General features: G+C 50.1%; 5 protein-coding genes across 7 annotated transcripts; 3 read left to right on the plus strand and 2 right to left on the minus strand.

The window, feature by feature from the left end:
- Nucleotides 1–24,804: 24,804 nt before the first annotated feature.
- On the plus strand, nucleotides 24,805–46,113 carry VSX2 (visual system homeobox 2; the record flags this gene model as incomplete). The annotated part of the gene is made up of 5 exons (XM_082283107.1): nucleotides 24,805–25,243; nucleotides 26,432–26,516; nucleotides 29,312–29,435; nucleotides 44,554–44,734; nucleotides 45,782–46,113. 5 exons carry the CDS (start codon nucleotides 24,805–24,807, stop codon nucleotides 46,111–46,113), a joined length of 1,161 nt encoding a protein of 386 aa, XP_082139233.1.
- A 3,081-nt stretch (nucleotides 46,114–49,194) lies between these two features.
- Nucleotides 49,195–60,701, plus strand: LOC309574333 (acetyl-coenzyme A synthetase 2-like, mitochondrial; the record flags this gene model as incomplete). Its single annotated transcript, XM_082283903.1, is given in 15 exon segments — nucleotides 49,195–49,398; nucleotides 49,401–49,797; nucleotides 51,168–51,264; nucleotides 52,440–52,639; nucleotides 53,101–53,276; nucleotides 54,092–54,244; nucleotides 56,446–56,593; nucleotides 57,025–57,162; nucleotides 57,364–57,456; nucleotides 57,855–57,967; nucleotides 58,446–58,572; nucleotides 59,249–59,376; nucleotides 59,914–59,977; nucleotides 60,315–60,436; nucleotides 60,525–60,701. Coding segments are annotated over 15 exon segments (2,337 nt in total).
- A 559-nt stretch (nucleotides 60,702–61,260) lies between these two features.
- Nucleotides 61,261–76,641, minus strand: ABCD4 (ATP binding cassette subfamily D member 4). 3 transcript variants are annotated; one of them, XM_082283216.1, is made up of 18 exons: nucleotides 76,522–76,641; nucleotides 76,277–76,404; nucleotides 75,966–76,105; nucleotides 72,650–72,766; nucleotides 72,244–72,369; nucleotides 71,332–71,382; nucleotides 68,618–68,712; nucleotides 67,545–67,666; nucleotides 66,603–66,694; nucleotides 66,336–66,425; nucleotides 65,859–66,064; nucleotides 65,475–65,566; nucleotides 65,233–65,269; nucleotides 64,062–64,111; nucleotides 63,741–63,793; nucleotides 63,311–63,387; nucleotides 62,047–62,162; nucleotides 61,261–61,880 (listed from the first exon to the last, which is right to left on the minus strand). In XM_082283216.1, exons 1-18 carry the CDS (start codon nucleotides 76,553–76,555, stop codon nucleotides 61,785–61,787), a joined length of 1,722 nt encoding a protein of 573 aa, XP_082139342.1. In that variant the 5' UTR covers nucleotides 76,556–76,641; the 3' UTR covers nucleotides 61,261–61,784. The 3 variants fall into 3 exon arrangements, with proteins under 3 accessions (XP_082139342.1, XP_082139343.1, XP_082139344.1); XM_082283217.1 differs by having other exon boundaries at nucleotides 76,277–76,399; nucleotides 76,522–76,638; XM_082283218.1 differs by lacking the exons at nucleotides 76,277–76,404; nucleotides 76,522–76,641 and having other exon boundaries at nucleotides 75,881–75,976.
- Nucleotides 76,642–88,422: 11,781 nt separating this feature from the next.
- On the plus strand, nucleotides 88,423–90,450 carry VRTN (vertebrae development associated; the record flags this gene model as incomplete). Its single annotated transcript, XM_082283106.1, has 1 exon — nucleotides 88,423–90,450. The coding sequence occupies one exon, from the start codon at nucleotides 88,423–88,425 to the stop codon at nucleotides 90,448–90,450; it is 2,028 nt and encodes a 675-aa protein (XP_082139232.1).
- A 10,906-nt stretch (nucleotides 90,451–101,356) lies between these two features.
- SYNDIG1L (synapse differentiation inducing 1 like) lies at nucleotides 101,357–104,869 on the minus strand (the record flags this gene model as incomplete). The annotated part of the gene is made up of 3 exons (XM_082283009.1): nucleotides 101,357–101,515; nucleotides 103,068–103,205; nucleotides 104,441–104,869. 3 exons carry the CDS (start codon nucleotides 104,867–104,869, stop codon nucleotides 101,357–101,359), a joined length of 726 nt encoding a protein of 241 aa, XP_082139135.1.
- Nucleotides 104,870–130,759: the final 25,890 nt, after the last annotated feature.

Here is a 130,759-nt window from a genome sequence, read left to right on the forward strand (position 1 = left end):
GCAATAGAAATCTGTTGGGATCAGACTGATGGAGCAACTTTCAATGATCCACTGAAAATCAATTGCAACAAGGGCTGAGTTGTTACAGGTAAAGAAATGGTGCTGAGGGGCTGGGGTGCTGCTTCTGCTGCCTGGAGACCTCCCTGCCGAAGGGACTGCATGATGAATGAGCATGCAAGGGACTGTACAGCTGAGTGCTGCCTTGCTAGGGAAGCCAGGGCCCTGCCTGGGACTGCACATGGTCACATCTTATGGGAGCACACCTGGAGCCCAGCTGTTGGCTACAGAGGTACCTCTTGGAGAGAAAGAGGAGGGGGGCAGGGTCAGATCAGAGGAATCCAGCAGCCATTCAAGTTCAAGATGGAAAAATGTATCTGTTCCTGTCTCTGACATTGGTTGAACTTGACCGGCCACTCCAGCTGTTTCAGACTATGCTGTCGTGCAGGTAGTGCCCTAGCCGGGAAAATGCTCTTCTCCCCCTTGGCACTGTCATAACAAACACACAAAAAAAGCTGGGTAAGCAGTGAAGCTGTGCCATTCTCTGAGTTTGAAAAAGCAAAAGCTATAACTATTTCATTAATTATTTTGGCCAATGAGTTGGAAACAACAGCAGGGAATTCACAATCAGTCGCCTGTCATTCTGTCTGTACTGTTTGCAAGGATCATGGCCACCGTCTCATTTACTTTGTGCAATGCCGTAACATTGAGGCTGGCCATGTTCTGGTTTGGTTGTTCCTTACTGCACTGCCCTGGCAAGCAGCAGAAGTAGTTTGAGGGGAAAGCACTGCAGCTCTAAACAGTTATTTCTACAAAAGCCATGAGCTTCTCTAACAGTTAAGTGGAGCAAGGTGGAGAGTGAGATCTTCCTGACCAATCCCTCTGTGCAGCTCTACTCCACGATTATAAAAATAAAGGACTCGGGTTAGAAAGTACTTACAACGTGCATAAGTGTTTTAAATGTTGTGATTCTCCTACCTGTGTTCATTACAATGCAATCAGCAGTCACGTATCTGTAGTGTTGCAGTCTCTCCCCGGCCATGCATGAAATCAACTTCAGTAAGAGCTGGGTAACCACTGAAAACAACAGCCAGTCCCTAGGGTCAAGAGTTTTGGGCTAGCCTAGAGCAGGCTGCCCTTCCTCCAAGCTCCTGCTTGCCCTGGGCCCCATGGAAAGGTGCACAGCAGCCTGTCAACATCAGGATTTAATAAAACCATTAAGGAAAGTCACACATTTCAGAACTGTTCAATGTCGCACCTGGTGAACAGCCTCATCCTGGCACTGAGGGTATGTGTACATGAGCACATGCAAGTCTGCTTAACAAGGTGCAAGCATGCGAGGTACCTGGGTGGGAATCACCCTGGGCCCAGGAGCAGCTGTGCCCAAGCCAGGTGCCTTGAGAGTGACCAAGACAAGAGGCTGTGTGTGGAGATGCTCTGGCACAGCTCCATGCTGCCAGGCAGGAGTCAGCTGCCAGGCAGAGCAAGCCACATCTGTCCCTGCATGTCTGCGTAGACACACACTGAATAACTATGGCTCTTCCCAGAGCAAGTTTCTAGGCTTCACTGTTTTTACTTGTCTTGCAAGGGAGAGAGCAAGAGTTCTGATAAATGAAGAGAAAGGGCAGCTTGCTTTGCAGGAGATTTATGTGACAGTCTCTCTCTCTCTCCCAAGAAATCCTTTGTGCTGTTCCTCATGGTTGTCATCCTAGACAGCTCTAGACAGGGTGCACTGACTTGGGGAGCCAGCGGATGAGCACACTGTCACCGCCCCTGCGCTCAAACCAGCAGCGTTCACCAGCTGAGTCTGGGTGCTACTGAAAGACACACTGCGCTGGTTTGTTCCCCGTGTTGCTCCAGTGACCTGAGCTAGCCTTTGCAACTCAGGTGGCTTTGGGAGACCCTTGTATGTATTCAGGAAACCCTATGCATCACTGTCAGTGCCTGTGAGCATGGCTGCTACACAATCCCTGCGTGTCTCAGTCCCTCACCCACTGTGGGTGCTGAAAAAGCTGCCAGGTCTGTTGGTAGGGTCACAATGCTGGATGGGGACACCACTGCTAAGGGAACAGAGGGCACAGATGGCCCTGGGCCAGCGGCTGTGCACATGAAGGCAGCAGTGGGTGCAGGACGTGCTGCCCAGTGTGCCGAGGCTGTGGTGGGCAGCAAGCAGGGACCATATGGAAGGTGCTGCCAAATGAGGCCGTTGAAGCAAAGGCTGTAAATGAGTTTAGTAGACAGACATTTTGAGGAGGGGGAAGCAGAGGGAGTGGAGAAGAGCAGGAGAAAGGGAGAGCTCAACATCACAACCAAGAGGGGCCTGCCAGGGCCACACAGGCCTGGTGGACAGTGCTCCATTTCTCCTCACACCACACCTTCTCCCAGTGCCTTAACTTTTAAGATCCCTCAAAGGAAAGAGGGGACCAAGGTGTCATGGCCCCTTCTTTGTTTTTAATTACTTCCCATTTTAATCTCGATTTGCATGTCGATCTCTCAGAACTGGGCCAGGGACTCTACAAAGCCCTTGTCAGCAACTCCCCCAATAATAAACAGGAAAAGGCTTAAGGGCAAAATCACTTGCATGTTAATGAGACTGTTTGCTGGAGTCAAGAGAGAAAACAGCAAACAAACAAATGGACTGAATTCCAGCGGCAGCTGTTTGCTCCTTAATCTCGGCTTGTCAGAGCTGCCCTTTGATGGGACACAATCTACACAAACGATTGTGCTAAATCTTCTAATCTACGTCCTCATTATTACATCCCTTCTTACGCATGTAAATCAGGGACAAACTCATTTTAATATTTAGATAGATTATGGAAGGGAAGGGGAGGGGATTGGAGGGGAAAGGAGCTGCTGGTGGTGTCTGCTCCTGCCGGTTAGGAGGGGTGTTAATGAGGAGCACAGGGAAGGGAGCTGTCTGCATAGATCCCAGGGCAGCAGCAGGAGGAGGAGCACCTGTTGTCAAGGCAAAATGGGGAGTCTAAAGGGGCGAGGACCCTGACACTGGGATTCTGGAGAAAACCATGGGCATGGGGAAGCATTGGCAAGGTGATGGAACAGGGCGTTGAGGAGGACCTCACCCTGGCATTCCCCAAGCCCTCTACCCATGCACTCAGCCTCTGGCTTTGTTGAAGTGGGATGCTGGAGGAAGGTTTGGTGTTGTACATGGGGGCTTGGTGGTGGCATAGTGAGAGATGACAGGGCCTCACTATGGGGGCACACCAGGGCCCTGACATTGTCCCTGGGTACCTTGCAGTGCAGGGCCTCCTTACAGCACAGCATTGTGGTCTCCCACCCCTCTTCAACCTGCCCTCACTGTTAGTGAGCTGAGGATCAGATCAACCACCAGGCTGGAGAAGCAGGCTAACACCTAACTGTAGAATTCAAGGATGCAGCCTCACTGCCTCCACACAAATGTCGTTAGAGCTGTGGTTATGGTCTTTAATAATGCTAAAAATAATTGCTTTTGCAACAAACACAGCTGTGGGGAAAAGGGCTCTCCTGCATTTCCCTGCCTCTCGCATCTCCTAATCCAATTGTCAACCTACAACCTGCCCCTTAACCTTCTTCTTCAACTGCAGCAAAGTCGTGATACACCAGCCTTATTTCTCTGAGCCCCTCATCCTCTTCTGCTCCAGGAGGGGCAGTCTTACTGTAAAATAGGGAAAAAAAAGTTTAAAACAACCTGGTTAATTCACAAATTTGCCATTGACCTCACATCTTTGAAGGAAAGGTGCAGAAGGTGAGAAGCTTGGTGCACAAAAGGTGAATACAAAGAACAGCAGAGGCAAGCAGGAATATAATCAAAAAGGCCAAGCATAAAATAAGTTTGTAAGTAGCAGGATAATCAAAGGGAACAAGAAATCATTCTGTAAATTCATTAGTAGCAAGAGGAAGACTAAGCAAAATATTGGATCTCTGCTCAACAGGGAGTGAAAATTATTGATGAAGGATAATATTAGAGAAACTAATAACAGTGATAAAGAAGTAAAATCTTGGCATAGAATAAAAAAAGTGTATGGGAGAGGTAATGTTATTGAGTTAGATGCATTCAGATTTATTTGGCATAACGAGCTTCATTGAAGGTGCTTAGAAATCTGGCTACAGCAGAGTCAGTAGTGGCTGTCTTCCAGAACCTGTAGAGATATGGTGGAGTACAGGAAAATCACAGGCATTGCTCTTACAAAAGTGAAGGAAAGGGTGATGTGTAATTATAGACCAATCGGCTTAATTCCCTTTCCCATTAAAATTCTGGAATAAATCACCTAGTTATCTCTAAATATCAAAGGCTAAAATGAGACAGTCAATTGTTTTCAGTGTAAATTTGTCAAGGATCAGTCCCTTCCAGTCAATCTAATTTCTTGCTGTAGCAAGGCAACAGGTCTTGTAGATAAAGAAAGAACAGAAGACATTGAGTATCTTTACTTTCATAAGTTGTTTAGGCTCCATTTCAAAAGCTATCCTTATGAGTAAACTAGGGAAAAATAAATTAGCAGTAACTAATGTTAGATAGATGAAAAACTAGATGAAAAACTGTGCTCAGCAAATAGTCCTTGGTGGTTTACTATCAAAATAAAGGATGTATTGAGAATAGCTCCATGAAGATCTGTTCTGGGTCTCGTTCTGCTCACTGATTAAACTAACAACATGGATGACAAAAAAGGGAGTGGGCACATCAGGAAGACACAGACCTGGAAGGGTCTTAAAGTACACTGAAGGACAGACTTAGCATTCAAAATCATCTTGGCAATTTCGGAAAGTGGTTGAAAAAATGTAGCTGCAAATCAGTAAGAAACCATGCAAAGAATCTCAGTGATGTAGAAAGAATGAAATGCATAAATAGGGGTTGGAAAACAACTTGTTATGCAGCAATTCTTCCAAAAAAGCAGTAGGGCTTAGAAGGGATTACAAGCACTGTCAAAAATAGTATAGTGTTGCAAATAAATCAAACCTCCTACTGTAAGGAATGGGTAAGACTACAGCTGTCAAGACCTCTGGAAATTACCTTTCCTTGTATTCAGCATGGGTGAGACTTTAGTTGTATTGAGCCCAGTTTTGGAATTGCCCTTCTGAGTGGACTCATTGCAGAGTGCCTAATGAAGGACACTAATGATCACAGATCTGACACATGTCCTGCAAGGAAAACCTGGAAGAAGTGGTGCTGTGTAACTTGAAGAGGGAAGACAGGGAGACGATAAAAGAAAATCCCCAGGCAAGAAAGTTGTATAGGAATAAGGAAAAAAGCTGCCCTCTGTGCCCATGGCACAGGAAGTTGTAGTAAGAAAGATCTATGTTAGACATCAGGAGAAAAATTAAGAAAAATTAGCAGGGGGAGCAAAACAGACTGCAAGGGAGATACTGGAAGAGATTGCTTAGATGCTTGTCCCTCTGTCAAGAATGAGATGGGTATAAGTGGTCATGACACAGGGCAGAACGGAGGAAGACAGCTTCTCTGGGTTCCCACTAGTCCTAATTTTCTAACAATCCATCTCCTCATTTCTGACATCCACCATCTAACCTTCAGCGGTGTTTGAGATGCAAGTATGCAGAGAGAGATGAGACATAAGGAAGTGACACTGGTTCACATCACTGCTCTCCTCACTCACACCCCACTGTATTCTTACTAACCAGGAATGATGACAGGATGGAGACCTGAAAAATGATGGAAACCCAAGAGTTGACCGAACTCTGGAGATGGACAAAGTATTGGCCCTTACCATCTTCTGGGGTCTGGCTGAAGGAAAAGGGCAGGGGTGTGCCACCCCGATCACTGCCATGTGAGCCCATGACTGACTGAGCATTGCTGTGAGAGTTAAAGGAGTGGTATGAGCATCTGCTTCCCTATCACCACCAGAAAACCAACCTGACTGCTGGGACTGCTCCTCCCTGCTAGGAAAGCTAAATCAAGTGATGCCTTGAAGACTTACAATAAACTGTCTATATACCCTAATAGAAATATCTATTTCTGCAACATTTCCTTGGGGAAATCTGGGGAGGTTGTAAATGTATGAGGTTGGCATGAGTATCTACCACAAGTAATGGAATTTCAAGTAAAGGCTGGAAATTTTTTCCTTTACCCTTTCTCTCTATTCCCGGCTATTTTCAGTCTGTATTATTGTACTTCATCACCTTCTTTCCTTGACCCCATGCATTCTTAATAACAGAATAGAAATATAGGACCATTTATGTTGGAAAAGACCTTTAATAACATTGAGTCCAACCATTTACCCAGAACTAAACCATGCCCCTAAAACCCACATCTACATATCTTATAAATACCTCCAGGGGTATACTCAACCCCTTCCCTGGGCACCCTGTTCCAATGCTTGACAACCCTTTCCACGAAGAAATTTTTACTAATATCCAATCTAAACCTTCCCTGGCACAACCTGAGGGCATTTCCCCTTGTTACTTCGGAGAAGAGACTGAACATCACCTGGCTACAACCTCCTTTCAGGTAGTTGTAGAGGAGTAAGTTCCCTCCCGAGTCGCTTTTTCCCCAGGCTAAACACCCCCAGTTCTCTCAGGTTCTCCTCACAAGACTTGTGCTCCAGACCCTTCATGAGCTCCACCACCCTCCTCTGGACATGCTCCAGCCCTTCAATGTCTTTCTTGCAGTGAGGGGCCCAGAACTGAATACAAGATTCAAGGTGTGGCCTCACCAGTGCCATGACCAGGAGACGATCACTGCCCTGGTCCTGCTGGACACACTATTTCTGATACAAACCAGGATGCTTGTATCGTACACTTGTATCACACTTCATGCTCCCCACACCCTTGTCTGTCTGAGGAGCACAAACCCTTTTATTTGAGATCAGGGACAGACCATGAGAGGATAATGGTCCCTTGGCCAGATGGGCCTTGGACTTATATCCACTATATCTGGGATTAAAGGTGGACACATTCTCAGGATCCATCTTTTGAGTCACTATGAGCAGCTCGCCATTGTGTTCTAGACATCGTGCTGATTCTCATGTTGCATTGTCTGCCAAGCCAGGATATTAGGTCTGGTCTTCAAAGCTCTCTCAGAGTCAATTATGTCTGAGTCTGCATTTTCATCACAGCCCACCTGCTCCATTGGGAAAATACAGTTGACTAAGTCTATGATGAAGTGAGGGAAACTGGAGATGAAATGGAGATAAATGTCAATGAGGTTTGGCTACTGAATAAGTTTGCAAAGGAAATACACTACCCCAGACTGGATAAGTTTAGGACACATAGCAGTGCTCCCTTTCTTATGAAGCTTTTCTACCATAACAGAAAAGAGGGCTTAATATTATAAAATATGATTAAAACAAACAAGAAAATGCAATAGTCTCTTCTTAACAGACTGTATCACCAGTTACCAAACTAGTTTAATGGTCATAAGGAAAACTGGTTTGAAACCCTAAGACATTTAGCAGCCCCCAATATACTTAAGGGAAGGCAACATCAGAAAAGACACAGAACATGCAGAAGATTGCAGGAAAAAATGTCACAGAGGTTGAGATGGGACATGGTACGTTACGTAGGAGTTTCCTGCCTTCACTGGGATTTATATGAGCCAAGCAGGCAGGATGCAAGGAGTCGGCAGCATTGCACAGCTCCTGTGTCTGGCCGTGGTGGCTACCACCAGCAAGAGGGCAAATGTCTCAGAGTGAAAACGTCTAATCTATTAAATGTTCCCCATGAAAGGGCTCCTACAGTCCTACCAGTTACTCTGGGGAAATGTCTACAGTTTAAAGTCATCCATCCCCTCTCAATACTCACCTTTATCCTGTGTATAGGTGATCTGTGATCTGCCTTTCACTTAGTGACTAGTACTCCTCTTCCTGGTGCTAGCCCAAATCTTAGTCTTCCTCATCAGATTTTGCGCCTTTCTGGTAGCTGAAGGATTACTACTCCTCTTTCTTCAGTTATCACTTAAGTCAGACACATCTCTGCATGGCTCACAGACCAAAAGCACAAGTTCCCAGGCATTTTCTTTCCTCTTTTCTACACTCTGTTCCATTTATCAGTATTTCCTCAAAAAACAAAAGTGCAAAACCACTCAGAAAATTTGAGTTTTAACATTGGAGAAATACGACGTTAACAGGCTGCTCCACAATGTCATGTTTCTGAACGTGGAGCTGTCTCAATCCTTTTTAGAGCTTTGTCATATTGCAAATATACACTGTGATCATACCAAACTATTATGCTCAGCTGTTCTCACTGTCCTACTGTCTGTCTCTGAGGCACATTTTTTGGCTCTGGGATTTTTCCCTTATAACAGTTTGCTGAGTTGACTCCCACCTATGTTCTCCATGCTCCAGCTCTCTGGTTCTCTTCCACTGATGGGCAGAAATTCTCCCAAATCAGTATCCTGCAAATGGCATTAATAGACACCTCGATCAGCTTTCTTCATTTTTTATGACGACTTGAAGAAGGACCGATTTAAATCCTCCTTGCTGGAAACTTTTGTCCCAACCTTATGGTTGCAGTCAGTCATATGGCTGCATTCTCATTATCACTGATAACTCCTATCTGAAAATTCACAATAATTCTTCCAGTGGCAGTTTCACATTTTGCTAATTAGAGCCTCAAGAACAGACCTGAAAAGGGAATTTTTTAATCAACAAAAAACCCCCTGCAGAGCTGAACAAAGTCCAGTGTATTTCTGACACTGGGCAAGAAGGTCACTTGAACCAGTTTAATTTCATTTGCATTGTATTCTTGGCAATTCGACCTGAATTTATTTTGACAAACAAATCTTGTGAGTAGTCTTCCCACACACTGAATGCATCTGTGGTGTTCCCTTCCTCCAACAGTTCCATAATACTAAGACAATTCAGTATGCACAGCAAAATTCCTCCTGTTATGATAAAGTGATGGAAATTAGATTTTTGCTATAGCAATTGAGTTTAGCATTCTTTCCCCCTTTGGAAGATAAATTTATCTATCATGTTTCTTTCTTCAGCACCTAGGTCTGTGGCATCCAAATGTAGTAGAAAAGTAATATAGCCACAGCCCAGAACAAGAACTTCATTTTAATATTCCCTTGTTCTGAGGCAGAGGAATATGCAGTTGTGCTGTTCCATTACTGCAAAAGCAGAGTAATGCCTCTCCTCCCTTATAGTGGGATCCATCTTACTTAACTTTAGATGCCCACAGCTGAGCTAGTCCTGTGCTACTTTTGTAGTCAGTATCTCATTAACAAAGTCCACGGAGATGCAATTCCCCTAATCCAGTTTATTTTACCTGTATCAAGTTACGGTAAACCATGTCATAGGCTCTACTGATCCTACTGATCAGAGTCCTCTGGCTACAATGGGAACATGCCCAAAGTAGACTCCCTACCCTGTAGGTATTCATGCTGGATCTGATGTATCCCACTGCCACATTGTGTTCTCTCTGGACAGTATTTGACTCAATTTCTCCATTTGCTCATTCTGACAGTTCTCATATAGATGACAGTAAGCCAGAATCTTGGGGCTGTTCTTTCATATTGTTGCTACCACAATGCTTTAGTCCAGTTCCTCTCTGGTACTTGGCTACTGCCTTTGATCATGGAACCTCTCTTTGAAGTTTACCTACATAAGTTTTTCCTGATTCCAAAACTCAGAGTTTGGGACAAGCAATGAAAGACTGGACTACGTCTGTCAAAGACCAGAGAGGCATTTTTGGGGAGCCTCCAGGGCTCCAATCAGGCCTGCACAAATACTAGGCTTGGCAGCTAGCTGATGTTCTGAGTTGGAGTAGCTCCTTTACTGCTGCACTCACCCTACGGTCAGGTCAGTGCAGCTCTGGGGTATCCCACTGTAAATCATGAAAAGATGTGGGTTGGAAACAACCTTTCCCTGGGAGGCAAAGGGCACCTTCGGGTGCTGATTTGGCCACTGTTTTCAGCCTTCGGAGAAATGATGTTCAATACAGGTTGGTCCCTCAGGTAAAGTGAGACAGGTCAGGCTTGATGGCCTCTTGTATGTGTGTTAATATCCAACACACAATACCCAAATATTCCTAGCATCCTCCCTCACACCTGAGTCCTCCCAGGGAGCAAGGGCAGCTTTTGGAGACTCCTCATTAGGTCACTGGCCTTGGGAGCTGAAATCTCCCCTCCCCCACCTTTGTACACAACTGTTCCTCATTTACATAAATTATCTCTATTCAATTAACTGTCCAGATGTCCGAATTGTGCCACCAATGATCTGTGAATGAATTAAAAATGGAATATAATTTAATAATAACTGATTAGAAGGAGATTAGTTGTTATATAAAAAGCAAAAACCAAGAGACAGCTAGTTGCCCTTAATCCGAGCCAATCCACAGTAATTATAGAAATACAGTCTCGCTTGCTCTCCTTCCCATTTCTCTTCTTCTCCCCCCACATTTTCTCTCTTTCTCCTTTTCCCTTTTCCCTCTGTCCTTTCTTTCCTCTCTCTCTCTCTCTCTCTCCCCCCTTTTCCTTTTTTGTTTCTTGGTCTCCATCCCTCCTGTGCCTTCTCTCCACTTTCTCCTCCTGATTATAACTACCTACGTCAACAGAGTCAAAGCCCCTCCGGCTGCTGATACACCCGTGTAGCTGGGGATGTCCTGGCAGGTCCAACCAGCAATAGCTTTCAGCTGCATTAACATCCTGCCTTTCAAGCCATGTTAATGATGGTGTCTTTATGCTCTCACTTTTCTGTTAAACATTTCAGAAATCACTGCTTTTTCCCTAGGTTCCTAAGGCAGGCTCTTTAAAGGTTTCCCTCTTGTCTTTTGAAGTTGTGCAGAGCAATTTCTACACTGTCCTGGGTGTTTTAAAATCATATGCAGCACAGAGGCTCTGCTCCTCCTCTTGCACCAGGAAGAACCAGCAGCAAGTCCCTGAGCCCCTGTGGTGTCTCTTCTGAAAAAGAGCATCCAGACTTTTCCAGGAAATTTGCCATGGGTTTTTTTTAGTGCTGTTTTCTCCTCTCGCAAGCATACAGCCAAAATACCCCCGAGCCAGGCTGAGATAGTGCCAAACTTAGTTTTGGAGGCAGAAAAAACTGGAGAGAAAAATACAGCACCTTGTTACCTGAATGCTCCATGGGGATACCCCACCTTTTCTAACAGAGCTCCCTCCCTCCCTCCTAGCTGCCACCCACCTATGTCAGCTGGGACTCCTGGTGCAAACCTCCACCACTCCCTGTGATTTGCAATGCCATGAAACTGAATAACTAAAAACTATTATTAGTTTATTTTTATTCCTCTTGTAAATTAAAACAAGAAAAAAGATAATTTGTTGATGTTAGTGGACAATTGATTTCAGGTAATTTCATAACAGGATTTGGAAACTATCAGCCAGTAACAACCTAAGTCAGATTTACCCACTAGTTCAACATGGGGCTTGCAGATGTGGACAGTGATGATTAGGGATATTACTTACAGACACACTCTTACAAGAAAAATGAAGCTGAAAACAGATATATTCACTGTCATAGACTCACCTCCCTGTACTAAGATACCAGATATTTAAAACCTCCAATGTCTTGGCTTGCTATGTGAATGCAGTCTTTCTGAATTAAAAGCTCTGCTCTCCCTTCATACATCACCCTTAAGAGCAGTGCTCACAGCAGCCCTTTTTGCCTCTTCTAAGCACTAAGCCATCTGCAGTTGGTTGGCTCTACCAAGGTGGAGTAGAAATCAGAGAGACTGAATGTCTAAGACCCAGAGAGCAAACCTACATGATGTAATACTACACAGACCATTTTGATGAGCTCACTGATAACACTGTGATGGTAGCTGGTAGTTATTTTACCCTTTAATGCACCTTTTATTTCATTAAAATGGAAGGGTATTTGTAGACATAAAGGATGTAGTTCATGCTACAGCTTCACCAAGAACCAGCAAATGTTTCCCAAAATAAGTTTTGAGAATGTTAGCATCAAAAAACCCAACCATTTCAAAAGCAGTAGAAATTAATTAGTACAAAATGTGTAAAGTTTTGAATACCCAATCATTCAACCCTTTTCATTAGCACAAATTAAAATGTGAAGATTTATTTCATCATTCCAGTAACATGCTGTTTGGGTCAACTTCTTGTTTTTTCTGTGGAAACACCATCCTGACCTTCAAAAATATTTATGAAGGTTTATTCTTGTAAACTAGTTTGTGTAAGTGCTGGAAGCACACAGTATTTTCTCCCTGTTTAGTTGGTCACTCCAGTTCCAAAGGAATCTGATAAAGAGCTAATTAAGGTAACGTCTCATTTACAGGTCACTGCAACTAAAATTGTTAATTAACTGTAATTTCTGTGTTGTTGCTAAATGTTACGATGCTGCCTTGCAGCTCACTATATTTGTGCTTTTCACAAAGACCTCTAAGAATCATGAGAGTACACGAAAATTCCAGCTTTTATTAAAAAGCACTGCTGGTGCAAAAGGTTTGACACCACCAACTGGAGCCATTTCAATGCAGAAAAAACTGAAAGAAGTTTAATACATTATTGAAAGCCTTTTACAATTTTCAACCTAATGTATTTATTTTTTATGGACTTAATTAAAAAACTTTGTACTCTTGGGCTTCTGCAGTGAGCATTTTTATATTTTGATAATTAAAATGTTATCGCTCTGTGGCTAGAAGATGCATTCAGCAGACTTTGAAGACTTTTTACATATGATTTGACTTTGATAGTCTTATTTTTCTGAGTAACATTTTACTCACAAGTAGTTAAATTGGCTTCTACGAGTATTACTCAATATGATAATGTGAGGAGAGGTAGCAAATCTGTCCCCTAGGTTAATGCAAGACAAACCATAGTTACTGAAGGTATATTAATGATTTCTGGTTTGAAAAAAGTATTTTGTTCTGTTTTATAAATCCATCTCTGAAGCCCACATGAAAACATTTTGCGCTTTGGTATTTCTGTTGCAGAGATTCAGAGCTAAAGGGATTACTGAAATGCTTTTTTACTGTTAATTTTCCCAGGTTTAGATTTATGTTAGACGATGTGTCAGCTGGAAGCATGATCAAACCCTTAACACACGTTACCTTTTTATTCTTCCTCTTTTTGCACTATTTCCATCGGGGGTTTGGTATCTGCTTTTCTAGTGGTCATTATCCTCTGGAGCAGCCTTAGTTTGAAGTTGGTTTTCTTGATGATTGTTATGGAGATCTTCAGGAAAAGGATGTGCATTTACAACCAACCTAAGAACAAATTGCAATGTTTAGTTTCATCTTTTAGTCTGGGTTTTGTTAAGAGTCTGAAAACAAAGGGCAGTGCCATGGCATGAGCAGAGGGACCAGGAGCACTGCAGCCCAGTCCTAAAGTAATCAGATGGCAGTGGGTTTTATCACACCAAAGCCAAGTGACTTCTCCAGACCACCCCATGTGCAGGATCTTCTCCAGCTGATACTCCTGCATGCCACCTGTGAGGGGCAGTGGCACCACCCTGTGCCATTGGCTTTTCCCAGCCTCATCCCTGGGCAGCAAGCACTGCTTTCTTTCCAGGGCCTGTAAACACCACAGTTCAGTTCAGAGTGCTGCCTTATCTCTTTAACCTGTTCACATCTAACAAACGTGCATGGCTCATTTCCCTGGGCTCCACCTCTGCAAGGCAAACCAAACCCCTGGCAGGTGGCTGAGAGTCAGCTTTGCCCGTGCTGTACCACACAAAACCAGCAGCACTGACAGAGGCTTCTCCCATTCCAGACTGTCAAAATGCTCTTTAAAGTCACCTAAGTTCAACTGTAAAGTGCCTGGGAGTGAGACTGTGGCATTTTCAGGACTCTGTGCTGATCTGAAGGTGGGCTCCTCAGCTCCACACAAAGATGAAGGCAGAGACGTGTTGCTAAACAGAGGCTATTTTGCAGCAGAAAAGGACAAGTCTTCCAACAAAATGGGATGAATATTGGAAAATATGCAAGGATGCAAGATGAGAAAGAGGCCCAGGAGAGTTCATAAAAATGGACCTATCCCAAGAAACCCAAAGCTGGGATACACATGAGATATCACAGCTACTAATACAGACTCCGAGGAAACAAAGGGCACCCTGGGCTCATTTTGTTTCCTCTGTCCTTTGGTTCACCAAGGGGGAAGCAAAAGAATGACGGATTCCAGTGGTTCAAACCAAAGTGGTGTAAGTGACACCTGCTGGCAGATGCCTGGCCACCAGAGCACAGTCTCCTTGCTGTGGGAGCAAGGGTGGCATGGGATTACCATGGGTCACACTGTGCCTCCACACAGCCCCAGACTCATAGAGTACCCTGAGTTGGAAGGGACCCACAAGGATCACCACAGTCCAGCTCCTGGGTTGGGAATGTCATCTGTTTAGATCCAACTAGGGTTTCCCAGAGAGGAGAACCTTTTGCCTCCATCCCTTCACCCTGATTCCCCATTATTGCATTCAGTGGTGGCTCCATGGATTTTTTTTAGACATTTCATGACTCTGACTGCCCTGCAGTTAGGTTATTAATTCATTAGGGCACACCAAGAGGCACTAAAAACAAGTGCTGAAGACTTGGCACCTCTACTGTAGATGTTTGGGGCAATTTCTTTGGCTTAGCTCTTCTCTGAAGTGAGGATCCATCAGCAGCTGGAGAGTGTTGGGAGTCGGGGCTTGAACCACATCATCTTGCAATCCTGTTTCATCTGCAAGGACACCCGGTTGAGCCTCCTGTGACCCCCGTGCAACACAGAGAGCAGCAACTGAGGTGACTGGAATTTGCATCTGGAGGGCACCCTGGATCCAAAAGCCACATTCAGTGTAGACAGACTCATTAGTCACCAATCCTAACCTGAGCCAAGCCTGCAAGGTTTGTCCGTGGGGAAGTATGTATTTTAGAAGGTCTAAGTGGGAAAGACCATTCCTCAGGTGAACAGTTTTAATGCTGGAATATTAGACATGGCTGTAAATCAGATTCTCTCATACTGTGGGAAATTCTAGTATTTTAATGCATTTTCTCTCCATGGAGAATTAACGTTGTAATCTTAAAATGCTGTTCTTGCAACTGATTCTTTTTTTTTAACTAGTCTTACAGGTCATCAGCAACAGCTGACAGCAAACAATGCTGCACTATACAGACACTGTGATTGACAATGGAGGTAGTGATTCCTATTTTATATTTTTAAATCATTAAGGTCATCAGAAACTTCATGGCACATTAAATATTTCACACTCTTGGCAGCATGAAGATTCTCTGCTGTGTTACAACAAAAGGATTTTCCATTAATTTAGTATTTACTCAGTACTATGTAGCAAATGTACTTAACAGTTTGAAAATTAAAATGAAAATAGATTTAAACAATTTTTCATGCTATAATGTGATAGTAGTAGAATAATATAAAATGAAAATGCATAAATTAACATAAGAAAATATATTTCAGAACAATTTTGTAAAACAAACTGTTTCAAAATATATTGCTCTAGGGATTTCTGTAAGCGACTATATATTTTTCTGTCAAAAGCCCAAATACTTCCATCCAAAGAGGTTTTTTTTCAACAAGAAGCTGTTTTAAAAATGTCTTGCCTAGTCTACTAATTATCCTCACTGTGAAAAATTCAGGCCTTATATTAATACTTATATTTAATTAAATTAATTATGAATTAGTTAGCTTGACCTTCTAGTGCAAAATCCTGTTATGCCTTTGTCTAGCAAATTAAAGAACCTTCCATCCTTTGAAAGTGTCTCTCCTAACTGCTTTCAGAGGGTGACCGAACCACCTTTGGATTTTCACTCCTGAAGCTGAATAGATCAAGCTTCTTAATTCTCACTGTATGACAGGTTTTCCAGCTCATGGGTTGTTCATGAAGCTCTTATCTGAATAATTTCCAGTTCTTTGGTGTTTTGGGTTTTTTTTAAATGTAGATACCAGAAGTGGATACAGTATGAATCTGTTATGGTCTTGAGCTGCCAAGACCATCCTCATCCTGCTAGGTAGTATTTTCTTGCCGACAGATCCAGAAATGGCATAGCTCTGATAGAGCAGATTACACCAAAAATCCATGCTTAGTTTTTATTATCTGTTACATCTCCTCCATCCTCCTCAGAGCCACTGCTTCCCATGACAGCAGCGTGTGACCTTCATTTTCTGTTCTGAGATATACAGTCTTGCATTTGGCTATATTAAAATCACATATTGTTCAAATGAGCAGAGCCTGCCAAGTGATCCAGATTGCTCAGTATAACTGACCTACTCCCATCATTATTTATCACTCCACCAATTTTTATGTCAACTAGAAATCATTACCGGCATTGATTCCATATTTTCTTCTGAGTCACCACAAAGATATTGCACGGTATGGACCAAGAACTGATCTCTAGACAGCACATCTTCAAAATTTCTCAGGCAGTGGATGATTCCCCAGTGAATTTGTCAGAACCACTAATTAGTCAGCTTTTAATTCATTTAACACGTGTAATTCCGATTCCACCTCAAGGTAATCTTTTACCAAGAAAGTGACGGGGTGCCAAGTGAAGTGCTAGCCCGGCACCCAAACGCACTGTGACAGCGGCGGCCTCCACACTGCTCTATTTTTCCCTCCCCCGCAAACCAAGTCACACTCCAAGTGACGTTCCCCATTGAGCACCCATCCCCTGGAATTATTGGAGTCGTGGATTTGGGCACTTCGTACCGCGCCGTGCGCAGCGGCCCCCGGAGCTGGTGCGGCGCGGCCGGGGCTGCCCCCGCGGGAAGGCGCTGGCCCGGGGCGGCGGGAGCCAGGCTGCGCGGGGCGGCCCCGGGCCCGGGCCACCGGGGGTCCCCGTGCCTGCGAGCCCTCCGCGGCCGGCGGCGGAGCTGCCGCCTGTAATTAGCGGCATTAGCGGAAGGAAAGTTGCCTGCTCTGATCTCCCATCCCGAGGCCACAAGGTCCCCGGGCTCCTCCATCCCTCCCCAGCCCTTCCCTTTCCTTTGCTCATTGCTCTATTGCAGGCCAGGGCGGCCGCCCCCTTCTCCCCTTCCCTCCCTGCCAGCCGGGGGAGGCTCGCGCTTGTATTTACCAGCAAATGATTAATTGTTGCTCGGCGCTGGCTGCTAATGCTGCTAATCCGGGCGGCTGCGTGTTCGGCCGCTCGCCCGGTGCCAGGCCCCGCGGGCGGAGGGGGCGCAGCGCCGCGGCGGGCGGGGGCCGGGCTGCGCCCCCGCCTGTAATTACTCCCCAGACAAATCTCTGCAAACAGAGGAGCGGGGAAATCTCTGCCCATATTGCAAGGGGCTGCGGCCCCCACCCGCGGAATAATTTTGAGACTCAAATCCCAGCAAAGACCTGCTACAAATTGCTGCAAATTAAGCTGATTTTGCCCCGAATGAGGGATTTTCTGCTGCAGATCAGCCCTTCCCGGAGCTGATGAGGTGGGGATTAGAGAAGGGACTGAAATCAAAGGGACAGGATGGTGCGGGAGGGGGGAGCCCGAGAGGGGAGCCCAGCAGTGAAAGTCCTGGAGCATTAACACTTATTGATTTCTACTTTGCTGACATTTTATTCTATTACCAAGTTTACGATTAGCCTAAACTAGGATCCGTGACAGCCGAGGCAGGGTGCGGAGCCCCCGAGGGGTGAGGGGCACTCACTTCTTGGGTTTGCACCCCACTAGCCCCGCAAGCATCTGCTCTGAGCAAAGGCCACCTTCCAGAGGCTGCCCCAGCTCCTGGCACTGGAAGGGTTCTGAGGTGAATTGAGTTTGCAACGCTGGGCAGGCTGCACTCTCTTTTTGCTCACCAAGAAGATGCTGGTGATTTTGAGGAGATGGAGCTTTCTCCAAATTCTGTATCCTTATAAACACCCAAGTCTTTAATGTTACATTTGATGGGGATAGTCAGCTCACCCCCTTTTCAACATCCGTCTGTCCATCTCTCCATCCCTTCTTCTCTTCCTCTCCCTTCCCTCTGGATCCTCATTTCCATCTGTTTAAACAGCAACAGCAATGTATGTTGCAGGTATTTCAAATTGCACCATTAAAGATTTTATGTTGTGGATGTTAAAATTAAAAAGATATATGTGCAAATAGTCACTATGAATTTAATCAACTTGATTTAATACTAATAGGAAACAGCAAATGGAATTTATGACTCAAAAAGAAGTGAATTTTTTTAAATAAATACAAGTACTTTGTGAAAAACAGAAAAAAATCCCAATCTGAAGAGTTTATTAGAGTCTAATCCCCCAACAACAACCGAAACCGGGGCTGCCCACCCAATAATCCTGGCTGCCATTAAAATATTAAAGATAAATCTAATCGTCTCTTTATCCAAAATAAGCGACTTTTATGTGGAGAGAAAATGTCTAACCCTTTGGGAAGAGAATTACTCCTAATGCATCAAATGGAATTCAGTCAGGATGGCAAAACTAGGTTTAAAAGCAAATGAGATGGTAATAGAGATAAAGGCCAGTATAACAAATTAAAAATACTCATTTACACGAATTAAAATCACTCCTAAAAGGGTTCTGAGTAAGGAGGCCACTGGATGGTCTTGGTCCTTCTTGGTATGCATGGGTTTATGCAGCCTCTCAGGAGACAGGGCAAGGCAGGATGTGGTGCTGAGTATCTGTGGGGGAGAAGTTCTGTTCTTGACCCCATCTGTCTGAGGCGGTTTTTACTCATGTCCTGCAACGGCCCCAAACCCATGTGCAGCGTGAGTTACACCAGTCCACAGCCTCCAAACAATTGCTTCTGGCCCCAGCATTCTTTCCCCAGCTGATGCCATGTGCCCAGGATGTCTCTATGGATTCCCCTGTGCTCCAGGGTTTGTAACACATTGTGGCAGCTCCCAGTGACACCAAGTTCATGCTGGGCATGACAAGGTGCCCAGCCTGGGATTTGGGTGATGTCTGTCCATGGGAACACTCTGTTGAGGATGACAGCTCCCAGGGACCTCACCCAGCTGGGGCAAAATCACCTCAGGGACCTGGAAACTGAGCTTGCTGCATGCCAGGAGGAGCTGCACCTGAGTGGTGGTTGAGCACAGCACCCTGTGCAGAGGTCTGGGAGCTCTGAGTTTCCTCTCCTTTCCTACTACCTGAGGAGCTTAAAGGGAGTGGGGCAAGGCAGAGAGGAGACCCGTCAGCACTGCTGCCTTCCCAAGCCCTGTGCCTGGACAGACCCAGTGTCCCAGTCACAGCACCCCTTCCCTTCCCTTCCCTTCCCTTCCCTTCCCTTCCCTTCCCTTCCCTTCCCTTCCCTTCCCTTCCCTTCCCTTCCCTTCCCTTCCCTTCCCTTCCCTTCCCTTCCCTTCCCTTCCCTTCCCTTCCCTTCCCTTCCCTTCCCTTCCCTTCCCTTCCCTTCCCTTCCCTTCCCTTCCCTTCCCTTCCCTTCCCTTCCCTTCCCTTCCCTTCCCTTCCCTTCCCTTCCCTTCCCTTCCCTTCCCTTCCCTTCCCTTCCCTTCCCTTCCCTTCCCTTCCCTTCCCACAGCTTCACACCCTGCACATGGAAACAGCTTCCAGGCACAATCTGTGCTGTGGACTTCCAGGAGGGTCAGGCCCCCATGGCAAGGGCATGGGTGTGGGCAAGGGCAGAACCACAGCTGCTGATGGGTGCTGGGTGGGGACTGCTGCAGCATCCCACCTCCTCACACATCCCATACGCACTGGTGTGGTGAAGAAGGTTGTAGCTGGTCCCACTGCCTTGTTAGATCATTTTGAGATTGTCTGTGTGCCCCACTTTTGGAAACCCAAACTAATCTGTGGGTGCACTGGAGGAAAAATCCCACTGGAATGCTTCTTCCAAGATACAGCCCATGGCACACTCACAGGCAAGGTGCCATTTGCAGTGGGTTATAGGCAGGCACGTTTGCCAAAACTGGGAAGACGCTGAGTTCCCTCACAACCAACTTCATGAAAGACATCTGGTAAATCAACAGAGCACACCTTTACCTGCTGAGACTTCTCCTTCCATGCATGAAATGCAAACATGTTTCCAAAGAGAGAAACAGTGAAATTGGAAATGTCCTCACTAGCAATATGTGGCATGAGTAAGAGCAGTTCTTTACAGCATCAGAGCTTCAGGCTGCTTAGATTCCCTAGCATCATTTTAGGTTCACTTTGCAATTTTAAGATTATAGATGCAATTTTATAGGCAAAATAATTTTTTCTTTAGTTAATGATTAGGATCTGGAAAACAAGATTGCTTCCTCTGGCAAAAAAAGCCACTTGTCTTCCCAAATTTGATTGTTAGACTTCACGTTTAGTGGAAGACTTCTGTCTTCTGAATGGCAGTGGAATCAGTGATGTTCTTGGCATCTTGGCTTCTTATTTGTACAGACACAGCAATTTCAGCTCACAAGGACCTTGGCAGGCCCTCCAGTCCTTTCCCCACCTGTAAGTGGGATCCACCGTACGCAAACCAATCATGTGAGATGTGTGTAACCTGTCCTTAAACCTACCCCGTGAAGTTTCTCCAAGATAGGCATCCTATCCTAATGCCTGCCCTAAAGAGGATCAGCATCTTGTCCTAACACTTTCCTAACTGTTAAAGAGTTTCTCCTACTGCCTTGCTGCAGACAAAGCCATCTGCCATAATGCTTCCAGTGTATCTGCTATGCTCAGTAGATACAGTGGACAATTTCGGAAGACCACCACTGCTACATTTTCTAAAATATATTTGAAGACTTGTTGTCATCTCACTTCAGTCATCTTCGCTGTAGACCTAGGAAATGTGTGCTTTCTAGATATCTCATTATTTCTCTGCCGTCCCTCACCAATCAGCCCAGATCGGTCCTGAAGCTCAGTATGCAGAACGGGCAGAGCAGAGTGCAACCGGGGCTGTGGACTGGCTGGAAAGCTGCTTTAGGTACTTTATCTTGTATATTGTCCCCAGGACAGGTACTCATCTATGCGCAGAAGCTGAATCTAGTAATATTTTCCTATATATTTATTTTGCTTAAAGACTCCATACCTTGTAATAAAACTAGATCTCCCTGGGATTTCCCCCCAACACAAACACACACTTTTCTTTAAACAAGGCAGCGTGTTTTGTTATCTGATGATGAAAAGGACATCAAATTGTTTCCCGAATATCCTCTTTCACACAAACCAAGAAAAGGGAACATCTAATATAGTTAAAGGAAAATGCATCACACAAAACCCTTTGACACAATGTATAATTTACCTGAAGTACTCATGTGCCATTCTTTAGAATTGAGCAGGACATCCTCAGCCAAAGATGAATATTTTAATTAAATGGTTAATGAAGTGGCCAACAGTCATAGTGAATCAAGCAAATCTTTATATACATTTATGGCAGCTTCATTTAGGATGTCCAGGTCAAACATCATTACTTTCCTATGCCACACTTTAGCTGACTTTAAAATTATATCTGCTGAATAGATCTTAGTCCGCATGGTAAAGCCCATGTCTTGATGCTCTCTTGCTTTCTAATGAATCAACACTGGAACTCTTGAAACTGGTTGAACAAAAATAAGCTTAGTTGCTACAGAAGAGTTAAAATCATGTCTACATTATGGGCCTAGCTTGCAATAAAAATCACTTCTAGTAAGCTTCTTTAAAAAGGAGATAAAAACATTTATCCATTGAATAATATTCTCTTCTATTTTAAGGGTTGGAAAAGAGTGGCAATAAACCTCTGGTGTTGCCCCATCCAGCACTGCCCAGAGAGAGGAAGTGAACCAGATGTGATGAGACACTGATATGCAGTACCCACTCCAGACTGGCCCAAAGGGTTAGATTTTTCTCCTCTGATTTACAGGCAACTGGAAGTTACTGATATATTCAGCTAACAGCAAGTTTTGATATCCAGCCTTTAACTGCTCAGCAGCCCCATGCAGAAAAAGTGTTGTTTAAACTCCTTGTCCTAAGCAGGGCAGAGCTGCCCAATGCCTCAAGCTGAAAGGGGCCAGCAGAAAGGTGTCCTGAGTTACCTGGCCTTGCCACAGGAAACTGCAGGACAGAGACACTGCCTGTGTTGTGGTGTGGTTGAGTCCTAGCAGCTGGAAGTTCCATGTGGCATGAATGGAGGTGCTCAGCCAGAGAGAAAATAGGAGAAATATGGATGCGTCTGTGTCAGAAGAGAAAGAGCGGTATAATGGAAAAAAGGAAAATGTCAGAAGTGCTAAGCAAAGTGAAACTCTAGCTCTGTTAAATGTCAGTGACCAAGGTCCTGCTGTTTTCAGTAGGATGAAAATTTTACCCAGGGGTTAAGAGGTGCAGCTCGAAACTACCAGGATGATTCAGAGAAGGCAGAAATGGAGACATCTGCTCAGGGCTGCAGTAACTCAGCCAGCAGCTGCCAACTGGGAGCATTTGGCCATGGGCATGACAGGTGCCGCAATCTCCTGTCATCATGTACTTTGTATCTTTGATTATTTAGAGATCAATATACTGACACGTAAAGAAAAAGATATGTTCAATAGGACACTGTTGATATCAGAAGCTTCTTATATGGGAAGACTTTTATATAGATAGAACATCCCTATCAGACACCGTGACCTCCATGGAGTTCAAGATTTTAGAGACTGAAGGGAACATTACAACCTTCTAGCCTGAACTTTGAGATAAAATAGGCTACAAGATCAAACAATTTCTGCATCAGGCCAATAGATTCTGGATGAGTTATAGACCATCTCTTAAAAACTTTCAGCCTTGATTTGAAGCGTTTATGTGGTAGACAGAATTTACAACATCTGTGAGCAGGTAGCTCTGGTCAGTCTTCGTGTCTCAGCAGTTTTTATTAATACAGAAAGCGTTTCTTCTTGTCATATTAGCATTATCATGTCCTATATCCATCTACAGCGCAACATATGGTGGAAGGATAATGTAAAAATCTCCAGTGACTGTGACTTCAGTAGATCACCAGTGCTCCCCAAAGTTTAAGAACACAGCTAAAATAAAAACATACTTTATTCAAAGTATTTTTCCATATATAGGTTTTGAAAGGAGACAGGCAGGAGCTGCATGCCCTTCCACTGTAGAGGAGACCAAGGTAACTGATGCAGTGCTGGAAGAACCCAGAAGCCATTGTGGAGGAGATGGAAGAGCACAGGGAGATCAGGTCTGACCAATCTGTTTGAATCGTCAGAGAATCATAGAATGTATTGGGTTGAAAGGAACCTTAAAGATTATCTAGTTCCAACCCCCCTGATATGACCAGGGATGCCACCCACTAGATCAGGTTGCCTCAAGCCCCATCCAACCTGGCCTTGAACACTTCCAAGGAAGGGGCATCCACAACTTCTCTGCAACCTGCTCAGTGCCTCACTACCCCCTGAGTAAAGAATTTCTCCCTAGCATCTAATCTAAATCTCTCCTCATTCAATTAAAAACCATTCCCCCTCTGTCCTCTCACTGTCTACCCATGTAAAAAAATTGCTCTCCATCTTTTTTATAAGGCATTTTTATCCACTGAGGTCTGTCTAGACAAATACAGCTTTGAACCTAGTGCTGACAGAGACAACAAACATGCTTCTCTAATAGAAATGGAGGAGAAGTGACACTTCTTTAGAGACTAAGGGTGCAACAACGGACTTTGCCTCTACTGGGATTCAAGTTGTCCATGGACACAGGAGAAGGCTGAAGTGAAGTCAAGACTGAAGAAAGAACCAAGTCAGCCCAATACATGTGCCCAGGATGAAGGACAGATTTGCAAAAAGAAATGGGAGAAGTAGAAGTGGAAAAGCTCAGCATCAAGCATAAGGCAGAAGAACTATGGAAGAAGAAAAAGGATGAGGTGGGTCAGAAAAATGGGAGAGAATTCGAGGTTTTTATGTTTTTCTCCCCAAGAAACCATCTGAGTCATGTAGCTGAGGAAAGCTCAAATAAAGACAGAATTTCTTCTGGTCAAGACAGGGTGAAAATATTGCCAGAAATTAGTTAGAAAGGTATTGAAATACAAGTACTGATATATAAGAAACTCCGGTATATATTAGCAAAGACCCTATGTCTATACCTTTATAGCCTGGCAGTGGTCAGAGCATTAACTTTGTATGAACTACTTCAAATCACTTGACAAGGAGGCTGATCTGGAGCTACAGTCCCAGTTCGGTATTCCTCTGATTAACTACCCCCATGAGCAGACTTCAGGAGCCACGCTGTGGACTATTGACCGCTATTGCAGTACATGCTGTGGTGGAGCTCTTGCCTCAGGTTGAGTAAAACAGGGCAAGTCTTAGGCTTTCTCTTAGTTTAATGTCTTTGGCTGGGGTAATGCTGGCAGGGATGAGGTGTGTGACATCTTGCCCACAGGTGATGAAAGGCAAGTTAACAAGGAACTGTGTGGTTCAGAAACCGTGCTCATGGGCATGGGTGTCTAGAGAGTCCAAGCAACTGTTTCACCTCCTTTGATGGCATGAAGCCGAATGTTTCTCCAACATGCAAAGCTTCCAGCTCTATATTTTCAAGGAGCGCTGTTCAGTTTTAATTTTTGGGTTTCCTCTGAGGTCCCTAATTTCTCTTATAACCTCTTATTTATCTCAGAATATCAGATGAGCAAGAAAGCCGGAGAGTCCGCGGTTTCCCTACACAGAAGCTTTGCGCATCTCTCCTCCAGGGCCGGTGCCCCACGCCGTTCGTGTTTTATGAAAGCAGGGATGCCTCCATCCCTCCCTCCCTCCCTTCCTTCCTAACCCCACCTCCCCAGCACGGCTGGAGGCGAAGCGGGGCCGGGGCCTACAGGGCCGGGCCAGGGCGGCCCTTCTTTGCGCAGGGGCGGGCGGCAGCCCCAGTCCGCTGGCGGGCACCGGCCCCAGCCCGCCGAGCAGCGGCCCCGCCGCCGCCGGTGCCGGGTTTTTGGCATCCCTAATCGCGGCTGGCCCCTGTGATTGGCTGCGCGGCTCTGACCCCGCTCGGGCTCCCGGCTGGGCGGATAAAAGGGGCCTGAGCCGGGGGCTCCCAGGCATTCCCGGAGCGGGCACCAGGGACCGCTGGCCGCAGCATGACGGGCAAAGCGGGCGCGGCGCTGGTCCCCAGCCTGCCCAGCAAGCCCAAGCCCGACGGCGCGGCCGCCGCCCCCGCCGCCCCGCCACCACCCCCGCCGCCCCCCGCGGCTGGGGTCAAGTCCAGCTCTGGGCCCACCCCTCCCCGCTGCACCGGCTTCGGCATCCAGGAGATCCTGGGCTTGAACAAGGAGCCGCCGTCGCACCCTCGGGCCGCCCTGGACTCTCTGCCCGCCGGGCACCTGCTGGCGGCCCGCTCCGTGCTCAGTCCCGCCGGGGTGGGCGGCGTGGGCATGGGGCTACTCGGGGCCGGCGGCATCCCCGGCTTTTACACCCAGCCCACCTTTCTAGAGGTGCTCTCCGACCCCCAGAGCGTCCACCTGCAGCCCCTGGCCCGGGCCCCCGGGCAGCTGGACAGCAGCCAGACGGCCAGCTCAGGTAGGCACGTCCCCGGCCCCCGGGGACCCGCCGCGCCCCACCAGCACCGCCGCCCGCACCCGGTGTCCCGGCGGGAGGCCACTTGCTGGGCGGCGGAAGGGAGATTTCGTTTCGATCCCGAGGATGAGGAGAAAGGGGGGGCGGGACCATATTTTCCCCCGTCCGGGGCTGCGGCCGCGGTCTGACGGCGTGGCCCGGGGCGCCCGGCCTAGGGATGCGCGGAACCCCGTCGGAGTGGCTCCCCGCGACCCCGTGTCGTTGCCGGAGAATTAGAGGTCTTTCGGCATCCTTTTCCTAGACGGCAGCAGCCTCCCACAACTCTGCCTGCAGGCCCCGTTCCGAGGCCGCTTCGGGTCCTCCCAGAGCGGCAGGCAGCAGCGCCGGACCCTGGCTCCGGGGGAAATCCCCAGCCTCCCTCCGGCAGCGGCGCCCGTCCCGGGCCGTGCCCGCCGCTCCCGCCCGCAGCACGGCCCGCCGAGCAGCACGGGGCCGGGCCGGGGCCGGGCAGGTGGTGCGGCGCCGCGGGCAGGAGTGGGGCCGGAGCGCGGCCGGAGCGCGGATCGAAATACGGGTCCCTGATCCATCCCCCGGTTTCTCCTTCGGGCCAAAGGCGGCGGCACCCTGCCCTTAACACCCCCGGGCCGTGGCATCCCTGGGGAGCAGGGGGCCGCGGATAGGCACCATCTCCTCCCGGGGCTTGTTTTTGCTGATAGCTCCATAAACCTCAATTTCTGCCTCCCCGCTCCGGTGTTTCTGCGGCGCAGTCCGGGATCCCCGGGCTGGGGCAGGCGGTCGCGGTTGTCCGGCCGCGGAGAGGGGGCTGCAGCTTTCCCGTTTTCCTACGGTTTGGTTGAGCTCGCCGGGCTCTGCGTTTTAGCAGCGAGACAACAGCAGCCTCAGCAAACGACTCTGGTGGAGAGGGGCGAGAGCTAGAGCCCGGTCCCGGCCCGGAGCCTTCCCTGGCTGGGGCTGATCGCCCCGAGCAGCCCGCACCGGCAGCGGATCGGGAGCGGCGCTGGGGCCGCGCTGGAGGGAGCGGCCGGCGTCGGGGCCCGTCCGCGGCGCGATCACAACGAAATCTTCGGCCAGAGCCGGCGGAGGGAGCGGAACCGGCGGGCCTGGCCCTACCCGGGGGGTCTCTGGCGGGGAGGGAGCCCCAGTCCACAGCCGCTGCCTGTCTCTCTGCAGATTCCGAGGATGTTTCCTCCAGCGACCGAAAAATGTCCAAATCCTCCCTAAACCAGAGCAAGAAACGAAAGAAGAGGCGGCACAGGTAAGACAGCGGCGGCCACCCTGCCCACTCCCGTCGCCCCAGTTCCCAGGAAACCGGCCACCGGCCTGGAGCAAATTACTCTTCCCGGCACCGGCTGCCGGAGCGCCGCGGCGCCCCTGCGGCATCTCCACCGTGTTCTTCCCTTTTTTCTTCCTCCCCGTCCAAAATAAATCGGATATGGGTCCGTGCCTATAGGGAGCAGGGGATTCGACCACAGGTGTCATGTTATTTAATTTTTTCTGGCCGCGGATCCAGGTATCCCGAGTCGCAATTCTGGGCAGCACATAAGCATCCAGGTGGAATGCGGATCACCAGTGTTTGGAACGGAAAAATCGTCAACCTGTCAGAAATAATAAAAGCCGTTTCCAGCTCCACATACAGCAATCTTAATATTGGCTGTCAGCAAGACAGAATTCCTATCAATAATTTGAACATTTTATTGTGTAAAAAAAATATATTTTGCCAATAGATTAAATAGTTGGGAATCAGAGACAGCCTGCAAAGAAGCTGAAGAAGGCTGGGAAACTGTTTAAGGAAACGAAGATCCACTTTGGGGTTTGGTTTCCTCTCAGCACAGTCAGGGTAATAGACTTTGCCCGACTTCTCCCACAGTTAAAATGGAGTTGGTTCGTTTGCACTTTATAAACAGAAACGAAAAATCCTGTGCTGGGTTCTGGCATTGCTGTGGCCAGAGCGCCAGGACAAAGGAAGGCCAAATACCATCCACTGAGGGTGATTTAGGAATAATTAAGTCAATCCTGCCACGATGCAGGAAAGGTGGATTAAAAGATGCTCCAGTGAAAGCTTAGCAGGATGAGGGGTGGAAGGAGACCGACTATCCCAGGAGACATCCTGCTATGTGTGCAACAGGAGACTCGGTCTGGAGGGCTCATTTCCAAATCTGTGCCTCCTCCCCAGGCAAATGTTCCCAGTTTGAGTGCTCTGGAGTAAGTATGAGCTCATTTTCTTTACACCCCAGACAGGGCTGGGTGATAACACAGCTGGGACTGATGTACAGGTCCCGATCTGGATGAAAGATAGGAAACGAAATTCAGATTTGTTTTGGTTTTGGTTCTAGACGGAAACAGACCTGCAATGTTTGGCTGCAGTTGTATATTCTGTACTAAACAGTTAAGACCTCTAGTTGTACCAAGGAAGGATTGGAAGATGACTGGTCAATAGCCTGCAAATAGCTGCAGGATAAAAAACACCAAAAGGGGCAGTGGATTGTGAACTGCAAAAGGGACAGGGGCTACCCGGGGATGAGCTAAAAAGGGAAAACTTCAGCTGAATGTCAGCAAAACCCTGCTGCCGGTGAGCCTGGACAGGCTTCCACTCTCTTGTCAGAGGAAGACGGAGAGAAATGCTTGAAATCTAAACTGGATCAAAATTGGAATAATTTTTCCTGTGGTCCCAGAGAGTGAAAATACATGATTCAGTGTGTCTCTGCTGTCCCTAGAGTTCACAGATTTGTCAAAGTTGAAGAAAAACTGTTTGAAAGGAGAATGGATTTAAGAGTGAATTTAAAGAAGGGTCTGGTTGCAGGCAGGTCCCTTGCATTTGCATGCTGCTTTTGTTAGTAATATTATTGATCTGGTTGAATCCTTTTCATTCTCTATAGCGGAGGATATTTCTTAGATTTTCTGTTTATGCTCTCTGGAACTGAAAGGCTTTTCTGAAATTTGAGTGTATTTTAGAAAAAGACTCTATTTCCTTTTTCCTTCTGGGAGATACATGTTTCTTAGATGGATAATATTTATTCATTTACTTTGCACAAAGGCTGCAATTCGTTGTTGGGTTGAGGGTTCTTTTATTTTGGTTTGGTTTTTTGGTTGAGGTTTTTTGTTTGCTTTGGCTTTTTAGTTGCTTTTTTGTTTTGGTTTTTGTTTGGTTGGGGATTTTTGTTTGTTTGTTGGTTGGGGTTTTTTTGCCATTGCAGTATTGCTAGCTTTTATCAAAAATTGTGCTTTCTGTACTGGAGGAGTTGAAGGGTGGGAGTTTAAACCCTCAGGGATTGGAAGTGGTCCGAGAATTCTCATCCATCTGCTGGAGAAGGGCTTTCATCTGTCTCGGCTTTCCAGCTGCTGATTTTTCAATTTGGTTGTCCCGAACTGAGAACTGGCTGTGCAGAGGCGGGCTGGGCTGCTGCCTGCCAGGGCGGTCCAGGAGGATTTCTAAGGGATAATGGGGTAATGCGAACTGGCAGGGAGCAGCTAATGGGACGTCAGAATGGAAGCACCCAGGGTAAAGGCAGAGGAAGGGAGCTGGTCCTGACTCCTGTGGGGAAAGACTGACGAGAAGTGGTGGGTTAGGGTGGAGAAAACATTTGGAGAATTCGTCCAAGGACTGAGACTGAAGGTGAAAGATTATTTGCTCATGGAAATTGAAGAGGCTAAGGACCAGCAGCTTGGAAAGGGCTCAGCACCTCTCCAGACGGGGTGCTGAGGAGATGCTGCTTCATCTCAGTGTGGTGATCGTCACAAGAGGCAGCAGAGTCTGAGATGTAAGATCAGCTGCCATCGCTGCGGGTGCTTGCTGCTGGGGAGGGTCCGTCTCCAGAGGCAAGTCCCTGAAAGGGAAGGTGATTTGTAACTGTTAAAAATGCTGTCTTCTGGCATTTTCTGGTTCTCCTTTCACCCTGGCACTTGACCTTTTGTGCGCAGAAACGCAGGGGGTGGGGAAAAGTTATGTGTTAGCTGGTTACCCAGGTTTCACTGGTTTCAGTGTCCATTTCTCTGACTCTTCATCATCTTTGCTGCTTCCTGTTTTTGATCAAAGAGTTTTACTCCCCTCAGGACAATCTTCACATCCTATCAACTGGAGGAGCTGGAAAAGGCCTTCAATGAGGCCCACTATCCTGACGTATATGCTAGAGAGATGTTGGCCATGAAAACAGAGTTGCCAGAAGACAGGATACAGGTAATCATATCTCTTGGACCCCCTTATTGTGCTGCCCTCAGCCATGCTCATCGCTCCGTGAAGAAAAGGTAGTGGCATGGGAAGGCTGACATTTTTCTGAATAAACTTCCCCAGGCTGTCCACTCTCCTGCTTTTGATGGGTGGGCAGACAGATTAGCTATTCTTGGCAGATTTGTATTTGGTGTTTGTATATCGATATGTGCTGTGCATGGTGTGTTGTACCAGTGATTTGGGGTGTGTGTAACAGAGGGAATCCTAAATCAGAGAAGGACAACAGGTGTGCAAAAAAAGATGATGGCGTTTCAAGGTCTTGGTAAAGGCAAGAAGAGAGCCTCTCAGAGACCATGTCTGGGTGGGCATTGCTGAAGGGAAAGAGCTCATCTCTGCTCCTTTGGCCACAGAAGGATGCACAGGGATGGCACAGGCAGCTAGTACAGCTGTGGGTAGGATGCAGTGTGGGAATGATGGGTGAGTCCCACTGAGATGTTTGCACCATGTCTGCACTTTGGCTGTATTTGCCTTCTCAAGTGAAGTTTCTCTGAAAGTTTCTGGGGATATTTTTTTGTTATTTTTTTTGTTAATCTGTTAAATTTTATTGAGTTAACAGCTTTTAACATTAAGGTTTTAACTGCATGTCAGTCCTGTCATGCCACTGTGAGGAGGTAGGTGGTGTGGAATATCTCTGCTGTGTGGTGAACCCTCCAGCAGGAAGGAGCAGCCTGAGCTGCAGGGCTGTGCCAGGACCAGCCTTTGGCATGCATTACAGTGAGAAAGCTGGAGAAGACTTAACAGCTGCTGTTTACAGTGTGGGAGGCACACTGAACAGAGTAAACATGATGTTCATGAGGGTGGGCTCCAGTAGCTTCTATTGCCTCACGACTTGCTCCCATCAGGTTCCTACATAAGGCACAGGTTTGTAATGGCCAAGCCTTGAGCAGGTGGTGCAAGTGATGGTTCTGGTCTGGCTGGAAGTTAAACTGTCCTGGTTCTCCACACAGTGGCAGTGGCTGGTTGCTGTGACTGGTGCATAGCAGTTTCTACAAGAGACGTTGTCCTGTGTGCCATGCGGTGTTGGGAGGGCCCTCGTTTCCATGGTTCCTCCTTCTGTTCATCCCTCATGCACGCCCAGCACCCACCAAGCTGTATCTTGAGCCTGTGCTCTTTCTTTGCTGAAGAGATGGCCCAGGAGGCTGCTCCCTTGTGGGTTTGGAATGTAGCTCAGAGGGCACTTAGCAGGATAACACTGATGCTGGAAGCTGCTGAGGTATGACCCCATGCAGGGACAGGAAGATCCTCTAAAACCGAAGTGTAGCCTTTTTTCCCCTCTTCCTGAGCCCGCCTCACCACCCTTATTCTTGTGCTCCATCAAAAATGACATTTTTATAAAAGCAACTTGTGCTTATCCCATTGACCTGGCAGGATTCCTGCTGATCTAACAGCTTGTCGATAGCCTGTGTGCTAACAGGATTTCCACCAGTCTTCAGAAATAATGGCCCATCATCTGAAATCCTACCTGGTACATTAGGATTTTGCTCTGAGAAACAAGCCCCAATGCTCTGCCTCTAGAAAGACTGAGTTGGATGGAGGTTCACTTCTCCACTTGTCACCCTGTAGGACATCAAGTCAAGAGAGGGGAGACTGTTGGGAGTTTATTGTTGCCTACAGCCACCATTTAATGCTGGGCTGGAAAGAAGATCCTTTGATTTCCCCTGAAAGACTTTTTCAAGGAAGAGGTTAATCTAGTGGCACCATGTATGCTGAACTCCAGAGGCCCGATTTCTCTGGCCAGAGCTGAGAGCATTCACTATGTGTGGGGTGGAGTGAGATGCTATGGCAGGCAGTGTAGAGCTGACAGTGCATGTACTGCTTCAGCACCCCGAGCACCCTTCTAGTGCTGAGTGTTTTAACTGATTCGGAAATGAATAGTGGGTAAAGTATCTTGGCTGTCACTGACTTGTCTGCCCAGTCATTCTGCAGCTGGCTAATGAATGACTGCCTACTCTCCTTGTATTGCAGCTTTTAAACCTAGGAGGGCTCCTTACTGTGACCCATCTGCTCTTGAGATCAGGTTAGACTTGGACAGCAGAAGCACCCCAAAGTATGGCTGTTCTGAACATCAGGCGTAACTAAGAGCATGTGTATTCCAGAAGAAAGTACTTGTGAATAAGTTTTGCTGATCATGAAAGGGGAAATAATGAGAAACAACTGAATTTCTGTAGCATCTGTTGAGCACCCTGCCAGGGTGAGCATCAGGCTCACATAGGAGTCCTGAGCACCACTGTTCCTTCCAATAGGTCAGCAATCGATTGTCCCTTGCCACACATTCTGTGACATTTCCTTTTTGTATGTGACAAGCCATGGCAAGGTGATTCCCAATTGTGATCATACTTCTTGATATTTTACCTCATATTCCTTTCCAACTTTAGACCTTTTTGTTATGACCCTAATTCTTTCCCCCGGTTATTAAGTTCACACTCTTTAAATAAATCTAAGATATTTCTTCTCCTGGCTGTCACTCTTGTTTTTCATCATTGCTTAAGCAAGTTGCAAAGATCTTTCCTTAAATCATCCTTCATAAATCGCATGCTCATCTCTTAATCATGTGGTTGTTCTTACATGAAGCCCATCCTGCCTGTCAGCCTTCCTGGAGATAAGGGACCACATGCCTACAGCCACATGCTGGGTGTGTTCACACCAGTTCAGCTGGACTTGTGGGCCCTTGCAGAAATAGCCTTGGATTAGCACTGGTCTGCTTGCTTCCTTATTTGTTTATTTCTTTTTGTCTAATTCAGTCACTTCAAACTTCTTTTAGACAGATTTTTTTTTTTTTATGCTTGGGATTTTCCCTTCAGTGTTCTGGGTTTCGTATGTAATTTTGTTAACTTTGGCTAACAAGCATAAAAACAGACCTAACAGCTCCAACACTGGCAAGAGGTGGATGCTACACAGGGCAGCTATCTAGTGATACTGAGTACTTTGTCAGTCTCCTGGGATTTTAAATATCTTACTATTCCATGGCAAGAATTTCTGCAGCAGAACTGCCGGAGTGCAGTAAATCTTGCTTTGAATCCTTTAGCATCATTTAATGCCCCTTGGAAGAGACATCTTACAATGAATCTTTATTCCCATCTTCATAATATTTATAATTTCACATAGTTGCATTATTTTCCTTGCACGAGTTTCCAGCTGCCTGAGGGAGCTCCATAGTTTTCCATTTTCATTGTAGCTTGCAGTTCCTCTCATCTTTCAACATTCCTCTCTCCCTCTTGTAGGTCATTAATGAAAGTGTTTTCTAATATTGTTGTGAGGATCACATGTTGTGGACTTCTACAGCATTTCATGTGGTTTCCCACTGGATCCTCACCTAAGAGTGATATCTACCCCTTATTTTCATTCATGGAATTATTTCTTAGGAGGTATTAGTCAAAGAGAAAGTAAATCACCTATGAAATTTGATGTGAAAGTGAAATTCAAAGAGGGCAATTGAAAGAATGATATATAGGAACTGCTTGCAGGAAAAACCTTCAGCAGAACAACACAAATAGCCATCAGAGGCCAGGAAAGTTGCTGGTTTAAGAGAACATTGAATCCAGGAAAAATTATTCAAATCCTCCATTTAAAGAGAAGATGAAAGTGTATTTTTTTCCAAGGCAGATACACACTGTGTGTGTCTTACTCCCACAGTGAGCTGGCTGCTCCTGGAAGGAAAATGAGCATCCTCCCATTGGGCAGCATGGGAATATAATTTTTTTCATAGTGAGATAGTATGCATAAGTCAGATCAGATGTCACTGTGGCCATTTTGGAAGGTACTTGAAAAAGACCACATTAATCAATGTATTTGAAAGAATATTTGTAGGAGTTGAACTGCCAGCATTGGAATAAACCCAGACTAGTCTGTAAAATCCAAGAGAGGTAAGTAGATTCCTGTGGGGAAATATATCCTTAATAAACATTATGAAGTATTAAAAATGTCCTGAGGCTGACAAATACTGCAACATCTGACTTAAATAGCTGTTTCTCATAAAAAATACTCTTAAGTGTAATGTGTAGATTTTAGATAAGTTATCCCTATTGAATTTATTAATATGTAACAGTTCCAAACTTTAAACAGAGTAGTTCAGTAATAAAGTTCAGTAAGAGTTTGATTTGGGATTATTGAAATGATTGAGTATGTCTGTCCTTAAAGTATGTCTCCTACTGACCAAACCAAAGTGATTAGTTAGTGTTTCAAAAAAATAAGGTCCTGACTGCTATTCCAGGGACATTAGAGTTAAGGGAGATAATAAATTTTAAAAGGTAATAAAACTGTTAATATTGTCAGTTCTTGTTGTTAAAAGATTGTACAGTAATTATTGGCTGACAAATTTTGGGACAAATAAAATTACTCTCATAAGCAAAAGGAATCCCAAGAAGAGGCTGGTGCTGTGTGTGCAGAGTGGGGACTGTGCATCCAACAGGCTTTGACAGGCAGCTAAGAGGCCAATTTTGGCTAAAAACAAAACAAGGTCAACTAAATCTCTAATTGAAAAAGTATTGGTTTATCTATCAGATTAACACATTTCAGTATCACTGTGAAGCTCTTTAGGAGTTGAACAGGGATGGAGGAATCAGGAGGAGTAGTCATTTAGAGGGAAGCAAGTACCAAGAGTATTTTGCAAGGACAAGAGGCTTACCTTGCTTCAGTTTTGCAAAAAGGTTCTCTGTTTAGAGGTGAACATAATTTGAAAAGGCCTGAGGATCCTGTACTGCACTGAGTATGAGCTCAGGAGTGAACCCACAGAGTCCCCTCAAGAAACATGACAGAAAACATAAAGGAAAAATCAGTTTTATGCAGCTTTAGCAGCCCTGGTTTCTCCCTCTCCTGCCAGCTTTTCCTGCTTGCTGCAGAGTGCTGAGTTGTAGTCTGAATCCCATGGTGTGAGTATGGAATGCTACAATTGCTCCATGCAGCTGGTGACCTTTCCTGAATCTGTGCCTGGAATGGCCACCAAAGGATTTCTTAGTGTTGCAGAAAGTAGTGGTGGTGTTGGATTTTCTAAGCTTATCACTATTACTCTAAGAAGTGAGGACCTGTCTACTCTTGTTAAAATTTTGGGTGACTGTCACATGTAGAACAGAGAAAGGCCAGCATGAGGCACACTGCCAGTGGGTTCCAACTGGTGTCTCTGTACAGCACATTCACGGGGACCATGTAGCTGGAAGGAAATTACCGGTGTGGTTAGGCTTGTTGGAGGTAGATTACCAAGGTGAAGGACAAGCCGAAAGTGTTGCTATTGTGTGAGCCAACCATTTCAAAATATATTTATTTTAAGAGCCCTGCAAGCAGTTAATCATAAAATATAGTTGGGCAGCTAGTGCTGGTTACCTTTGCCAATAATTCCTGAGCACTGGGGCAAGCCATGACTGTGTGATACCAGATAAGTGTCATTAACTTCCCCTATGCTTCTAGAAATGTAGAAAGTATACAAGTGAGAGTAATAAAACTAATCAAACTTAGTAGTTTAGTGAGAATATTATTATGAGTTTTTCTCGTGGCGTATGGTGCATCTCTGCCTCCATGTCTTTAATTGGTATGTTAGGAGTTCATCCACTTTTCTGCCTCTTCAATAACATGCTTGTTTAGTTGATCTAAATTCATATTCATTTCCATTTTTCAATTAAGAGTTGTTTAATTTGGCCCTTTCTCTAATGGATTGTTTTCATTACCCTTTATCTATGGCCTGTTTTCAGCCCATGTGCTAGAACTTCGTTTACAAGTTAATTACCAGAGCTGCAAACAGAGGGGCTGGGTGATGGGCAAGAGCAGGGGACCAGGCAAGCCTTTCCAAAGGGATTCCTGTCTGAAAAGTCTTACACTACATGCTTTTGGACAGAGAAAGAAAATGTGGCAGGAGAAAAGAAGGAAAATGGAGGCCCAGGAATGACACTTCAGTTTACTGGAAGTGGGGACTCTCCTGCTTGTTGCTAGACCATGCAGATTGCCTGCTTATATTGTGGGATTTACCCTGCTACAGCTGGGGTTGTTAGGTGCAGTTTTAAAAGGTCTTTTTAGTACAGAGGTGGAGGTATAGAGTTATGAATATTTTCTTTACCCAGGTACTGCTTTATCCCCCTATGTTCAGTTCCTGAGTTGCTTTAGCCACTGCCCAATTTTCTAAATGGGACAGAAAAACAAATAGACCCAAACTTGCCTGTTCTTGCCTTCTGCTCTGTTCTTGCAGGATGTTTATGGTTGTGCCATGATAAGGGACTGTGAATTTGATGTGCTCCTCCACAGTATTGGGAGGGAAACAGGACTCTTGACAGTGACTCTCCTTGTTCTCTCCATGGTTTGGAGACACTCTCAGCAAGGATCCAACACCTTCAAGCATCAGGGCACACGAGTTCCCTGTGAGAGGAAAGACAGGCGGGCAACAAAATATGCTGAAGCCCATTTCTGTGGAGTGCCTTGGCAGAGGCTTTCCCCATCATGTCCAAGAGAATCAGGAATGGCTCTGCAAGCTTGATGCCAGGCTGTGACAACTCTTCCCTGCATTCATCTCCTCATTTTCTTAACAACAGTAGTTTAAGGCTACTACTTCTCTGAGTTAGCTTAGGCATTGCAGTTCCTCAATCACTTTAGGTCTTCTGGAAATACTACCCCAAATCCCTGTGCTGGCAACACTTGTATTCACTCCTTCACTTAATGATGAACTTTCTTTTCTCTCTTCTGATACCACTGCAGTTTTTCACAACTGATTTTAAAAAAATAATTGGTCATCCCAGCAATTTCAGTAGTTAATTCCTCTCCAGCCTTATGATGGCAGAGGGGCCAGCTGATGGTTGCGTTCATGTTTTCCTTTAATGACCCCTTATTACAAAGTTTTCCTCCTTTCCTGACTTTGAATAGAGATTTTTCTAACAGTTCAATAACACAAGCACTTTAGACACTCAGTTAATTTACTCTCCCCTTTATTTCTTAATGGATCTATTTCTCTCTGTAGTGTTTTTCTTTTACCCTGATAGATCTCAGCAAGTTCTTCTGATTCTTCTCTGGGAGCACAAACCTGCTCTGCTTTTCATTGCCCTTCTCTGTGGGTGTTCTGTGAGCCAGGTTTTGCCCAGGCACTGTTGAGCAGTCCAGTCCTCAGCAGACATATCAAGAACCTCCATCTCCACATGCATGAGGCTGGCAGGTCCTTCTGTGGAGCAGAAAAGAGGAACTGAGCTGGACAACAAACTGTTTCTACAGTATCCTACAATGAAGATGCCTTCCAGAGGTCACTTTGTCAGAGGCTGTGAAAAAGCATTAGGTGCTCTTCTGTCTACCCTGAGTGTTACTGCCCTGGGAGCAGCAGCAAGAGGTGTTCAGTTTAGGACCTGCCTGGTGTGAGAAGCACACTTTTCTCCCTATTTTCTCTTTCAGCAGGTATCTGGTAGGCTCCCAACTGTGAGCAAAGGCAGAGCTGAAACTGTGGCTGCAATGTTGTTATTAGAGTTTTCAGCTGCAGCTTTCTCTTCAAAATTGTAGGAAGGGAATGCAAGCCAAGCATTGCTTGTATGTGGTCACAGCTCGTAGCTGTGTTGTTCAGGCAGGCCAGCACAGCCAGGCTGCCCACCCAGGCCTCTGGGAAGCGCTGGTTCTCCTGCAGCTTCGGGATCCACATGGTGAAATACCTTCTCACTCTGCTACCCTTTCCTTCCTAAAGACACTGCTTGGCTCACCCAGAGGGAGGGCTGAACTGTGAGTGTTGCTGGGAAAAAAAATTCTTGGAAGGATCTATCCATCCCATCCATGTGAACATGCACAATAAATACCTGTGCCAGTCACTGCTCATAGCCAGGTGTGCCAGTGATGTCCATTCCAAGATAACTTGCTTTCTGTCCATCACATCATTCTGCTGTCTCTGGATCCCTTCACTGCCAGCCTTCCAACTCAGAGTGCCCCATGACTGTCACTATGACAACTGCCATTTGTTAGCAGACTGGATCAACTTCTTCAGCTTATATGATGACCATGACTGAGATCAAGGCTCAGTGTCTAAGTGACAGGTAAGGGAGGGTCCCAGCCTGAGAGATCTTAGCTCAAGTGGACTAAGCATGGGGATACCTGGAAATGTGCTGGTGAGCTCAGATGTGCTGTCCTGGTGCAAGCAGCATCCCTGGACAGGCTGTGTGTCACCAGCTCTGCAGGTCACACCATCAGCTGTGCTGGTGCCCGAGCTGGTGGTGTTGGCTGCAGGCGTCAGTGGCACAGCAGCAGCCAGTGCCTGGAGCATCAGCTTTCTGCACCTGGAAGATGTCATGTGAAAACCCCTGGAGTTGTGAATTACCCAAAGAAGGTTAAGGGTACACAGAGCTAAGGAACAAGTAGAGCCAGGAGCAGACATGGTGCGAGTAGAGTGCTGAACGTCCACCCAAGCTGGTGCATGGAAACTGATTACATCTTACAGTATTTTATAAAATTTCATGTTTGTATAGATAGCTTCCAGCTAATGCTTCAATGGCCCAAGGATGCAGTGCACTAGTGAGCATGAGCTGTACCCCTTGGGGACTTTGCAGACTGTCCCCATGCAAGCAGGGATGGTCTTGTGCCTTATCTCAGGGAACAGTGGGCACCAGGTAGTACTGCAGACACCATCTCTTGCTGGTGCACAGCCTCTGGTGCCTACGTTTTTTTCTGGAGAAGGTGAGAGAGCACCTTTGCTCAGTGTGTGCTGATAAAGGGTAGGGCACCATGGAGCTGATGCTGGCATGCAGGGGGCAGTCCCAGAGCACAGGCAGTGCTCCACAGCTTCAGAGGAATGCTGGCATCCCATGGTCTGATTTCAGTGCCCATTGAAAGGCATTGTGAAGGGGATGTGACATTTCTCCTCTGACTGTCCTGACTCACCTTCTCTAGCATGAAAGTGATAACGTGGTGTGTCCCTGCATGATCACAGAGTGCATTACACATGGATGTTTATGAAGATTTATGCTAAGGTTTACTCGGTGCTAGAGGACCTGCAGAGCAGTATTAGTGGGGGAAAAGAAGGCAAAATGAAATAATGCAGGCAGGATAGCAGCTTGGTTAATGGAGTCAGGTACTGTCATCACCCAAAGGATGGATGTGCGCTATCACCCTTTGTGGCAGTGACAGATGTCTCCCTGGGTTTGTGTGGACTAGGATGATGACTGCACTCTTGTCAGCTTTCTTGTGACTATCATGCATTTACAACCCTGATGTTTTCTTGTTTTTCACTCAGCATGTTAGGAAAAGAGGAATTTGGGTATTGATCTGCCAGGTCCCAGCACATGGCAGCCTGTACTGTAGGGCCAAATAAGCTACTGATCAGTTGGAATCACAGTGTGGCCATGGTGAAGTCAACGTCTCAGAGATGCACTTGCTGTGCAGATGTGAGGCACTGCTGAACCACTGATCTCACCATACTGACCCTGCACATCGTGTGCACACTTGTTTTTCTTTGGGGGAGATGGGATCCCTGCAGCAAATGAAACTGCTTTTGAAAGGTTACAAGAAGTGGAAAAACATGGTGCCCCGTGAGGCCAGGTGAAAACCCCAGATTTACCAAGGGAACACAGTTTAAGACATGTTTCCTGGTCAAGTGGGATTTTACAGCTTTGGTTGCATAAGTCAGACAAATTGCAACAAATAGTTATACATGGCCCATGCAGTGCTTTTAAGAGTAGGATTCAGAGACAGGCCTAGCCTGCAGGACTGGTGGCATAGTAATATAATGTACATTTTTGCTGGGTGCCAATTCAACCCATATTCAATGAGCACCCTGTCACTCTTTTAGCTTAGAGGAGACCCAAGCTTGGATGAACCATCATGTCTTTATTCAAGAGGGATGAGTGCTGTCTCACAGCTCATCTTGTATCTCTGGTTGGACCTGTTAGCCAAGTGGGTCGGACAAAAATCCAGCTCTTATCAGGAAGGGCCCTTGCTATGTTGTGTACGGGAATTGCTCTTTCTGAAGTGAGCTCAGCAAGCTCTTTCCCAGTGTTTAGCACGAAGAGGGATGATGAGTCCTGTGATCAGCCATGCAGCCCATGTGCAACCTTTATTGCTCTCATTTAACTTCATAACCACTTTACACCAGCCATAGAAAGTGATGTCACCATAAACAGTACCAATAACTTTGACGTTACATTTGAAAAGACAGCAATAAACTGTTTCCAGGCTTACACAAGTGGTGTAGTCTCCACCAGCAGTCAGGAAGCTATTCTGTAGTGATTGCTAAAAACGAAGGATTGAGGAAGCCCCAGGGCACAATTGGAACTCATGCTCTCATGGCAGTCCATTATACAGCCCCAGTGCTCATGGGTATGGGTGGGGTGGGGACATGCTCCAAGGAAGATATGAAGCCATTCTTTGCAGTGTTCACATCTTCCCATTGAACCCCACCAGGGCCACAGGTCCTGTCTGATATGAGGACGAGGACATCACTGTTTTTTCAGAGGAGGTTTTCATTTTGACCACTCTCATTGTTGAGTCTTGGGTTGGAGAGGGAGGAAGTAGAAAGGGAGCGGTGTAGGAGTCAGGAGAAACTGAGTGCTAAGATGGCAGCAGGGCCCCGGATGTGGAGGGCAGCTGGAGGTGTTGTCTGGTCTGCAGCTTGACCCCCCAAAGGGCTTCAAGTGGGTAAAGAACAGGCACCTGCGTGTTCATGAGTGGGGGAGATGCTCTCAGTGTGGCTCTGGGGGTACTGGGGTGTTGTCCCTTGCCTTAGGTGCTGTTTTGCCAACAGCTGCGTGCAGCTGCTCCCTGCAGCCTGGCAAAGGCATGTGCTGGAGTGTCTGTGTGTCCGTGTCGGTGTGTCTGCAGGTGCGGACGTGCATCTGCCTGTGGCCATCTAGTGGACACTCAGCTCGCGCTGCTCTGGGCTGGGACCGGCTTGAGCTCCACAAACCTCGCTCCTTGAAAGGCCCCTGTTGGAATGCAGTATCAAAGGCAGGATGAGAGATTTGTTGAAGCAAAATTTCACCATTATCTAGCCTGGAATTTTCCTTTAATAGGTGAGGAATGCTTGGGCAGGGAAAATAATTTTTTTTTTTTTAATATTAGTAAGACAAAAAAAATTCCAATATCAATTCTCCTGTCGTTGTACCCTAGCTTGGAAAGTAGCAGCCAAGAAAATGAGTATCACTAGTGGAAAATTTTAGTTTGAAACAAAACAGAAACAATACACAGGAACACCATAGATTTTAAAATATCCCTTTTACAATTCAGATTTCTGGATTATGGCCAACCGCAGGGAGATTTCTCTCTTCAGCAGACAATGTTTCAGGCACTGATTAGGTAAACAAACTAACTAATATAATGAATGTGGATAACAAGGACGTGTCAAGTCTCATGTCCCCTTGCAAAATGAGAGATTTCTCCTCCTATAATTTGCTCTTCTGCATCATCAATAATCCGAAGAAGCATCAGTCGTCATTTGTGATTTAGAGGAGGAAACTGGCGAGGTTATCCTTGCCAGCCTTGACTCCAAAACCCCCACTCCAAAACACTTGCAACTCTGTAGTCAAGCATGGAGTGCCTGAACTTTTATTGCTTTTCACAGTGGGCACTGGAGGTGAGAATTAGGTGATGATTAAAGTTAGAAACATTCCCATTTATAAGGTTTTGCAATACTGCAAGACAAACCTGTCCACTTTACTCTATTGTCCATTTTTGGAGGATAGACTTCCTGGAACAAGCTTCCCAGGTTTCACAAAGGGTGTTTGTGTGAAAATAAAGAGGTGTGAAACTTCTTAAGGTGTAGCATGTTGGTCCAAAAGACACCTCTGCACATCAGATTGTGACAGCTTTGCACAAGCATGTGACATGCTTCAGTCTAAAATTAATCAGGTTTCACCACTGCCCATGAGATGTGGAAGCAGAAACACAGTCTTTTCACCATACCCTGGGCTGTGCAACAGACAACCAGATGAAAACAAGTGAGAAGGAGGGTGCACAGTGCAGAGCCACATCAGTAAAGTGTTTCACAAAGCTGAGCCAACCCACAGGGTGGGAAGGGGCAAGAGGAAATGTGGACAAACCTAGGCGTTTGAAGCAGACCAAATTTTACAGAGTTGGAGGAAGCTGTAGAGTAGATATCTCCAAGCAAGGACAATAAGCAGCCAAAGAATACCAAACCCACAAGAAATGTGTAAGGTGAGTAAAGTGCAAGGGTGAAACCCTCTCCCAGAAAAGTGAGGTGCCAATAATAAATAATTGCATATTTGGATGTTGTGGCTGATGTACCACACAGCTGAAAATACCTCTGAATTACTAAAACCACCATGTAATTCAGCTCAGAATCAAGGCATGTGAAAATTTTGGTAACATATCGATAAATTTGAAGAAATCAGTAAGATCTTCACCTAGAGGGAAGCCCCACTGATGGAGCCATCCAAGTGAGGACAAAATCATGAGAACAGGACACAGGGGACAATTGTGATCTGAAGTGGCATGGCGGCTGCCAGTGCCATGCTGGAGCTCATCACTCAGTGTTCCTCAGAATGAGCTTGTCACAGAGATGCTTGACTGGGATCTGATCCCAGTAATACTCAGTATTGAGCACCACTGGTTTCACTTAATTTCATGCCTCAGATGAAGATATAGTTCCTGGTATTAAAGCAAGATGGTCAGTCTTCCTGATTTCTGTTCTGTTAAACATTCTGGGATTTCAAACTTTCATTTTTCCTAATCAAAACCAAGAGGAAATTCCCATAAAGTGACAAAAATTGGTTTTGGAAATCTCAGAATGATCTTACTGAGATGTTGATGCAATTTTGATTTTCTCATTTGGTTTTAAAGCATAGATTTTGCATGTCTTAGGTAACTGAGATTAAAGTACAGCATTCAGAAGAAAGCTATAGATAATTTTGATTACACTTCACTGGCTGGACACAGTTTTTCCTGTGCGATTGAATCAGCATTTTTTGATTGAAAATTTTCTACCAGCTCTAGTCAAAATTGGGCTGCCAGCTGGCAAAGCTTCTGCTACTTCCAGTATTTGCGTAACACTGCCATGGAGAAGGGGATGCTCGAGGGTTTAGAGGCAGTGGGCAGTGCTGGGGAAGGCTGACACCTGGCCAGGGAAAAGGGAAGAGGAGCATGAGGCATGGGGAAAGATGTTAGAGGCATCAAGGCAGGAGGGAGGAGAAAGGGAAAGTGGTAAAAGCATCAGTAAAGAGGCACCTGCAGCTCTGCACCCTGTGCTCTGGGAATGGGAGGATTGCATGACCTGGAGCGAGACCCTCTGCCAACATCCTGCTGACTGCACAGCCAAGCAAACCCCTGTATTCACACAGGCATGGAGGAGAGGGTGAAGAGAGGAAGCTCTGCATTCCTGAGGGTCTTTGCAGCAATCTCTGGTCCAGGGGTTACAGATCAGCAGTATGAAAGTGTAAATCAGACCATTTATCATGCAGAGGAGGTGACGTGGTGAAGCAGCCTCCTTCCTTTGCCTGGTAAAATCCTCTCCGACATGCACAGAGTGTCTTCTGCTGGGAGAACCTGGGATCACAGCTGGTGGGACCACCACCCCACCCATTCCACAGAGCTCTCTGGTGGAGCAGGCTGGCTGGGCTCCTGGGAGAGGCGAAAGCTGGCTGTCACCAGTGCTAGCAAGCCAGCCACCTGCCTACCCTGCAGCTCTGTCCCCACCATAAGGCTTCAGTGCTGGGCAGTTCTCCTCTGCACAGGTAGAAGAGATGATATTGCCTTGCCAGCTGAGACCAGGACGTCACTCCATGGCATCAGTCTTACGGTTCCTATGGCAGAGCTGGGGGACCGGCACAGACTCCCAGTGCTCCCCACTGCAGCTTGAGCTCCCCCACAGCGACAAGTGGTGGGGACAAGAGAGGGTTAAGCTGTCAGCTCTGTAATGTTAAACAGGTGTCAAAGGCACCTCCATATATCTGCAGATTGAAATCAAATTCTTTGCAGTATAAAAAGATAAATTACCCAGGCGATTCCCGCCTCATCCCACTCATCAGGCCAGCGCCAGACGGCAAGCAATTTTTTTTTTTAATGTGCTAACGACCTAATCAAGCAATCAAGTCGGAGAAGATTGCGGAGTGACCCCGAGCATCCATCTGCCAGAGAGACCCCGACATTCATTTCCATTCTGCCGTGTACTTTCCGGGAAAGGGAGGGAAAAAAATAGAAAAGAAAAAAAAAATCCTAAACAAATTAACACCCAATTTTCTGTCAGTCTAATTAGTTAAATGAGGAGGTGTTTGGGGTGTCCACGGGGAGGGAGGGACTGCCTCTCGGAGAGGGGCCTGGTAACTCCATGGCATTAATTAGCGCAGGTCAATGGCGTGGTTCCCTGGGGACCAGCTGCTTTAATTTCCCGTGATATTTCAGTGCCTGAGGCCCATCGATTCAAACTGAAATTAACTTATTTTTCAATCAGGCCTGGGTTGCCCCTGGGGCTGACTCTTCCTTTGCCTCCTTCTGAATAGACCTCAAGCAATTTTTCATCTAAAGCTGATGCCTCTGCTCAGGGGGAAGGGAGGGGAGCCGGGGAGGGAGGAGGGCGAGGGAGACAAGAGGAATGGAAATCGGAGAGAGAGCACTAATAGATTTCCGCGAGTATCACCCCCTCCCCGCCATTGCTGCCCGCCTCTCTGCTCACTGCCCCCCAGGTCACAGCTCAGAGATTATTCTGCCAATTTTCTGAGAAGATGAGGGGCTTTTCAAACTGGGAATTCAGAGCAAAGCGCACAGAGAGCTTCCCCCTTCTCTCGAGCATCCACCCCCATCCCAGCCCTCCCTGCAGGCACTGCTGCCTTCAGCCCTGTACCACTGCTCAGACACACAGTAAATAATAAAAGAAAATCCCAGGCACAAGCGCCAAAAGCCACTAGAAAAAAGACATTGCAATGGCAAATTAATTACATCCTGTGGAGAGGGATGGAACCTGCTTTCACACTTGGCCCTCACCAGTCCTTCAGGGGAGGGAGGGAGAGATACCCAATGTCTGTTGCATGGGGGAAGAGGTTGTATTGGCTTCAGGATAAGCGTCCACCCATCTGCTTTCATCCTGCTGCAGAAGTACATGCATGTTCCCACACGGGAAGGGGACTGGCATGCCTTCTCCCTGCACAAAAACCATGTCCCTCCTTGTTGCCTGCTCCAGGTTTGGTTCCAGAACCGCCGGGCCAAATGGCGGAAGAGGGAGAAATGCTGGGGCAGGAGCAGTGTGATGGCTGAGTATGGGCTCTACGGTGCCATGGTGCGTCACTCCATCCCGCTGCCCGAATCCATCCTCAAGTCTGCCAAGGATGGCATCATGGAGTCCTGTGCCCCTTGGCTCCTGGGTAAGAGAGCAGCCGCCTTCATGGGGGATGGCAAATGGGTAGAGACGGGGGATGTGAGGAAGAAATCAGTCACGCTGAAAACAGGTGAAGGGCAGCAGGGCAAGGGCCCCCCATCCTGCCACCCTTGATGCCTCCGTCCCCCAATGACCCTTGTCAATAGGGTTTGACCACTCATCCCAAATTCCTGTTGGACCTTGGATCCTGACCTGCAGAATCTGGCCAGGACACAAACTTGCCCCCTCAGGCTGGTGCTAACCTTCACTTCCTATGGCTCAACCATCCTTCATGCCCAGCTCTGAAGCAGGGGCTCCAACCCTTGCCCAAGGGAGGAGGTCATCCCAGTCTCACTCCTCCTGCCCTGTGATGCTGGATGGGGTGCTAGGACTCCGAAATGCTCCATCTTTGCCCCCAGTTCCAGGTGGAACACTCTGCTGCCTCCTCCTGGTCATGACACCTGGGGAAGCTGCATTTCTGTATGGTTTCACTTGGTTTTCTGTGCAGACATGGAGGTAGCAGCTACCCTGTCACACTCCTGCTCTTTACTTCCTTCTTTCTGACCTTCCAGGCTGGTTCTGCCCCAAAACTAGTGTCTGGTATCTTGATGATGGGCTATGCTGTCTTTCTGTCTATGTGCAACTGAGAGAGGCAGAAGGGTGGTTGTAGTTTGGTACAGAAATAGGCAATGAGGGATCTCCCTCCCCAGCCTCGGTGAAGCTCAGGCAACTATGCTGCTGTCTGACACCCTCATGTCCATGCAGGGACAAGTTAGCTTCAGGTTCACAGAAAGAAATGAAGGGGAGAGTAATTATAGACCGTTGGGACCAGCCACAGTCCACAGATACTGCGCTGCTCCAGCAGGCAGCTGCCTTGCCTGGGCTGCCCTCGCGTGCGGGCTGGAGCAAGTGGCTCGCCATGACTGCTGTGTGAAGCGAGGGTTTCTGCTTTTCCTTAATTCTGGCCTCTCTTTATCTTTGCTGTTTTCAGTTCAAGATGGCTTTCCCATGCCCAGGCGCTTTTCTAAACCCGAATACCAACAATTCTTTTTAGGGATGCACAAAAAGTCTCTGGAGGCAGCGGCTGAGGCGGGGAGGAAGACAGAGGTGGAGCGCCAGGCCCTGCCCAAGCTTGACAAAGCTGACAAGGAAGAAAGGGGTCCGGATCCCAAAACCACCATTTCCCAGGAGGAACTGAGAGAAAACAGCATTGCTGCCCTCAGGGCCAAAGCTCAGGAGCACAGCACCAAAGTCCTGGGGACCATTGCCGGGGACACCCCAGCCCCAGGCAGGAAGCTGGAGACAGGGGAGGAGGCGGCAGTGGCAGAGGATGACAGACAGACGGAGAAGTTGAACTCATCGCAGAAGGAGGAGAAGTTGATCTAGGGGGAAGAGAGGTGGCAGAAGCCAGCCCCGACAGACACTGTGTCCTCTGGGGGCCACGTTCCCCCTTGGACTGCCAGGCGTCCCCGGCCACCCCTGCCAGGGAGAGGGGCACTGGTCTCTGTGTTTGGGGCTGCCTGGCAGGGGTGCCCACTGCCTGTTCCCCTTGAGAATACCCCTGCCCCTCACTCCTCCACCCCACCAGGCCTTCTTCACCCCCCACCCCTTCCTTTTGGGGGACTGGGAAGTGTCACATCATCACTGCCACCAATGACACTAAGGCTCTGGGGCTTTCTCCTTCTGCTGCAGCCCCAAACCCCATTTGCCAGCCTGAAGCAAGCCCGTTCCTTGCTGCCATGCCTCTCCTTGGTGCACATCTCTGCCCAGTACTGCCCAGGCCCCTTCCCCTTGCACCCTGTCCCACCGTGCCCCAGGCAGACACGCCACCTTCCCCTGGCCATCGCTTCTGCCTCTGGCCCAGGCTGCAGCAGGACAAGCCTGTGGCAGTGCTTGCATGAAGTGATGACTATCCATTGAGGGTGGTTTGCACCTTCCATCGGTCTCTCCCTGCCCAGCACTGAGGTCTGCTGAGAAGGGACTGCAGCTTTAGAGCAGTTACGTTTTGCCTCTTTTTGGCAGGGACAGGAGGGTTTAACCCACAGGCACAACATCCTGGTCCCACCTGGCACCCTGAGGTGACGCCAGCCCATGTCACTGTCTTGGGCAGGGCTGGACAGTTTGGTCTGACTCTGCTCTAAACACCAAAACCCTACACCCCTGCAGAGGGGATGAACGGTGAATTTATTTATTGAATACATTATTCCAGGTGAGACAACAACATCCACCTAATGTATTTATTGAATTAAATTTGTCCAGCTCACCCTCTGAGTGTTAAAGGGAATGACAGCCATGCACATCCACCCTGATACACCCTGTAATGTGTACATACATCCCATAGGAGCACATGCAGACCCACAGAGCCAAACTCACTCCATGGTACCATCACCTTCCCATTGCAGTAAAGCACTATTCCCCCTCCGAAAGCCGTAGGACAGTGACTTCCAGGTGACCCCTTCTGTCCTGCTTTCAGCTGTGAGCATCCTTTCCCCAGAGCTACTGTTTTTCTTCCATCAAAGGTTAAGCCCAGTCATTCAACCCCTGTTTGTCTTTGTCCCGCGGTCGTTTGACGTGTTAGATGATAGCCCATGGAGTGTAAATAATGTATATACAGTGAGAAAATAATTCAGTATTGAGGTGTTTGAGATATGGAGCTGTAACAACTTCTAGTCATCCAGAATCTGTGATTTATGTGCCATTTTCTGTAAAGATATGAAGAAGAATAAAACTAAACAGGAATACTGTGTATGAGTCCAGTCACCGCTGTTCAAGGAGGGTGAGTTCAGCCAAAGCTGAGAGGGAGTTGGATGCCCTACTGTAGCCAGAGAGGGATGAGAGATCCAAAGTGGCCCAGAGGCCTGCACTTTCCTCCCCACCGAGGGATGGAGAAGGTGGGGCTTGGGTCTCTCTCTGCAGCAGAATACAAAACTGAAAGGAGTGTGCTTGTACTTGGAGTAGAAGTTACAGCATACAACTGGTGAGAGAACAAGTCACTTCAGCATGCAGAGCAGCCCTGGTGCTTTGGGTCATCCCAATATCACACGTGCCCTGGTGTTAGAGAGTTGCATAGATCTCCAGGCAGGCTTAGCCTCTGCCAGGAACAGGCTGCAGGGCCCCGCTGGCCTGGGGAGTTGAGGCAGCAGCCAGACACTGCAAGTGCAGGGCAGCTGGTTGAGAGAGAAGGGCACCCACGGGATTTCCAGTGAGGTGAGCTCCAATCTGAGAGCAATGGAAGCCTATTCTGGGTTACCAGATAAGGAGTTAACCTGCCCTGCTAAGAGCAACTGGGAATGGTCTGGTGGAAAAACCTAATGTTTTCCAGGGACAGGAAAAAATGCTGAGGCAGAGTGGGTGTGCATAGGAAATAAAAGACTAGAGGAACAATGAGACTGCTTGGGCCTCACTTTGTGGAGGGGCTGTAAGCTCAAAGGATTGTGTTTCCCCAGGGGGACAGCACCCTTGTAGGTTCCCACCAAGCTTGGGGCAGCTTTGACCTAAAACAGGTGTGTGGTCTGGGATGAATGTACCTGATGGGAAATAGCGCCTGGCTCCCACACTGGTGTCCGGCCTGTTCACTACACATACCAGCTCCATAGATCATGAGTGGTGTTGCATTCTGAAGAGCAAAGAGGAGATCTACTATCCCAGTCATCTCTACTGGGGATTCCTTAGGTGTGCCTGGCTGAGAACAACCCTGCTTGCAGGGAGAGCTTTTTCCGCTCTTTTCTTGTGCCCCCTAGGAAAGGAAGGGAATTTGGGTGATGACATTAAGGAATTCCAAATTCTACCTTAAAAAAACTATCTATATAGGGCCTAAAGGAAAGGAAGGCAGACAAAAATGCTGTTTGGAGGCAGGGTGGCAGCTTAGCTCTGCTAAGGTGGGTGGTGGGAGGTCTCAGTGTGAAGAGATGGGCTCCACTGCTTCATGCCAAACCACCCCCAGCTGCTCCATCACGGCCTCATTGAGTGCTCCCAGGCCAGTTGGTGGTACAGCCAGAGTGTAGAGCTTGGGAGGAGGCAGAGGGGACAGCCCAGCCTGCCAGAGGGGACAGCCCTGACAGCCACCCAGCAGTAAGGTGGGATAGGATGCAATATTCCCTGCAGCTGACAGCCACGTGAGAAAAACCTTACCTGTCCCACCACAGCCTAGTGCTCTGCTAGAAACAGGCCTTAGTTCTGGGAAGGGGATAGTCCTATCACTCATGACTAGCATGGGGGTGACCCTAAGATTTACAGGGACCTGCCCCAAGCTGCCTTTTTGGCCAGCAGAGGACTGGGGGATACAGCAGGGCTGCTGTGGCGAGTAAGGGGATGGTGATGAATAGAGGGAGGTGAGTGGGGATGAAACAGAGGGGTCTGGGGATGCAGTGCAGCCCTGGGAGAGCAGGAGCAGGCTGTTAGAGCCTGGCCCAGGCACATGCTTAACCTGGCTCCTGTTCAAGAACGGCTGTCAGGACTCAGATAAGCATGAAGGTTATTTTCAGTCAAATATTTCTACAGCCCACCCCTTTCCCCTCCCTTAGAGTGATTGAATTTCTTTTTTCCCATAGTGCTCTGGAAGAGAGGAGAGGAATAAGGCAGGGCAGCAGGGGTGCCCGGGCTCCCTGTGTGAGAGAGCTGCTTTGTGTTCAGCCAGCCCAGGACAACGTAGCACCACCTTCCACAGGGGCCTGAGTCTTGCCTGGGCCAGGTGTCTGGAGCAGCTCTGTGGGCTGCAGGCACCCATCTGCTCAGTGAGAGACAGGTACCCTGCAGTGATGGCCAGGCTGCTGGCCAAGACCTGCTGCTCCAAAGTGCTTTCTCAGGCTCCCAGATGCCCCCCTGGGTTGGTGGCTGCCAGAACCTGGAGCCACGGGCCTCTCACTGCCTATATGCCTGAAGCCGTCGCCTTCCCCAGACCCAAGGACCACCAAGATTTGTACAGGGTGTCAGTGGAGCAGAGTGACACCTTCTGGGGAGCACTAGGAAGGAGCCGGCTCACCTGGATCACCCCCTTCCACTCTGTCCAGGATTGTGACTTCTGTCAGGGCAGAGTCTCCTGGTTCCTGGGTGGGCAGCTGAATGTGACAGGTAAGGAGGGAGATGGACATGGGATCCTACCAAGTGCCTGCAGGTGTTTCTGTGTGTGTGGCTTCAGCTCTGGGAATGTAATGGAAGAGCACAGAGTTAAAGGTCTAGAGAGAGGGGGGTCCCCAGAAGGTCCAGTTGGTCCTGCAGTGACTGTAGTGTAAGGTTGTGGCTGGCCCTAAGGAAGCAACTGGGTTTCACTGGAGAGGTTGCAGCTGGATTGGTGTGTGCTGGGAGCTGCGTGGCTCTCCCTCAGCCCCTGTGGATCCCACAGCAGTGCAGTAGCTCTGTCCTGCAGGACCACAGGTAGTAACATCAAACCCTGTGCATTCAGCAGGCAGGGTTGCACTGGGTCATTCCTGCTCAGTGAAGGCAAGATGTATCTGTAGAAAGTAAAATGCAGGAGAAATGAGCCATACTGTCACCACTGTTGTGGGAGGCTCTTCTGTGGACTGGGGCTATTGCTTTAGGGGGTACTATCAGGGGCTGGCGACAGTGTGTCCTGCTCACAGTGCTGTTGGTCCCAGAGTTCAAAATACGAGACAGACCTCTGAGAAAATAAAGTCTTATGTAATGTATTTGAAAAAGAGAGGAAGAGTTATTTGCCTTTGGGATTTGACATCTTACTGTTTCTCCTTTTATATGTGTTTCTTTCTCTCCTGGAAAACTTCAAATGGTCAGGAGAAAAAAGGTGGTATGAAAACTGGGGCTGCTGCATCATCCCATGACTTTAGCAGGTTTAAGGAAAACAGAGAGCAGAACAAGGCTTCTGAGGAAACTGCAGCTGCCAGCAATGTGGGAAACTTTTCATGGAAGAACTACAGCCAAAGCCTCAGCTTACAATGTCCCTGGAAAGCCAGGGGCTGTGCACTCTGTATTTACCCTGGCTCTTTTCCATCTTGGACAAATGTAATCTGCAGCCTTCCAGTGCAGAGCTTCACTTTGCCCTACATTTGTTATTTAGGAGCACCACCACTAAAAAACTGCCCTAGTTCACCCTGGAGGCAGCTGCAAGGCAGTACTGAGTGGAATGATGACTTAGTTAATGTTTGCCAGCACTCTGAGGGCACTGGGGATGTGACCTCGAAAGGGACTTCAGGCATTTTCTGCTCTGGACTGCATGAGGTCGCAGTTAAAGGAGGAAGCTGATAGTGGGGATTGGCAGGTATTGGAGTGCTGAGGAGCGTAACAGGCTTGGGATGGTGCTTGTGATCTCCTGGCTGGTATGCACAAAGGCTACCCAAGGTGAACGCTGAGGAGATTCACACACAGCCCTGACTTTGACCTGAAAATGGGACTGCCAGTGCTGGCTGTATGAAAAGTAAGATGTACTGAGGGTTGCTCTGTCAATGACGCTGGGTTTTCCTTTCCAGTGAATTGTCTGGACCGTCATGTCCATGTAGCCCCGGACAAAGTGGCTTTAATCTGGGAGAAGGATGAACCCGGAGAGGAGGTACGGGTGACATACAGGTCAGTAATTACCTCTCAACATATAAGAGGCACATTGTAGCATGCATGAACACTGCACAGGGCTGATCTGCTGATGTCTGTCATGTGAGGGAATGCAGCATCCCTTCACACAGATCCAGAGTGTGGTGGTTGTTGGCTTGCTTCTGCTGATCTGAAACTTCAGCCCACCTCCTGATCAAATCTTCTGGGCCCTGCAGAGTCCCTACCCAGCTGGGGAGGCAGGTATAGGCCCCTTGGGGCAGCACTGTAATGCTTACAGGTAAGACACACAGGAAAGGCATACATGTGCCTTTCCACACAGGTTCCTGTTATCTAACTTCTGGATAACTGGTCTGCAAGAAAGGCCAAATTCACCGCTGCAAATGTGTTGAGAAACCCCGTGCTCATCCTCATGTCAGCAGTGCTGCTGGATTTGGCTCTCCAGGGGGGCTGCCTGTCAAGCCCTGCTAGGTTAGTCTGGGGCCCCCCACCTTCTAGCTTAATTTGCCTGCTGAGTCACTGCCACAGAATTCACGTAAATCCCTCTGCACACAAAACAAGTCCCTCTGTCCTCTCTGGCTTCAGGCCTCACACGACAAATATGACCAGCCACCCCTGCCAATCCTCCTGTATGGAGAGCCCTTCCATAAAATGACTCACTGACAGCCAAGCTGTGGTTTCTGTGAGGAACACCTCTTGGGAGAAGCATCTTTCTGCTCACTGCTTTCCTACAGCTGTTGTTCCTGCTGGTACAAGCTCTGAAGGATTTGACCTCAGCTTTAGCAAAGCACAAGATCCTGTTTTGGGGAAAGATATCTAACTTCTCACATGTAGCCTGCAGCTGTGCAGGGTAGCGTGTCACAGCGGTTGTACAGGTTGGTAAGAAATGTGCAGGCTGTCATTGGGAAAGTCAGCTGAGGTGTTGTGGGTTTGCTGAGCTAGAGAAATTGCCAGTGGCTGTTGTTGCAGAGAAATCATTCTATGTCTTTTCCATAAATAACGGCCTATGTTAGAGGCTGTCTTCTCCATTCCTTCCCACTGCTTTTTACAGCTCTCCCATGGTCTTCCAGAGTGAGGAGGGTTAGGGTGTGTAGGGATACCAGCTGTGTCCTTGTGATTCTGAAGCCCCCCATGTTCATGTATGCAGATAAGATCTGCAGGAAAGTCTCTAACTGTGTCATTGCTTCTTTGGGCAGGGAACTGCTGGAGCTGACGTGCCGCCTGGGAAACACCTTGAAACGGCAAGGGGTGAAGCAGGGTGACAGGGTGACAATCTACATGCCCCCATGCCCACTGGCAGTGGCTAGCATGCTGGCCTGTGCCCGCATTGGGGCCGTGCATGCTGTGGTGTTTGCTGGCTTCAGTGCAGAGTCTCTCGCTGACAGGATCCGGGATGGTAAGAGCCAGTGGGTAACAGTGACGTATATCCCTTGCTGAGCTTGTTGGTTCGGCAGCTGGGGGGCTCAGGGTTGTACAGACGGCAAAGGTTTTCTGAGTAAGACTCCCTGGGCTCTCTGAGGGTATCCTGACATAATGTATTAGCCATGGAGAAGGTACTAGCAACCCAAGAAATGGCATGAGCTCACTAATTACCTTCCAGCCCATGGGATGAACTGGTTTTCTCTTTCCTCCATGGGACTGAAGGACTGGGATACAGTGTCTCCTGTAAGGGGATGCAACACAGGCAGAAATTAATGGGAAACTAAGATGCAAAGCTGCTGTTTTTGCTAAATGAAGGACATGGGTACCAAGGGCTGGGAGACGGAGAGAGAGGCAAAAGGTCATGGTAGAGCCAAACTGCTCTGTGACTGGTGGACAGGGGCAGAGTTGCTTATGTGGCTCTTCTGTCTTCTGCAGCCCAGTCAGAGACTGTGATTACGGTGAACCAGGGGCTAAGAGGTGGCAAGATTATCGAGCTAAAGAAGACAGTGGACCAGGCTGTGAAGCAGTGCCCCAGAGTGAAACGGGTTCTGGTTTCCATGAGGACCACCAACAAGGTTCCCATGACAGCCCTAGATGTGCCACTAGAGGAGGTGAGAGGCTGCCCAGCCACTTCTCCTGGGCAAAGTGCTTGCTCTGGGTGCAGGAACACTGGGTGGAGAGAGGACTTTGCCTGGCTATGGCAGTTTTGCCGGCATTGGCACAGCCTGGGGACATTGTTCCACAGCAGCAGTGGCAGTCAGAGCTGCACACAAGTTCAGGATAGTTCCAGTAGCCATCAGGACTGGTTTGTCTTCCCATACTACCAGCCCTTTACTGTCAGGGGCAGGCAGTGCAAGCCAGAGCACATAGCAGGGTGGACAGGGGCCTAGAAACTTACCAGACATGGGCTCCTACTTTGTGAATCCAGCCTTTGACTGCCACTGCACTGTCACACATGGGTCTGCTGGCAGACCTGGCATGGGCCTGTTATCCATAGCACAAAGGGTGGCTATGCCAGCATGGAGTGTGACTTCTGAACAGGTGAGCCGTGGCCATGCATTTCTTCTGGCTCCCTGAAGCTGCACAGCAGTCTCCCCACCTCTGCTCATTGCATCTCCAAGCAATTATTGATAGAGAGGCTTCCTGGAAGACTTCTGTGCTAGTCAGAGCAGTGGCAGCATAAAAATAGCTGCTTCTTACTCAGCAGGTCTGCTCTGGCTTGTCAGCTCAGCAAGGCAAAAGGGAGTTCAGGCTGCTGAGGAAGGTGAGCAGAGGTGCAGAGGCAGGGAGGATGTTTGTGGGGAGCAGGGTGGCACAGGTGCTCAGAGGAGAGGGAGACTCGGGAGAGAGGTGCACAAGCAGGCATGGGGACAACACAGGGGAAGGCTGTGAGACCCTGAGAGAACTGCTGTACTCTTTCCTGCAGGAGATGATGAAGGAGGATGTGTGCTGTGAGCCTGCTGTCATGGACAGTGAAAACATGTTGTTTCTTCTCTACACATCAGGCAGTACTGGCAAACCCAAGGGCTTAGTTCATTCCCAAGCTGGTTACTTGCTGTTTGCTGCTCTCACACACAAGGTAATTAATGGATCCCAGCCACAAAGTGCTCATGAGCCGGCAGTTCATAGGCAGTGCAGGGAATAGACACGCTCCTTGTTGTATTATGAGCTCATCTTTATCCAGTGCAAAGCCTCTGGGAAGCCCTCCAAGCCCCAGCAGACCACATCTGCCTACAGACAGTGCACCATAGCAGGGTCTCCCAAACACATACTGCTCTGAGCTACCTTCTTGTCTTTCTTCTTTCTTTCATTGTCCTATACTAAACAGAACCATTGGATAGGATGCTCAGCCTTGCAAGAGTAATTTTATATTACTGGGTTAGGAGGACGAAGCCAATTTGTTCCTAGAAATTGTGGCTTGCTTTTCCTAAGTGTAACTACCTCAACTCAGGTGGGAGATCAAAGGCAGTGCTCCTGGGAGGAGCACATTTGACAACAACCGTAAAAGCTGGTGAGTGCCCTCATGACAAAGGGTCTATATCTGAAGAGTGTGGGTCATCTTTGGGAAGATGAAAGTCTTTAACCACAACACATGCCCAAAGCAAACTTAGAACTAGATAAAAGGGCACTGAGCCCAGCACAGAGATGCATTTGGCTGCAGGAGTGGTTGCAAGGAGCATTCTAGTGACATAATATGAGATCCCATGTAAGAGGGAGTTCTTACCTGAACAGTCCCTTAGCTTTGGATCTGGCTCTTCCTGAGCGTGACTGCAGTTCCAGTAGCGCCTCAGACCACACACCCTGTGACAAAGCAAGCTCAGGGCTGGCTGGGTCTTCTCTGTCAGCTGGGAGTGCTGAAGGCCATTCCTCCTGGGGTATGTGCCAGAGGTGTAGAAGGCCTTGGCTTTCCTGTGAGCTAAGCTGTGCCCACAGTGATGGGTGACCCTCTCAAGACCATCAGAGCAGGTTTGCAAGAGCCAGGGCTATCATTCCAGAATAGCAATGCAGGGGGTGAGCAGCATGTGGCCATGTTAGCTCCCAGGAGCACTGCAAACCTGGACACAGGGCTGACATGTTCAGATCCCTCAGCTGGATGGGGCAGACTGCTGCTACCATAACTCACTGCTCCACTATAAAGAGACAGAGGAACCAGGAGAAGCTTCCATTATGGCACCTCGGAACACTTGAGGCCCCAGAGCCCCAGATGGAAGTCAGCAAGAAGTGAGAGGGTCTGAAACCACAGAAATCACAGAAGACAGCAAGAAGTGATAGGCTAGTGGGAGAGTGGCCCCTAGGAAGCTTTCCTGGCACTGAGTAAATGAAATGAAGAAGAAGAGTGCTTTAGGAAGCTGTGTTGCTGCCAATATGACAGCACTCAGCTCTGCCCTGCACAGGGCAGTCATCATTCCTTCATGTTCCAGCCTTGCAGCCAAGGGTCTCACAAGGAATAAATGGGGCAGTGGGAAGAAGAGCTTGTTTTGCTTTTTGCCTGCAGGCACAGCACTGCACTCACCCAGCTGAGATGGACAGGTTCTAACTCTTGTGGGCAGGCTGGGGTTGTTCTGGGCCAAAGCATCACATGGTCCCTCTGCTTGCTGCGTCACTGCTCCTGTGCTGGGCTCCTTGCTGAGCTCAGGGGTTTTTGAGTGTTTACTGTCCATCTGGAGTCCAGCAGTGCCTACAGGAGGCTCATGGAGTCCTCTACCACTTTGCCCTTGCCTACAACTCCTCTCCTTCCACATGGTCATGTAAGTACAGAGGCACCTTCCTTACCCAGAAGGTTCTGTTTTGATGCTACAGAATACTTGGATCAGCCTTGTCTAGCTAGATACCAGCAAAAGGAACACAGGGTGGTATGCTAGCATGGAGCATGACTTCTGAACAGCTGGACCCCTGCCATGCATTTCTTCTGGCTCCCTGAAGCTGCACAGCAGTCTCCCCACCTCTGCTCATCGCATCTCCAAGCAATTATTAATAGAGAGGCTGTATCTCTCCCTACTGGAAAAGAGCAAATTTGGCTGTGGGGGGTTTTTCTTAAGTGTCTGTCTCCTGCACTTTCACAGTTTTGTTTTGTTAACTTCAATTTTATTTAATTAATTTATTTTTCTGGTGTTTTTTTGAAAGCTCTTTGAAAGAAGAAGGTGGTCCTGCAGGGGTGGTAGGAAGACAGAAGAACACAATCATGTTAGGGCTGACAGAGAGTCATTGCTCCCTGTTGTGCCCCTTGCCAGGGGTGCAGGCCCAGGTGAAACCCCTCAATGCCTTTATTCTCTTGTTCAGTACGTGTTTGACTACCAGGACAGGGACATCTTTGGCTGTGTGGCAGACATTGGCTGGATCACGGGACACACCTATGTGGTCTATGGCCCCCTCTGCAATGGTGGTACCACGGTCCTTTTTGAGAGCACTCCCGTCTATCCTAACCCTGGTGAGTGAGGTGACTCAGGGGAGCTGGGACATTCCACAGTACCCTAAGATCCACAGCAGGCAGGGAGCTGGCAGCCTGATGCCAGGACATGAGCAGCAAAGGCTCTGTTGCCTCAGCAGCAGACTGTGGTCTGTGCCCAGCAGAGAGCTGCAAGGGGAAGAGTCTTGTCCTCTGCAAAAGACACCACTGCTGCTTCTCCAGGGGTGGAGCTGTTACTCCCTCTCCCTCCCTGCAGAAGGAACGGTAGCAGAGCTATGTGATGTGAAGAAAAAGGGGCTGCTGCTGCTCCAGAACTGCTTCTGTCCAGCCCACCATGGGATTAACTTGGCTGAGGATCCTGGCACTGCTTGGAGAGCCTTTGCTCTCACCTCTTCTTTCTTTGCCTTGGTGCTGGGCTGTGTGGATGCTTACTGGCCCTGTTTCCATTCCAGGCCGCTACTGGGAAACAGTAGAGAGGTTAAGAATTAACCAGTTCTACGGGGCACCCACTGCCATCCGCCTACTCCTGAGATATGGCGATGAATGGGTGAAGAAGTATGACCGCTCTTCTCTTAAAGTGCTTGGCTCAGGTAAGTGTAGCAGCACAGGCTGGAGCAGCAAATCCTTGGGCATCACACTGTGCCTCTTCCCACAAATGCCAAGAGCAGCAGCACACAAGACCCTAAAATCAAGAGACTGCACTATTTGGGGATGGCTCCACAAGCAGGACCTGGGAAGCTCTGTCCTAAACCTGGTCTTTCAGCTCTGCCCCCTTGTCTTTCTCCTTGCAGTGGGGGAACCCATCAACAAGGAGGCATGGGAATGGTACTTCCGAGTGGTCGGCGAGACACGATGTCCAGTAGTGGACACTTGGTGGCAAACTGGTGAGATGCATATGATTCCTTGTTCCAGCTTCTGCTCTCCCAGGCTTTAGGAGTGACCTGCTGCTTTGCTGGCCAAGCGATAATGGTTGCTGCTGACAGTCTTGTATGAGCAAGGCAGTAAGGGCCCATGCGCACCCAAATGTAAGAGAAAAACGGCCTTTAAAGCTAACCCAGGGGACAAATATGGGAATTTAAGGGTACATCTCAGCAGACCCCTGCTGAACTAAATGAGCACAATCATCCTTCTGCAAAGTTCCTTCCCCAGCTCTCTGGCAAAGCCAGCCCCAGCCTGTTGAGTGTGTAGTAAGGGACAAGGCAAAGGCTGTTGGCCAAGAAGTGCTACTTGGCGTTCTTCTTGTCCCTGACTTTGATGAGCATTGCAGTTTCTTTTCTTTCAGAAACAGGAGGCATCTGTATCTCACCCCGTCCTTCTAATCCTGGAGCTGAAATCCTTCCAGGCATGGCTATGAGACCTTTCTTTGGGATCAGCCCCTCCCTCTTGGACGACAAGGTACATTTATAACCAGCAGTACAGGCCCTGGCTCAGCCCCCTCTCCGCCAGGTGCTTGCAGTACGTACTTGCTGATGGGAGTGGAGATCTGTAAGCATGTCTCTCCTGCTCATTTCTGCTAGACAGCAACCTTCCTTACTGGAAAGGGACAAATGGGGTCTTCCAACTAGTGCAGAAGTTGAGCTGTTTTCTAGCTTTCCCAGTCCTGGTAAGAGAGGCTGTGTTTGGGCTGCCTGGCACATCTTTCCAAGGTGAGGTAGCTGGGCAGTCTCCCTGGAGGGGCCTGGCATCCCACTATGGGAGGCAGTTTGTTGCAGACATATGCTGGGAGAGACTAAGCCTGTCTTGTTGAAGTGAGGAGCACAGGACCCTCCTCACTGCCCTCCCTGACATTTCCATCACAGGGTTGTTAAATGGGCAGTAGCTAAACATCCCAAGTACCTTCAGCCATGGTTACTAAAAGGTAACTATTTTACAGGGAAACGTCCTTCTGGAAAATGGTGTCTCTGGAGCTCTTTGCATCTCACAAGCCTGGCCAGGCATGGCACGAACCATTTACAATGACCACAAGAGATTTCTGGAAACTTACCTGACTCCTTATCCAGGTAAGGAAAACATGTGGTGGGACACTTGCGCACATTTGGTTGGCTATGGTTGGGTCTACTTGCTGGCTTTCTGTATGGAGGCAGGATTCAGGAGAGCTGGTACTGCTGCTTTGTTCTTCCAGAGACCCTCCACAGTATTGAAGCTTTTAGTCTCCCCAGGCCTGATATCACAGGACTGCCCCTCACCAAGCTTACCAACTGGATCACACATTGTTTTAAGGCAGTGGATGTGTCCTTCTGCCCTGAGTCCCCTTGAGCACAGACAGACCTCTTGCTGCATCTCTTGCAAACTCTGTCAGCCTCTGTGACTCACCCAGAGGCACTAAGCAAGCCCAAGAGTGTGTGTGTCTTGATGTGAAGGAAAGAGGAGAAGCAGCAACACCACAGGCACCTACACTGAAGCAAAGTGCTCCCAGGACGTGGTGATGAGAGAGGCAGGGCATTAGCCAGTACACTGCAGAATGAGGGCAGGAGCCTGATGATAGAGCCGGTACCAACAGAGGCAGAAGACTAACAAGGAAGGTAGGCACCTTTACCCTGAGCAGTTGAGGAAGAAGCAGAATACATGGGCCCTGCAGCCAAAAGAGAGGAGGAGGGGAAAGGTGAGAGCATGGCTGCTGAGCAGCTCACATGCTCCCTGCAACAAGTGACTATGGTATGGTTCTGGCCACTGCAGGGTTTTTCTTCACTGGGGATGGTGTGTATCGTACCAGTGAAGGCTACTACCAGCTAACAGGACGGCTGGATGACATCATTAACATCAGTGGACACCGGCTGGGCACTGCAGAGGTGGAGGATGTTGTGGTAAGAGGTGTGGGTGGGAGGTAAAACCATCCAAGGATACAGCAAAGGTGCACTGGTGTGTTCAGAAGGCCTCTTTGAAAAACCCAGACAGAACTATGTTGCTGCTGTGGCAGCAGGGAACAGTCATACAAAGTCTCGCCTGTGGAAACAGCTTTCCAGCCTTTTCTCTCCCATTCTGGTTCTTTGCAGCAAGGGAGGGACAAAGACTGATAGTGTTGATTGTGTAAGTGCATGAATCCCAAAGCAGCAATCAGACATGTTAAAGAGGAGCATCTATGGGACCTGGTGGAGCAACCTGGAGGCACAGAACAAGGTCTACAAGGTGCAAGCCCAAAAGCAGGCAGGGGCAGGGGGAAAATACTAGTGTTTGCAGACCTACTGAGGCAGGAAGCAAAAAGGGCAGAGGCCACCTGAGGCCCTTCCTTGTGTCTCTGCATTATTGCAGGCTGCAGCAGCCAAGTGAGGTCAGGGCAGCTCCCAGGTGGCAGCCAGCCTGCCAAAAGCACTCAGTCAAACCCCTGCCCTGTTCTCTTCCAGAATCACCATGTGGCAGTGGCAGAGTCTGCCGTCATTGGCTACCCACATGAGATCAAGGGAGAAGGTAAGATGCTTTCTTTCATGCCCCAAAACATCTCTTCTGGGGCTATGGCACTGCAGTGGGAAGTGGCACTGGTAGCAATGCTGTGTCCACACCATAGAGTGTGTTAGCAGGGATCTCAGCGCAGCCATCACAACCTGCACCTGCACTACAGACCAGCTAGGCTTTGCATAAGGTGGCAGCAGCAGTGCTTTTGTGTGGCCAAAAGCACTCACAGTTCTGGCTACAGAGCATCCCCTGAGGCTACCAGCAAAGAGGGACTCTCCTGGCACTAGATCCAGGCAGGGTCTTAGGGGCATGGTATGCACAGTGCTCAGTAACCTGGTGGTCCTTCTATCAGGAGCCTACGTGTTTGTTGTGCTGAAGAAGGACAGTGGCTACACACAGGAGTCTCTTGCTGCCGAGCTAAGGGAGCTCATCTCAAAGAAGATTGCTAAGTATGCAGCTCCAGATTATGTTCAGGTAACACAAGCAAACTGGTCCAACACCCCCACTGGCAGACTGGCCAAGCCCTTTCCCTCAGCCTTGACTCTGCTCCTCCCCATCACAGGTCACACACCGGCTGCCCAAGACACGCTCGGGTAAGATTATGCGTCGGGTGCTGCGGAAAATTGTGGAGGACAAGGCCAGTGAGCTTGGGGACCTAACTACCCTGGACGACCATGAGGTCGTGCAGCAGATCATAGAGGGACACAAGCACCTTGTGGAGCAGCAGAAGAGCCACTAGCTTGGTTCTGCCAGCAGCCACCTCTCCTTCCTTCACTGCAAAACCAGAGAAACATCCAAAAAAGCCACTAAGCAAGTGGTGGCCAGTAAGTGCTCGGATCACACCTCCACTGCAATCTTGGACTTACCTCTCCACAACACAGAGACCCTCAAAACCTGTCTCCACACACCTATGTAGACAGCGGAGAGAACATGACGCATCATAGGCAGAAGAGTAAGGGGAGACAAGCTGTTTCCTCCCATGAAAGAAGAGGGCAAAAAGCCCTCCTTGAGGCTCCTTGTGCCTTGCAGTAGCTGCAGAGGTAGCAGCAGGCAGGATCTCCAGCCCTGGACAGGGATACTACTACTACCTCTGCTCTGCTTTTCAGCAATAGTCTGGTCCAGGACCATTGCCAATATACAAACATCTCCTCCAAAGCAAACCCCAGAAAGAAAACACGCAGCAGTCTGGTTAACAAATATTGACTCTTCTCCATAAAAACAGTTTGAAAACAGGCCCCGGAGTTTAATATAAAAATGTTCCTTTCACCTGTAGCCATGTGTTACAAGGAGAGCAGAGACATGCCCCTTCTCTGTGCCAGCATTCTCCCCTTGTGTCCCGCTGGGGAACACAATTCTTGACCGAGCCACAAGGTACATAAATCTGTTCTTTGATACACAGCTCTGCCGTGTATCAAAGACAGAGCCCCTAGCAAGGCACAGAGGGCAGAAAAGAAGGCTGCATTCTAGCCTCACACCACTGCATCCTGGACTAAGTGGAGGTTTCTCTGGCCATTGTTTCTACAAGACCCATGAGGCAGGATCTTCTCTCAGGGCAGCCTAGCAGCTCATCTCCTTTCTCCCATGAGAGCCAGGGAGGCAGGAGGAGGTTGGGAGAAGGATGACACAGTTGTGTCTACTCTTGGCAGAACTCCACACCATGAGTTCAGACATGCTCTGTGTCCATCAGCAAAATCCAGAACTGGTCTTGCACTGTTTGAATCCCTCACTGACACAGCTGCTGGCTTGGCAGCTCCATGTCTGCTGTTAAGAGCTATCCCACACGTGTGCAGGTTCTGTGGCTGGCCAGACAAAGGCACGTTTTTCAGTGTCCTTCCCCAGAGGGGAGACGCTTCATCTTCTCACATCGAGTGAGCTCCCATCTTCCCTCCCCATGAAGTTTCAAAATCCAGCTGTGGAACTGCAATTCAATAACACAACATTGACGAATATCTCTAGAAGGGCATGGTCCACCCACAGTAAGGTCCTCCAGCCTTAGTCACTCCCCTCTGCTCGCCAGAGACCCTCTCTACCTCCTCTATCTTGCCACCACAAGGGAGGCATGGAGCGCTGCCTCCCTGTCTCACCTTTTCCAGGCTGGGTCTGTGTCCCACGCTGATCAGTGTCATGCCCAGCTGAACGCACAGACGGTACAGCTCATGCTCCACCTCTTCTGTCAAGGCGCTGGTGGCTTCATCTAGCACTGAAAGAAAAGTCATAAGCCCCACAAATCCTCTCCCAACCAGACATCTCCTGTAGGCAAGAGCAGCAACTCCCAAGAACATTTCACATATTAACTGGAGTTCACCAAGAGCATCTGCAGAAGGCAAATGAGAAATGTAAGGACTCTGGTATTCCTCTGGCACAGCTGGTGTCAGTCAACTAGGAAAGCTGTCCTTCCCCTCAAGTGCTTGAATCCATCCAAACCACACCATTCACCTCATTCCTCTCCCTCAACAGCTGCCAGCCACTGCCTCATCCCCATCATGGCGAAAGCCAAGACATGACCTTCTCCAGGCAGACCACGTGCCAGAGTGCCAGGCTGAACAGCAGCCAGTGCACTCTTCCAGTACAGATCCTACATAGAGCATGTAGGATGGCCTGTGGCACCTTCCTGCCCATTAGGGGTAAACACTACAGACCTGGAGCAAATAAATTCAAATAATCTCTACAGCTTTTAGTTTGCAATCCACAGGTTCCTTCTGCCCAGACAGCACTGAGCCGTGCTACAGGCTTCAGGGAAAAGAGAGGTACTTACATGTACTAACTTGCTACCGACACGGGCTCTGTTTACGCACATCCAACCTGGCCCTCATGACAAGTTCTCAGCCCAAGCCCCCAGCAGAGACTAAGGAATTGGCCCCATTAGCTAATCACAGATGCTTCTGTGGCCTCTCAGGACTGCTTCTCCCACTGCTTCTTGTCTTCTTTTGCCACATCAGGGCCAAACTTTTCATACTGCCTCACAACCCTACAGATGTTCACGAGCTTCAGATATGACAGCTGCTGCCACACTCCTCAACACATGCACTTCTTTACACAGCAACTAGAGAGCAAGATGACAAAGTTCTTCTTCTGGTGCCACTGGATGTGGACCACATTAATCACTAGTCCCCTAAGAAGAAAATGTCTTAGATAAAGCCTCTTGATGTACCACCCTCCACCGAGATAATGAAATGTTTTCACATTTCACAAATGAATCCTCTATGTGCTATGCTGATAAAATAATGGCCAAGACAAAGCATGTTCCTAGCACAAAAGGGATTTCACTGTCTCTGTACCAGCTTCTCTATGTATCAAAAGCCTTGCCTTTTTTTCCCCCCCTCTTTTCTTTGGTAGTCAGTCACTCACCTGCATATTTTGGCTGGAGGTAGAAGAGTCGTGCAAATGAGAGCCTCTGCATTTCCCCCGGGGACAGGATGTCATACCTGCAGCAGGGTCGAGATTCAACACCTCCCTCAAGAAACAGAGCTCGTTTGCTGAAAATCTTATGGCTTCTGATATCAGAGACCAGCAAATAAGTGTCCCTGTGTGTCCCTTGTGCCCCCCTCCATGCTGGGACTGGCTCTGCACCCCTGTACACAGTCAGCTGCCTGCAGAACACCACAGCTGGTGATTGTTGGCATAGATGCTTGGGGCATGAAGGCTTTGCTCCTGTATAGTGTCTACATCTCACAGGACACAGATTGACACAGATACATCCAGCAGCAATGTGCATCTGCTTAGAAGTGTTCCCCACTCAGAAATCACCCAAATTCACACCGACAGTGAGATCCCTTACCAGTTCCAGTCCACCTGCTCATCCAGTCCTCCAGCCCTTGCCAGCAAATCAGTCTACAGAGAACACAGCAGATTTTTGAACACAGTCCCCAACCCTGTCAGCCTATGGCCCTGAGCATAACTACCTCCTTCTTGCCAGTCTCCATTTCCCCACTTTTATCTCTCCTCCTCTTTCTGTCCCATAGACAGTTGTGTCCCAGGTACAGACAACGTCCCCACATAAGTTCAGCACACAGTCACGCTGCGCTGCCACAAAAAATCATCCCTTCTTCCCTCATTGGTGGTACCAGGAAAGAAGGCAGCAGTGCTACCAGTGACTCACCAGCCCAGCCAGCTCCAGGAATTGCACAATCCTCTCATCATCTGCAGACCCTAGGGAGAAAGCCATACAGCAGAAGCAGAAGCAATGTGTGCTGAGGCCACTGCTGCATGGAGGAGTTGGTGGGACAGGAGGGAAGAACTGGAGTATCTCCTGAGGTGCAATGTAGGTGACCTGACCACTTAGTTATACCAGACCCTGGGCTTTGGCACAAATAGCCCCAAAACCTGACCTTCCTTAAAAATGTTAATCATGCCTGTGAGCATCGTGCCAGGAGGTAGCTGGGCTCCACAGATACACCTGAGATTTGCCTCAGTCCACGGCCACAGCCAGAACACAAGGATCCAGGCTCCAACTGCCAAGGCCCTGCCCAACAGTTGCTCTCTTAGAGCTGAGACTACACACTACAAGAGGTGGAGCCATGGGAATGGGGTTCAGGTAACAGCTGGCAAAAGGACCCTATGTGGGAAGAGAAAAACCTCAGGGTGAGTCAGCTGTGGAGCAGAACATACGCTTGAGCTGGTACAGTCAGCATCTATGGAAGTTGAGTAGAAGGGCTGTGCATCTGCCATGGACCTCTCTGAAGCTGCTGGAGAGCCACAACAGTGGATGATGGCTGTAGTTACTCTCAGCAAGACTGTGACTCCCAAGCATTTGAAAGCAGCAGGTAACACTGCTGAACATCTCCAAGCTACAGCAGACCACATGTGGTCTGGCTTTGAAAGAGGGTAGGGGAGAAAAAAGGATCCACATACTCTGACCACGACAGTGTGTGAAGCCCTTGGGGCATCATTTTGAACAAGTGGAACGGTAAAAGATGGAGGTGGATTAAAAATGAGATGAAGGCAAACATGGCTTGCTGAAAGTCAGGCTGTACCAAACAAATCACATGTATCCCAACAGCAACATACATCATGTCTAGCACAGCAGGAAGAGCACGGCCAGCTTGTCCTCATTGTACTAAGAGAGCAACTTCTTGTCAAGTCCCTCACAAAAGGGAGGGGACACGGAGTTGACCTTAGCACACACTAATCTTCTAGGGAACACCAGAGCAACAAAAGCAAAATGGATGAGTGTTCCTGATGGGACATGGCAGGGGAGAAGCTGCACTGGGTACAGGACAGTGAGCCAATACCACAGCATTGGTTAATTGCTCTAATGGATTTTCACAAACCTGAAAGTGGATAGATCTCCTTCAGGGGATAGATCACCTGTTTAAGAGAGCAAAAGAAACCATGTCAGAGGAAGCTGGACACTGACCATCAGAGACGCAAAAGCACGAACTCAGGCACAAGGGAAGGAGCAGCCACAGGCATTCTCCCTCTTGCAGGTCTGTCTGCACCCCACGGGTTTGCAGGGCATGACCACAGCTGGGAGCAGAACTGAGGTCAGAGCAGAGCCAGACCCTGGGCTCACCTGCTCACGCAGGCTTCCATCCGTGAAGAAGGGCCGCTGTGGTAGGAACACCACTCCCCGGGGGCCAAAGCAGGTCAGCATCCTGATGCTCCCTGCACAGAGACACTCATCACACCTGCAGTACCATGCAGCAACTACCCATTGCCCTGTGTAGTCCTGTCCCATGAAGCAGCCAACAAGTCCCCACAAAGTGTGTTTGCAACACAGAGCAAAGCAATGAGAGCCAAAGACTGTGACAGAGGTGGGTGGCTCAAATCAGTGGATCAGTGACACGTTCACCATCACATGGTGGCACTGGCCTCACAAACTGCCACACTGCCACCTTCCAAACTTGGGGTAGCCTTGAGTGAGAAAGAGAAGGCTGAGGCAAGTAGCAGTCCTTACCCTGTGTGCTCTCCCAGAGTCCTCCAAGGACCCTCAGGAGAGATGTCTTCCCTGTACCAGTGTTTCCCACAATCATCACACTGTTTCCTTGTGAGATCCTGAGGCTCAAGTCCTTGATCAGCAGCTTGCCAGATGAGGGTACTGAGAGTGTCACTCGCTCCAGAAGGAAAGCTGTGTCACTTGGCGCTGGGTCCTCCCCAGAATGGCTGCTGGGCCACCACCAAGACAAAGAACGAGAAATCCAGGGGTAAGCAACCATGCTGAGATTGGCAAAGATCAGGCACCTTAGACCTCCTGTGCCACTGTGACAGCAGCCTTGCCCCACACATCCTGGGAATGACAATTCACAGTGAGCACTGCCTGCTCCAACCAAATGCATGCAACAGACTGTGACACCAAGGGCCACCTCCATCCCATGGCAACCCCACACTCTGGCATGTAAGCTGCAAGCCAGCTAGTTGCTGAGAGGCGACTCACCTGTCCAAATCCCAACTGGTTCTGGCTTCTGAGTAATTGCCATTTTTTTTTCTGCCAAGGCTCAGCAAGGTCTCCTGCAGTTCACCAATCCTAGACACACAGGAGGTTGCATGAATGCCAGGACAATTCCAGCAGCCTCCTCACAATATCCACACTTGCCCATGCTTGCACAAGGGCAACTGTTTCTTTTTTTTTTAGCACAGACCTGGGCAGAGTCTTGTCCTGCACTTCCCTTTCCTCCAGAGATGTGCCCACAGATAAGCTCACCTGTGTGTGTAGCCAGCAACATCAGTCACAGTGCTGGAGAGATCTATGAGCTGGCTGAAGCAGCCAATGAGGTAGATGGAAACAAAGGCATTCTGGGGAGAAATCACATGCCAGAGTACAGGTCAATGCTGAGCTGGGATCCTGACCCTTATTCCACGACTCCAAGGAGGCAGCCAAGGAGCCCACACAGGCCACATCAGCTGTCTCAGCAAGATGAATGAGGGGTGGTGAAATCACCCAGGGTGGTGGGAGTGAAGATGATCACATTTGAAAGAAGCAGGGCTTCCCTGCTCAGTACAGCAGTTTTTGCCAGGTGGACACATGTCCTGTCACCCAGGGTTGGTGTTTGCAGAGTGCCTGCTGGCCTGCCTAGGGCCCAGCATGCTAGCCCAAGTCACACGGGTCCGTGCCACCAACGCTCTCTCAGCTCCGTATAGGGCTCAGAGCAGGGTGTCTCAGCCTGCAGTGCCCACTTCGCTATTTTTAGCTCTGCATTCTCCATCACAAGGCAGTTTTGAGTATCTGGTAACGAGTCAGGTCAGGAATGTGAATGCAAGCCAGCTCAGCCTCACTGGTGGCCAGGCTCACCATGAGCAGTAGCCCAGGGCATAACCCAGACCCACAGCACTGGGCAGACCCCATCCCCACCTGCACTGCTGAAAACCACAGACTTCCCGACCTCCCAGGTTTTTTTAGACACAGAGGTCTGAGGTAGGAAACACTTATGTAGATGCGTCCTTGACAGTTCTCACCCCCAAGTTAATCATATACCAGCTGGCTACAAGCTCCCATTTCCATGACATGGTAGGTAGGGACAGTCTAACCTGAAGATCACGTGCTGCAGGTTATCTAGCCCCAGGACCACCAGCCCCACATGAAACCTCCATCCTCAGTGCCTGCTCACCCTCCACAATGGGGTCACAGAGATCACTCTCAGCTCACCTTGCTGACAAGGGCACTGAGCTCTGTTGGACTCAGGTCGCCGTAGACCCCAGAAAAGATGGGAATGGCAATGACCACGTAGCTCAGGATGCTGCCCAGATAATCAAAGGTGTTGATCCCAACTGGGCACAAGCACATTGAAAGAAGTCAGTGAGTTAAAGTAGAAACCTCTGTCCCAGCCAGGCCCAAGTGCTGACCCTGAACCCAGATAGAGGAAGAGCCATGCTCTTGCCTCAGCCCTTTATGATGAACCAGAGCACACCAGAGCACAAAACCCCATTTTGCAGGATAGCACAAGCACCAGAGTGAAAATCCATTTGCCAAGCAAAAAGCACTTTAGGGCAGGCCCCTGGGCAGAGAAACATCATCCAGACACACAGCTCAGGGACTGCTATGGGGCTAAAGCTGCTTTGCCTGCTTGTTGCTACGCTTCAGTCAGGGGCCTGACTGACTCACAGTAAACAGGAGGGGAGGGCAAAAAGGAAGCTCTGGGGTGAGCTGGTTTGCCATGAAGTGTGTCTCAGGAGCACACAACAGGCAGAAAGACTTAAAATCCCAAATTCCCAGAGATGCTTCTCTTCAGGGTTCTCCCTCCCATACACTGCTCAGAAGCTCACTATGCTGCTGAGATCAGGAAGAGCTGTCTTTATAGGGGTCATTTAAAGCCAAAACCTGGACTCAGCAAAAAAGGAAGAAGGGATATTTTCAGGGGACAACTATGCTTAAGGGACAGGCTCTATAGGAAAGAAGTTTCCACATCTCCTAACCACATATACAGTCCCCAAATCTCAAGCCCTTCCCCCTTTTCTTGGCCTTTGAAACTTGACCCACGAAAAGCCAGATTCTGGGTCCTCCACAACTTTACCTCTTTATAAGGCTTTTACACAACAGGATTCCCATTTAGCACTGCAGGAGGCACCCTCTGTTCACCATTGGGGCTTTCATGCACCAGTAAGATGCAGAAGAAAACACAGCACCCACCCAACTGCTCTACCAGTAGAGTTCCCCAGCCTGTGGGCCACCACAATGGAGTTACCACACACCCCACTTCACCCCCCAAACTGCCCACTCACTGTATAGCCACAGCTCCTTGCCTATCAGCTCCCTCTGGGTCTTCAGCAGGCTCTGCAGCCTCCGGTCTGTGCGCATGTGCTCCACTCGCCCAGCCCTGTAAAAATAACATTGCAACATGCCACAGACATCCCAGGACCATGGGCTTTAAAACTGAAGCTTGGAACAGGCCTGACACCTTTGCCTCCAACTAACAAGCTCTTTATTGACCAGGAACTGAACAGCCAGGACTGCGTTCCTGAAGAGTATCATCAAGGAACTCTGGCTGAAGCAAGGCGTCCTGCAAATCTCTCCCAGAGCCCAAGGCTGCTGCTGTTGCAGCAGGAGGAAGTGAAGCCAGCCCAGACACTGTCAGCGAGGCTCCAGCCTGAAGCAATACATACACCAGGTCAAACACAGTTCCCAAACACAGCCTGGTTGGAAAAGAGGGATGGCACTGCTACACAGCTGGAGCCAGAACGGAGAGGGCAGAGGAGAGCCCAGGGGGTGATAATCAGCCCACATGGCCTGCATGGCCAGCAGCCTCAGTCCACCTCTTCCCATTCCCCAATCCACAGGAATGGGACAAAGGCAAGTCCTGAGCAGTGCAACCCCCGGTGTGGGTACCTCAGCCCCACAACTCCCCCTTTCCCAGGGCCATCTCCATCAGGCCACCCACCACACAAGTTAGTGGTGATGCTGCAGTGGCCAGGCTGAGTCAGGAGCAAGGAGACATCTCTCAACCACCACCTTTAAGCGAGCGTGGCAGCTCCTTCTGCTGCTTTGCAAGGCCTGGGCTGCCCTCAGGTGGCAAAAGGCAGAGAGAGCTCCACATCGCACTTTAGACTCCCACCCACCATGGCAGCTATTGCCCCTGACATCCAACACAGGCTTGTGCCTACTACAAAAACCACACTCCCACCATGGTCTATGTAACTAGTCGCTAGGGCCCAAGAAGATAAGGCCAGAAGCAGCACAAAAACATCCAAATTCAGATTTTTGAAGTCTCATTTCTAAAGATTCTCAGTTCATCGAAAAATACATTTTCTTTCTCAAAAATGCATCTGGTTAGAATTCAGTTTGGCATTACTGCCTTACAATACAGCTCAGGTAACTACTGAGCTGCAATCTTTACTGTCCATGTATTAGGAAAGGACAAAGCCTTGGATACAAGGAGTTAAAGATGAGAAAGGAACTGGAGACCAGAGCTATTATTCTGTTGCAGATGAGGAGAAATTGCTGTATTTCCTCTTTTCCTCGCATTCACTTCACTTTTAAAGCAAGTTTGCCAAAGGCTTAGTAACAAAAGAAGTAAAAAGGTGGCAGTGCTCTGCTTCTGTTTTTTTCTTTACCAAAACAATGGTTGGACAGTCTTAAGAGGACAAGATGACAAGCTAGAGAAGTCGAGCAATCAAAACCATCCACTCACCACATGCTCTTCCTCTTGCAGGATTCTAGAAATGCAACCTTTTAAAAAATTCCTTTATTTTTAATTACGATGCATACCATGAAAAGGCCTGATTGTGTGCCACTCAGTTAAGTTATAGTTTCACATAAAGTGAAGCTTTTCTACTAAAACACTGTACTGAACCAAGACATTCTGTTTTCTGGTATAATAATCCACTTTCCATTTTCTACTTAGTAATAGAAAAAAAAAATTCAAGATTGTGAGGGAAAGTACTGCATCTTAAATAAGGGCATGTAATTAGAGTATCTTTTCCATTACAAAAAATTATCACCAACCAGTAAGAATCAATCAGTCCACAAGAAAAAAACCTCAGACTTGCCAGTGCAAACCAAGATTGATTTCAGTTACTTAAAGCAGTTTCATGCCTGTCAACGTAAGTTGTTATGATATCAGTGATTTTGACTCAAACCACTGTGGGGACAGCACCACAATACTTGAAATGCCCACACATTACAGCATGAAGGAGCCAAATACAGATCACAGGCAGGGAAGACCAGAGAGAGGACAGGTGCTACAACTCCTGGAAGAAGTGCAATTTGACAACATGCAGGGCAAAGGCAGACTCATGAGAAGTGAGAAGCAACAACAACCTCCTGCCACTCCAACACAAGCTACAGCAAATTCATGGCTCTTTTCCTGGGTTCTCAATATTTCTGTGAACCAAGTAGCAGCTCAACAGGCTTCAGGGCATCACTAAAATGGGGAGGTGCTGCCGGGCTCCTGATAGTGTGCTCAGCTCTGGGGTGAATGGCACTGAGCAAATTCAGAGGACCAGTATAGCATTTGGAGTGTCAGGGCACAGACTGACCAAGAGGTGCAAGCAGAGGTAAGGTGGCCAGGTAGCAGCTAGCACACCCACAGAAGACAAGCAGGCTAGCAGCAGCAGGATGTGGCCAGAAAGAGCATGCAACAAGTCCTCAGAGGAACCAGATGCAATAAGACTTTGAGCAATCCTCCAGGCAAGGACCTGGCAAAACATCAGTAATGGTCTCTAAGCCAGCACCAAATCTGTATCTGCATCTGAGGATGTTAGAAGGGAGGCAAAGGAGAAACAGTTGTCTCCAGTTGCTGTGGATTATTTCCGCAGATGATGCACAGAATGCAAAGAACAGAGTGTCAGGGCTGTATGATGCTGCAGTGGAATGGAAGGGACAGAAAGCTCTGACTGCAGACACAGAACTTGGGCTCCCTTGGGATACATGAACACCACAAGGATGCTCTGAACTGGGACAATCCTTTTGAGGATACAAAGAAATTAAGACTACTAACCTGTAGAAAGCAGCTGGTTCTGCATTGACACGAATCTGCATGTGCTTGAACCTGTACAACCAAAAAAACATTGTAATTGTGCATAAATGTTCAGTGAATTATGCAGCCAAACCCATTCCTAGAGGAAACTTGTCTTGCATGTTAGAGCAGTGATGTGACACATCTCTTGACAGAAATACTCAACAGGCTTGAAAGGCACCACAAACTAAGGCTTAACACAAGGTGCCATCATTCAGGGCCAGCACAGTGGTGTATTTGTTTGGTATCCTGCTCTCTGCACACATCATCTTAGCCCTTGGGCTTACTGCCTGCTGGTAGTCCAGCATCTCCACCATATAAAATCACTATAGCCAACTGCCTTGGGCTGGGTTCCCTGTGCCACAACAGCTGATGCTGCTGTCCTTGGATGCCCTGAGCCCCAGAAAAAGCTAGAAAGCCCCTGCTACACACACAGCCAACCCTGCAAGCAAGGGGGAGGAGGTGAGTTACAGAGCATATGGAAAGACTAGGCTGTTTGAGGAACCCAGTGAAGGCAGGGGTGAAGCAGACACCTGATTTCTGTCAGTAGATACAGTTTACTGAACGTGCATCTGCACCCAAGGAAGCTCCATGTGCAGTTTTCTTCAACACACCCCTAGCAGAAGCACCAACAAGGAGCAGGCAAACAGCCTGGAGACTGAGCTGCGAGACTGAACCAAAGGACATTGCCTGCCATGACACAAGGCTGTGAATGGTTGGCAGGGGCTCAGTACACTGACTTTGAGGCACTGTTGCACAGGTAGCCTTCTCTGAGTGTGGGGAAAGTCACAGACAAGAGAAATAGCTATATACACAGCACTGAATGGGGACAAAAAAGAAGCTTTCACAGGAGCTGCCAAGGGGCAGTGAAAACACAGCTCTGCTGGGACTCACCTGAAATCCCCCTCCAGTTTTTCCTGCTGCACAAGTTTAGACACAATTGGGCTCATCAAAACTTTGTTAACCATTGTCCCAATGACGAAATACCCAAAGATGCTCACTGGGCCTAGCCAGCCTGTGCTACACAGGAGAAAGAGAAGTCAGCTAATAATCCAAGCAAAACGACACTCCCATACCATTAAGCTCAAGCAGTCAGAATCCTGAGCTGTCACCTCTCTTGGCTTTCACAGAAGTTTGCAGGCCAAATTTGCACATCCCAGCATCCCCAAGGCAGAATTCTCTTCAGAGAGTAGAGACCACTCACCCATGTGTACAATTATCTGTCTGGGGAGTTGTAACATGGGTGGCAGGCGCCAAAAAAAGAACACCAGGACACAGCAGGACCAGGATACATCCTTACCTGTGAAAGCACTGGTATGTGTAGTAGGCCAGTGTGAAGGGTGAGATGACAAGCTTGCTGGCCATGGAGCTGAGCTGCCTGCAGAACCTCTCCACATCCTGGCTGATGCGCTGGTCCCTGCTCAACACAAAGAGCCATTGACACTGTTAGAGCCCAGAAGCAAGAGCCAGTATTAAATCCCTAACAGGGCACAAACCAGGCTGTTTCATTGCATGAACGTAGGAGAGGGTGCAGGTGAACAACCCTGCCTGAGAAGGACCTGCAGCTCCCCCACAGGAGACCATTTTCATGGCCCAGCAGGACCCACCCATGGGCCTTCCTGGCACCACGCAAGAACAGCTCTTGCCATTGCTTTCACCCTGTTCATTGTATTTATCCCTTGTTCGACTTTCAACAACATTATTTAACAGTTGTGCTGAAGGTCTCTGCATCATTGTCCTTAACTCCTCTCCTGGAACAACCCCCATAGTATGAAAAAGTACTGACTGTCCCCCTAACCTTTAGTACTGGGCTGAGATGTCATCAGACCCACCAGGACACACTAGGGCATAGGACAGGCCTTCACCAGCTGTTGGATATTTGCAAACACTTCCATCAAAGCTACCCTTCAACAGTAGCTGGTCCCTTGGCTCTGAATGGAGTGCCTCTGGTCCCTTTGCTGCAAGGAAGGAAGTGCTTCCACCCACCCCAGCCCCCAGGAGCAGGAAGCAGCACACCAAGCTTTCTCACCTCACTGGCAGCAGGCACATAGGTGACAAACCCTCAAATCCCATCTATCACACTGCTGAGATGGAGTTGCACTTGGGGTAACTAGGAAGAACTTCAGTATATTTACTCCCTCAGCACTTCATCTGTCCAGAACACATGGATGAGGGCTTCAGGCTGCTGTGCTAAGCTCTGGTGGAAAGGCCATAACTGAATGTTGGAGTCAGAATGAAGAGCAAGGATGGACTCCTGGTTAGTCTCAGTGCAGATACAACCACAAGGACATTCATTTCTCAACACTTTAGCAGTTCAGGAACAGCAATGGATTTAATTCTGGGGCAGCTCTCACCCTGACTGACCTTACAGTCATCATTTTTCCTTTTCCTCGGGCTGTAATTATTCCCATAAAACTGTAACTTAAATTGTGCTATAGTCTCATAGGAGGATATTGCTTTTTACAAGCTATTAAGCAACATGAAATGAAAACACATGAAACACATGGAAGCATCAACTCAAATGCCCTGCTAGGTGCTGCAAGTGTTTGTACACCACCCAGAACCCACTCTTCCTTCCTTCAAAGTGGATGATTCCATGCATTTAACACTCAGTTTGGTTTGCACTGCATAAATGGGAGGTCTCTTTGTTGCTCTAGTTTGTTCTTTAAGTACCTGGTACAGGGAAAAAAACTCTAGTCAAGGAATTGCAAGATTAAGAGAATTTTTGCAATGGCACAAAAAACACACTAAACAGCAAGACTGAATGTTGGAGCAGAAGCAAGGTGTAATGAGAAATACTCCACAGTAATCCCACACATTTGGTCTGCAAAGGTCAGGAGAGCTGTCTCTTTTGCTGCAGAGCAGACTGACCCAGTTGTCTCCTACATTTCACTGCACGTGAACAGGTTCCCTAGTTAAAAATAAACCTGAGCAGAATAATCATGTGCTGAGGGACCTCTGTCCTCAGCTTCCTCTCCCACACCCAAAGAAAAGGACAGGCATGCAGGAGCTTCTGGCTTCAATGTGCTGCACTGCCTGGGAAGTGCTGCATGCCCTGGGGACAGACATGGCTTTTTAACCCCTCCTTGCAACTCCAAACCACTGCAAAGCACTCTCAGAAATGAACATCTAATGATAATGGGAGTAAACCCAACAGCAACCTGGAAGTGCATCAGCTTGATGATGATCACCAACTGCCAAATGTGTAGAGCTGTTTGACCCAAGCTGAGCCCTCTCTCCTTGCTTGCTGCCCCCCCTTAGATACCCATCATGTCTTTTTGCAGCAGCCACACAAACCACCCTGCTCTGCAATGAAGAAGCAAGGACAGGCAGCCAGGAGCAACAAGCAGAAAAGTGCAGAGGCTGCTTCAGTTCCTTGAAGTTACTACTATTAGCAAGAGCTAAGGGGTCCCTGCAAGACAGCAATTTTGCCCCAGGACCCTGGGTATGGTCTCCTCTGGTGCCATCAACATGGGAAATGGCACCAGTGCAGTGACTAGACCAGAGGTGCCCACTCCAGCAGAGGAGAGCTTGGCCTCTCAAAACAACTGTATAACACCACATAATTTGGAAAATGTTACCTCTTGATTTCTAGTTTTTCAGCTAGTATTTAATCATAACTTTAAATTCTGGAGAGGGAATAAAGGCTTCTACACTGGGATTAGCTCAGTTGGTTAAAGCATGGTGCTAGTAACACCATGGGTTCAATCCCTGCGTGGGCCATTCACTTAAAGAGTTGGACTCAATGATCCATGTGGGTCCACTCCAACTAAAAATACTTTGTGATTCTGTGACCTCTCACATGATGTCTGACATAGGATCTTTAGCTCTTCACAGTACACAACTGTGACAGCAGTGCCCTGTGCGCAAGGACAGGCTGCAAGGCCAAGGTCCACACACAGCTGTGAGGAAAGGCATTTGACCTTTGCTGCACATCCCAGGTAGATCAACAGCTCTGCAGTAAGCAGGACAGTGCACAAAGCAAACTGGAGAGGGACCTCTCAGGGGTGGGGGGACTGGGATCTGCAAGGAGAGACTGAATCCTCCTCCTCTTATATTTCAAGTCACCCCTGACACTTCCTTCCTAGGAACAGGAAAGGGAAATGTGGCCCTCGTACAGTGCAAAACAAAGCCCTTCCTGGATGTGTCTCTTATGGGTTATTAAACCACTAATAAACCAACTGAACTGTGCTCAGTTGCCGATTCTGGTATTTGAAGTTCCAACAGAACAGGGACTATCCTAATGCACTGGCTGCATGAAGGCAAGGAGAAGCACTGCTGACTCCAGCCAGACCCTTTGCAACATCACATAGTGTTAAGGGTTGAGTTTGCAGACATGTTTTATAGCAGCACTGGATCCCTGCTCCGATGGGCATCCATTTTCCTCGCAACTGAAACATCCTGCCCCTAAAACCACCACGACTGCCAGTCACAGGAGTTCCCAGCAACAGGTATCACCTCCCACCAGGGCAGAAAAGGATGCCTAGATTTGTGCCTAGATGGTAAAAGCTTCTAGGGCTCAAGCCCCTACCCAGAGACACAGAGAAGTCTGAAAAGGTGCGCAGCAGCCCTGGAGAAGCCAAGCAAGATACTGAAAGAAGCCGCCGGCAGCCTACGGGTTATCGATGTCTTCACGCAGCACGTGCAGGCTGTAGTAGACCTGGCCTTGGAAGTAGCAGCTGTGGAGGTATTCAGTGAGGGATTTCCTCCAGTTGATGTACATCATGTTGCAGATAAACTGGTCGAAACTTTTTAGCTGGAACGAGGGCAAAGAGATGGATGGGAAGAGATTTTTCAAAATTAAATAAAAACGAGCAATTTGTACTAGTGATCCACTTGACACCTAATGGGGCATGAGCAGGATCATGCCAGGAGCCGTGGGCAGCTTTCCCTTCCTCTCCCAAGACACGTGAGCTTCTGGTCTTACCGTGGAGTTCACAATGATCAGAGTCACGGCAATGGCAGTCAATGTTTTGAATCCGGAGAAGTCCTTGTTCCCTAGGACCTCATAGTACTGGCTGGGGATGACGCCGACCTGGTAAATAACCAGCTGCTCTGGAGGAGAAAGGCAAGCAGGGGAAGGAACTGAAGGACAGCGGTGACAAGGCAAAGTGGGGGACCACAGGGAGCAGGCGTGGGGTGCAGCCCCCCATCCCCACCACCCAGGCTCACCCAGCAAAGCGACACCGAGCAGCGTCAGGAACATGAGGGCGCTCGGGGAGGGCCACCCAGGAAAGAGCACGGCCAGGAGCCGCAGGAACCGCCGCAGGAACAGCCCGTCCAGCCGGGAGCCAGCCCTGCAACAGAGGGAGACGCGGGGACCGGCAGTGAGCTCGGGGGTCCCACCCCCACCTCCCCTCCGGCACGCCCCGGTCCAGCCCGGTCCGTGCTCACCGCCCACCGGCCCCGGCGGCCCCAGCGCTGCCGCTGCCCCCCGCCATCGGCACCCGCCGGGCCGGACCGGCCGGGCCAACCCGCCCCCGCGGCCGCTTGACATGAATATTCATCACCTCTCCTCGCCCGGCATCAGGCCCGCTCGCCCGCTCGCCCGCACGGGGGCGGCCGCCGCTGCCGCGCTCTTCCGCGTAGGGCGTCACCATAGAGATGCCGCCCGCCAGCACCGCCTCTGCCGCGCGAGGCCGAGAGCGAGCGCCCCCTGGCGAGACGCCGCGCTGCTGACAGCGGGCACAACGCCCCCTGGCGGCGCCGGACGGGTGCGGGTGGTCAGCGCCCGCCCCGCGCCGCCCGCGCGGTCCCCACACGGCGGGGCCGGGCGGGTGATCCCGGCGGGCCGTCCCGGTGCGGGGGATGCGTCCTTCAGCTCCTCCCCGCCCGCCCGCTCACAGAGACGGACCGTGGTGCCGGGCAGGGTTCAGGGCCGAGCCACAGGCCGCAGGGCCGGAGAACCCGGGCACTAATGCCTCTTCTGAGGAAGGAGCTGGACAAGCACGAAATGATCCCTCTGCACATCCCAGTGGCTGAGGGACAGTCGCCTGGGCAGCAGGTATTGCCCACCTGTCATAGGGGAGACAAGAAAGTACCAGTACTGATTCTGCACATTTGGGTTATTTTGGGGTGGGCGGTGAAGTTTCAGGTTGCTTCCAAAGGACGCACAACTTGCAGTGGCCATTGCAGGGGATTTCTCAAGCCGGGAATTTGGGATTAGGCAGCGATCCCCAGCGCGATGGTGAATGCCAGTGTGTGCTCCCCCCACCGCTGCAGGAGCGGGAACGGAGCAGTGAGAAACCCGAGGCAGAGGGAGGGACTTCAAGAAAGCAGCAGTGAGCTGTGTCAGTGAATGGATCCTCTCTGGCTTCTCAGTGACCCCAATTTTAATACAGAAACCAACTTTTTTTTTTTTTTTCCCTCAGCTTTGGACTGCAATCTGGTTTCATAACCCAAACCTCTGAGTTATGAAATATTTCAGAACAAGTAAATTTCTGGACAAGTCTGGTGATAAGAGATGAGAGATCCTACGAGCTGTCATGCCCTCCTTACTCGTGTGTCTCTCACCTGCCATCCTGTTGATGCCATTTCTTCTGCAGATCCTTTGGGCTTCTGCACATGCCCTATGGGTTCCACTTCCCATAGTAGCTTTGTTCTTTTGCCAGTTCCCTGCCTCCCAGCCCTCTTTGTCTTCATCCTCATCTCCTTCATCTTTTGCTCTGCTGCTACCTGGCCAGCGGTCCAGCTAATCATACTTCACAAAATCAGTGTTTATGCTCTCAGGGATGAAAGGAGACACATCAGTGTGTTTCCTTAGCAAACGGCCTTGTCTCTAAGCCGTGCCCCTTTCTCCTTGCCCTCATCTCCCTTCTCTCAGCTCTTTTCCTGATGGAATTCACAATGCTATCAGTCATACCTAAAGGTTAAGCTCCAGAGGGCAGAGATCAGCCCTCTGAAAACCTGACCTCAGTGATGACTAACTTTTATGTTAAAAGAATCATGGGGGTTTTCTTTCTCAGCTGTTGCATCAGACCTGGGTGACGGTTGCTCCTAGGCAGTCACATCTTCTCTTGGGGCAGTGCTGCAGCTGTGGCAATTGTGTGTGTCACCTTGTCAGTGGTTACCGGACTGAACTGACTCCTTTGCTCTGTTGTCCACATTATGTTGAGGGGATATTCCTTCCCTTCCCTGCACGACTGATAAAATGGCTTTCCAGCACCAGGGGAGTCAGAGGATCTAACACAGAGATGAGATTGCCACAACTGTCTATCCCAAGCCCTTCCTCCTACTTCTTCCTTCTCCCTGCCCTTTGTTCTGTCACTGACACCCCACGACCCCCACCTGATAAAGCACACACTGTGAGCTCCCTTTGCTGTATCGGCTTCAGGATTTTTCCTGGGAACCCTCCTAAGGCAGCCAAGATCAAGAACAAAAGAGAAGTGCTTTCTCGGTGCCTCTCCATCCCCCCTCCGAGGCTGTGCCCTAGACACTCAGCTGCTGTCAGCACAGAAACATTTACATCTTTTACAGCACTCCGGCTCTACTTCTCACGTTTCTCCCCCAGCAAACACCATGGCCATTTCAGTGTGTGCCTGGGGGCAGGGCTTGGGAAAGGACCGGGGAATCACGACTTGAGCAGAGTTTTATGGGTCTGTTTGCACTGAAGGGCCATATCTCAGCTCCCTGACTAGCTACAGACCCAAGAGAAACCCCCTCTGCATTGCTAACCTGTCACCAAAGTGTATGCCATGATTCCAGGGAAGCAAGAGCTGGGTCTGACTTGCTAGGTCCTGGGCTCCTTGAGGCAGTGCAAGTTAATTCCTTGTGGAGTTTAACCGCAGCCCCATCTGCTCCTGCTTGCTAGGTGTGAAACATCCCATCCCCCATCCTCCCCTGCCTGCTGTTCCACGCATTTTTGCCCTGCCCTGGACCAGTGAGGGAGCCAGATCCCGCATCCCTGGCCTCCCAGCCCCCTGCCTCACGTCGTTCCCTACTGCCCCTCTATATTTCCATTTCCCTGTGGTCCCTCTCTGCCTGCTGGCCTGTAGCTGGGATGTAGGGAGAAGCCTGACAAACCCATCTTTCACTGCCTTTGTGGGGCAAGTGGTCCTGGGTGTTCTCTGAAGTAAGCAGCAGCTTCTGTCATCACAGAAAGAAACACAAAACTGCAGCCTTGACTGTAGCTTGCTTTGTGTCTTTCCCCTCTTTAATGCTGCTGGCTTTGTGTGATGTTGCGTAATAAAGCACTGCCACAAGATTATCCCCTTCCTGGGCTTTCCAAAACTGAATCCACCATTTCCTGCCCATGCTTCCAATTTCTAGTCTCCTCATAGGTACCTGTCCTCACTGGAGCTTGCAGCTTCTTCGGTGTGGGATCACCTACAAGCTTTAGCCCTCTCTCAGATCATTAGTAAAGAAAGGGTAATGAAAACTCTCATCCTGGGTTTCAGCTCTGTCTGTATTAGGGTGTGAACTAAACCAGCTAATTTCCAGCTGGATCAGCAAGCTGAACTGACTGTCAGAGTCCCTCACACTCCTGTGCCACCCCAAAGCAGAAGGTGGGAATGGGAAACCGAGGGGGAGCAAACAGCATAGGCTAGGCTCAGCATGGCTTAAACCTCCATGGAGCCGCACCACGGCTCTTGCTGTGATATCTTAATGATTCTGCCTTTTCCTTCTCCACACTGTGTCTTAATTAGCCTTTCCCCCTCCTGTGCGCCAAACTGCTCTGCTTTCTTTTCAATCCTCCTTCCTTGTGCTTTGCCTCTAACAGTGTCTTTCTACTGTACACTTCAAAGGCTTTGCTTGCTGCATCTCCCCCATGCTGGCATTGGCTGGTAACACCCCCAAAGCAGGCCAGGTCTGCCATGAACTCATAGTCGTTGAAACGGTTCCGGGCCCTTTGGATCTGGGTAAGAAGCAGGCATGGGGGAGGAGAGGTCAAGGATTTTCAGCATTTCACCTATGAGAAAAATTATTAGTAACGCAGGAAAAAAAAAAGGGGGGGAAGGGACCCCTCCTCCACCCACCCTCCCCAGAGGAGAGACCGCTGAGGGCAGAGTGCTTTTATGTGCAAGTGGGAGGGAAGGAGAGTGTTAGGGCTTCAGAGGGAAATGCTTTGATCTTGACTTTGAATCTCCTTCAGTTCCCAGCTCTCCCCCACCTTCCCACCTATGGCCAGGACCACAGGATACGGCCAGGACTCCTAGTTCTTGCTCAGTGCTGTGGTACTTCACTTGCTGCTTCACATTTAATTTCTTCCTGTGAACCTGGGAGCCTCGCAGAGGCCTCGTGGAGCAAGAGCACAGTGCCAACACCAAGTTCAAACTTTCCCTCCTGTCTCACAGAATGGGAAGAAAAAGAGAGCCCAGCCAGCCAGAAGCCAGAAGGGAAAAGAGCCCCAAGCTGAGGAGAGGTGAATTAGAGATGGGACCTACTGTCAGGGTTCTGGTCCCCCAGGGCAGGGGGCAGGCAGACCTGGCTCTCCTGTGCATTCCTAGTGCATTAGACTGGTTAGTGCAGAACATGACCCAGAAGATGAACTGGGAAGCAGTAGCCATTAGGAGAGGGACAGGGAGTAGCTCTCAGGAGACAGCACTGATGTCCTCTGGTCCCACAAAGAGTTATTTTAAGTTGGAGAGAGGACAACAGCAATGAGAGCCCTTGGTGTTCTCTGCAGAATGGAAAGGAGGTGGCACTGAGGGGTGCTGGAGGATGGCGAATGACCCTGAGTTCTGATTCACTTCAAAGAAAGAGGACAATAGGGTGTGGGAGAGACTTAAGGGCCTCCAGTCTCTTGTCCAAGATGGGGTCTAATGTGTAGGCCAGTTCCCCACTTCTCTTGTGAGATTAAACTCCTAACTGGGCCTTGCCCTTACACTGCCTTAAAATTCAGGCCCAATACTTCTGCTGTCTGTGTTGCCCCTTTTTTTCTCAGCCGAAGTCACTCCTGTTAACCACTCTCCCTCGGTGAGGTTGATGCACTTGGCTATCTCTGCCTGGCAGTTCTCACTTCAGCACCACTAAATAAATTTTTTCCTCACATAATCTCCTATTTATAATTCAATCACTCCAGCTCTGCTACTCCTGGCTGAAAATTTCCTATAGTTTGTTACTTTCCCTCTCAGTATGATGTGAGCAGACCTGTCTGCCAGTGTCCAGCACTGTGCCAGGCATGCACAGACCGGAGGGTGCCTCACAGGACTTCTCTGCAGAGCCCAACAGTTGGTCTCTCTGAGCATCACTTTAAGGGCTCCAGCACAGGCATGAGGCAGTGGGTTCAAAGGTGGTTTCAGGGCCAGGAATGAGAAGTACCAGATAATGTGCATGAATGCCAAAACAGGACTTCCTGTCACTCACAGAAAACAAGTTAGCACAATAATTGGGGTGGACTCCATGTTTTCCAGGTCCCTCTTGGGCAAAATTGCACCAGAACCACTTGACCTTCCTTCTCCCTAAGAATAGTGGGCGTATTGCAGCTGCAGCAACCTGATTTCTGTTGCCAATTCAGGCTGCAAGCTCTGCTCATTGCTCTTTCCTTGTGGAGCTATGCCAGGCACAGGAGAGAAAGACAGCCAAGACAGTAGACACTTAGGACCCTCCTAGAAGCTCCCATGCTCTCATTTCCATCAGCCCGTCAACAGTCCCAGCTCCCCTGACTTCCCAGAGAGATTCAAATTCTGCAGTGCTCTGGAGGGAGAAAGGTGGGACAACCAGAAGCCAGGGTACCAGGAATGGCTTTAAGAGGATGGACATGTCAATTTAGCCCATGTATAGATCATAAATGGATCATAAAGTCGTGTGGGTCAACCTTTTCCAGCTACAGAGGTGGTTTTGGCAACTGGTCCACAGTCTGACCTGCCCCAAATGGCATTGGTTGCCGACATGTTTCAGTTACATCCCATCCTACCTGAATAGTCTCATTTGGTCCACCCATGGACAGCCCTGCAGTAGGTAGGGTGTTCTGACTCCCTCCACTCCTGGAGGTCCCCTAGCTGGGAATGGGGAACTTTCCTGATGGGGTGGATAGCTGTGTGTTTAAATGTTGTCCCCATGTGTGTCACTGTCAAGATTGTCACATTACAGTGACAGAACCAGAGCAAGCCATATCTTATTATACAAGAACTCAGCACCAGGTCCTTGAGACATCCTTCCTCATGAGGTTCAAGCCAACAAGAATTCTATCTGCTGAACAAAAAGTTTGCTCTTGACCTGGGAGAAGACTCCATGCCCAAACGTGGAGCAGTAAAACCTGCCTTACAGCATGTTTGGTAGCATGGTGCCTGGAGACCCCCCCCACAGCTGGGCATCTCTGCACCTTTTCTCTGAGCCGTGTCTGGGAGAGAATGGGCTGCAAGCAGGCAGGTTAAAACACAAGAGACAGAAAAGCTTCTGGCAGCCGTAGCTAAACTGCAAAAGGCTCCATGGTTGTAATGCTGAAGCATCCTGCACCAAAGCAGGAAGCACTCTGGTCCCCCACTGAACTCCTCCAAGGAACAGAAAAATGCTAACTACTTGTTTATAAGCTGGAAGTGGGTGTGTGTAGTCATCTGCATAACAGAACTGCCCAAGCTGTCTCTTTGTGTGTTTTCCAGCTCCTATGTTAATCACTGACCCTGCTGACTCCGGCATTTACCAGTGTCTCACTGCCCTGTGAGCACTGCTTTGCATTTTCTACTGAAGAAGTTAAAAGGATGAGAAGGGAAGCTCAGCAGCTGTGGACATGAACATCAGCCTGCCAGAGGGGAAAAGAGCCAGGACTGGACAGGCTGATATCGAGAGTGGAGCTGGCTTTGAAAGATTGTCTGAAGGGGATAAAGCTCACCAGGGAATGGTTTAGGTCTCTCTTCCTTGCACTGTAGCTTCACTGGGTCCAGTGAGAGTGACCCCTGTGAGTCCTGAAGGCCGGGTTTCAGTGTCACCTGGGGTGGTGACTCCTAACTAAGGCTGGGAGGACTCTTAAGCAGACAGTCCACAGCTTCCAGGGAGCCCTTTCCTCCTGTCAAACCCTCCTTGCCCGGCCTCCCCCTGCATTCCTGGGATCAAATGTGAGACAAGAGCAGTAGGGAAAAATTCTCTGGGATATGTGCTTCTAGCCAGTGAAGGTATGCCTTGATTTGTGCAGCAGTGCTTGCCACTGGACGAAGGTGGAAGGAAAGGCAGCAGGAGAGGGATCTGGGCACATTTACCCTTTGAAATATCTGTGTTTCTTCCTGAATTGCACAAGAATTTTATACACGGCGTCTCCGTGAGCCCTCCTGCTCTCTCGTTTCCAAATGCTACCGCAGAAATGAGTGCCACAATGAGGTTCCCCAAGGGCAGTGGCATGTGGGGCAGGAAGGCCTTGCTGTCTCTGGCATCAGGAGTTACTTTGTGCCCCTCACTGGATTTGGGGCGATTGTGGCAGGTTTCAGGCTGGTCCCCAGGGATAGGCTGGAAGTAGATACTGCCTGCAGCCAGAGCTACACACATACAGGGGACATGTAGCACTGACAGCAAAAGTCCCAACTCTTCCCTCTTGACCAAACTATGACCTCTGTCATTAAAATGCACCCAGGACTCACACCCAAGACCAGATGGGCTCCTTGGGTTCCTGTTTTGGGGTGATGCAAGTTGGGAGGAGACAGGTTCTGGAGGAAGCTCTAGAGTTCTGGACACGTGAAGAGGCCATGGGGTGGAGCTGGTGTTGGCAACTTAGCAATGCTGGAGCGAGGTGCCTGATGCGGCTGTTTGCACAGCCTCACGTGATGCCCAAGGGACAGGATGAACCCATTGTGAGAGCGGGAGTTAAGGAGGGGGACCTCGGCCCTGAGATTAGGCTAAGGAGGCAGCAGAGCAGAGATAATGGGGAGAAAGATAGCTCCACCGAGGGTCCAGGCACCAGCAGGCAGATATAAGGCTGTCCAGGAGGCTGCCCAGAGCTGAGGACAGGGAAATGGTTTCTGTCGTTTGGGTGCCTCCCACAGACAAACGAGAGGGTTTTGACGGGGAGCTGTGTCTGCCTTAGGAGCCCAGGGATCCAGCCAGCCTGGCCTTGCTGGTGAAAGGGCACTTGGGAAGGAGAGAGGAAAGGGCATCTCCTAGCTAGCAGGACAGAAGGACCGTGGTCTTGTCAGGAGTGAGCGGGGAGAGGGAGCAGACACGCATGCAGGCTGTGCCAACCCTTGGGCTGCAGTAACACTCACCTGGGAGCTGCCTGCTCCCCGTGGGACACGATGGGTGCCCCCCGCAGCCGCCCAGCTCCCACCCCGTGGCCCCAGTGGGCTCTGCCACTCGCCGTGGGGCTGCAAGCCCGGGCGGGGTGTGGGGCAGAAGGATGCTTCGGGGCGCAGGGTGCCCGAGCGCTCCGGGGCGCAGCGGGGCAGGGCGGCCGGAGGCGGCGGGCCCTTTAAGTGCGGCGGCGGCGGCACAATGGCCATTATCACTTTAGCTTTGGAAGTGACCCCCGGCCCGCTCCGCTTTCATCTGGGCCGGGGCCGCGGGGATGGCCCGCTTCCTGGCGGGGGAGGGGAGGGCGGGGGCCGGCAGGGAGGGGAGGGGCGGCCCGGCCCGGGTCGGCCCGGCCCGGCGCCGCACGCGGCCGCCCGCTCCCGGGGGTCACTGCGGGGCTGGCACCGGGGCGGCCGCGGCTCCGTGCCGCTTCCTGCTGCCGCCCTTAAAGGTGCGGGGCGGCCCAGGGTGCGGGTGGGGCGTGACTTGACCCGCGGAGTCAGGTGAGTGTGGAGCCGTGCTGGGTGCCGTCGGGGCCGCGGCTCCTCGCCATCCCTTCCAAACCCGGGGACTGTCCCGCTGAGGCGGCACCTTCCCTGGGCGGGCGTCCAGTCCCGTTTTGCCCTCAGTCTTCGCTCGGCAGCTGCCCGGGCACCGGCGGCCTCTCCCCTGGCCCGGGGCTGTGCGTCCCTTTGTCTCCTGGCGAGGGGAGCGGCCGCCTGTGCTCCCACCCGGGGTGCGGGGCTGTCCCCGTCGCGGGGCAGCCGCACAGAGCCACCTCTGCCGCCTTCGGGAGAGGCGTGAGCAGCCGCGGGTGCGTGGGGCTGGGGGTGTCTGTCAGGCGCCGCCCGCACCCGAGCGCTCAGTGCCCCCGCCCGAGGGGCGGACGAAGCCGGGCTTGGCTGCAGCGCTCGGCCTAGGTTAAGGTGGGTCTGAGGCTTCTCCCTCTCCCGGTGAGCGATGCCCCGTTCGTGAGCTTCGGTGGACATGTGGGTGTTGGCAGATGGAGCAGGCTTCCTGCTGCCTTTGCTGCTCACCCCTGGCGCTCCTCCGGTGATATTTCGAGCCCAGACAGCTCCTGGAGTCTATCACTTCGGTGCTCCTGCTGTATGGTCCCGGTGGTTTAAATATTCCTCTCTCAGATGAGAGCCTTTACTAATGGGGTGGCCTGAACCCGCAGCTGGGGCTGGGAAGTGAGCCACTTAACACAGGTGGGCTGGGGTGCGTGGACACCCCTGCTCCTGTGAGGTACCAGGGGTCCTGGGTAGTTGGGGCTGAAGTCTCTTGGATTCCTGCTGATGGGAGCATTTTTGGGACTGGCTGGGGGAACTTGCGCTACTGGATGCCACCAGCTCATCAGTTTAGGTGAGGGAATGTGACCTGCAACTGTTTCCTTATCTGTAACAATGCAAAAGCGGCCAGGTTAGGTAAAACCTTTATCAGCTGCGAAAGCTGCCTTGGTTATTTCTTGGTGCTGAGGTGGTTTAGTGAACACTTGTGTGTCGTTTTCAGCATGCTTCCCTGGGGGTGTGCAGGGAGAAATGTTACCTTTGCATCAGATCCTCTGTGTTGAGAGCTGCTGGGTTTGATCTGGCCATGAACCAAGCCCCCCAGCTTGTCTGACTTCTGCTTCACCCAAGACCCTCTCCACCTGCTCCAGGAGCTCCCTGCTGCTGATTCAGCTGTGGGTTTTGCCTTAGGATTGCTCTGGGCAGCAGGAGCTGACAGTGACATTGAGGCTGTGGATTTATTGCTGAAGAAAAAGATTAATGGTCATTAGGCTGTGCCTCCAGCCCTCCCTCTCTCTATCTCCCCCAGTCTATAAGGGGGTGGGAAATGCCCACTAGGACAGAAATATCAGGGCTGTTGCTGATGCTCTCTAGCGTATGTCAACTATGTCCTCACCCTCTCCAGGGTAAAAAAAAGTCTGTCTTGCCTTTCCTGGCTCTTCTGGTGGGACAGTGCTCTGCAGGCCTTGGCTGCTGCAGGGGGAAGTGGCTGGCCCCTAAAGGGTTTAACAGCACACAGAGAGGGAGGACTTGGGCTCTGTCAGCCCTGTAGTTGTCCTGAGTTGTGCCTTTGCTTCAGCTCCTCAAGCACATGTCACTCAACATAGGCTTAGTCAAAATTTCTATAAACTACTGTAAGTTTCTACCAACTTCTAGGAAAATAACAATGCAGATCTGAGCTGACAACTTCATGCTTTCCCAGACCAGGATTTTAGGACTAGTTTATCTTCCCTGCTTCATAGCTGTGTGCATTCTCCTGTGTTTGTCTTTAGTAACTGATGCTCTACAGCTGTGGGAGCATCTGTAAGAACATTCTGGCCTCTGACATGCAGGAGATGGTGGAGGAGTTTGGAGTAGGGAGGGGATTCAATTGGTGACTACCTGTGATCTGGTTAAAGGCAAGGGGCATCAGCAGCATGGAGGCTCCTTGTGATGAAGAGCTTGTATGTGTCCACGTGATTCTGTGGCACCTCATGTTGTTTGTGGTTTGGTCGTGGACAGGGGCCATAGATGCTGCAGCAATAATAACCTTACCTGCAGCAAGACTGAAAATTGGCAGAGTTCAGGCAGGACATCTGCTTTACTGTAGAGCTGCTGCTTTTCCTGCCTCTGCTGTTCCTCATGTATCCACAGAGCTGTAAGTGCATAGCGATACCAGTGAAGTGTTGAGAGAAGGTGGGCTCTGGCTGGGATGTGAATTGAGCAGGCTGTGAAGTGATGCTGTACCTATTAGGAGTGAAGCTTAGGAGAAAATGGAGGAGATTTGACGTCTTATTTCAGTGAAGTGTTGTGGTCCCTGGGAGAAAACTGGCCCAAGAGGGAGAGAGTAAGCTGGCTGGGGAGAAGCCTGGGCTGACTGGTAGTGAAAGGATGCTGAAGAGGGCTGCACCGATGAAGCTGGAGCTAAGAGCCGTGCAGCCATCATGAAAACCCCTGGAGTGATGGGGAACCATGTAGGTATCCAAAAGCTGGACAAAGAGGGCAGTGCAGGTTTGACCCTTTGTATTTTGTGAGTGGGAATTGGCATGTAGAAGGAGGTACGACAGGACTGGGACTGGCTCAGGCAGGGAGGAGCACTCTGTGCAGACTCTGAAATACCCACTCAGTGCTTGTACTCTGCCTGTACTTTTGCCTCCTGCCTGGTAGCTCATCTAGGAGAAGCCCTCCTTTTGTGCTTTCTCCTTGGTTGGTGGTGTGTGTCTGCTGAGCAGCAAGTGACATCTAGTGTCAGCTCAGGCACCAGTAGCCGTGGCTTGGGCTGGCTCTGTCACTTCCATCCCAGGTTCTGCGACAGTTTGTGGTGCATGCAGTGGGTGCAGCTGCAGAGCCCTGCTCTGAGGGAGAGGGCAAGCTGCTTGCCCCTTTTTCTGTTGAGCTTGAACAGCTTGAGCCAGGTGCATCCATGTTTCCTCACACAGTGTGGTTCTGTCACAGGTCCTTTCCTGCAGAGATGACAAATGTTTTCCCTTTGAGGGAAACTCTTCTCCCTGGGTGTTGATAGGGGAGTAGTAAAATGGAAATGATGGAACTAGCAGTGGGAGAGGTGGGTGTAGGGGCGATGCCAGGCGCAAAGCCAGGCGTGCAGTGGTGGGAGGTGACCTGACTTCCCACCCCATGGGTGCAGTCACTCCTTAGTTTCACTTAGGCAGGCGGAGGCTGTGTGCCTTATGTGCTGCCCACAGGAGGTCAGTGGTGAGCAAGCTGAGCCCATGTCCCACTCCCAGGTCTGCCTGGTGAGGACCAAGGCTTCCTCCTTTGTCCGTGGAATGTGCATGGTGGCCTTTCCTCTACCTTTTTCCTCCATCCTGCCCTTTGGGCAGGAGCTGGACCTGGAGGCTAGGCTGCTGCAAGTCTGGAGTGTGCACTGTCTTCATCTCCAGTGACTTCTTTCTTTTTGCTATCTTTCAGGATGATCCAGAGGCACCAGCTGGTGCAGTCTGTGCTGCAGGAGCTACAGGAAGCCACCGAATGCTTTGGCCTGGAGGGCCTTACCAGTGCTGCACTGGAGGCAGAGAGGACCTTGTCATCTTTCTCCCTGCCTGGCTATTGTGGGAGTCAATTCCAAGAGGAGCTGGAGGTTGACCGGGTAGCCAGGAGCCTCTATCCTGAGGATGCCCCAAGTAACATGCTGCCTCTCGTTTGCAAAGGTGAGGGGAACCGCCTCTTTGAGGCTGCCAGTGTGCTGCTCTGGGGCAACCCCAGCCTCAGCCTGGAGCTGCAGGTGCGTACTGTGGTGGAGATGCTGCTGCACAAGCAATACTACTTGAATGGCATGATTGATTCCAAAGTGATGCTGCAGGCTGCCCGCTACTCCCTCTGCACTGACGAGACCCCGGAGATGACCAGCCTCCCCATGGCTATCCTGGAAGCCATTTTTGATGCTGATATCAAAGCTACCTGTTTTCCTGGCACCTTTGCCAACATGTGGCATGTCTATGCTCTTGCCTCAGTACTGCAGTGTAACATCTACTCCATCTATCCCATGAGCAACTTGAAGATCCGACCCTATTTCAACCGGCTCATCCGGCCCAGGAAGTGTGGCCCACGAACCTCCACACTACACATCATGTGGTCCGGGCAGCAGCTCTCCCAGCAGGTCTTCAAAGCACAGTACTTTGTGGCCGTGGTTGGCCTGGAGGAGCTAGAACCCACGATACCTTCACCAGAGCCTCCTGTCCAGCCCATGAAGACCCTTGAGCTGCTGAACAGTGACCCCCAGTTGACCTACTCCAACCTGCGTGACCGCTACAGCATTACCAAGAGCACCTTCTACCGCTGGAAGCGCCAGTCTCGTGAACACCGGCAGAAAGCGGCTGCCAGGTTTGCAGCTAAACACTTCCTCCAGTCCTGCTTTCAGGAGGGTAATATAATCCCCCTGCAGCACTTCCGACAAATGTTTCCAGAAATCTCCCGATCCACATACTATGCCTGGAAGCATGAGATGCAGACCATGGTCAATGGTGATGCCTCTGCTCTGTCTGAGGCCCACAAGTTGCAGGAGCTTCACAGGGTTGTCCCAAAAAAGGCTGATGTGAATGAGCCAGCAAATCCACAGGGGAGTTTAAAATCCTCAAGTCCTTCCCTAGATCCCATTCAAGCAGGAATCTTTATGCAAGGAGCCAAATCCTACCTGGAGAAATGCATTTCCATGAACACTCTGGTGCCTTACAGATGCTTCAAACGCAGCTTCCCTGGCATCTCCAGGTCCACTTACTATAACTGGCGAAGAAAAGCAATCAAGGAGAACCCTAACTTCAAACACCCCCAGTCACCCTTGGATAACCAGAAAACTCTAGCTATAGGAAAGCCATTCCTGCAGTTGAAGCCAAACAGCATGCCTGTTAGGAAGAGACGGAATGGAGACCGGCCAGCACCCAGGCGTCTCCTGCAGCTCCAACCTTCTCTGTGCTGGAGAAAGCAGCTGCGAGATGTGGCCAGGAGGCAGGTCCAGCAATGGCAGCTGCCATTCTGCAAGTACCGCCTGCGCTATCCATCTCTCTCATCCACAGCCTACTGGTTTTGGAAGGGCAGTGGCCAGGCCATTTGGCAGCATCGCCTGCCCTGGAGCAGCTCCAGCCTGCCATTGAACCATGTGGCTTCCCTGGTGCCTGCAAGAGCGGAGCCAGGCCTCAAACCACAGTGCCATTTGGAGGCAGCCACCAAGCACATAGATAAGCCAGTGCCTGCCATGCCGTGCAACACCACCCTTTCGGGCTATGCCATGTCGGAGAGAGCCAACAGCCGGATGTTTGTGATGGATGTGATCGCCACTGCCCAATTCAAGGCACAGGCCAAGCTGTTCCTGCAGCAGCGCTTTGAGTCGAAGACCTTCCCAACCTACAAAGAGTTCAGTGCCCGCTTCCCACTCACAGCCCGTTCCACCTATTACATGTGGAAGCGTGCTCTGCATGATGGGCTGACACTGGTGGATGCCTGAGTGCCAGCTGCCAGCTGGCTTGGCCACAGCTGCTCTGCTGATGTGCCCTTTGGCTCTCTGGTGGGGTGCCCAGGTTGGGGCCTCACTAATTTTTTTTTCTGGTTTGGTTTTGTTTTGTTCCTAGTCTCTGGCTTTTTTTTTGGTGTGGTTCAATCCGGTATGGGAGCATCCTCACAGTGCCTATTCCCAGAGGCTGGAGGGGTGGAAGGAGAATGCACTGAGTACCCCAAAGGAGAGGGACCAGGTACTTTTCCTCTCTTTGTGCTCAGAGGATGAGCAAGAGGGGCAATACTGTGCCAGTGTCATGGTGTGCTGCTGGGCCTCCTGAAATGGAAAGTCTCTCTGCCGCAGGCAGTTGCTTCAACGAGTAATGTGGATGTGCAGGATGAGCATGGAGGTGCCCAGCATCTCATCAGTGAGCAGACTAGTACTGGCTCAGCTGTAGGTGAGGAGAGGTTTGGGGAGTGCTCAGCTTTATGTAAGAAGCATCTTTGGTCTGGGTTCTTCCCAGCTAAGGAGAATAAAAGCTTCACTTGGGGCCAGTGAAGCTCTGGCTTTTAATACCTGCCTCTGGCTGCCCTGATCTTCCCTAGATGGAGCAGAGGCTGGTAGATAAGGGGACTTGTTTCCGTCCTCACTGTAATCTGTATGCTGGAAATGCTAAACTAGGAGCCAGTGTCTTTTGCAGGCTCTGGAGAAGCTGTCCATGACTTTTCAGGTCTTGTAGCAATAACCTTTCACACAAACCTTTACTCTCACAGCTGGCAGCTGCCTTACTTTTCTAGGGTCTCTCTTCCCTGATGTCTAGAATGCAGAGAGACTGAAGCTTGTGTGCTCAGTGTCCATGCATCCCCTCTGCTGTGCCGCAAGCGACATGGATGCGTGTATCTCAGTTGTAAGAAACCAAAGCAATAAAGACTCTTCCACTCCTAGTCCTGTGTAGTTTCTCACTCTCCCTGCATGATTTCCAGGCAAGGCTTTCCCCTCCCTCTCTGCTTTCTAAAACTGTCTAGTGGGCGCGAGAGTGTGTGCACACCTCAATACCTGCTTCTGAGAAGGTCCTCTTCTGGTTCCTGGTGGGGACTGTCTGCTGCTTGATATCTCCTCTCTGGAGGCCTGGCTGGAGCTGTGGTCTCCCTGGTAAGAGCCCAGGACTTGCCTTCCAGATCAGATGCAAGGCTGGAGATAATCCAGTGGGCACAGCCCTTTGTGACAGCAGGGATGCAGAGGCAATGTCTGAGATGTTGGTGGTCCTGCCCTGAAGTGGTGGTGGTGTACTGGGAGGCTGAAACCAGCTGTTTGCACCTCTGCCCTGTGAGCATCTTGAGGTGCAAGGCTGAGGAGGTCCCTGCCTGACTCCAAAAAGCCTCATCCCCTTAGTGTGTGAGCTTTCTTGTGGTGTCTGTCAGCATGCCTGTGCAGGACTAAGCTGTAGGATGTCTGGGGCTGGCTGGTACCACTGAGGGTTGTGGTGACAACTGCAGTACCTGCTCTTGCTTCCCAGAAAGCTGTCAGAAGTCAGAGCAGCCTACAGATGCAGGGGGAGAGCCTCTCAAGCTCTGCATTTACAAGGTCAGTTCCTGAGGCTGGGTCAGCAGGACTGAGTCTTGTCTTAGCCTCAGGCCTTTGATAGGGCGTTAGGAGCTTTGGTGACCATATTAAGAGGAGATGCCATAACACACGTGGTGTGTCTGTCCCCAGTCCATCCCTCTGCTCCCCCCCCACTCCCTCCTCCCAAACTCTGACAAATAGCTTATTTCTCCTTAAGGTGCCTGGAACCTCTCACTGGCTGCTGCAGCCCAGTCCTGTTCCTGATTTAGTCTGTCTTCACTCCCTGCGAGGCTCCTAGGCAGGGGGGCCCTATGCTACAAGGTTCTGCTGAGCTTTCTTCTGCAGCAGCCTGCAGGAGAAAGGGGTGCTCACGGTTGTCCTGTGGTGGGGCAGTAGTGTTGAACCAGCATGTGGGGCATGTCTTAAGAAACCATTTAGTTCCTTGTCCTTGGTGATGGTGGGATGTCAACACCACCCATCCACTCCAGCATGCCCTCTGTGGTCCCAGAGGAGGGGTTCTGGGGTGCTGGGTGCTCTGGGAAGGGAGGCACATAAGGAGCAGTGAGCTGCCAAGCAGTGCTGTGTGCTGCTGCAGAGAGCCCTGGGCTCTGTGTCAGGAAGTAATTGAAGTAATTAGCTGCCAGGGAGGACTCATCCATGAACTCCTCTAAGGGAGTGAGCTGGTAATTACTCCAGAGAGATTACCTATGTCTCCAAATTTCTGGAGGCTGGAGATAGCTGCTTTCAGCAGCAGTGGTGGTTGCAGCAGCAGCTGTGAAAATGGGTGCAAGACCCCCAGAGTGTTCCCTTCTTTGCCTGAGTCAAGGGAAGCAGCAGGGAGGGTGAGTTTTCTGTCAGTGGGTGCCAACATGGGCCCTATTTGGGTGGCCCTGAGGCTGGGGCAGACTGTGCCTGACAGCAGGGCTGGGGCATCCAGCATGGCACAGCATAAGGGGTGGTGGTCAGCTGCTGCTGGAGGCAGGTGGGCATCAGGAGAGCCTGCTGGGAGCCTTTGTGGTGCGGCCCAGTGCTCTGCAGGGTGAAGGAATGGCATCTCCTGCTCAACATCACCCAACTCTCCCTGAACAGGGAGTGCTGCATGCATCACACCTGAGCAGTTGCAGGATGAATCTCTTCCGGGTACTGAGCTCCACAGCCCTTTGCAAGACATTTTAGAAGCCCTGGTGAAGAGATCTAGGTGTAATGTTTTTCCTGCCCTTAGCTGGATGCCTAGGTGGGGCATGGTGGGAAAATAATACTCATTCCCCTCCCTATGCCTTGATGGCAGTGGGCCATGTCAGGTCACTGCCAACTGGCACCACCTAAATGGTGGCTGCTTGTTAGTTATTGATGTCATTTGTGGCTGAGCAGAGCTTAAAGGGGGGGGGGGATTGTAGCACTTGATTTGTACATGTCAGGCTGCTCTCACACTGAGCTGGTCATGGGAGATGAGTTTGAGGCAGCCTCTGCTGCTCCATGTCATGCTGCCAGGCACTGAATGGTGCATCTCTCCCTTTGCACCCAGGCAGTGAGGTTTAGCTCAGGTGTCACCTAAACTACCTCACAGACAGGTGCTTATAAATACTGACCCCAGAAAAGATGAAAATTAAAAGGTGACTGAAAAGCAGAGGCTGGGGGCCTGCAAAGTACATGGGGACCTTTCTCTTACCTGTAATTTAGGGCTTGGCTCTGCCCTGCCACTAAGGCATCCATTTGCATCTGTGGAAGGTGGGCAGTGTAGTGCAGCAGAGCCTGCCCAGGTGCTGTGGGAATATTTATTATGCCCAAGCAAAGCTTTGGGGCACTTAGCTGATACGTGTTATCTCAAGCATAGCTTTGCCTCCAGATTTTGCACAAGCAGCTGGTTGGTGCAAAGAGCAATAGTGTTGGTCTTAAAAACACATCAAAGTGGCAGAAGGGTTGCATTTCACATGATAGCTCCTGTGCTTTGCTGGGATCATCAGAGTGAAGAAGTAGCAGCAGTGGGAAGATAGAAAAGCCAGAGCCACCATTCAAAACTGCTCACAAGCTGACAAGCATAGCAGCAATTCATTATCAAGAATATCTGTGTGGAGAGGGGAAAAAAAGATGAGAAGCAAAAGAGGAAAGAAAGGGATTGTTTCATCAGTCCCTTGCATAATTCCCTCATAGGTCCAGACTACAAGCAACTAGTGCTGCCAACCTGCTTCAGTTGTTCAAACAGAATCATTTTACTCCTGTGCCCCAGGAGTATTTGTGGGGAACCATCTGCCTCTGTCCCAGCAGGTTATGCCAGCCACTGCCAGGTCCTGTCCCCTGTTCTTCTACCACCTGCTCTGCCTCCTTTCCATTAAAATTCATCTCATGTGCTGTGGCTGAAAATGTCTTCTGGAGTCCAGCTGTGGCCTATCACTGCCCTGCCATTATGCTTCATGAATATTTTTTTGCTGAACCAATTAACCGAACATCAGATCTGCCTTCTTCATGTTGGAGCCATGGCTCAGGTCTTTCCCTGGTTGCTGCCAGCTGAGGACCTCCCTGCCTGCAGCAGCAATTCCTGCTGACAACCCCTCATCACATTTCCCTGCATTTCATCCCATCTCCACCATTCCTTGCCTTCAAGGTAGCCCAGTTTCTCGACTCTTCTTCTGTATTTCATAACCCTCCTAATTTGTCTCATTAGCAAATGACACTAAGGTACCCCTCTTTCCTATGCCACCTTGCTAGTGAAAATATGGAAGATCAATCTTCATAGAGATCCTTAAGGATCTTGCCCTCCAGCCCAACTGATCTTCTAAAATGTCAACAGCTCATTAATACCTGTCTTAGCTTTCTTGGTCCAGCCCCCATCTGATAACTCTTGGTGCAGTTCTTGGTCAGCAGTTTGGCCAAGCTCCAGAGGCAGTGTTCCCAGCCTTTCCTCTTCTAGAAAACAAGTAAGCTGACATGTAATGCTGTTTTGGCACAGTCAACACCTGGAAAATACTGGTGTTTTGGAGAAAGTGCTCAGGTATGAAAGTACTTCAGGAAGAAAAACTTCCCTTTTTCAAAACTTCCCTTTTTCCAGCCTAATACTGTCAAGAGTTTGGTGCCTATGCCTGGACTTTGATATATACTACTTTGAGCATGGCATTTCAGCAGATATTGCACTTACTTGCATTTCATTTTTCCTCCCCTGGCATCTTCCTTTACTGATCTCCTAATCCCTTTTCCATCACTTCAGTAACTGTAGTGCTGAGAAAGGTAGGAGAGCTGTGGCAGGATGGACACCTCCTGACAAACACAGGTGCTTGAGAATAAAGTTATATCTTCGTGGCACTTCTCTAACTGCGTGAGTCTGGGCAGGGAGCCTGCCTGGGTGGCAGGAGGGACCCCTTGCCCATTGGGCTGTCCCTCAGCTCTCCATGCCAGAAGGCAAACTCTGTCTGCGCTCTGACTTCTGTGAGACACTGGGATTGATCCTGCCTGACATTTTGATTAAGCAACAAGATTTGTTTAAAAATGAAATCAGCAAATACTGAAAGGATTAAAAACTGGTTAAGCACTGAGTCTCCAAAAGTAAAGAAGGAGCAATTGCAGAGTGGGGGCATTTCTGCTGGGAAACCTTCAGAGGATGGGAGCAAGTTGAGCACATCTGTGCAGCCAGAAAAGCTCCTGAACAGAAATGGGCAGGAGTGTGGCAGGGTGGGAGGAGAAGAGAGGCCCTTCCACTGCTGCCCCCATCCCATCCTGCTCTCTGGCATGGCTGGAGGGGTGGCATTAGCTTCTCTGCTCAGGGGAGCTTGGCCTGAGGGGAGTTCCTGCTGATTTTGTGTGGGGAGACACAGGCCCTGTCTGGCCTAGGAACTCCTAAGTTGGGTGCTTCTGACACTTGTTAGTCTTGAGTCTCCAAAGCTTCTGAAGTACTATTAGTGAGAATATCTAAACTGCATCTTTAAGATACACCTCCTAAAGGGCATTTCTGGTCCATCTTCCTTGCTTCTGAGATTCAGCCCAGACACCTAGAGCAAAACCAGGGTCAGCTCAGAGGAGCAGCACACCTGCATATATGGTCCCCAAATGTCCCTGTGCCTGGACACCACCAGGACAAGGAGTGGAGCAGTGGAGAGGGGGCTGTATTGGGGTATAGTCCCTTGGCACCACAAAGGATAGGTGAGCAGTGGAGGGTGGTGCCAGCACCCTCCTGTGTCACGCTCACTAACCAAGCCCTCCAGTGGCATCACAGCAAGCCCTGTGGCTCACCAGTGACCATGGAGACAGCATATGCCTTGTCCCCAGCAAGGTGTCTGTACCTAGTGCACTGTCTGCTTTTGACACCACATATCCCCTTGCCCTGTGGGGACAGCTTGACCCCAGGAATGTGTTCTGGCACGTGTGGCTACCGGAGTCTGTGGAAGAATGAGCTGGTGCCTGCGTGTATGGTGAGAGGAGAGGTAATGAAGCTCCTGATTTCCCAGCAGCTGATGTCTGCCTGAGTGATGGCTCTTAATTGGCTTCTCCTGTCAGCCCCAGGAGAGATGGCATTGCCACAGGCTGTGCCTCCCTATGCTCTCTCCACTGCAGGCTGCTTTTGGGGAGCAAAGAGGAAAAGATAAACTAGGTGAAGAGATGCACTGCTACATGATTTTTAAAGGTTTTTTTTGGACAGAAATAAAAATTCGCCCTGTCTCAGATAATTAGCTATTTCCTTACTGGATTACTGTGAAGGGAAAACACTGACTATGCAATTAAGTGAGCCAAAAGACTTGCTCTGCTTTTATTTCCCCGTGTCTCTTTTCTCATCATCCTCCAGAGGAGAGATGGAGGTGAAATAAAGGCATTTCTGCTCTACCAGCATGGTTGCAATCCCACCCCACTGATGGGTGCTGGTGAGAACAAGTCGTGTCTTTGCCTCTGCAAGGGGCTTTGTCTTCCCGGGGAGTGAGAGTGCTGGGAGTGCAGCAGGAGGGACACCCCACATCCTGCTCTGGTAGTTTCCACATCACCCACCTTGGGACTGACCCCAAGGAGGGGCAGGTTGGCTGGGGGTGTGTGGGAGGACCAGTGTCCTAGTGGATGCTATTGGCTAGGGACAGTGTCCCACAGCGGTCTTGAGTCCCCCACAAACCACACCAGTTTCTTTCCCCTTCTCCATCCTCTCACCTCGTCCCTGTGGGAAGAGGAGTGAGATCCAGCATGGCCCCATCCCAGCATCCCCCATCACCACTTCCCAGCTCCTATTTGTAGCCAGTGAGCCTGTTTTGACACACCACAGCACTTGCCGAGGGGCGAGCAGTGGGAGCAGAGCAGGTGACAGCTCAGATGTATTGATTGCTCAGATCTGCGCTGAGGTGCTGGTGCTTTTTTTCTCAGCAGCTTTCTTCCTGGCTGCATCCCAGAAGGAGGTAGGATTCAAAGGCCACCCCCACCCTTGGCGCAGCCTCCATCCACCCTGTCCTTAGCTGCTTCTGAAGAGAAAGGCCTGCAGGAAGTGCTCACCTTGATGCTGTGGAGGTGACAAAAGGAGCTGAAGCTGGAAGACAACGTGTTTTCTACTGCTGTGAAAAGAAACAAAATCCCAATACACCTCAGACAGTGCTGCCCTGAGCTCCTGGCTGAGCAAGGAGCATCTCCAAAGCAGAGGAGGGATGGAGGGGATATTCAACTAGTCCAGGGAGTGGGGCTGGCTTGGTCCCCAAGTTCTTGTCCTAACAGCAAGGAGGGTATCTGGGACACCTGATCATGCACTTTCTTGCAACCCAAAAGCCACAGAATGTGTGAAACAAGAGAGGGGTGTTTGTGCACAGATTTGGAGAAGGGGGCAGGGAGCGGGCTTTCTTGTGACTTTCTGTGTCTGTCTCTCAGTGTCTCTGGGACAGGATGAAGGCTGGCAGTACTGGTGGGGCAGCTGAGCCAGGGCATGGGCATTTGGGGAGCACTGGGCAGGAGAGTGATGGTACAGGGTTGCTGAGGCCAGGAGGCTGAAGGACCATGCCTGTGCTGGGGGTGCCAGACAGCACCTGTGTTCACAGGGACAGGTACCTGCAGCCATCTGGTGGAGAACTTGGTTACAAACAGATGTCCTAACAAATTACTCATGAATGGAGAAGAGGGAGTTGTTCTGCCATGTCGTGTAACTTTTCAGTACCACTTGCAATTATTTTAGAAAGCTCTGGGATGCAGAGATGGGCAGCAGGTTGTGGTGTACAGCCTTATAGGTCATCACTGTTTTACCAATCCTCCTCCACCCCCATCTCAGAGAACCCCAAAGCCTCCCTCGTTAGCCACCAGAGATCTCACTTCATCACCACCCCTCTACACAGACACAGATAATCTCTGCGCCTTCTGCCCTTTGCATCACCTCCCACAGCAGTGACCTGCCAGGATCCCTGCTTCTCCTTTCTGGGCTAGACCTGTTGCCAGGCCAGAACTTGAGTCTATTCCTCCTTCCCCCAAAATTTTTGAGTATCCCTTGTGGGATCTGGACCCCATTACAGAGCTGTGCTTCAGAGCTGAGGGTCCTGGTTGGGAGAGGGACCCCTTCTCTGGGAAAACAAGAGGAAGGGGATGAAGAGTCACCTCTTCCACACTCACTAGTAGAGTTTAGTTTAACATTACTTTTTTTTAAGCTCAATCAAATTTCTGGAGCTTGAACCTTCCCTGACTGCTGTGTCTTGTTGCCTTTTTGCTTCCTTCCCTTCTGCTTTGGCAGCTACAGCAGACGCTGTGAGTCTGTAATAAGTTATTCAGCAGTGATCATGCTCTTCCTCGGATTTTAATTTCCACATGTTTCCCTTCAGGCTGTTTCCAACTAATTTCTCCATTTGCATAATGCCCCCCTTAGGGATGCTCTGGCACAGCCCCTTCTCCCCCCCCTTTGACAAGTTCATCAGAGATTCAAGCTATTAGTGGAAAACACTTTAATTCTGTCAGCCCTTTAGCCCGGTCCTTCCCCATGCATCTCCAATTAAAAAAAGACAAAGAAGCAGTTTGGGGTTCAGAGGGATGGAATGCCCATGGGAAGTGGGCTGAGGACTGCTGGACCCCCCACCTTTGGAAGCCCCTGGAGGGAACCAGCTGGAAGAATTACAAATTCAGAAGCAAATGCTGTATCTTATTGTACATTCTGGTCTAGCGGCCCAAATAATTTTGCCTGGACCAGAATCAGCAGTGGTCCCCCACCCCGGCCCCCAGGTGGGGGTGCTTGAAGGGGAGAGATAAGGAGGGATTTAGCTGGGACAGCACTGAGCTGGGGGGTGGTGGGGCTGGTCACCCCTGCTGCAAATGCACCCTCTGGCATCCCCTCTCCTGAAATAATGCTCTTGCTTGGTTATTTGGAGGGATGGACATCCAGGAAGGCTGAGCACATGCAGGAGAGGGGAATGAAAACCGTCATATGGATGCTGGGTGAGCATGCCCCTTATTACTCCTCTCTAGGCCACCTCGTCTCTTTTGGGCATACCAGCCCTTCCCTGCAAATTCTGCCTCTCTGTCTGCTCTCAGAAGCAAGGTCTGCTTATTTCCTCCTGATGTTTGAATTCTTCTTTGCTCTCTTCAAGCACATTTATACTCCTACTACACAGAGATGCTCCGGTCTCTTTTTCTCCCTAATTCTTGTCCAATTACATAGGGAAAAAAAAGCCTACACCACCATCCTGCTCTCAGTGGTAGTTACCCACTGAAATACATCTCCCTCCATGATACACAGACACCAGCTAGATTATAACTTCCTTCAGGAACAGCATAAACACCTCCACGTTTAAGTGAGTGCAGCACTGTTGTGAAGCTCACCTCTTTGATAGCCAGCTCCACATTCTTATAAAAAGAGTCTTTACTCCTGCTTTTTTTATTACCTCTTCCATGTTAAAAAACATAACGGGAACTTTCAGACCAGCTTCTGTACAGGTCTCTGATGTGCTTCTCTCTTTTATGGCTCAAGTACAACGGCAATCGCAGACGTTAACATGCTTCTTTAGGATGAAATGTACATTTGAATGGCACCCAGCTGGAGGAACATGCTGCATCCCTTGCAAAGCTGGCTGCAGCCTGCCCAGAAACTCTGGGAAGGAGGTGAGGGATGCCCAGAGTCTGCCCACAGGCTCCTGCACAGGGGGGAAAGAGGCAACAGGGGAGCCAGAGAGAGGAAGGATGGTCAAAGGTGGATGCTGGAGAGTGGGGGGTGAGGCATGGCTTAATGCCAGCCCTTTGGGGCAACCATTGCCTTCATACCCACCTATGAAGCATTTAGTGTGCTGCTGACAGTATACAAATAAGCAAAAGTAAGATGTATGGGGGGGATGTTTGGTATTTTCTTGTTACCAGAGGCTTTTGGATGGATGGAGATACCTCTCTCCAAGGCATGGGAAGGAGTGTGTTGAGGTCATCCCATGTCTCAGGCTCCTTCCACGTCTCATCTGGATCTTGTCCCCTCACAAACAGCACTCCCACCCCAGACTCTGCAGGTTTTGTCAGCGTTTTCTTTCCATCCCTCTTTGTGTGCAGGGCCCTGACCTAGTGCAAGGAGCAGAATCCTTCAGGCCACCACCCCTCCCAGGACACTTCTTAGGTAGAGGTTTCCATTACAAATCTTTTTACGTCCCAGCACTCTGGGACCCTTATGAGGGCTCTGACTTGGGATCATCATGGCAGTCACTATTAACACAGAGAAAACCTTGCTGTCTTTACCAGCTTGCATCCACAACGGGAGAGATGGCATGCAACCACCAGCCTGCCTTTCTCCTTGTTTCTGATTTGGGATAGACCAGCAACTGGGATCTTCTGCTGTGGATCAGGGGTCTGTTTGCAGAGGGATACAGAGAGCATGCCCCTTGGTCTTGTCCATGCTCTGTCCTCCTACTTCACTGCAGCTGAGGGGTCAGGCCACCCCATGGCACTGAAGTGAGAATGTTGTCCCCATCACAGGAGTCTGGAGACCCCACCAGGACTCCGGCCTCCCAGAAGAAGCAGCAGTCATTCCCTGGCACCATATCCCCTCTTCTCCCTGTGTGTGCCCTTCATGGGCCAAGCCTGGGCAATGGGTCTCCCATCTGCAGGGCTGAGAAGGGAAGATGTAGCCCCAGATGGGGGTGGTCGCACCAGCCCAGCAGCAGCATGCAGTTTCTCTCCTGCACATCTTCCACCAGGCAAATGTGCTCCTCCTTGTCCCAGCAGCCAGGCTGGTGCTCAATTCCCTGTTGTTAGATGGTTGCACCTCACAGCCTCAGGGAGAACAGGGGTCTACTGTTTGTCTGCAAGGAGAAAGAACCTGCACAGGACATCCATGCCAGGGCCCTGCTGTGCAAGCAGCCCTTGCAGGCACTGGTGCTCTGTGCTCCGCAGGAAAGCTCGGTCCCAGTAGCATCAGTGGCCAGGGATGGCTGTGACATGCAGGTGGCAGCTACACGTGGCCCCCTTTTGAGAGATAAGCAATCAGTGCTACCACCACCCCGATGTACACTCCTGTGCCAATGGTTATGGAGAGCGCAGCAAGGAAGAGAGCTCGGCGGGAAGCTGAACTGGCCAGATGAAAATCTCCTTTGGAGACAGCCTTGCTGGTCTGGAAGGAGAAGAAATGTTTGTTGCTCACAGCTGTACCAACCTGGCCTTTAACCAGCATGCAGTTGTTTCATTACTGAGTCAGTGCTTCTTCTCTGGCCACTGCATCCCACGGAGGCTGGGAACAGACAGCAAGGTGTCTGTCAGTCTGGGAGGGCTCAGAACAGCAGTGCCACCTGCACACATTTCCCTGTGGATTTAGCCTCCAAGGGAAGCATGGGCTTCAGCTACTTGTCTGAAAGCACCCATCTGGGCACTCAGCCAGAGCTGTGGGTGGGTGGCTGGACCCTTGTAAGACCTCAGTGCATGGGGTGGTGGCTGTGCGGTACTGACCAGATACCAGTGACCCTATACAGAGATGTAATGAGTACTGCCTAGGCTCAGGGAGCTGACTCTGGATGGCATGTTCTGTTGGTCCATCTGTGCTGCCACCTGATTCCTGCATGAGGTTTTCTGCTGAAGCCTATTTGCTCTTGAAGGGCTGATGAAACCAGCAGTGGAGACAGAACTCCATCTCTCTAGAAGAGGATGGCAACTTCCAGCTTCTCTGAGTGCTCAGGGCATATTCCAAGCCGGTCTTTTTATTACCTATTACTTGAGTTCAGGTTGCCACGTGGGTATCAATGCACTCACTGTGCAGACACCAAACAAAGAAATGGTCCTTCCCTCAGTGAGTGAACAAAGGGAGTAGTTATAGCAAATGGAGCTAGATATAAATTGCCCCACGTACATCATCACGTGGAGAGTGCACTATGTGGAAAAACGTGAAATCAACTCACCAGCTCTGTGCCAGGCACTCATGTAATATATTTTTCCATTTCTGTTCCTATCCTCTTGATTTAACTTCTTAATGCCTCCCCCCATCTATTCTTGGTGCGGCACCATCCATGCAAATGTGAAGTAAATCCCCTGGCTCTGCATGATTATTCTGGGTCAACAGAAATGTAAGTGAGCCCAGGCTCTGGCCTAAGCTGTCAAGAAAGCAGCAGCTCCTCTGAGCTGCTGCAGCCTGAGGGCTATTGCCTTTCCAGCCTCTGCCAGCTTGGCATTGGCTCCCACAGGTTAGCCAATGTGCATCAGAAACAAGTGCAAGAGAGGAGCTGTAGTGTGATATGGACACCAAGCTCCCCTTTGCATCCAGACTCCAGAGCAGCCTGGCTCCTGTGGCATGAGGTGCCTAGTCTGGGTCATGGTGTAGAACTCACATTACTGGAGAATGGGAGGACAGGTGGGAAAAAGCCATTTTCCTGAACCTGGTTGGAGGAGAAGCTGGGCAAGGGGCCAAGAGGAGCCCCAGTTCCCTAAAAACAGCCAAAAATCCCAAAGGAAAAGCCTGACTCCAGTAGCCCACAACAAAACTGGAGGGGTTGCAACCCTACAACAATTGTGGAGACATCCAGGAGCACCCTTTGTCTCAGCCCTCAGAGTTATGGCTGTGGCACAGAGATGAGCCTTAGATTCAGAAAGGTGCTGATCACCTCCAGGGCCGCTGTGGCTTTCAGGGCCCTTGCTTTAGCACTTGGCACATGCAGGCAAGCAAAGGGATTCCTTACCCCTTGGGAGAAGTAGAAGGCAGCAATCCCCAGGGGCCAGAAGCAGCACAGCATGGAGAAAAGAGCCAAGCCCAAGTGGTCCCGGGGGGGAAGCATCAGGAAATGATCCTCACTTTCGCTGTCGCTGGAGGAGTCGCTCTGCAAAACCAGATGGATTCAGCACATGCCCACCTCCCCGTGCCGCTCTGCAGGCTGCATCTCAGCACCTCGCCTCCCAGCTCCCACTCCCTCCTGGTCCCGTCACGTATTCTCATACAATTCCCACTGGCAAATTCAAGGAGTAAATTTCAAAAATATTTTAGACTCTTCAGCATGGTTTCATGAGGAACAACATAGCTCAGCAAATTCAAGAGTGGAATGGATTCTCGGCTCCCTGCCAGAGCAAATGCTGGGGGTCTGGGATTTCCCTGCATTAGAGAGAGTCTTAAACTGAAATATCTTCAGCTTTGGCAGAACTGACTGTTTGTCAGCTTGAACAAACTTAAACAAAGTGACTTATCCCCATTAGAGACTAGGAGATCAATATCCTGCTAAACTAATTTAGGAAGTGAGGGAAAGCATTTGAAGTGGATCCTACCTTGCAGGGGCAGCATGCCCTGTCCCCTTAGTGAGTCACTGCCAGTGGCTGTGCCGAGCCCTCTTGCCTTTGGGCACCGCTGGGTAGCCTCAGAACACCCTGCAAGTGATGTGCCTTGGTGGGGAAGGGATGCAGAGGTGGGGACATCCCTGCTGCCATCTGAACAGGCCACATCACCAACACCAAATGTAGCAGAGCTGTGCTGGGTCATCAGGCATCAGCTCCAGCGAGCTCTGGGACCCTCTCCCACTTCTCAAGATCCTGGGTGGTATTTCCCAGCCTTGGCACCACTGCTCAAGCCATAGTGGGGGACAGTGCAGCAATGAGGCTGCTTTGTCAGCTTCATTCTTCCTGTGCAGGATTCATCCTGTCTTTATATATATAAAGCTTTCTCTCAGCTGCTGCCATCAGGCATGTGAATTTTGCTGTTATGCAAAAATTGCTGTTTCTCTTTAGCTCAAGTGCCACAGCAGCAGCAGCCTGCCCTTGTCAAAGCATCCCCATTTCCCAAGGGTCCCGCAGAGACCCACCTCCCTTTTATTCTCAGCAGCAGGCAGCCAGGCTGCTCTTAGGAAAGCTGACCTCCTTCCGAGGTCAGCAGTGAGGAAAAAGGAGCAGAAATGATAAGGAGGAAGAAGAAATACTGGGTGCACAGGGAGGCTGGTGAGGCAGGAGATGGTAGGATTTGGGGGGGAGTTCTGGGTAAAGAAGGGAGAATAAATTATCAAGAATTTGAGGCAATGTCCAGAAAGAATGACCACATGAGTTTAGTGCCATACCACCTGTCCAAGCTCACCTCATACTCCTGGAGCTCCTCTTCCTCCACTTCATAGGAAACAGTTTGGATGCGGATGTCACTCTCTACCAGGCAAGACCCTTGTGCCTCATGCCCTTCAGGAGCTTCAGATGGAGCTTCTTTGCTTTCTGTAAAAGTGGTCTCACAGCTTTCCATTTTGCTGTCCTTGGCCTTGAGAGCAGTCTCATCCTTCACAAGGATGAAACTGGGGCCATACAAAGCTTCAACAGCCAGCTGCAGGGAACTGGCATCCAGCAACTGGTGAGTCCTGGCACCGCCAGTGTTTTGGAATATGTAGGAATACAGTTTCCCTTGGCAGCGATGACTGGGGTAATCCTGGCTGTGATGCTGGTGGTAAGAATAGCTGCTGCGAAGGTGTCCATTGGATTTGGCCAAGAGCGGGTTTTGAAGCTCACGCACGCTTTCCATGCTGCCGGCAGTGGTTCTGGTGGGGAGATCCTGCAGGAGAAGAGGGGATGGGAGGAAGTAGGCTGTTATTTTGGCAAGGTAAGGGAGCAGAAAAGCCTCTCACCCATGCAGAGCCAAAGTTGAGAGGGTAGCGGGAACAGAAAAATTCAGCAATACCGGAGAAAACAAGAACCCTCCCCGCCTCTGCACAGATTGAATGCTATCTCCCCAGCTGGTAGCAAGATAAGGATGCACCCCTGCAACAAGGTTATCTGATTCCATCTGGATTAAGATGAGGATTTGCTGTATCTATAATGCATTTTAAGTTGGCCATATGCAGCCTGACGGGAAAGAACCTACTGCATCTTTTCTGCTGGTTCATAATGTGTGCTGTGACGAAGACTGACAGCACAGAAGTAGATAAGAGACTGACAATCACTCAAGGGGCCTCCCTGACCTCCCAAAGCAGAGGGTCGCACAGTGGATTATATCCCTCTGGACATTACACATGCACCTAACTGGCTTTCAGGTGCACAGGAAGTCCTCTAGGACTCATCCAAGGCTGAGCTGGGGCTGAGGCAAGTGCAGTGAGCCACAAAGAGAAGCCAGGGGGCTGCTGTGAGCCCTCAAGTTGAGGACATGGAGGTGGTGTTTAGGCTGGGGTGGGAGTGTTGGATGCTCAGCCAGCTGTGAGGAGGAAGAGAAGGATGTGGAGATTAAAGGGCAGACTCTGTGGGGTTTGGTCCACTTTGAAATGATGAAATTTTCAGTAAATGATCCATCACATCAAAGCGCTGTTTAAACCAGCTCCATCCCTGGGTACAGTAGCAGCCAGCCAGCCTTGGCTCTGGGCCACCAGCTTCAGAAAATGCTGAGTCCAAATGGGATCCTCAGATACAAAGGTCAATGTGGGTTTCTTCCTCAGGGAAATTCACTCCCTCTCCCTTCCTCCATTTCAGAGTACTGAAACCTTGTGCTGTTCTTATTATTTTTTTCCCCATTAAAATTTCTGAGATGAAATATTTCCACCCCTTTCCTTCAGAGGAGCATTTACTATTTTGGCTTCCCAACCCACCTTGGAACAAAGAAAAAGTACCATGAAATAGCAGCGTTCCCAGAAGAGAGAAATGATTACTTTGCCCTCTTCACTACCTGAGCCCCGGGTTTTACAGTCTCTCTAGCATTTTCCCAGCTCCCAGACCATGCCACCTTATTGCCTTGCAACCCCAAATGTTCCTGTCCTCCTTAGAGACCTCGGTCACTGACTCCTTGGCAGGATGCTGTGTAGCAGGGTCACACTTCCTCCTGCTATAAGAATCCCTGAGGTGCACTAGGTTTTCTGATAGACACCATATCACCTTGGCTTTAAATCTCAAGAAAGAAATATAAACAAAGAAACAGAAGACTTTAGAGAGTGTAAAGCCCAAGCATTCCTGTTTCCTTTGCCAAACCCTGCCACATCATGCAGGTTTGGGAGCTGTGCAGGGTTTTAAAGGGACCTGTCCGTTGGCTTTGTTCTGGCAGTGGTCATCATATTTTGGAAATCTGCTCAGGAAAATGGAACTGTTCAAAAGCCCTCTCGTGATGCTAAAACTCTGTGCATTTTGGTGAATGCTCTTCACTTCTCCCTTCCCAAAATCATTCCCTGCCTTCTGCAGTCTCCCACCTTTCTAATAAAGACTGTAATGGCTCATGCAGCAGATGGTCATTAAGTATTTTCAAAATATTTAAGGGAGATCCATATTTGTAGCAAAAGGGTTGGTTTTTTTTCCTGCACAGACACAGAGAAGCTCAAAGCTACATCCCAGTTATTAGGCAAGGAAACCACAATCCTCTTCTTTGCTTACCTTAACGTGCAAATTAGATTTCTAATAATATAACTTAATTTTTAACAAAACAGTAAGGAGAGACTAGTCACCAAGTGTCATTTGAGAGCAGCAGCCAAAGCAGAAGCCCAGTGCTAGTGAGAAAAAACTGACATTTTTGGTACAGCATCCATGCCTCATCTCAAGAAATTATTCTGGCAGCAAGCTAGGGTAGGAAGGAATGGGATCTTGCTGGGAACTGCTGAAGGGATTCATTTCCAAATGTGTTCAGAAACACCAGCAGATGGACTGCGGGCAGGCTGCTGGCCACTGGGCAGCAGGTGCTGCCTGTGTGGAAGTTGCTGTGCTTGTCACTTTGGGTCCTCAGCAACAGGCTGGAGAAGGAGCAGAGCTGCACAGAAAAAGCCATACATTCACAGCAGCAAGCACTGGGAAACACAGCGTGGGAGGGGGAAAGAAGGGAAGGAGCTGGGAGGAATTGGAAACCTAAAAGGCAGTTTGGGAGGTGCCAGGGAACCAGTGTGGGAAGAGTGCATCTATGTAGCTGGACTGATGCTGGACATGGACTCTGTTGAGTCCCAAACGATGCTACAGGGGCTGGTAGGAGATGTCTCACTGACCTGGGCTGTGGGGGAGAGGCAGGCAGGGCTCGCAGGCAGCAAGCATCCTAGGGTGAACATACCTTGGAAGAGTAACAGTGTGGGTAGAAAAAGAAATCACAGGAAAAAACTCCTGAAGTGTGGGGAAGTCTGTGAATGTGGGCTGGGCAGGGCTGAGGCTTCATCCCAGGGGAGCAGGATGAGCTCGAGCCTCTCTGGTCCCTCAAACTGTCCTGGAGCTGCCCTTAGAGCAGAGCCAGGATCTTGGAGCTGCTGCATGAATCATGGACACAGGGCAGGGCTACAGCTAGAAGGATTTAGTCTGTGCTACTCTTGTACCCTCTGGAATTATAAAAGATTTACCTGTACTAAAGTCTCTTTTCCTTGCTGCCTTCCACTCTTGGGAGCTGGGGCTGATGCTCTCCCTGGGAGCAAGATGTGGTACTAACAGATCTGCAGGGACAAGAGGAAAAGTGCAGAAGATCTTACAGTGCTTCTGATGAATAAGCACAGGAGCCACCAGCTGTAGCCTTAGTGCCCAGTCCTGGCACTTGTCAGCAGTGGAGAAGGGACAACAAGGGCCAGTGTCACAACATGCTTACAGCAGTGTGCTCAGGCCTGCTGGAAAGCAGGCAGGCTGAAACCTTCCTCTCCACTAACTGATGTCCCAGTACCAGAGGGATTAGAGATGCTTCCCACTCCTCAGTCACCAAGACCAGCACATCACATAGAGACCATGTACCAAATGGTATGGGTTTGCAGGGGGAGACAAGGGCCATCAGGCCTCTAGAGATGGCATTAGCGAGGGAATGGCAGAGAGGGTGAGGACCAGCCCTGCACACACATGCGCAGGGAAGGAGAGAGTCAGACCAACCCTGCAGTTGTCCCCAAATCCCATTTGAGTTATCTGGATCCCACAGTGAATTTAGCCACACAGGGACTTAAAAAAGGAAGCCTGGTAGTAAAGCAAGCCTGGTGATAAAGAAAGCTTGTTAATAACCAAGATTGGGGAAAGAGGAATGAAGCCAGAAGATGAAAGCAAGAAAGCAGTAAAAGAGAAAATTGTCAAAGAGTGGTCACTCTGACCTGTTTACCAGCAAGACTGGATAGTCTGCATATCCATTAGCCCCATGGGGCTAGTCTGGGCAGCACTGACAGCAGGTAATGGTGGTGAGATGCTGCTAGGTGCACAGGGAGGCACATACAAGCACATACAAACACACAAGCTCAACGTGGGCACACCTGGGAGGAGGCAGACTTCAGTGCCCTAGTTGAGCTGAACCATCGCTGCAGCTCTACTGCTGCCTGACAGCTGCTGGCTCCCTACCGAACTGCATCCCCTTGTGCGCGGCTGCTCCTGTAACCAGCTGGCTGAGCAGGGCCCCCCACGCTCCCCAGCCTACTTGCTGCAGTCCCCAGCAGAGTGGGAAATGCACAGCTGCGATGTGTATTCTCAGCTTCTTAAGGCGAGTACTGGGTAAAAGGAGCCAAAATAAGGCATGAAAATAAAGAGGTAGCAAATTTAGCTTCCTATTTCACAGATCTCACCTCCACACCACATCCCTTGAGGCAGTTCTCAGAGGGACCCTTGGCACAGATGCCAGCTGTGATAAGCCAGTTAATGATGAATTAAGTAGCTGTTCCAGGAATCAATCATCATTTAATTGCCCTGTCAAGCAAACACTCTGCCTTGCTTCCCGGGCTCATTAGCAGGTTGTGGCTGTGATGCATGTCCCCAGACTCCCGAGTGAGAAGGTTAGCCCACCTTGGCGGAAGGCTTTCCCTTTCAGGACAGCACCAGGGGAGGTCGGTGCCCTGAGGTACTGGTTGTACCACTGCACTGCCATGCCCTGGCTGGTCTGAGGGCAGGGGACACTGTGAATGCCTGTTCCTGATCGAGCTGATGTTAAGCAGCACCATGGCCAGGTACAGCTGCCATAAGCCCCAGGACAGATGTGGACCCACTCCTGATGGAATAGGAAAGCATAGGAGATTTGTCTAGCACATGGCCCTGAGCCCAAACCCTCCTAGGAGCTCTCAGAAGGTGCTTTGGATCTTCTAAGCAGAGGCCCAAGTCCTGCCAGGACACAGTACCTCTGCCTCTGGGCAACCAAGCTTATGATTCTGCCCAAGAGAAAACCATCTCACAAAGGCTGCTGAGAAGCAAAGGAAGAGCTGCCTGGGCAGCTGTCATTTGGGGGGGAGGGGGGAGGAGGGGGGGTGACAGAAGGGCTGTGAAAGCTCATGGACAATGTGTCTGGCAGTAGTGGACCAAGTCCTCTCTCAGCCACAGGAGCCTGTGCAGCAGTATGGACACCTAGCATGTCTCAGCCCTGAGCCCTGCAGGGTGAACCACAGCTCAAGGCTCCGGAGAAGGAAGTGCTTTCATCAGCACCACAGACACGACTGCAGAAAGCAGTTTTGCTCCAGCCAACACTCAAGCCCTCCCATCGGTGCTCGTCTCCACACCACTGCTTCTGTCTTGGGCAGAGCACCAACATGCAGATTGAGAGGCTGTTCATCCCTGGGGTATGACAAAGCCTTCACCAGTCCTGGGAAAGGTTGCTGTGGCACAAGCATCAGGTGAGGTGGCCTTGGGGACAGAAAGGTCAGCAGGGTGATGTGAGGGAGGCAGGTCTCAATGTGGGGCAGGAAGGAAGGGTGGAGAGACATGACAGCCCCAATGGGGCTGGCAGAGTTGGTACACAGAGAAACAAAAGAGCACAGTAAGGACAGCAGTGGGAAGGGAAATGGTGGGCAAGAAGCATGGGGCAGGGGAAGCACAGTGACATCTGAGCCAGAGAGCTGGACCCTGGCTACCGACATGGAGAAGGAAAGGACTATGAAGCAGCTGGAGGGGAAAGAGTTGGTGAGGACCAGGAGGGGAGGAAGAGGATGACACAAAGCCTGTGGACTTGGATTAGAGGGAGGATAGCTGAGGCATTTGTGATGTAGAGAATCTGATTCACACCTTTGATGCAGCTGGTTTGATAGAGCTGGAAAGGAGTGAATAAAGTGCTTGTTCTGATCTCCTGACAGGTGGAAAGCCAGTACCAAAGGGCTACTAGCTCCAACAGAGACAAAATTGCTCTGAGAATTGGGATGTGATGGGCTGCTTTTCAAGGATCACAAGTCAGATTGGGCAATTTCCGGTGGAAATCGAGTCTTTATTGTCTCTGATAAAAATGTTTCTCTGTGGCAGTGTTCTGACCCAGCTATGCTCAAAACTAAGGTGTTGCTCCTAATGCTAAGGAGCAGCAAATCCATCCCTGGGGGCTGTCAGGGAAGAGCCAGGCTGGTTTTGGAGAAGCCGTTCCAGGAACTCTGCAAGGCTGGGGCTCCCCCACCGCCCTGTCCCCAGCGCCTGTGGCAGCAATCTGGACACACTGCCCGTGCGCATCACATCAACAGGGGAGTAGTGGAAACTCCATTGCCTCCGAGTAGGCATCCCCAGAGCACCCAGCTTCATACCGGCAGTGCCTGCACACAGGCGCCGGCAGGGTGTTCGTGGCTGCCGCGTCCCCCGCCCCGGCAGCGTCTGGCGCTCGCCAGGCGGCCGCCAGGTGTCCCCGGAGCTCCGCGCAGCGCCCGGCGCGCCCCGCACCGCCCCGCACCGCCCCGCACAGCCCCGCACCGCACAGCCCCGCACCGCACAGCCCCGCACCGCCCCGCACCGCCCCGCACCGCACCGCCCCGCACCGCCCCGCACAGCCCCGCACAGTCCCGCACCGCCCCGCACAGCCCCGCCCCGCACAGCCCCGCACCGCACAGTCCCGCACCGCCCCGCACAGCCCCGCACCGCACCGCCCCGCACCGCACAGCCCCGCACCGCCCCGCACCGCCCCGCACCGCACCGCCCCGCACCGCCCCGCACAGCCCCGCACAGTCCCGCACCGCCCCGCACAGCCCCGCCCCGCACAGCCCCGCACCGCACAGTCCCGCACCGCCCCGCACAGCCCCGCACCGCACCGCCCCGCACCGCACAGCCCCGCACAGCCCCGCACCGCCCCGCACCGCACCGCCCCGCACAGCCCCGCACCGCCCCGCACCGCCCCGCCCCGCCCCGCCCCGCACAGTCCCGCACAGTCCCGCACCGCCCCGCACAGTCCCGCACCGCCCCGCACCGCCCCGCCCCGCACAGTCCCGCACCGCCCCGCACAGCCCCGCACCGCCCCGCACCGCACCGCCCCGCACCGCACCACCCCGCACAGTCCCGCACAGTCCCGCCCCGCACAGTCCCGCACCGCCCCGCACAGTCCCGCCCCGCACCGCCCCGCACCACCCCGCACAGTCCCGCACCACCCCGCACAGTCCCGCACCGCCCCGCACCGCACCGCACAGCCCCGCACCGCACAGCTCCGCACCGCACCGCACAGCCCCGCCCCGCCCCGCCCCGCACCGCCCCGCACAGTCCCGCACCGCACAGTCCCGCACCGCCCCGCACCGCCCCGCACAGCCCCGCACCGCCCCGCACAGTCCCTCCCCGCCCCGCACCGCCCCGCCCCGCACAGTCCCGCATCGCCCCGCACCGCCCCGCACAGCTCCGCACAGTCCCGCACAGTCCCGCACCGCCCTGCACAGTCCCGCACAGCCCGAACAGACCCGCACCGCCCCGCACCGCCCTGCACCGCCCCGCACAGCCCGAACAGCCCCGCACAGCTCCACACAGCTCCGAACAGCTCCGCACAGCCCCGCACCGCCCCGCACCGCTCCGCACAGCCCCGCACCGCCCGAACAGTCCCGCACAGCCCCGCACAGCCCGGCACCGCCTGAACAGCCCCGCACAGTCCCGCACTGCCCGAACAGCTCCGCACCGCTCCGGCCGTGGGGCCCGGCCGCTCCCCAACCCCGCCCGCCGCCGGCACTCGGAGCATAGCGGGGCCGGGACGGCGGCTGCGGGCAAAGCCTGGGCCCGGTGCCTGTATGTCCAGATCGCTGGGGACGGCTACGGCGCCCCAACACCCCATGGCTGGCGCTGGCTCCTCTAGTGGGAGCACGGCGTCGGCCCGGGGTCCGAGCTCACCGAGCCTGCCGGGTGCACCTCGCCGTGCCTCTCAGGCACGAGAGATACGGGAAGGGCTCACCGAGCTGGTGATGCGGGATGGAGGCAGCATGGATGGTGATGGAAATAAAGCACATGGTGGTGTGGGTGGCTAGGTGTAAAATTAGCAGATTTGGACTCTCTCGGCATTCCTTTTTTTCAGCAGGAAACGCAAACAAGTAAATAAGGTGGCTGTCGGAAGTTTCTGCAGGCTGTCCTGTGTACATGGGATCAGGCAGGAGAGGAGGCAGTGTAGGGGGGCTGCTCCTGGGACTGGCTCAGAGCTGGAGGGCAGCAGAGTGGCCGTGGGGTGCCCAACTGAGGCAGAGCAGACTGGGTGACCTGGCTGGCAGCACGGGGCCAGGGAAGTGCACCAGGAAAGGATCAGGGATGGGCAAGTTCGGGAGGTTCCAACAGCCACACTGGGACAGTCCTCTCAGCCTCAGAGCACTTCTGATGGGTTTGCACCCAACCAACCAGCAGCCCTGCAGCACCTTCAACAAAAAGCCCCGGTGAGAGGCTTTAAAAGGGCACATGACGCCAAACAAAGCTGATGGATTGCTTTCACCAGAGGCTTCTTCACTTCCCTGTACGGGAACCCAGCAGGGTTGCTGGGAGGCAGTGGAGGTCAGGGCAATGACTCCCAGGCGTGGAGGCTTGCTGGGACAGTCAGCATCTCCATCCCTTTGAGGCATCAGCCAGTGAAGACAGCTTTGGAGGCTGTTGGGCTCTCACTGCTTATCTCAGCCAAAAAATACCAGTCCAGGGTCAGGGGAGACTAATTCCCCTGCCTGCTACAACACCTATGTCACTGTCCTGGAGAAATATGAGCTCGGACTGGGTCTGGGCTTCTACCTCCTCTTCCTCAGCTCACGACCACCCTAAGGAAGTACCCTAAGGCCGCTCTCTGGGGCGAGGGGCATTGGCATCTTGCCCTCAATGTAGAAAACCTACTTGAAAACATTCATACATACAGAGCCACTGAGAACCAAACTCCCTGACACCTGGGCTCCAATGCTTCCAGCACAGAGGCAGCCCAACCCCTGTCCTGAGACCAGCCTCCTTGCTCGGAGTGGCCAAAGAGACAAAAAGTATCCCACTGGACTGCTCACAGAGGTCCTTCAAGATGTGTTTACTACCAAGACGTTCTCTCTGCCACTGAAGATTCACAGAAGCTCTTGCTGGCAGACTGTAGTTTTGCTCATGGCCCATTTTCATCTGCTAATGGCTACAGTCCTTGATTTCACATCAGGTTTTCTCCATCACTATTTATACTCAGTATGGAACTGAACACAGTGGTTATCCTAAATGGCTCCATGCTCTTCTCCAAGCAGGTACTTTCATCCATACCCTTTTCTCCAGTCCCATCATCTCTACTTCAAGGCTCTTCTCCTGCCCATGAAGTCCCACAGGCCATTCATGGCTGCTGTTACCATGGGACCCTGCACCCTGTCCTCCCCACAGACCACTCTGAGAGCAGCAATACCCTGTGCTGGAGCAGACCTGTGCCTCATGCTCCCCTCCAGGACCAGCCCTGCTCCCCTTGGCCCTGCAGACCAGCCTGGGACCATTTGCAGGTCTGCGCCCCAGGGATGATCTCCCTTCACCGTCTGGGCACCCAGCACAGAAGTGGTCAGACAGGTGGGACTTGGTTTTCTTCCAGGGGAGAGGCTTGCACCGTCAGAGACCAAAATGGGGACAGGGACATAGTGCTCAAGTTGGCAGCAGTTGTCGGGGTGACAGAAAGATGTCCTCCCCTTCACAGCTGTGGCTTGATGATAGAGCAGCTTAGCCACAGCACCTAACTCCATCCTCACATCTCCCTGAAAATCCCCCTCTTATCTATTGAAGCTGGCAATGTAAAGTGTCTGTTAAGGACTGCTCATTTGTCTCTGTTTAAAACCTATCCATACTCAGATGATTCATTAGCACCCTGAAGGCTCGAGCATGCCAGCACCCTGCTTTCCCCACTGCCCTGTTTATTTTATCCATGTCTCCCTGCCTTCAGCTCAGGGCTATTTCCACCTTGCTTACTGTGTTCTGGTTCTCCTGGGGATTCACAAGGTTCCTCTGTAGTTCAGATGTTTAACTCATCTGCCAATGATGTGCTCTCTCTTTAAAAATGAGCTTATGCTGTGGAGATGATACCTCTCCAACTTAGTTTTCCAAACCCCAAGTTTCCAAAACCAGTGTGTATTTATCAGCAGTAAGCTGATTTCCTGGTCCAGCAAATAAGTGGATTGCTGTCTTCCCATCTGGCAAACCTCAGATAAACTTCAAGGTGTTAAAATTATTACTTGGGTCAAAAGGTGCAATCCAAACCAGATGTTGAGAGTCTCTTTCCTATTCCAAAATTCCATACTGCCAAAGAATACTCAAGTGGAGATGTGCCCTCTGAGTTGGAGGAGGGACAGTTCACACTCGTTTATTCTATCGTCGGGAATATGGTGAGAGGAAAGGCAACAGCTTCCCCCAGCCATCCTACAACCCTTGTCCATCCCACAGTATCAGACTCCAGGATCATGCAGAGGATAGTGCTAATTTTTTTTCCATATAGTATGGAAACAGCTGTTGCAAAACAATGTCACATTTTCTTTTCCCTGACCTTGCCAATTGCCTTGCAGAGGCGCCCTCTGGGCTGCTCCTTCATTTGCTGTATGGATGCTTTTCCTTTCTTCCTGGCCCTTTTCTCTTCCCAGGCCATGTCACCACCTCCCTGGGACAGGACTCAGGTTGCTTCTTGCACCCATCCAGAGTCATAGTGTGTTGAAAGAAGCAGCTGTGTGCTGGGTGAGCTGCACTGTTTGTCCTGTGTGGGCTGAGCGAGGACATTCTGCTCATGGTGTTTCCTTCCCAGCATGTCCCTGTTGTGTGGGACAAGCCTCAGCATCACCCTCTTGTCCTCCCCTGCCACCATGGAAGTCATGGAGAGCAGGAAGGATTTGCAGAGAAACCTCTGCCCAGCTCAGGAGCAGCACCAGAGTGGCTGTCACACGTGGCATCAAATCTCTGATGTGCCTTGGGCCAATTTTTCACACCAGCTGTTGAGCTTCCAGACATACAGCCTGGGGACAAATCCTGTGACCAGCTCTGGTTTTCAAAGTGTACCTGAAGGGTTTTACTCCAAAAGGAAGCTGGTTTAAGTGACACACCCAAAAAATACCGGGGATCATTGTAGCCTTCCCTTCCAGGTTGAGCAGTGTTTGGTTTGGTTTGCTGCCTTCTTCACTGGACAGAGAAAGAGCAACAGAAGGACAATTTGGAGGAAACCTGTAAAGGATTATTTTTCCCTCTCTAGTGCTGTGCCATGGCCCTTCACTCAGAAAAGTCAATCATTTGCCCATCTCCATTTCGACAAATAGAGAAATTCTGTCTGAAAACCTTGCCTGAAATTACCACCCTGAAAGCAGCAATGGAGTTGCAGCTCCTGCAAGTGGTACCTGCCAATCACAGGCTCAGGTCGAGGGCTTTAGAAATTAGCCAGAAAAAGGGGGGCAGCAAGGGCAGATCTTTGGATTACCTGGTGAAGTCAAAGATAGTCCTGGAAAGATGTGAGTACATCCTAACACAAGCAGAAGGCTGTGAGGGTGCCAGACAAACCAAAACGGCTTGAAGTGCCCATGCCTGTGCCAGGGGCCCACAGACTGCTCTGCCATAAGCTCCTGGGCTGGGCAGGATTGGCCCCTTTGGGGCTTGCTCCAGGGAGCTTGTAGGTGATAGAGGGGGATTTTAATGGCCAACTTTTTGCCGAGTACTTGGTCCCTTCCCTGCAATTGATGGTGATGTCTGCAGGCTGGGCTGAGGGCAGGAATGAGTTGGGTACCATGCAAAAGCAGGGATCTGCTGAACAAATTCACCATGCTGGAGCTGCAGCAAATTACTCATTCTTTAATAATGGTGTTTATTACCTGCCTCTGATGGTGGTTCAGGGCGACGAACTGAAGTGGATTCAGGTCCCCAAAGCTTTAGCTCTGCCAGCCGCTTTTACGACACAAGAAACTTTTGCCAGAGAAATGCAGTCACTGCAGTTTGACTTGGGTAATTTCTTCTCCTGACAATCTACGAAGTAACCAGCAACTATCCCTCAGAGACAAAAGCTATTTTTTTCCTTGCGTGTGGCAGGCAGGCTCAGACCCCACTTCTCTGGTTATCCCTGGTATTTATACAGCGCTACCTTCCTCCTGGGAAAAAGGTTTTTACTGGTGGCAGATCCCAAGCTAATGAAAAGGGAATTTATCTTTTTCAGAAGCAAAGGAAGCAGACCAATAAAATGGGTTTTGGGGGAGCAGCATGGCTTTTGTGAAACCCGCAGCAGCTTCGGAGAAGGAATTATAAACAGGCACTGGGTAGAGACGGAAAGTGCTTCCCATTGAAACTCCTGAACGAGTGGCTTTTTCCACCAGACACAAAATGGGAGGGCATCCTCAGGGCTATAGGGAGATGGTGCTGCTCAGGGAAGCCGTGTCGTTGGCACAAGTCACGGCACCGTCAATAGCCAGATCGACCGAGGTCCCCGGACTGTTCCCCTGCCCACCTGCATCCCGGGGATGCCCGGCAGTGGCGTGGCTGCCGCCGGCTGCTGAGGCTTCTCAGCAGAAGGAAAACCACCCCCAAACTTCAGCCGGCGGCTGAGCTGCCACCCGGGGAGGGAGTTCCAAAAGCAGGCTGGGTCCAAGGTGCCATTGCAATTGCTCCGACAGATCTGGCCTCCAAAACTTTGGTTGCAATCCTTACATTTTGGCCACGCCAGAGCCTCTGACGAGGTAATTTGTCCTGGTTTCTCCAGGTTGTAGCCTTTCATCTTTACGTCCCCCAACGTATTTTCTGACTCCCCTGGGGCCAACTCAACCTCGGCGCGGGGCTGCCTTTCCCAGGGGACGTGCTGCCATCCCACTGGAGAAGCCTGGGGACGCTGGGGACGAGCTCCCGGACCCCCCGGGAACGCCGACCGCCCGGGCGCCAGCGGGAGTGCCCCCACCCGAGAGCTGTACGCGGGTCCTTACCTGCGTGTCGAGGAAGGGCTCACCCGCCAAGTTGGAGCACCGGCGGCGGCAGGAGTGGAGAGGCGGCGGCTGGCATGACGGCGCCCGGCAGCGGCTCGGCGGCCCCGCCGCGGCCTGTGGCCGGGTGGGCTCCCGGCGGCCCTGCGGCGGGCCCGGCCGTGGGGAGCGGCGGGAGCGGCGGATCCCCGGCCGGCGGCGGAGTGCGGCAGCGCAGAGCACCGCGCGGTGCCGGCGGGGAGCGGCGCAGCGCTCCGGCTGCGGCCGGACCGCGCTTCACCTCCGCGCCCGCAGAGCCGCGCTCGCCCGCTGCTGCGATCAGCGGCTCGAGGGCTGGCTAACGGGAGTCGTGCTGCGGCTCCCGACGTGACTGCTTCTCCCGCTGCTTCCGATAACACGGCACAAACTCTCTCCTTTCTCTTCGGATCGCTGCATTTCCCAGGGCACAGCCCTTCCCACTCCCCCAGCAAGGGAAAGACCCAGTGCCAGCGAGCAGAGTTTAAAGGAAAAGGATAAAAGCGATTTCTCGGTGCCCGAGCCGGTGCTGAGGGGACAGGTAGCCCGGCCTGAGGGCTGCACCCCAGGGACAGCCAGCTCGTTTGCTGGCTCAGTCGGGTATTTTTCTGCCCTGCTCCGCAAGGACCAGGGTGGAAGGCTGATCTGCCTCACACGTATCTGGGCACCACTCCGATCAGTGGAGTTAACCCGGGTTTGCACCAGCACAGCAAGAGTCAACACCACAGCCCCAACAGCCCATTCTTCCTGCTCCCATTTCCCCCCCCACGCCCCCAAATGTCCCGGGGAGCCCGTGATGCTCCCTCACGCTCCGGCAGCTCCCTGAGCCCTGCACCGATGCCCTGCTATTCCTAAACTCCCGAGATGTCCCCCTAATAGTTTTCCCCACCTCAGGAGCACCCAGCACCGAGACGACTGTTGGCAGACACACACGCGGCTGGAGCCTGGTCTAGCGACAGCGACCTGCTTGAGCGGCAGAGAGCTGCCTGCCTTCACCCATCCTCTGTGCTGCTTTGCCAGGAGCAGTCCGTGACAGGCAGACTCAGGTGCGACCCACAGCCACCCGTGTCCACCAGCAACACTACCCAGCTGTCACCCTCCGCAGCCCACACTGAGGCTTCCTTGGGACCACGCTGTGTCTTCTCGGTACAATGCGACTTTCTGAAGGTCCAGGCTTGTCTCTAACACCTCCCAGCTTCTTCCAGGAGCTGAACTGACAGCTGATGGGCTATGTACCAGGGCAGCTGGGTCTCAAGGTCCCATTACCAGAGGGGCTGGGGCACTGGCTAGGGAAGGAGATGGGCAGGGCAGCCTCACCTCTGCTCCAGCTCTCAGATAGCTGCACATCTTTCCAGTAGCAGCAGAGACACTCTTTTGCAAAGCTAAAAGGGCTGAATTATGTGGACTAAGAACAGGACTGAAGCGTGTGTGCTCCCCAAAGAAGCAGTGACAGCTGGCCTGCTTTCCCTCCCTGGGGGTAATCTGTGTGTCCCACTGTTGGCAACTCCCAGCAGGTCTGGGGAGGATTTGAGCACAGAATGCCAGCCCTGGGCTGGGGGCCTCAGCAGGGAAGCTGTCTTTGAGGATGTCAGCCAGAGCACAAAGTCTGCTGCTATGAACAGAGGGATCTCCAGGGAAAACAGGTTCCTGTGGGCAGACACAGCCAGCATAGCTTGAGGGGAATCTAAGAAGGAAATAGTTGTCCCTATGTCCCTAGGGAGTGGGACAGACAGGAAAGGGCTAGGGGTGCAGTAAAGGAAGTTTTGCATCTCTGCCATCCTAGGTTTGTCAATCCAGATTAGAAGAATCCTTTGGAAGCGGCCTCAGGATGTGACTTGGGACACAGGGACAGAGCAGATGACATGTAGTGGTTCCTTCAGCCCTGACAACTCCAACTCCAGTAAAGTCCCAGCAGGTGCGAAGTAAAGCACTGGCTGAGTACACCTCAAGATACAGCGTGGGTGTGGGGTGAGCTGCAGCCCTGCGAGGAAGTAGAGGAGTCAGTGGGACTTGCTGTTGCATGGGTAGAAACAAACAGGTTTGGTGGCAATCGCCTTCCCTGAGTGAAAGTCCCCATAAGAGTCCTGCTCACGTCCTTGGGAGCTCTTGGGGATGTGGTCACCACTGACTGCCTCATTCCCAGTCCTGCTGTTTGCCTCAATTATGAGATCCCATACAGCTGTGTCCAGCCAGCATGGGGTAATTAAAGGCAAAGAGGCCTCATTCCACAAGGACAGCCTCTTGGCAGGGATGGAGGGGCTGTGGAGGTGTAGGGAAGCAAGACAGGCTCAAAACACCATTTCTCCCTGTCCTGGGGGAGCATGAAAGAAAAACTCAGTTGCTGGATGAAGCATCTTCATCCGTGGCCTGCCAAGGCCCAGAAAACTTCCTTGGCTTTACCACATGCAGAAGGCTGGGACCATGGAGCACAGCTCACAGAGGCAACACTGCCACCATGGTGTGCATGGTCACCTCCACCACAGCTGTCCCTGCTCATCTCCGGCCAGCTCCTTCCATCAGCCGGGGATGGCCGCTCCATCCTTCACCAGAGCCACACATATCATTGGCTTAATGTCCAGGTGCAGCAATTGCCTGGTGGGGCAGAGGATTAGCCCTCACCAACTTTTACAGATATGCTGCTTAGCAGCAGAGCTGCAGCACCGTTTCTCCTGTTTTAACAATGAGAAGGTGACATTAGCATCCCAAATCAAAGCCTCTTTGACCTTGAGCGGCTCTGAGAGAAATGTATGATACACAGATATGTACATGCTTGTGGAGGTACAGAGAAAACCAGCCTAAGTGATGTGGTCTGGGGCTTTGCTTTTATAACAGCAGCCATTCAGTCCAGATTAGAGACGGGCAGAGTCCCTGGGAGGTGACATGAGGCAAAAGGCTGTGTGACCTAGAAGAGTCAGCAAGAGATAAAACACTTCTGGGGCACTGAGGATAAGCTGCCAGTTGGAAACTTTCCTGCCCAGAAAAAGGGACAGACTCTGAAGGGAATGTAGCAAAATGTACAGAACCTCCCACTCCACAGAAACTTCTTGTTGTATTTATGCATCCTCTGGGATGAATGAAATGAAAATGGATCTCAAAACAGCCCTTTGCTCTCAGCTGCAAGGGGGACTCTGTTGAGAATCCATCCAGCAGAAGGAAATGACATCTCATTACATTAAATATTAGCTGATGCACTATCCCATTGGACTTGTTATACAATCCAAATGATGCACCTCTTAAAAAAATAATTAGAAAAAATGTTGCTGGAGACATAAAATACAAGAGGAAAAGGCTGTACTTGTGTTTCAGGCCTGCCTGGCATGGGAAGGTGGGGTTTTGTTTTGATTATGTTCTCTAAAACATTAAAATCTGCCTGCCAATACGTTCTGAGCTTCCCATGCTTCATTTAACTACAGACATAGCAACAGATAAATATGCCATGACAAATTTGGTAACACTACTTTATTGACAGCCAAAAAAACCCCAGATCACTCAAGACTAAAAGCCTGAACTCCTGCCAAACAATCACAAGCAAAGTGCTGAGATGAGAGATTTCGCGCCAGAAAGGGGCAGGCCCTACTCAAATGCCCAATAGCTGGAAGGCCTCTGCAAAGGTGAGGGTTCAGCTGCAGAGCATCCTCAAAGAAACAGAAACAGAGAGTGAAAACACAATGAAAGGGAAACACACCATACCTGAGATGACTGGTCATTGCTGCTCAGGTGACTGCATCAGCAGGACCAGAGGACATCAGAAAGGACCCACTTGTCAGAGGCACTCAGTGCACTTTGTGCCGGTGAGGTGTGCGGGGGATTTGAAGTACCTATTTATGATGGCTGAGGGGACCACCAAGCAGATTAAAGTTATATTTGCAGCTATTAAAAATGATCAGATTAGTGAAATCTAGAATGGGAGAGAAGCTTCAGAGGGATGAGCCAAAGCTAATTAATTCGGCAGCGTGATGGGAGAAGAAATTAAGCGTGGACAAGGGGAAGGTAAAACATATTGGAAGGAAAAACTCCAATGCTTCATAATCACTAGTGATTTCTAAATTAACTGGAAGCATGAAGGCAAAAAAATTATGTGGGTGTATCTGTGGACAATAGAGCAAAAACCATCTGGTTAATGTACAGTGGTGAGGAAAAAAACCACGAACATGCTGTCAGATTGCTTTCATAGAAGGATACAGAAAATAATAAAAATATTACAGTACTGTGTTGGTAATGACTCAGCTGTTCTGGATAAGTTGAGGTTTTTCAATTAGAAGACAGATCCAGATCATTTATTGTGAAGAATACAGTTAAAAAACCCCAAGTCTTCTGTAAAAGTGAAGCATTAAGCCCTGGAGGGCAGAATGAAGTTTTTTAAGTGTTTGTGAGGAAGTCTGGCCATTTAGAAGGCAGCAGTAAACAAGGCGTAAGAGATGCAGTTCCCTTACGAAACATAGCACCCAGCATCAGATCTTGTCAGGACTCTGATATGATGTGATTAGCACCTGATAACACGGGTAACTCCAACTTTAAATGTAGATAAAGCCCCTGAGAAGGCTGTGTCTGCAATATATTTGAATAGCATCCTTCTGGAATTAGTGTCATTTTCCTCCTTCATAGCAAATGTTGTCTTCTGGGGAGGCTGGAGACTAAAATGCTTCAGTGCAGTAAAATCCACAGGGAATCCCTTCCTATCGCTCCCTTGCTCCCCATCACCCACGGCCCTGAGTGTCTCATGTACCCATGTCAAAGGGGGGGCCTCCTACCCTTTGCCAGTGGTACTGCAGCAGTGTTCAGGCGTCAGGCACTTTTCTTTGGCACGCAATGGATGGAGGAAAGAGGTACTTTTGTCTTGGGGTCCCTCCCCTGCCATGGAGCCCTGGGAGATGGGCCCTGGGGGGGAGGCACGGGGTCTCCCTGCCCCTGCTCAGCCTCATTCCCCATGGGTTGGTTTGTGTTCCCCGGGGTGGCCAAGGACCCTCGGGTCCCGTGACCGGGGAGTTCCTGAGCTGAGCCCCAGCCATGTGGCTGGAGAAATAAACATCTCTGAAACATCTACCACGAATCTGTCCATATATACTTCGTTTCCACGGGACTCCTGGTTTGAAATATACTTGTTGTAGTAATCCCCGCTGCGACACTTTTGGAAAGCACCTGAATTCTGCAGTAATTAAGCTCCCAGTTGACATACTGTGAATAGACATTCAGTGTGACCTTTTCCTTACTTCAACTATGAAATCTTGCAGGATGCCTAAAGTATGTGGCAGAATCTCCAGCTCCTCACAGCATAAGAAACTCCCATTCTCCTGGACAGTTGCCTTGGGAGGACAGGACATGGAGGTCATAAAGGAAAAGGGCAAGCCCTCATGAGGGCAAGAGACCTCCATGAATTCCAAATGTCCAGAGCTGATGCTCCTGGACCACAGCCAGCTGTGGTGTAGGCTGGGAGAGCAGGGGAGCAGTGTGGGATTTTCAAGGATATGAAGGGGGCAGGAGGGAGAAGGAGGTGGTGTGTATGGCTGCAGTCACGTCATGTAGGGGATATGTTCAGGGAAATAGACATCTGGAGGGCGAGTGGGATACGGAAGGGAACCCTATGTGCTGTCTAGCTGCTTTGCATTGCTCTGGAAAAGCAAAGCAGCTCTAAACCCAGAATAGCTGCTCCATATGCTTTGGCTGTTTTCGCCCGCAGCCAGAGCTTTGTGGTAAATCTGGCCATGAAAGATAACAGTCTCTTAAAAATGCTGAGCTGGTGGGACTACTTGTCTGCCATGGACGACCTCAGAACAGTTCTTCCAGCCTGATTCACTGTGGTTCTGCAACTGTTGAAGGTAGAACTCCGAGTTATGAAGAAAATCAAGGGGGGGAATCCAAACAGCCCCAAATCTGTACTCCCATGTAGCCTGTACCAAAAAAAGCTCAGTGAACTTCAGCTGTAGAAATGTCTGAGAGGACAGGGCAGACTGTTTGAGGCCTGTCTGTGCACTTCTGCATCCTATTATCTTGAATTTAAGTCATAAACTGAAGACTTCACTTTGGCATAGTTCTTCCCAAGAATGGAAGTCTGTGACATATGGTTGCCTGGCAAATCTTGCCCATCTCTGATTTCAAGAGAAGTGAGGTCAATGGCAGACGTGATCCAGCCTTCCTGTTACCAGGGCTGGTTCTGCTGCTGGTACAGACAGCAGCCACTAGTCCCTAGGGCCTTGGAGGGCACAGAGCAAATAGCAGGATTGAGCCATGGTTTGAGATGAGATGATAAGGAGAAAACTCCTCATGTTCCATAGCTGGCTTTGAGCCAACACGGTTCAATCCTGTTCTCTCACAAGGGCCTGGACTGTGGTGTTTCACTTCATTAAAGATTCTTCTACTTACTGTCTTTTTTTTCTGTTCCTTCTCATTTTTCAGAGTTGTCCCACTCTGCCCAAAAAAAGCCACGTTAGGCGAGGACGTGTCCCAGCCTGTGCGTGTGGGGACATGGACAGTCGCAGCAGCTGGGGGCTCTCAGACTGTCTCTGTGCTGTGGTGTGGTGGCAGAAGGTTTAAGTCCAAGCCCAGGAAATACAGCTGCTACCTGAGGTGACCATCACTTGCATGATAGCAGGTCTCCCACTGACTAATTGCTGAAAAAACCCTCTTTAGAGGCTGGCAGAGTGATCCCTGGGGACCTCCTTATTCAGCTATTAGCAGGAGGCAATGCCTCTGGAAATGAAGCTTTACCAGGCTGCTGAAGCCCCAGATGAAAGGCAGGCAGCAGGGTTAGGATGAGGACATCAGCAAGCAGCTGTGTGAGCACCACAGGGACCTTCCCCATTTGTGCTCAGTCCCTTGCTGGCTCAGAGGGGCAGCGGTGGGCTGCATCTCTGTCTTTGGGATCCTGCAGTCTCCTGCAGACCCTTTAGCATCCCTCTGCCCTCCCCTGAGGGCTTGTACTCAACTTCTGAGCAGTTGAGGGCACCCTCCATGGCTGTAGTGGGGAGTGGACCTTGCACCAGGGCAGCCTCCTGAAGTAACCCCCTGCACACAGATCTGCACATCTCTTGGTTTCTCCTTGTTTCCTCATTTCTGGTATTAAATCTCTGAGAAACTGACTCTGAACATATTAAGGAAATTCAACTTGTCAAACAGGAACAGAAGAACTTTGCCCCCCCAAACCCTTAAAAAGTATTGAAATTCACTCGAATAAGCAAAAAAAAAAAAAAAAAGACGGAGCTGTCACACATGAGGCACATGAATCATCTTCAGGGAGGAAAGCAATTCTGGCAATGTCTGGGCTTGAAGTAACTGTAGTTAACATTATAATGACTCATACCACATATGCGTCATATTGCTTTTCATTAAGAGCAGCATTCTGATGTCCTGTGACTAACTGGAAGCTGGAATTGTGCTCCCAAAGCCTTGGAATGGGAACTTGTCTTGCTCATAAGTGCTGTCTTAGTGTCAAAGGCATTATCAGTCTTCAAATATTAAAATAATAATAATAATAATAATGATAATGATAATAACAATAATATTAATAATAACAACAACAGCAATAATTCTCAGATCAAGAACTTCATTCAAATGAACAAATGAGATGGGCTTTGGAGATGTCATCCCCAAGAGTGCCATGATTTTAATAGGGAGAAAATGGATAAATTGAGGGCAGGCACCTCCAGAGAGGCCATTCTTCTGCTCTCAGCTCATTAATGTCAAACCAGGTTCTTCAGCCCATTCCTGATCTTTAGACAAGGTCAAAATTTCCATTTTTGTCTCTCCACAGAAAGACTTTGGATTCCTTTTCTATAGCCCTATGACCCTATGACCCTTTCAGCACCCTCCCAACAAATTATTTGATGTGCAAATCCGTGCTAGTCAGGCATGGACATCAGCTCCTGCAGGCCAAACCACTCAGCCAACATCAACTAGACCAGCCCGTGTGTCACCAAGCCTCTGTTTGTCTGTACTTGCCAGGGGCCAGAGCTAGCGCTGACCCTTCACCCTGTGAAACAGGGTTCTGGAGGCTGGAGGAGTTTGGGGTGTCAGAGGTGAAGGGGTAATGTTGCATAAGAGATGAAATACAAAGTTGTATGAATTGGGGGCAACAAATGCAGGGGATTAAGGGAACGAACTAGTGGCAACTCACTGAGGACAACCTCAATTCTTTGAGGGCAGAAGCTGCAGTTTTTGTGGTCTCAGTCCATTACACTTGGCCAGGGGAAGTGTCAAGGCTCTGGGATGATGTCAGCTCCTCTGGTCAGGCCAGCCTTCTCCAGCATTTAAGCCTTGCTGTTGCCCCATGAGGTCAGTCAGGCTGTTTTGGGGGCTGCTTGCAGTCTGTTGGGGTGGGTCTGGAGGACAGTGAGCACACCCAAGGCATCGCTAATGGACCATTGCTTCTGTTCCAATGACAAAATGCTTAAATTATATCAAAATTTGATGAGTGGTAGGAGAAAATTGCCAGGAAATGGGAGGTAAAGGTGAGGAGATCCCCAGGAACAACCTGTCACAGGGAAAAATGGGAGAGATGTAGCTCTGGGATATGAGCCAAGGATGCACTGAGCTGCCAGGGGAACAGTTTCAGGCTCCTACGCCACAGCTATGTTTTGGTGGTAGCATAACTGCACTTTCCAGAGGGCTGCCATGGGCTTTGAAGCACAACTGATGTCACTTGTTGGCCACGGTTGCCTTGTTTTTGTGCTGGTAGAGCTACGACACCCATCCAGGGATGGAGTCCTCTGTGGGGGATTACAATGAGCAGTCCTAAAGTGAAGCGACTGCTGGAGCCTGCAGAAGGTCACTGGCTGGACACCGCAAGAGGTTGTTCAGAAACCTCTGTGCAGCTGGGAAGCACCCTTCCTTCTCAGACCTGCCCTGAGATAAGGCTTTGAAGAGATGGGTGAGAAACCCTGGTGCGGAGCAGCGGCAGATGTGCCACAGCAAAATGGACTTCCTATGGATGTCTGTGGAGTCTCGTGTTCTCAGGGCAATGGCTCCTCCAGGCTCTGGGCCCTGCTAAATCTTGTGCTGTCAGCTTAAAACCACTTTTCATAGCCAAATTGTCCTCCAGCATAATGAAAACTTCGAATCTGGGTGGGAGCAGCGTAGCTGAGGGCTATGCTGGAGTTACTGTATCAAACTGCAGGAAGAGAAAAAATACAATCTGGAAGATACCTGCGGTGCTGAACACACTTTACCCTGCTATCTGAAGAAACAGATCAGCCAAAAAACTTATTATCAAACTTTACAAAATATACCACCTATGGGCTGAAGGAAGCAAGAGAAAGTTCATCTCAAAGGGAAATATTTATACAAAATTGATGAACTACAAAGTGCTTACATTTGAATCACTGCAGCAGGACAAGGACAGTACTCTCTCTGCTGAAGAGCAAGCACTATCATGGGTGGCACTGATGTGCCATCTGAAATCCATAGCAGGCCAATAATCATTCACATCAGCTGCTGAAATACGTTGTAGGGGCTAGATTGGCAGGAGGAAGATTCTTACAAACCTTAGGAGGTAAAATTGCCTGGAGATAGAGACAAAAATACAATAGCAGTGTGGTCCAGAGGGAAACAGGAGTCATATAAATTGCCCATTCAGCTTTGCCTCTCTAACCCCAGGACATCCCCCAAGCTGGACCAGTGACAAGGCTGCAGCATCTGCAGCCATTTTGGTGCCACACCGAGTCAGACCAGCTCCAAAGTACATTCACAAGCAGGCAGACCATGGTGGGGAGCTTGAATCTAAGGAGAAGTGGTCAGTATATTTGCTTTCTTGTGGATGCTTAGTTGTAAAAGCAAACTGTGCACAAAGTCCATACAGCTGCTTGGTTTTTTTTGGGTCCTGTGTCAGGGTTATAGATTTAGCTGTATCTTTGACTGCCTCAGCCTCAGACTAGAGATCATTTATAAACAGGAAAGTATTTCAAGTGTTGAATGTGCCAGGCTATGACATAAATGGGTATAGTTTGGAGGGACTGTGCCATAATCAATTGACTCAAGATACTGTTATCTGTGAGATACTTACAGATACAATCTCATAAAAACATTTCTAAAAGGTGAGAATACAAAATAAAAATGTTTTACAAGCCTCTCTCTCATCGATGCATTTCTAATACAGCATGTCAAACCCATCAGCACAAATGGCATCATTGCTGCCCAAAGGCCTGCCTGTCCTTTTCCTCCACCTCCCCGCACCAGCTGGTGAGACCCACAGCTCTGGGCCAGAGCAGATACAGCCTGAGCAGCAAAATGACCGTGTAGCTTCTGGATTCAGGTGTCCCAACCGGGGTCATCTCATAGCAGCACCTCCAGGACATGTGGCTGGACATGATTCCCTATTGCAGCATCTCTCAGTGGTCCAAAAGTCCCATGTTTTCAAAAATAAGCTTCTGCTCCAGACCGATGTGCCGACTTTGCAAAGTTGCTCTGATTTGGCTCTTCACAACCGAGTATCATTGCCCTGCACTGCACCCCATACCAGTGTGTTTCAAAGCATCAGGGTCCTGCAGCATCTCTGTGGCCCTGGAAACAGGGAATGTGGGGGACCAAAGTGCATTCTTTGTTTTCAGCCAGTAGTGCAATTTGCATAGGCTGCACCCAGATTTACTGCACCCCCTGATGACCATACAGGAGCAGTAAACACCCACATGGCCATTTGGCTCAATTATTGTAATTCCCTCTCCACAGGGCTTCTCCACTGTGCCTTGCAGGTTGTTCTGGAAGCAGCAGCACACTGGCTTACTAGCTGGAGCTTCATTATCATATCATCTTCACTTCTGCCACCTGTAAAGCAGTGGATTGATTGACTTGGTCTCACTAGTCCCTAAAGCCTTCATCAGTGTTTACTGTGGATGTCTCAAAGTCCCATTCTCCATCCACAAAGGAACTGCCAAATCTTGTCAAACCTCTGCACTCACCTTATCCCCCTCTGCTCATTCAGCAGTGCTGCTATAGAGCAGGAAGGGCAGGGCCCTGAAGACACTGCACGGTTGGTATTATTCTTGTTTCTCACCCAGCTGCAATGTAATTTGTAATGGTAATTACTGAAGTAATTACCATTTTCTAACACCCAGAGATGTCAGTGACAGGCAGTATGCTGGCAGCAGGTATCGCATGGACATGAAGAAAGGAAATATAGAGGGGCATATCTGGGATGCTGCACATAACAGCACAAAGCCAGCCTCAGCAGGGGTGCATTTGGGAGAGCTTGGAGCTAGAGTGGTCAGGAGACCAGGAAGAATGATCAGAAGCTAAACAGAGAAGAGAGGAAGGATAGAGTTAGGGAGGTGAGGATGAGAAGCTCAAACCTGATTCAAGAAGAAGCCCACAGAGAGAAAGGCATTGATATCACATCCTAGAGACAAAAGCAGGTGCCATTGGGCATGGGCTGAAGAAGGCAGAGATCAAAGAGCATGGCTGAGAGCTGCAAAGCAGAGGCTATCGAAGCATGATTTTGACCAGTACCTGATTAGAGCTTGAGTTGTCCATGCACTGGAGCAAGCCAGACTCTAGAAAGTCCAGGCACAACAGATTGGCACAGCTTGGACATGAGCTGGGTGTGCAAGAAGAGGGATGGAGGCTGGATGAAGGTGCTCACTCCATCTTCAAGCTTGGGTGGCAGTATGAGGAGCATCGCTGGGAGACTGTCACCCTGCTGGTACAGTAGCTTTTTAGCATTCTCCTTGCCATCCTGTTTTTCCCTCCTGTGTTGCGCCAACTTCCTTTAATTTGGTCATTAAAGGGTTATTTGGGTTATTACAGCAAATTGTGGCATTTTCTCTTTAAACCTGTGAAATAGCCAGAGCCCTGAAATTGCCCTGAACTCTAATGGGTACAATCCTGGCTCAAATGAATTATTGGCAAGCTTCTCACGGACTCTTGCAGGGCCAAGATTCCACCTCAGATGGACCCTGTCTTTCAATTAAAGGTATTACTCTTAATATTCATTAAAATTCTGTCTAATCCTATCTTTACAAGGGGCAAACCCTGAAATTCATTAAGAGTTTTATAAAAAGCACAGAGGACCAGTCAGGAAAAGTGCCTTATTTGAGAGGCTAAGGAATGCCACCTTAAATTGACCTTATATTAGCCAGGTCTGAGAAGTGGGACAACTTGGTGCTGGAGCCCACTGGGAACATGACCTCCCTGGGTGTGAGTGGCTACGGGGTGGCCTCCCTGGGTGTGGTGGGAACTCCTCCAGCTCCCCGTGGTTTTGCTCTCATAGCTCCTTGCCTTTTGAGGCAGTAGAGGGCAGGTGAGCTACAGATGCTATGAAGTGCCCAGTTAATGCCTTTGCTTCACCCTCTCTTCTTCCTTCAACCTCCTTCAGGTATCCATCCACACAGACATGATCTTGCTCATGGGTGCCTCCCGTGGCTGCCATCCCCCGCAGCTCAGCCCACAGCCATACTGTGGTCACAGGGCAGTCCGGTCTCTATGATCCTGCAGGCCTCACCTTTGCTATCCTGTGTTGTGTCCATGTGCCATCCCCTAAAGCCTCTCCCAGAAAAGCCTCAAAAGAGGGCAGCCATCAGTGGGGAGCAGCTGCTGCCTGTTCTGCACAGCCTTCAAATCCAACGCTCACCAAGCCGTTGAGAGAACATCCCAAGAAGTTGCCCAAGGATTTGTTCTTACCTGCATGGAGAGGCAGCCCCTTCTGGCAGTGAGCAGGCAGCAGGGAGAGCCAGTGCACAAAGCCCTGATGTTAGCTCTGGGATAAAAAACCTACTGAAAGGAAAAAATATCTTGGAGGCTGGAAGAGGGAGAAATGAAATGGAAGAAGCTGGCCAGGTGAACTCTGCAAGGAGCACAGCACAGCAGGAGAGATGGGTGTTTCTCCAGGCCAAAGGTTAATGAGTTGCCTCAGTCAAGAGCTGAATCCCAGATATCATATTATTTTCTGGCCCTCAGATGTGAACCAAAGTGCCTTGGGTCTGTCCTTTGGTCACTCTAATTTCAGTGTAGGTATCCTAGATTCTCTGCTTGTGTTTGCAGATGCTGTAATTTTGTATGCATTTTCATGAGGCTCATATAAATTAAAAAATTCCTTCATCAAATAAGTATCAGTGCATTATTCACAGGCTGCAGCTGTCGGTGGTGGCTTGACCTCTGTGAGAAGCCCTGGTTTGCTACCTGTTAGACAAAAAATTTTTCACTGTCTCTTGTGTTTCTCTGCATCTGTTAATTCCTTTATTTTTATTTCTAAAGCTGTCCCATCAGGCTCCTAAATCCCCGTTTTCTCTCTCTTTCACTTTGCTGCTAGGAGCGCTACTGTTGTCTGAAGCCAGAAGGAAGGCTGCCAACAGTCCCCACTCCCTCTTCTCCCAAACATCACCTGCTTTTCCCAGCTATGAAATATACTGGATGAAATACATTAGGTTCCCTTGGTCGATAATCTATCAGTACTCCTGAACACCAGGGAAGCAGCCATCTTCCACTTCTTCCAGCTAATTCCCTTACAA

The sequence above is a fragment of the Coloeus monedula genome (assembly GCF_965178545.1).
Source record: "Coloeus monedula genome assembly, chromosome: 6".
NCBI classification, from domain to species: domain Eukaryota; kingdom Metazoa; phylum Chordata; class Aves; order Passeriformes; family Corvidae; genus Coloeus; species Coloeus monedula.

Excerpts from the sequence above, each read along its gene's own strand:
- ABCD4 (XM_082283216.1), bottom strand. The coding sequence starts at position 76,555 with ATGTTCCTGACGCTGCTCGGTGTCGCTTTGCTGG. Across the intron at positions 71,383-72,243 it reads AAACTGGAGGGGGATTTCAG|GTTCAAGCACATGCAGATTC; the intron begins GTGAGTCCCAGC and ends TTGGTTGTACAG. Across the intron at positions 66,426-66,602 it reads GTTGCTGGCTACACACACAG|GATTGGTGAACTGCAGGAGA; the intron begins GTGAGCTTATCT and ends CTGTGTGTCTAG.